The sequence below is a fragment of the Anabrus simplex genome, chromosome 1 (assembly GCF_040414725.1).
Source record: "Anabrus simplex isolate iqAnaSimp1 chromosome 1, ASM4041472v1, whole genome shotgun sequence".
Classification (NCBI taxonomy): Eukaryota; Metazoa; Arthropoda; class Insecta; order Orthoptera; family Tettigoniidae; genus Anabrus; species Anabrus simplex.
In genome coordinates, this window is record NC_090265.1 from 1,553,843,443 (window position 1) to 1,553,987,621 (window position 144,179).

Below are 144,179 nucleotides of genomic sequence, written 5' to 3' on the forward strand. Positions count from 1 at the left end.
TCACTCTGAAGGATGTATGTAATTTTAAGAGGCCTTGAAGGAACTAAAAATTATGAGAGTAATAATATAACATTATCCCTGAAAGTATGCTGGCTGATCACTGTTAACTTATTACAAGCAATCAGTTCAGAGTTAGATTACAACATATAAAAGCTAACTAGAGGAAAGGCTCTGAGCAGAGAGAATCCTAATACAATATAAACATGCAATTACATTAAACTTCATATGACATGAAAACACACCACAGGCACACTGATAGTAAAAAGGAATCACAGCAAAATACATACACTGAAAATTACTTCAAATACCAATAATATACTGCTCAAAAAAATTAGAGGGACACGATTTTGGTCAACAGTAGCATTTAACCAGTTAGTGTTTGTTTTGGCTTGTTCCGACATGCTTTACAAATTTAAGTTGCCTATCAAATGAACCATCATGACTATTCCTTTTACGAAATAGTGAAATGTATTGTTATGTTGAAAACTGAAGTGGGTGATCAACAATGCACGTAGTCTGTACTTGACAAGTTCTTGTGTATCAGCTTGTTTACATGCAGCGAGTCAAAATGAGGTACCTAATGGAGGTGGAATGTGTTTGCACAGTCAAATTGTTGCTCGAAGGCAGGGCTATTTGTGCAATGGCTACAAGGCTTCATGTGGCTAAATCTGTTGTACACAGTGCCTGGAAACAATTCAGAGAAACAGGATTGTACTCCAGGAGACCAGCCAAGGGCAGAAGGCAAAAAACTATGGTCAGAGAGGATCAGTATGGGGTCAATTGTGTACTTCGATGATGCACTGGCATGTTTCGGGAACAACAAACTGATATGCGGGCAGCAACTGGTGCAGTCAGAGACCAAACCATTCACAAAAGACTGCGAGTGCCATATTCAAGGTCATGAAGGCCTTATAAAGGTCTGCAATTAGCACATTGTTACATGAGAAATCCATTGAAATTTCCACATGCACATGGTAAAATGACATCTCTGACAATGGACATTATAAATTTTCCAGCTAACTCATTCCTGGTTGCCAGCGTTTTGCCCCCATGTGCTATGTACGAACTGATGAGCCCAACATAGCACATGGGGGCGAAACGCTGGCAACCAGGAATGAGTTAGTTGGAAAATTTATAATGTCCAATAACGGATCATTTATGCTGGCATTACACTAATTCGGACAATTATTCCAGGTTCCGTATGGGAATCAACATCTATAACATCTCTGACACTAAAGCAATGTGATATTCATTGATGAATTGTGCTTTCACCTAACGCAGTGTGCTGGACGTCTGCAGGTGTATCGTTGCTGTAGAGAGTGTTATACAGATGCAACAGTTCAGGAAGTGGATGTTTGGTGCTGGTCTGCCATGACTTATGGTGGCATCGCTCTTGATGGCCAGATGGATCTTGTGATCAGACACAAACTTATGGCTACCAGGTCCATTGAGGACATTGTGCTCAATCATGTTATGTCCCCTACAGAAGTTATGGGTCCCTAGTTTGTGTTGCAACAAGACAGTGCAAGGGCATATACAGCAGCTGCCACTAGGACTACCCTTAAGGAATTCCAGATTCAAACCCTGAATGGCCCTCTTATGAGTCCCAACCTCAGTCTCATCAAACACTTAAGGGGATAAGGTAGATCGACAAGTTTACAGTGTCCAAGAGCCCCTCAGACACTTCAAGAACTTGCAGATGCTCTGGCTGAAGAATGGGAGAACATCCCCCAGGTAGAGGAGTATCTACTGATCAACAGTATGCCTTGTAGATGTGCGGCAACCATACAGGCAAATGGTAGTCGTTCTAAATACTGAAAGGTACTCTCTTACTTTATGTGACAATACTGGATAGTAATCCCACTTTGGTTCATTACATAGTGTTCAATTACTGCTTGCAACATCCAAGTATATAATGCAACATAGACAAGCTAGGTATTTGAAATAAACTTTCAACCTTCCCAATTTCATGTCAGTTGTTCTACCATTGAACTATGGTGGCCTAGGTCATATTTGTTCTGTTCTTGTTCTTGGCCCAAAAGGGGCAACAGGCACGCACTCTTCAGTGTGATGGCAGTATTCCCACCTCTGTAGCTTAGATCCTTTCCAACAGAACAAATATGACCAGGGCCACCATAGCTCAATGGTAGAGCAAGCAACAATAAATCGGTAGGTTGTGGGTTCGGATCCCACTGGTGTCCGCCCAGCCATTTTTGTTCTGTAGTTAACATCCCTTCAACATGTACTATATGTACCGAACACGACCTAATAGGTCGAAAGTTTATTTCAATTACAATGTGGTCGTGAAAATTAATATTCAAAGCTGTGTATACCTTTTAGATGAAGGTTTGACTGTCTGGTTGTATAGCTTGTTCAACAATATAAGTGTTCCAAATCTTGTCCCTCCAAAGTTTTTGAGTGATAAATAATGAATACATAGTTCTGAATAAAAATACATATTTCTATGATCAATCTTACAACTTTCACTTTATGTACCTGTATATGATTAAAGCTTTACAGCATTCTGTTTACTTTATTGTCACAATGTAACTTGCACATTCTGAACCATGTTGCTCCACTCAACTTTAGATGGAACCAGGTAGAATGCAGGAGATATTTTTGAACCACAAGGACACTGGCAACCTGAAAAATAATTGTATTTAACAAAGTTTTATATCTAATTACTAAGTAATTTTACTTCAATATTATGCAAGGATCTTTAAGAATAAAAGTAATTAAATGTTATTTTTAAATTTTATTTCAAATGTAATAATAGTTTCAAAAAACTACTTATAAATAGAAACAAACTATCTTAATATATCAGTATCTAAATATAATAATACTTAGGCCTCCCATTTAGTGTTTAACACATTGAGCACTGGGATATTATAGTGAGTGAACTGGAGACTTTATAACTACAATTTTTGAGCTTAAGGAATTATTCCTTATATATCTAAAACTAAAATCATCTGCCTCAACCCTGGACTGACTCGTCTTTTTTACATAAAAATATGAAGAGGCCAATTACAGCTTTGGCAATACCATCACATTTCTTTTCTTGATTTTCCAGTCTTTTTCAATGACTCTGTCATTAAATTTGGATTCTGACTTACAATTTATCACAGTTTCTAGTGCACTATCACTCTGAGAATCAAGACACCATGATGCCACTGCAGAAACGAACAGGAAAGCAAAGCATGTGGAATATGTGTTTGCTGTTCTTCAAACGAAGCATTCATATTTTATCCAGCAATGGTCAGTGGGCCCATCTATACTGAAATTCAAGTTAAGAGCTTAGGAAAAGTATCCTTCCGCATGTGAGCACGTCCCCTGTTCCCCCTTCCCGTCTCATCAAGGTTCTCCATCTCCGCCACAACCAGCTTATCATTAACGCCGTGCGTCCATCTGACAAGTACAGTACTTCATTCTGAAATAGTGAAGCATCAAACGAAATCACTGCCTTTCACATAGCTGTACTTTGATTACGTACCATACCTATTTATTCCTTTATTGACCATGTAAAACCTACAGATTACTGACGAATACCGAGGCAAGAGAAGCAAGAATTATTTTTGTTTCTTACCCTGTGCTGAATAGATACGTTTAAATCAGCTGACGGGACATTTGGATAAAACATGGCGGAGCCAATCAGAGACTTACAACATACGTATACGATTCCGCTCTCGTGCAACGACTGTCAGTGGCAGTTTCTTATACTTAAAAAAGCTGAAAAACCCACCGGTGAGTGGGATTGCAAAATACAATGCTTCCAGGAATGTTGTAAATATTGTAGTCTCGTCATTCGGAAGGTAAAAACGAACTCATGATCCTCTCATGACAACATTTCTGTAGGTAGAGGGCGGTTGCGAATATAAAGTAAAGTACACATTATTATTATTATTATTATTATTATTATTATTATTATCGAATACGCCAAGGATCCTATTCCCATACCGTGTTAAGGCCCTTCCTGTTTTATTTACGGCGAGTGCTGAGCTGACACATCGTTCTTTCCCTGGAGACTTGGATTTTCCATTGCAAGCGAGCGGCGTAAACACTGTACACAGAAACGCCGATCAGCTGCGCGGACTTTTTCACGTCTTCCACAGTCCACAGTGGATTCTAATCTCGTAGGCTACTGTAAACGTTTAAAACAATTTGGTTTAGATTTTCTACTTTATTTTCCTCTACTTTTGTTAGCTTTAAAGTATTTCACAGGGGACTCAAGCGTCACAGCATCACACACGTCTTGCTCACAGCTGGCAGGCATTATGAATACTGAACAGTGAACACGCTGTTGCAGCCAGTACTGCCAACAGTTTTCTTGGATCCATCTTCAACGTCCCACCTATTATGCGAACTTATCAACAGTGGAATGAACTCGAACAAACTTACTAAGTACACAGTGCAATAAGATATCAATATCATATTAAATTATTATTATTTTGCTACATACACCACAGAGAACAATAACTATTCACAGCCATGTACGTATGAAATATAAGAGTTGGTAACGAACCCGAATAACATACAACCTGTGATATATTTTCCATATTTATACAGGGCAAATATTTTAATTCATCAAGTCAGTTCACCAGAATATCTAACCAAACTGAAGGAAGCTCCTGACTTCAGGAACAAGTAACAAACCTAGGGAACTATTTGGCGCTGCGGAAGCCTTTTCACCGACCAGAAGTCTGACTAACATCAAAGGGACCGCTAAGGTCTTGAGTTGACTCTCAGTATAGCAGCAGTATAAGGGACTGTAATGCTGTCATTCATGTTTACCAGAAGAGATAAGGCAGTATTTCTAGCATATAATGGTTTATTCGTTAAGAAATCCTAACCCAAACGCTGCTCGAGGTCCGTATATGGCAGCTTATAAGGGAGCCTAAGTAGTGCATGGAAACTGTGTTCAGTGCGTTAAATGATGGCCAATTCCTTCTTTTAAAATCTTCAAATAATGAAAATATATAAATGCTAGACAGGACTTGTGCTGCCAGTATCTCAACAGACATATACTACTGTATATTCACAAGAAACCTTACAACCAAGTACAACTACACGTATTTATTAAAAAATTGCCAAGATCAGAGGTTCGGAGAGTAGGCACTGGCTTTCTGACCTCAAAGTTGGCAGGTTCAATGCCGGCTCAATCTGGGGGTATTTGAAGGTGCTCAAATATTCCAACTGCATGTTGATTAATTTAGTGGCATGTACATTTTGTCAAACTGACGTCTCAAAAATAAAAATAAAATAATAATAATAATAATAATAATAATTTAAAAAATGTAGAAGTAATTGTGGGATTAAAAACCAATAATACATAATAGAAAAACCACAAAAATCTACCTAATGTATTTTGTGAAATTAATATGAAAATTGCTCAGTAAGTTTTAGTTTAAAGTTATAGTAAACTGAAGCTTACTTTACTGCCAGGCTTAGGTTTCATTTCTATTAGAGCATAGTAGGATAAAGTAGTACCAATAATAATCTTTTGTCTACGCGTCTAACTTTGTTGGTAATCCTAGAGTAGTTTTTGCGAATTTCAAACTTTAGGCCTAACTGCAGTTTTCATTTCTATTTGTGCTTAGTAATAACGTACTGTAAATAGGATATGTCTGAACGTAGTTTAAAAATTATTGTAGTGTATTGTAGTAACTTATTAGAAATTAAGAGTGCTTATTCTACTATTTTGAGTAGTCTTGCAAATTTCAAATTTTTAATTTTTAATTTAATTGTAATTTCCATTTTTGTTTGAGCTTAGTAATAACCTGTTGTAATTAGGATACGTCTGAACAAAGTTTAAAATTATTGTAGTATATTGTAGTATCTGAACGCAGATTAAAATTATTGTAGTGTATTATAGTATCTTATGAGAAATTAGTGTGTTTATTCTATTATAGTGAAATATTTGTGTAGTATAGTATCTGTAGTATCTGTATTAACTCTCTTACTAGAATTCTGTTGTAGTAATTAGGGTAGAATTAACTGCAGTTTAGAATTGTGAAATTCTTGTGTATTACTTTCAGTTTTTAGTAATTAACAGCAATTTTCAATCTGTTAGGGTGTTCTAGAGAAAGAAATTCGTACAAGTTGTACTGTAGTGTAGTAGTAGCTTATATCAATTACCTTGTTGTTGTGTGATCTTTGTGTACTATCCTAGACAATATTTCTTTCCTTTCATTTTTATTTTGCACAGAATTTATTTTATTTTTCCTTTTCTAGTCATTATTCTGTAAAGAATGGCTAAAGAATGCAAGTGTAAGAACTATGGGTGTGTCCAGGCATTAAGGAGTATGAGAGAGGAGTTGGAGAGTTTGCGGGAGATAATTAGGATTTTTCCAGAGGACAGGAAGGAAAGTAGGCCTCCCTACAAAAATGTACAGCATACAGTAGGTGTAAAAGAGGGATGGGAAGGAAAGGGGGGAATTGTAGAAGACAGGTGGTCTAATGTTTTAAGGGGAAGGAGATTGCAGGCTAAGGTCTCCATTCAGGATCAGAATTCAGGAGAGGTGTCTGTGAGAAATCGGTACGAGTCACTGCAGGTACAACAACCGAGGGAAGATGAGGAACAGGGAACTGTTGCTGAGAAGTGTGGAAGTAGGAGAAAGCAGGTATAAGTACCAACATAGTTGGGGATGTGTGGGATCTGGTAAATGCCGCACGGGTAAAGTTTAAGGAAGCGGAGATTGTTATCAATGGTATACTGTGTAGGAGGGATACTGACTGGAAGGTGATTGGGGATTTAAATGAGATTATCGGGTGGGTATGTGCGAAACTGGGAGTGAGATTTCTATATACTAATGGGTGGGTAGGAGATAGGGATCTGCGTTCAGACGGCCTTCACTTAAACCGCAGTGGTACATATAAGTTAGAAAATTTGTTTAGAAGGGTTATAGGGAGGTACATTCAAGGTAATGAGGTGGCCTAGGGAGCTGTGATAAGGGTACAGAGAACTAGAAGTCAAGTAGGGGTGACAAAAAATGTTAGTGTTCAACTGTAAAAGTAATGTAAAGAAAGGAATAGAATTAAGTAATTTAATAGGTTTACATATTTACCAGATATTGTAATAGGAGTTGAATCATGGGTGAGAAATGATATAATGGATGCAGAAATATTCTCAGGGAACTGGAGTGTGAATAGTAGAGATAGGATAGGAATGGTAGGGGGGTGTATTCATTCTGGTGAAAGAAGAATTTGTAAGGTACAAAAAAGTTAAAGATGACAAACGTGAAATTCTAGGTTTACAGCTCATCTCTAAAGATAACAGGCAACTTAATATCTTTGGAGTGTACAGACCAGGAAAGAGTAGTGCTGACACATATTCAGAATTATTTGATAAGATAATCAGCTATGTTGGAAACAATATAAAAAGGAATGTGATAGAAGCAGGTGATCTCAAATTGCCAAATGTCAATTGGGAAGGTAATGCGAACGTAAGGAAGCATGAAGAAAAAATTGCAAATAAGTTGATGTGGGAGGGGCAGCTGATTCAGAAAGTGATGGAACCAAGTAGAGGAAGAATATCCTGGATGTGGTGCTGGTAAAACCAGATGAGCTCTATGGAGAAATTGAAGTAATAGTGAAGTATTAGTGATCACAAAGCTGTTTTTGTCATAGTTAAAAATAAATGTGAAAGAAAGGAAGGTCTTAAAAGTAGGACTATTAGGCAGTACCATATGGCTGATGAAACAAGCATGAGGGAGTTTTTAAAAAGTAACTATGATCGGTGAAAAACTGTAAATAAAAATGTAAACAGAATCTGGGATGGGTTTAAAGCAATTGTTGAAGAATGAGAAAATAGGTTTGTACCTTGAAAGGTGGTAAGGAATGGTAAAGATCCAATATATTATAACAGAGGAGTAAAGAGATTAAGAAGGAGGTGCAGGTTGGAAAGAAATAGAGTTAGAAATGGCCATAGAAGTAAGAAGAAATTGAAGGAACTTACTAGGAAATTGAATCTAGCAAAGAAGTCAGCTAAGGATAACACGATGGCAAGCATAATGGTAGGTCATACAAATTTTAGTGAAATATTGAAGAATATGTTTAGGTACTTTAAGGCAGAAACAGGTTCCAAGAAGGCCATTCCAGGAATCATTAATGAACAAAGGGGGTGTATATGCGAGGATCTGCAAAAGGCAGAAGTATTCAGTCAGCAGTATGTAAAGATTGTTGGTTACAAGTATAATGTCCAGATATAGGAGGTGACTAATACTAAAGAAGTATTAAAATTTACCTATGATAACAATGACATTTACAGTAAGATACAAAGGTTAAAAACTAGAAAAGCAGCTGGAATTGATAAGATTCCTGGGGATATACTAAAGACAATGAGTTGAGACATAGTACCATATCTGAAGTACTTATTTGATTACTGTTTGCATGAAGGTGCTATACCAAATGAATGGAGAGCTGCTATATTCAATCAATCAATCAATCAATCAATCAATCAATCAATCAATCAATCAATCAATCAATCAATCAATCAATCAATCAATCAATCACTACTGATCTGCATTTAGGGCAGTCGCCCAGGTGGCAAATACCCTATGTGTTATTTTTCTAGCCTTTTCTTAAATGATTGCAAAAAAAGATGGAAATTTATTGAACATCTCCCTTTGTAATGTCCCCGTCAAATTTGGTCATACCGAGCTCGATAGCTGCAGTCGCTTAAGTGCGGCCAGTATCCAGTATTCGGGAGATAGTAGGTTTGAACCCCACTGTCGGCAGCCCTGAAGATGGTTTTCCGTGGTTTCCCATTTTCATACCAGGCAAATGCTGGGGCTGTACCTTAATTAAGGCCACGGCCGCTTCCTTCCCACTCCCAGCCCTTCCCTGTCCCATTGTCGCCATAAGACCTATCTGTGTCGGTGCGACGTAAAGCAACTAGCAAAAAAAAAAAAAATTGGTCATAATTAGATTATTTGCTACAGGCTCGCATTGAAAATGTATTACTTGCCAAGAGCTAGATTTTGTCATTCAGCGAGCCGTGTTGGTGTGTCAGGCTGGTTTTTACTGGTTCAGAAGGAGCAAGTATTGATCCATTCTTCGATCGAGTGAAGGGGGAGATCACGTGACTGACAGATTCCCGAAGGCTACAGCGTGCGTGCCTGACCAGCAAGTCTGCTAAATCTACAAATTTCTGGAACAGTTGTAGCCAATTAAAAGAAACCCTGATGAACCAATGATCGTCTTGGAAAATGACACACCCCCGAGCCAAAAGGTATAAAACTTCGCGCGCACATTAAATCTTTCTCTTACTTATTTATTCTGCTCTGCGCTGCTCCAATCTGCTGATGTTATGTACTTGCTGCGGGGAACTTAATTAAATCCTATAGACGATAATCTTCTCCGCTACTTGTGACTGTAGTAATTCAAAGTAAAACTTCACCGAGTGGTACTGAAAATTTAGAGGATTCAAGTTAAGTTTATTTCTCCACGCGATTAGTGAACATTTCGTTTGCTATGAGCATATTTTAATGCCTGTTGTGTTAATTACAGCTTAAGTCTACGTGCACGTGGTGAAGACCCAGCTCAATGGATTGTCAACACCTCAAGATGAATCTTGTTTCTTCAAGAATCACCAGAATTTCATTGTGGGACGTCAACTGCTGTGTCCCCATGAGCTGCTAAATATGTAAGGCGATTCTGGCACGGAGAAGGTAAACGAAAGGGAAATGTCGGAATGAATTGGACCTCAGCCAGGAGTCGAATACCAGCTCATGTTTGAGTACCCATTTATTGTATAATATCTTCCTCATCTATGTAATGACTTGGTGATCTTTCTTCCCTAGATCGTAGTCTATTAGTATTTGCTGTAGTTTGATTTATTTCCATTTTCTATTCTTAAAGGTGGCGAGTTAGACGAGTTACCTGTGCGACTGAAATTTTTGAACTCTATTAGAATAGTTTCTGTAGTTGATCTTTTGAATGGATTCTCAAGTGCAGGATTTATATGTGTACAAATCATTGACCTCGCGATAAACTGTACCCGATTTATGTGTGATATTTGAAATAATGTGATATGGAATCGTACCTAATTTTGAGAACTAGTGTCGAATTGAGTGTCATCCATGCTTTACTTACAATTTTTTAGGATCGTGTCATCCATTTTCATGATAATTTCAGGAATGATAGACTTAATAATAATAATAATAATAATAATAATAATAATAATAATAATAATAATAATAATAATAATAATAATAATAATAATATTTTCCAAGTGTGAGACCGGGTTAAAAAGGTAATTTAATGGTCGTGAGCCATAAACTGAGTTAGATATTCTCGAATATGATATTTGATGTGCTCTGTTAATAATTGTGCCTGGAATATTGGTGATCCTGAGGGATATAATTTAAATAATTTGTTACTTGTGTCTTTGGAACACAGTGAGTTCTAATAAATGTTGAGCACATGTTGAATGCATTTCATGAGAGTAGGGAATAATAATTAATTGATTGAGGCTCACGAACTCTGTATTTGCGACTTGATAACCCATGTGATGGTGATGATTATTTAATTCTACTTGAATCTTCGAATAATTTTCTGGAATTTAGATGGATCGTCGTTGTTCTTAAATGATTGTTCCAATGAAAGTGATAACTACAATTCGATCACTGGTCACTAATTAAGTTGATTATGCTAATTGACATAAGTTCATCTACTTGATCTTACTGACCCGACCATGTTTAAAAATAATGGAATAACTAATTAAGTCAGGATTCGTATGTAAATAATGTACATAAAATTCGTGTTACCCTTGTGTGAATGAAGTAGTTAGAAATATTTTTAAGTGTTCATTTTTACATTGTGCGCTAACCTGGTCATGTGTTCACCGTGATGACTCAGATTATTCCAAATCTGGTTTGCCACAGTATTGATTTAACTGAAATGTACTTTAAGGAAAAATTTGTTGAGATTGGGTCCAAGTAAGACTAGATTTCAATTTATTTCCTTTTAAAGCTGATTTAGTCGAAAGATCATTTAGTTAAAATCAGCAAAGGCACATGATTTTTAAGTGATTTATTAATGAATTTTCAAATGATTTACACGCGATTTATAATTCATTTTCAATTGATTTATAATTAATTTTCAAAGAGTTCAAATGCTGTGCAGATAGAAATTAAATGTCTACAGACGACATAGTTAACTTGTAAGCCAAGGAGGTAACAAATAATAATAATAATTAAATAATTAATTTATTTATTTAGCAAGTCAGTCACGATTAAACTGAGAATTTATCAAATGAAATACACTGATTTGTGAATACGATCGTGTGATTATCAGAGATAAATATTATCAAACAACTCAATGGCAATTAATGATATAATAATTAATTAATTGTGACTTTGAAGTAGACTCTTATTCAATAGTAGGATTTCTACTGACTTCATAAGTGAGTGTTATTGAAAGTTATGTAACTGATCATTAGTTAAAAAATGACCACGTGGTAAATCTTTAATGGATAAGTGGAATTTTCAGTTCAACTTTGCTTCTGTAATAATAAAGGAGATAACTGCCAGCTGATTTTTCGATCTCTTTGTGGTGTAATTTGGCCATGCAGATGGGCCAGTTGCCATTCTCCTTTAGTGTAGTCAGAGTGTTTCCATGTTTTGAGTTTTTGAGGTTTCCTCTTAAAACATGCAGATTTTGAGATTAAGTTATGGTTTCTACACAGGTCAACTAGTCTCTCTCCATTTTTATTTGTTTTCTTGTGTGCTGGCCATTTTCCGATGATGTCACGGTATTTTCTGAGCGTTGAAGTCACCTATTAATAATTTTACATGGTGTTTGGGGATGTTATCTATGGTCTGGACCAATAGGTCCCAAAATTCTTCTGTTTCCTCATGGTCTTTTGAGCAGTTGTTTTTTATCGTTAGTGGGAGCATGAGCATTTATTATAGTATAGATTTTATTAGACGCCTTTAAGGTGAGCGTTGAGAGTTGTGGGAGACTATGATTTGTGTTCTTGAACGGAGTTTATTATTTTAACGCTGGCCAAAAATCCTATTCCAAATTGTGGGACATTCTTCATTACTCTCTTCCCAGGTATACCTTTATAAAGTCTGTACCCTTGAGATTCCAAGGCATCCTGGTCAGTGTTTCTAATTTCCTGAAATCCCATGATAAGAATTTTGTATTGGTTCATTATGTTGGTGATCACTTTTAGTTTACCGGTTTGCATGATTGAGTTTATATTGCGTATAGAGAAGTATGTTATCTACTTTGGTTTGATTCTTGATTTCGTCTCGTTCATGTATGTGGTACTGGGGTATTTCCGTGCCTCCGACTTCACGGTATCTTTTGGGTGGCAGCCCACCATATCCGAATGGTGCCTTCTCTGAACTCTTGGTTCAGCCGGTGGAGTACTCCTCTGGAGTACAGACGCCTTGCGCAGACGCCCCTAACCTGGAGAACAGACGCTGCATAATGGATTCCAGTAGCATTTCCTCCACTGTGGGGACCATCACCCCACCTAAAGGGGCTCATTCGCCCATAGCCGTTGGCCCCCTTAGGGAGTCAGGTTATTTCCCGCCGCCCAACAATCAGCGTTGGCAGTTTTACAGCTTGGTGCCAGACCAGCAAACCCTCCTCCTTTCTCATTCCAAACTTGGGACCAGACAATGCCTCTACCAACATCATTTACGTCTATAGTTTGCTTTGTCTTGTCCATAATAGAAATATATGTTCCCCATCACAAATCCAAGGTGTAATTTTATGATAAATATATTTTAGTGGAGTTCGAACTGAGCATGCCTGGGATCTGCTGACTACTTACAAGGTAAGTTGCTGCTTCTCCTTCTGTTTCTTGGACATACAGTATATAGGCTATATTAGCTGCTTTGTACAGTAGCTTTAGGTTGGCTACTTTCTTCCGAGCAGAAAGAGTTCCGAGGTTTAATTTTCCAAGCACTTAGTTAGTGTTCAAGGTGCGACACAGGGACCCTAGCTCTGTTGATTGCACAACAGAAGAAAGAATGTACATGGTCAAGTTGGCTGAGATTTAAAGAAGAAATGGAAAATGTAGAATGTTCTAAAGGCATTTATATATGTTTTGTTAGAAAAGCTGTAGAATAAATCAAGGAGTGGCATAGGATGTGACGTGACCCCTCTTAAGTGGGAAACAAACATTTACTATCAAAACACACTCCCAATTCTTTTTGATAATCAACCATTGAAATTGGTTAGCTCACTAGGTGACATTCATAAAATACAAAGTGTGAATGAAATGGTGGGATACTTAAAGGGATGTAGTTTAAGACACCATGTAGTCCACCAATGTGACAGTGAATCAAATGCATTCTGCAAGTAGATTGTTATCTGCGAGAGAATTGATCTGCTTGAATACACATAGTATTTTAGAACAGTGTGCGACCACTGATTTAATATCATGAACACTTATTAATAATTAGGATATACTACAGTTTTCTCCCTAGGACCTTTTTAATGGGCGTACTGTCCTGCCGTTTTTACAGACTGCCCAGCTAACCTAACCTAGATTTGTGCTACCTAGTTACATAATATTAATACATATTTGAGTCATTAGTTGTTCCAAATTAAATGCAAATACTGTAAAATTGTTTATTTAAATGATAAATTTTCGTTATTGTCAGCGTAATTACATCAATTACATTGAAGTTTCGATGTTTAGCTTATCGCGTAGTGTTGTGCGCGAACGGTGTCTGTGTTAGTGTGGAATCGCATGGGAGCACTCGATTCTGCCCGACGTCACAAACCTGTATGGCACACCACAGCAACTGTGTAGTAAGCCCCAATGTTACACAATAATGAACGAGCAGAACACTAGTCGTTCAAAATACTCCATTATATCTTGTTTGTGATAACAATAAAATAGTTCAATTTTGGTATAATATTATTAATATTATTATGTCCTAAATTGAAATTTTGTCTTATTCATTTTTTTCGTAGTATTCCCCGCCTGGCTACTCATTCGTGCCACCCAGCTGATGAAAATTTCTGAGGAGAGCACTGTACTACACAGAGGACGTGCAATAACTTAATGTTTGATAACTGGTATGATAGACAGGAGAACACCATATTCAGAAAGGGAAGGAGTGAGTGCAGATTGTTAAAAATAGCTTGGTTGTAGTTAATTTTAACAAATCTGTATAAGTGTCATTTTGTTAAGAACTGAGTGCAGGATTTCACCTCTGGTCTTCAATTCATCCAATATGACAAATGTATTTCTGAAATGAGGCTTAAACTTAAAAAGCTTATCATAAATAGTTATCAAATTGATGATATTTAGAAATAATTTGTAAGTACCTTTTACTTTTATGATCATTTGCTATTAAAGCATGAAGTATAGTTCATAAAATACAACATGAATAATGAATATCATACAGGCATGTTCCCTACCGTAAAATCTTTCAAAGTTCCTTGTCTTTTGTTCAGTTAAATGCATTAAAACCATAACAAAAATATTTGTTATTTCAAGGAATGAGGATGAAAAATGTTGATTAATGGGATCTTTGCCCAGCAAAAGTAGCAATCTCCACAAAAACTTTGGCTTGGAAAAAAGCTGAAATGAATGTAATTACCCATGATCCAACTGAAGGAACCCAGTTTGGAGTTACATTTAGGACAATGGAGTTTGCCTTGCAGGTTGTTGGTAACACAAGTCATCCAGACTATCGGTTCCACAAAGTAGGTTTCAGAACATAGTGCCAGGGTTGAATGGTCTTCCTTTGTCCACTTATCGTCAACCCAGGATGGCTTTTCCTTTTTAACATGTGGTAGTAAGTTGGAAGCTGAAGCCAAAATTCTTCTGCAAAACAGATTCCAAGAAAAAGATATAACAATTGGCATAACTCACTAGCCACAACTAACTCAGAACTAATGTTTTAGAAAATGTTGAATCCACTCACCTACACTTCCGGCAACGATAGACAAGAGGCTCTGGTCGAACAGTAATGAGATTTGGATCAGACTTCATGACATCCACACAACTTTGAGGAAGAATCTTTACTGTAAATAATATACCAGTTCACACTTGATTAGCTTTAACTATAATGTTAATAATGAAACACATTGTATTTGAACAATACTGAAATATACTAAACAGGCATGTTTTGATTGAAGAATGAATATACACTTGCAATGTATAATTCATCTGTTTTTCAATATGCAATCAGCATTACTAAAATAAGTAGTAGGCATAGTGTTATAAGAAGTTACCATTCGAAGTAATAGATTAAAAAGTACCACTGAAGGGTAAAGACGAGCTAGTTAAAAATCTTTTTGAAGTATGTTCATGTTGTTCTTTTTTTTCTTTTTTTGCAAGTTGCTTTACGTTGCACCGACACAGGTCTTATGGCGACAATGGGACAGGAAAGGGCTAGGAGTGGGAAGGAAGCGGCTGTGGCCTTAATGAAGGTACAGCCCCAGCATTTGCCTGGTGTGAAATCACGGAAAACTATCTTTAGGGCTGCCGACAGTGGGTATGTTCATGTTGACCAAGTGCTGAGATGCTTCATGTATGTCTAATCCTTGTCCCATTTCTCTACGGTATCGGGTATGAAGTGAGACGAATCTTCGTAGCGAGTTTTTATGACTGGATGCCCTTCTTGACATCAACCTCATGAGTGGAATTAATAAGATGAAATGAACGACGTGATATATATGATAGTAGGAAGGGAAACCCAGCACACAGTATCCTCCGGTCAAATAGCACCAAAGCTTTTCGCCCCCATCCGATGGACAAATCACTATCAACAGTCTCATATGCTCTCACTCCTTATGAGCACTGCAGAGAGGTTCGGAATTTAATCCAGGTCTTTGGCATGCAATCTAGTCTTTAGAAATTGTGTACCACCACCTATCCTATCCTGCCGGCCAACATTCTGCTGGTGAAAACTTTTCTGACCAACGGGACTTGAACCAGCTAACCAAGGTGCCAGACCATTCACAGACTTCACACCTTAATGGTCAAGGCCACTTTTTAATCTCAGATTAAATACAATATGCACTTGGATACAAGTTTTATGTTTATGTTAAGGACTCTGCATGTAGTTGGAATGGAAGATAACACTTTATTATTACCAATGTAAAATAATCAATCATTACTGAACTTCTCTATGACAGTAAAAGTTAGAAATTTCATTATGGCCCGTAATGAACTGAGATTACAGTGAATTGAAGGTATTTTGGATCCACCTTTTCAATACAATAATAATTTATTGATGTGGTTTATATCACATGCCGTTCATAAAGGAGTGGTACTAGTTTTGACACTAATTACGTGTCATCATCAGCCGTGATACAATTAAGCAAAATAAAAATATCCAAAAAACAGTATAAAACACATGACACACATACAATAGTAATAGTAAACTTCTCTCGCCGTCGCTTGGTCTCGGCTCCTGCACTCTTTCAGAAGCTCAGTTCCACTCCATTCACTAACTGCTCCAACATGCTGCTCAAGATCTCCATGCTCCCATACTGAACTGGGAATCAAGCATGATTTCAAAATAAGATCTTCACATGACCATACTATTTTCTCTGGAACCACCTGAGTTAAGACCATCGAATACCACAGCTTACAAAAACAAAAAGTTATTCTTCACATGAATGACATATGTTCTGCAATTTTCTTTTAATAAGACAAAGATATAAACATTTTATGATTTATATGCTTCATACTGGATCATCTTCCATGTGTGTATGGACTTATCAACTGAGTTTCTCACCTTAGATTTTACAGAATTTTACTTCATGGTCTGCCGCACAATATTCTCATTCCATATTTTTGTACCATAATTTTAACTTACTTTAAATTACTATTGTATATGTGTCGTGTTTTATACTGTTTTTTTGGATATTTGTATTTTGCTTAATTGTATCACGGCTGATGATGACACGTAATTAGTGTCAAAACTAGTACCACTTTTTTATGAGCGGCATGTCATATAACTTCAACATGTTATGGATATAATCCCCAGACTTGTTTATCATTATCTGAAGTGCTGATTTTTCTTCAGAATGAAAGAAATCCGGCAAGATTTACAATCTTGAACATCCGCCAAATCTTCACGCAAGCTTTCGAAATTCCAGTAGCCGACAAACTGAGTTGGTAAGTAGAGTGTTACCTTTAAATAGTTCATGGGTGTTTGTTTTAATATGCTGGGAGTTTTGTGTTATTTATGTATATGTACACTCGAGTAACTTGTGCTTTTCGCAACATGTTATGAAGGTTGTAGCTCTTATTTCCATGTATGATATTTTTCCATTGTTCTCTGTTGTGGTATTTTAATTGTAATTTCTCACTTAAAAAAAAAAAGACAGTGTATATACTTATCAGTTACAGAGTAATACGTTTCCTGTGTCACCATTCCTAAAACTAGCTGATCGGTACTGTGAACCTACCACACTCTAGCGATGCCTGGTGGGGCGCACTTGAACTCGATGAGTCATCACACTTGGTTCTTCTATTTGTTATGGTTCCGCTAATTCAGGCATGATAAACAATTTAAAATATTCTAGCAGATTACTTACATCTTCAATTTGTACATTCAGTCCAAGTTGCCCCGTAAATGTAAATCTCGTTATCACCGCTAGTGCTACTGACACGTTCACTTGAGTCGCTTTCACCATTGCACTTGGTATCTCCTGACATTTCAACATTAGTCTCACTATCAGATGACACATCACTCTCCGAATTGTCACAGTGTATTAAATCAAAAAGTTTTTCTTCTCACAGACGTTTCCGAGCTCCGCTCACACCTGCCATAATGCACTATCTACCACTCTCGGCAGCCTGGCGGCCAGTACTGGCTGGCCGCCAGCTGCACGCGGAACGAAAGCATTTCATACAGTCTAGTGGTTTTAGGAGAGTGCTGCTGCTGTAGACAAAGCTCGAAACTAACATACATGCATAAAGGAATGCGATCTCGAATCATACGACGGAATAAGTGGTCATACCCATCGCCGAAAGACATTTACAATGTGATGACAAAATATTCCGTCATGGCCACTAAGGAAGCCATGCGGCTATGACGATTTATTCTGTCATTACTACTTGAAAGATTAATTGTAAATGATTAATATCCCTGGCCTGGGGATTGGGTGTTTGTGTCGTCCTTAACGTTCCTTTCCTCACATTCAACACTCTACACTTCTTCCATTCCAATTACACGCAGGTTCATATCACATGGTGCAAGTAGGGGCAAAGATCTCTATAGGTCGATGCCCCGAACAAATAGCATTTAAAAGGAAAAAAAAAGTCTATGTAGAGAAACCACCACCACCACCACCACCACCATCATCATCATCATCATCATCATCATCATCATCATCATCATCATCATCATCATTATCATCATCGGCACACACCTAGACATGCACCCATGGCTATCAACTAGAAAGACCTGCACCACACCTCATCGAAGGCCATATGACATTACATCACCATATGGATCAAATACCGTACAAGGGTTGGGGCATAAGCCATGGCGATTATTATTTTTTTTTCTTCACACTTGCATGGTACTACCATACAAAGGTCACATGTCCCGGAAAGCATGGCACTCCAGTATATAAACACAGCACGAGATGATGGTGCGTGAGACAGGTACCAAGCACAGGGTGATGGGACTACAGTAGTGAGTCAGGCTCCATACAGAATGGATGTGATGAGGCAAGAACTGCATGCGCATATCAAACAGGCCGTTCGCCAGATTTGCAATGCCAAATAAAGTCATAGTGAACTTGCTGAAGCTGTGGGCTTTCCGTAACTGATCCATTGTGAGAAGGGCAGCAGTATTTCAGTATGGACATGAAACAAGCTGTGATGTATAACAGTCCAGAAGAACGGTTACTTTTTGCACTGATGTGTTATGTGCAGTAATTACTTAGTGCATGGGCATGGACAGAAGATAGGCACAACTTGAATTAAAAGCTGATACAGGCATTGAAAAAATGAACCATCCACAGAATTTTAATGGAAGATCATCATCTGCAGAAAATTGTCATGTGCACTCACTGACATGCAATAATGGATATCTATGATGAAATTCTAAAATAATTCAATTATATTAGGTCCACCTATTCAATACACTTCTGCCATTTATTAAATGGTCTATTTAAAGGTTACATAGTTGTTTAAAATACCTTGAACATGTTTCGACCTAGCTTAGAGGTCATCAACAGCAAAATAATAGAGAAGACATACAACAAAAAACAGTGATACATAGAAAATCAGAGATAAATGCAATATTGAAGTTTATGTTAAAATGTACGTAGCCTCTACATTAAAGATATATTCAACAACTACACTAGAAACTGTTAAAAATGTACATGGATTCAAACTTGGATGAAATAAGTTGTGAGTGTGGGTCCAACCATATTTAGTACAATATTGGTTGGCTGGAGGAAATACTTAAAGAATACATAAGACATATATTGTTCCGATCTGTCATGTTACTGGAAAACGAGGTGAAGTTTTCAAAAAATCTGTTGTATTGTATCACAGAGAACACAAGTATAGCCAGGATCTGAAAGTGGAAATAAAAAGCCGAGTATGAGAACGAAAAATGAGGCAGAGGTTGAAGATAGTATGAGGAGTCGCAGAATATTACTCACATCCTCTTTCCTCCAGCCCTATGCTTGTGTAGATCAGGTTGGATTGGTGTTGACCTCCACACTGACTGGTAACCGTTCCGATGTTGCGTTGGGTGGGAAAAACGGTGGGTAAGGGGAGGGAAAGTGAGTGGAATTATGGGAGGACGGACCAGTAATGTGTGTTGTGACAGATTTAATTGAGCTTTGCTTAAAATCTTTTTTGATTATTATGTCAACCAGGATGTTCATTTTTTCTTGGATTTCGTTAAGATTATAGATGGGGTTTGATTTTTGATCAAAATTTATGTAAATGTTTTCTAAAATGTTTTAATAAAGTTCTCTTTTTGGTTATATGTATGATATTGAGATCTTTATCTATGGTGGAGAATGAGTGATTGTGATCTTTCATGTGTTCACTTATGGCAAAAAATCTTTTGTATTTAGCTGCGTTAGCATGTTCTTTGTAACGGATATGAAAGTTTCTCTCAGTTTGTCTAATATAGCTGGCATTGCACTGGTTACACGTCAATTTGCAGACCCCTGATTGCAAAAATTTGTCGGATTTGTTAAGTGTGTTTGTGTTATAGAAAAGTTTAGAAGTAGTGTTGTTGGTTCTAAAGGCAGAGGTGCCAAACTTTGAAGTGGATTATCAGTAATCTCCCTCCGCCCCCGAGATAAATTTAGAGTCAAGTCCAAAGCATGCTCCTTTCTTCTCCATGACATCCCTTTTGCCCTTCCTTCTAGCAATCTATTCGAAAGCATACCATAATACACAAAAACAGTTGCACATAACCTGTTAGTTCTGTGATAAAACATTCCTTGTAGCTTATTTCTCACATAGCAGCTGCTTTTCAGTGTAGTTTTTCTTGAAGCATCCTTCCCAATGTGATGACATTTTCGTCATCTGAACCATAAGCAATTCCAGTGCAGATGTGCTTAATGTAGGCTTCACTTCTTTCTCATTTATTTCTGTCAACTGTCAGGTACACTTAACACAGCAAATACAACATTATTGAAGGATTTATAGTGGAGAAGAGCAGCCGCCTGAGCTCCTTCATTCATAATTAATTTTACAACGCTTATGGATAGCAAAAAAAGTCACGATCGAATAAGTATCGTTGCCAACTCACAAGCATTGAAAGAGGACGATTTAGGAGAAGGCTTGAAAGGACTGAACATTTTCCCTTCATTTCTTTTTTTCCGTTGACAATTATTTTTTCGAGATAATGTCAGCTTTTTGTAATAATTTCTCCTTTGACCATAATGCCGTAATCGTGAGATGAAATCCGTAATAATTGGCACCTCTGTACAGGTGACATTGAGGTTCTGCCTTTTTTAAGTGTTTGATATTTGGTAAATTGCACAAAAACTATTTTAAACCTCCTAGTTAATACTATATATTTTTTACGTCCAATTAAGACGAAAGTTCACACATAAGTAGACTACTATATAAAATTTCCTCTTCATTACAATAATATATTTGTTTCAACTCACATTTTAACTAAGGCAATACTTAACATATATGCTCAATTCTACATCTCATTAAGATTATAAATGATTTTAAGTGTATCTACGCTTCACAGTGATATGAAGAATATCAAATGACTTCTTCTCCTGTGCTACAACAACATTAGTGAACTGATTCCTTACAACAAAAGTGTTTTCATGAAATTCTAAAAACAATTTTTCATAGTGTCAAACTTCTATGTTTTAAGACCATCTTTAAATCCACTATGTTTCAAATACTTTATTCTATATGCGATATGGCTGAAGATGACCTTTAAATATGTCGAAACTAGTCCCATTTAATGTTTATTTAATAAACACTATTTAATTTGTATTGAAAGGGTGGAATTAACTCACTTATTATGTTTAATTCGGTTTAAATAGACATGTTTCAACCCGGCATTGGGTCATCCTCAGGAAGTCATGTATGATGCAGTAAAAACATAGGAAACACGCAAAATGAAATGTTACAGAGTTTTTAAAAAGCATGATGAAAGTTAAAAAACTGTGAAATGTTGATCCTTAAAACAGTCTTGAGATAGAAGTCTTTCTGTTGCAATGCTTTTTGTTGTTGATCAACTGGTATCTGTATACTGTTGGCTTAGTTTTTGTGTTCTGACGTGGGCTAATGTACATAAGCATTACTGAAGTTGAACAGTCTGATTTTAGTGTTACGTGGCCCGCTTGTATCATCTGTGTTCTCTGATTATGGAGTCCAGCCACTAAATTTGACCACAAATTGATTTTGGGTTACTTGCAATCACTACTTTTCAACACATACGAATTGCGAGGACGCTACTGTATTATACTATCACAATTACATATTTTACTTTATTAATACCAATGTATTCAGTATCAGACAGTTATATTCATATTTTAGCAGCAAATTGCTACCATCTGCCACTACCTAGTAGTTATAATACATTATTTAGCCACACTTCTGATAAAAATAAAATAGTAATATGTTTGTCAAGCCAATATTTTTATATCATGAGCATGTATTTTCGTATTATAACTGCATTACCGTATATGAGTAGATATACATATGTCACTTTTCTTTTTGTTATTTCTGTTTTCAAAACAATGAATGTAAAGATTTTCTACAAGCAGCCCTTTAAATGCCAATAAAATATATAATAAATGGTATGGTATGTCTTAAAATTTCAGGGGGTCCTTGAAGAATATGATGCTTATGACATTGCTCATGCTGTTGCAAAGACATTGCATGAATTTACAAAATTACAAAGGGCACTAGGGAAGTTTTGCAATGTGAGTGAACGCTTTAGACTTTCTCAAAATAATTTCCACCACACTCAATACACTCCTCCATATGACGAAACCAGTCACTGAACCAACTCTGCCACTTTCCTTCGGTTATATTTCCACACTCTTGATCCCACGCTGCCAGAAGCTCCTCGTCGGATGCAAAACGCCGCCCTTTCAGCTTCATCTTCACTTCTGGGAAGAGTGCGAAGTCACATGGGGCAAGATCAGGACTGTATGGAGGGTGATCAAGCAAAGTCAACCCTGATCTGGCAAGAAAATCCATTGTTACATTAGCACGATGTGCTGGAGCATTGTCGTGATGCAAGAGCCAAGTGTGAACCGTGACCTTGGACGGAGCTGCGCGAGAGGCTGGATGACCTGAGGAAGACAAGTCTCACTGTAGCACTTCGCAGTAACTGCCTTTGTGTTTCTAGCACAACCCGAGTCAGGATGCCCTGTTTAGTGAAGAATACTGCAATCATCCTTTTCTTCACTGACCTTGACATTCGCACAGTCACAGGAGTACCCTCATCCTCAAACAGCCACACCTTGTTCTGGGATTTTGTTGGGACATTGTAATAATAAATCCAAATTTCGTCATCTGTAACGATGCTATTGATGTTACGCGAAGTCCCATTTTCAAACTGTTTTAGCATTTTTCGGCACCATTTCACTCGATGTGCTCTTTGTTCCTCGGAAAGTAAATGGGGCACACAGAGAGAACAAATCTTTCTAACATGGAGATAGTCATGTAACCGAGCTCAATAGCTGCAGGCACTTAAGTGCGGCCAGATAGGGAGATAGTGAGTTCGAACCCCACTGTGGCTAGCCCTGAAGATGGTTTTCCGTGGTTTCCCATTTTCACACCAGGCAAATGCTGGGGCTGTACCTTAATTAAGGCCACGGCGACTTCCTTCCCAGTCCTAGCCCTTTCCTGTCCTATCGTCACTGTAAGACCTATCTGTGTCGATGCGACATAAAGCCAATAAAAAAAAAAAAAATGTAGAATTGAATGAATAACTGGTGCAGGGATGAGGAGGGTCACTTCTACCTGTTGATATCTCAACCGCCTCTCTTGCTGCAACATTTTCCTCACAGCTTCAATGTTTCCCGCAGTCACTCATTCAGATGGTCACTTAGAATGAGGATCGACTTCAACCCCAAAATTTCCCCTCTGGAACTCTTTGTAGCAGCTGAAAATTGTTGTCCGATGTGGACAGTCTTTCCTCAGCACAGGAATTATTTCCTCCAGGCACTGGTCAACAGTTAATCCATGAGCAAAACTGTAGCGGTTAATTGTGCGATTAGGTGGAAATCAAAGTTTTATTGTTCTCCTTTTAACAGACCATCAATACGGAAAAAATAAGGATAGTCTCTTGCAATTCCCCCTTAGACCACAGTGACATCTTAACTTGCTTTCAGTCCCACTGCTTGGTAACAACTGGTGTGAAGGTCACGCCTTGCTGTCTTCTAGACTGGTTTTCACCCCTCACCATAACACGGGTGTCCAGCCAACCGTTTTTTGTGTATTGCAAAACTTTCCTAGTGCTCTTTGTACATTTATTGACTGAAACATGGAAACAAACTTTTCGTTCCCTGGAAATCTGGAGGACAAACAGATATGAAAGTTCAGGAGAGAATGGTTTGACAAATTTAAGTGGCTTGCCTACAGTTAGTTAAGAATGGTGTTGCTGTTTCTGAAAATACTGTCTACAGATTGCTCTGTTGGGGGATGGATCTGATAGCCAGATCATATTTAGTATTTCTTTATTAACTTGTAATGAAATTAAATTATAAAATGCCAAATATGTTTTGGAATACAGTATTTTTCAACACAGAATGCAATGATTAACAGGCAACTTTGGTGCAAAATATAACAAATAAATAGCATAATTAATCATTTCAATTTTATAACTCATAATCAACATAAATATTTTAAAAATTGATTGTTTAAAATAACTATAATACTTGTGAATCCTTTGGCTGACAAAAATCATGCTATTAACAATGAATTTTGTACTCTCATTCACCGTCATTTTTATTGGGTTGTAATGTAGTAATTCTTGTTTTTGCAGGAGCTGAATAAATTTGTGAAATATTCAGTAACAAACTACCAAAAGCAATTGAGGATTTTCAAAACCATGTTCAAAAAGATTATCACAAATTTTCAGCCCAAAGAGCAATGGAATTTGTGAAAGTACTGGAGTGTTTCCATGATGCTAGATAAAAAGAAAGACACAACTGTAGAGATAATAGAAAACATCTTAGACCAACAATCAAAATAGTAATTTTCTGTGCAAGAAACAATCTTACGCTTCAAGGACATAGAGATGGGCATTTTTATTTTGATGTCAAAAGGAATTAACTTTTACATGGAATACAAGGAATTGTCTGCAGTGTTTTAGTTTTCTGTCCAGATTCAGGGGACAAAGATCTGATGAACCATTTGAATCACTGGACAGGTGAAGGGAATATTTTGAAAATCATCTCAACGTAAAAGGAAATCTTCCTGGTGGTGTCGCGAACAACCAAGCTCATGGGGAGGAGGAAAATGATGTTGGTGAAATTACGCTTGAGGAAGTGGAAAGGATGGTAAATAAATTCCATTGTCACAAAGCAGCAGGAATAGATGAAATTAGACCTGAAATGGTGAATATAGTGGGAAGGCTTCAAAGAGTAGTAAGATTAGCATGGAATGTTGGACAAAAGCAGTAACTGCACCTATCTATTGAACCCGACAGGGGCATGATCCAAGGACCTTTGGACCTTTGATTTCCGTAATTACGCACGCAATGCTATTTAAGGGAAAGAATGCTGAAAATGATTAATATTCATATCATTAATAGAGGTCATACCGAAACTAATTAATATTCATACCATTGAGATGGATAAATTGTGTATTTTAAAAATTATTCTACGAGATTTCTTTGTCTGCGACTTATTGCGCAGTATTATCCTTTGTGTAGCGGGGGCCCCGCAGATGAAGCCAAGCCAACTTAGACCCGGGAGAGGTTATGAATGGGGATTCCCTGTGACATCACTCGAGAGAAGACATCCCTCCTCAAGACTCACAGAATGAGGGGAAACTAACTTTTTCAAAACGAAATATAGGAGCCATCTTGGACTCGGACTGGCCAACTTAATTACCTACGATCTAGAAAATTAATGAAACTCGAATTAGGGGGTCATCTCCCGATTTAAAAGGTATAAATGTCACTGGGATATTTATTTAGAGTGTTTAATGTCCTCTTCCGTGATAACTTTCAGAAGAAGAAAGAATACTGTGTGGTTTCTGCGTGGAAAAGTACTGGGCCATCTGTTTATTCTCACGACACCTCCTTGAGAAAGGGAGTTCACCACGCATGGTGGGGGAAGCAGGAGAGATTTTAATTAATTTAAAGAGATTCACCGAAGGATAATTGAGTGGTTATGTCTCAATCGCACCAACTAGATACTGGTCACCGACTAACCGTACTATTTTACCTCGAGTACGCCGGGAATAGGCGCTATGCAAATTAGTGGAAGGGGTATCGCTCCCTTGTAAAAACTACTGCAGTAAGGGACAAGCGTCAGTCAGGGTTAGCGGCTTATCGACGGCGAAGCTATGCTCGGTTAAGCCCTCGTTAGTTCTTTGTTCAAGTGAAGTTAACTCCTATTTTAAGTGAAATAATACAGTTTGCATAAACAGTGTATAGTTTTGATCTCTGTGACGCCTGTGTTAACCTTTTAGAAACCCGTGATGTGTAAAGTAATATTATTATCATTACGACAGTATAATAATCTGACGTAGCAGTAGAGTGAATAGGAAAACCGAGAGATAGGCGAGATTCGGTACTGAACCGCGGACTACGTAATAGCTTACGAGATCGTGACCGGACGTTCACAGTGAACGCTGTTAACCGAAGTGTGAATTAAACAGTGACATTGTGTGTGTACAGGATTAGCTGCCAGCGGCTCCACCAGCATCGAACAATGGATCTTCAACTCCAAGATGGAATGGAAAATGAAGTAATCACCGTGGTGCCCATGGAGGAGGAGTAAGCTCAGGATGGATCTCCTGAGTTGACGAAGGCGTCATCATGTGATAGAGATGAATACAAAGTTATAATATCTGGCATGCATAGAAGGGATGGGAATATTTATTGTAAACTGACGCTATAAGAGATTAAAGATATAGTCCTGTTGAAATAGAGCGCCGGAATGGGCGCGTAGTTATTATTAATTCTTAGTTTAGGAAACCGACGACAGGTCTGAGTAATTGAGTGTTAATAATTAAGGGAATATAATACTTTAGACCGGGCGAGTTGGCCGTGCGCGTAGAGGCGCGCGGCTGTGAGCTTGCATCCGGAAGATAGTAGGTACGAATCCCACTATCGGCAGCCCTGAAAATGGTTTTCCGTGGTTTCCCATTTTCACACCAGGCAAATGCTGGGGCTGTACCTTAAGTAAGGCCACGGCCGCTTCCTTCCAACTCCTAGGCCTTTCCTATCCCATCGTCGCCAAAAGACCTATCTGTGTCGGCGCGACGTAAAGCCCCTAGCAAAAAAAAAAAAAAAAATACTTTAGCTTTGCATGGGATAGAGATTCATTCAATTATTTCTTTCTTGGGAGATTTATTTGTTTATTTGCGTCAGAAGACCAGGAATAATTAGTTTATGGGAGTGCAGTGAGAGTAGTTATTAGAGTATTCATTAATTTGATAAGTGTATGGTATGTAAAACGGTAAGTACTACAGTACGTAAGGCACGTAACTACGAGCCTCAGCGGCCGAACTAATAGCCACAAAAAACTCCACCCTTTGAAATACTTAGATAGGGAATGATAAGAGTAAATTGATTATGTGATTAAATTTACCAGGAAGTGATCCTAAAGCGTGTGTCAAATATCCATTCGCGTGAATATTAATTAATTAATGAATGTATTGCCGTGTGACGATAAAGTAGCCATGTGCCGACCATCGATTAATTAGCAATCAGTAATCAGATGTTAATTGGCGCGCGAGTACTTAATTGTGTTGTAATTGCTGAATAGATTCCGCACGATGGCCATGTAAGAGTGATGGAGCGGGTAAGCCATGTAGGACGGCAGGAATAATAATAATAATAATAATAATAATAATAATAATAATAACAACAACAACAACAATCGGGCAAGGATTACCATTATAATACCGGAGTCGCGTTGTAAGAATGACGTGATACTGTTGGGTCAATATGTGTTGAATTCAAGGTGATTTGCGCGAGTCTTTCAAGACCGCAGTTTATTGTAGATGTACCTCCGAGTGAAGTGTTACTGTTTCCGTTTGAAAGGAAATGTTATGCCTGTATGTGGGTGTTGACCCTTGGGGTGGTGAACCGCCGTCTGGCCTTGGCCCAGTTGTGTTCCTTTTTTTGTGTGGGCGTTCCGTAAGCTGAGGAAGGAGCGACATTGCTGTTAAAGAGAAGTTGGTTTCTTTGAACGGCGAAATAATGTGATTTACCTAACACGGCAGAGCAGTGTAATAATTAACAAGCGACCCGGCCGATAATGGTAATGTTTGCCAATGAATCATTGTTAATTGTGCGAGTATAATTAGATAGGGATTACAGGACCCTGCCTTCATCGCAAGAGGTTGTCAGTTCGATGCTCAATGTAGGCATTGGGGGCCTACAGCGTCAGAAGAAAGATCAAAGTGCCTTTATTTTTCTTGCATATCATGTATCATTTATGTGTTCTTTATGTCATGTGTGGTTGTACATAAGGTCAGTGGTGGTTCTGTCCATCAGCTTGGCGATGTCCAGAATAGCGAGGGTCGGTTCGAACCCAGGTGTTGTATCATATGTGTGTATTTTTATTTTACGTCATTTCATTGGGAAATCTAGGTCTTTATTAGAATAGGGATTGCTCAGACGTGTTGTCGGACGCATGTTAGTTTTATGTGTTAGTGATAATATAGCCTCAGTGTTATGATAAAATTTCCATTCGCTATATGTCACGATACATCGCTTCGCGATAAACGTACTCGTTTCTATCACGTATAACGGACAGATGTTCACCAAACAAACTACAACAAACATTTGTAAATTTTAATGTAATTCAGTAGTGTTATTTAATGCGTCATTTCCCATCATCATTACGGTTGAATAAACCGGTTTGTGAGTAAAATATTTTAATTCGAATGTGTTCTCATTTTTAGTTATATATGCCCCGCTTCTCCTCCTTTGTACGCCTTTAAGTTTACTTTAGTTCAGCGCCTATTTATTTCATACTTCTTGACCCGTGTGCGACCCTGTAGATTCCATGCCGGTGCCATTTAGGTAGGGGGCGGGTGCACTATAAACAAGGAAACAGAAAGGATTACAACAACTATCGAGGTATCTCACTGATTAATATAGCAGGCAAAGTATTCACTGACATCTCGGAAGGGAGAGTGCGATCAGTGTAGTGCACACCATGGAGGCCACATGGAGGTGAAACGCTGGCAACCAGGAATGAGTAAGCTGGAAAATTTATAATGTCCAATAACGGACCATTTATTTTGGTATTACATATAATGTAGGAAATTTGTTTAGAAGTTATATAGGGAGGTACATTCAGGGAAATGGGGTGGCCTAGGGAGTGGTGTGTTACGAGCTCCCTAACCATTCTACTACGTTGATGTTCGAGCTTACCTTCTGCCTACTTCGCCGCCTTGCTGCTGTCTATACTGCAACTCAACTCATCTTACTCCGTCTACTCACTCGGCTCACCAGCAACTGTTTGTTGATTCTACCTCCCGGCCTGCATTCTACTACGTCACGATGTTCTCGTATGTCCTCGGCCTCACTTCTCTTGCGCTATATAAGCTCGCCGCTGCCCTGTTTCCAGCGGTCAGGCATTCTGCGGCAACAACTCGAGCGGTGGGAGCAGCAACTTTACGCACGGCTGGTCCGTTGCAATTTTACAATATTTCCATCTTCTACGTGACTTTGTGTTATCATCATTATGCTGGGTGAGCAGAGTTTTAATATCTTGTTCTGACACTTTGGACTATTCTTCTTTAATTTTGCCCCTCAGGCCTTAAGTTGTATTTCGAATTCTGGCCCATTCAGGGCACTTTTCACTATTTATTTCATGAACTTCAAGTCATCGAGACTAAGTTACTAATCTTGCAGAAAGGATTCATAGCTTGGGCGAACTTTTCAAAATTAAGTGAAGTGAATGACTGACCAATGTGGAACCTTCATTAACGACGGGCGTGCCTGTGTTGGAATGATTTTGATTTTATAGCAGCCTGATTTTCACTATCTCTCACCCTCGCCATTCCTATGTTTCTATCTTTTCTTGTCATGGTTAACACTGCTTTATTCATTCCCTGTCCATTCCCTTCCGGGCCGTCTAATTTCATTTCTTCCTTTTTTTTTGTTGATGTTTTTCAAATTTGTAAAAGTGGCCTTTGTGTTTTAATAACTATCAATGTTGGCGTGTAACTATTTATTCTTCTAAAGTGTAAATACTTAATAGTTGATAAAATTACTCTGTCTTCAAAGAAGTCTGTCACGATCTCATTTACAGTTCCTTATATCGACATGTTATTTGTACCTATCTAATTGTACCCAGGTCTAGTTAATGGTCTAATGACTGTTTTTTGTTAAATTGTTCTTTGTATTGCTAAGCAGTATTTGAAAACTCTAGTCCAAATGATCTCCATGAACTTTTCGAATTCTATTTTATGGTTGAAAGCGAAGTTATTATAATAATTTATTCTTGGTATTTCCGAAATATTCCTGATTATAAAATATTTCCTTCTGTTGGTGTTATCAATACATTTTGTAATTTGAACTTTGTTGTTTGAGCTACCTTTGCTATTACTACTTCCCCTCTTTCCCTGTTGTTGTGTGCTTACCACGTCATACCTTCTGGGAAAAAGTCCAGCAAAACCCTCCACTGAATTCTGCTGATATGTTGAGGTTCTGATTTATGATTTATGCTTCGCTCCTTTTCCCTGTGCGGTCTAACGTTGGAGCTTGACAATACTTTATGTTTGCCACGTAACGACTTTGCTGGTGGTCTCTACTGCACTCGTCATTTGGCCCAGTGGTTTTTTTTTTTTTTTTTTGGTTCTACACACAGACAGATTTATGATGTGTGTAGCATTCGTATACCATTACCAATATTATTAGTTACCACCGACTACTTACTGAGTTTGTGCTATTCAACCCACCGAATCCGGATATACTAAATGTATCCCCCCATACAAAAATATGTAACAGGTGATAAGAGAACAGGGAACTGGAAATCAAGTAAGGATGACATAAAAATGTTAGTGCTCAACTGCAGAAGTATTGTAAAGAAAGGAATAGAATTAAGTAATTTAACAGATACCGGTATATACTTACCAAATTTTGTAATAGGAGTTGAATCATGGCTGAGAAATGATATAATGGATGCAGAAATTTTCTCACAGAACTGGAGTGTGTATCGCAGAGATAGAATAGGAATGGTACGAGGGGGAGTATTCATTCTGGTGGAAGAAGAATATGTAAGCTACGAAAAAGTTAAAGATGACAAACATGAAATTCTAGGTGTAAGGCTCATCTCTAAACATAATAGGCTAATTGATGTCTTTGGAGTGTACAGACCAGGAAAGAGTATTGCAGCGATGATTCAGAATTATTGGTAAGATAATCAGCTATGTGGGAAACGATAAGGAAAGGAATGTGATTGTAGCAGGTGATCTCAATTTACCAAATGTCAATTGGGAAGGTAATGCGAACGACAGGAAGCATGACCAACAAATGGCAAATAAGTTAATATGGGAAGGCAAGCTGATTCAGAAAGAATATTCTGGATGTGGTGCTGGTAAAACCAGATGAGCTCTATAGAAAAACCGAAGTAATAGATGGTATTGGTGATCACTAAGCTGTTCTTGTGGTAGTTAAAAATAAATATGAAAGAAAGGAAGATATTAAAATTAGGACTATTAGGCAGTACCATATGGCTGATAAAACAGGCATGAGGGAGTTTAAAAAAAAAGTAACTATGATCGGTAGAAAACGGTAAATAAAAATGTAAACAGACTCTGGGATGGGTTTAAAGCAATTGCTGAGGAATGTGAAAATAGGTTTTTACCTACAAAGGTGGTAAGGAATGGTAAAGATCCACTATATTATAAAAGAGAAGTAAATAAACTAAGGAGGAGGTTGGAAAGAAATAGAGTTAGAAATGACTCTGGTAGTAAGGAGAAATTGAAGGAACTTCCCAGGAAAATGAATCTAGCACAGAAGTCAGCTAAGGATAACATGATGGCAAGCATAATTGGCGATCATACAAATTTTAGTAAAAAATTGAAGTGTTTGTATAGGCAGTTTAAGGCAGAAACAGGTTCCAAGAAGGATATTCCAGGAATCATTAATGAACAACAGGAGTGTGTATGGAAGGATCTTCAAAAGGCGGAAGTATTCAGTCAACAGTATGTAAAGATTGTTGGTTACAAGGATAATGTCCAGATAGAAAAGGTGACTAATACTAAAGATGTATTAAAATTTACCTATGACAACAATGACATTTACAGTAAGATACAAAAGTGCAAAAGCAGCTGGAATTGATAAGGTTTCTTTTGTTTTTTCTTCTTCACAATTTGCTCTACATCGCACCGACACGGAGAATAGGCCTTATGGCGAAGATGGGACAGGAGAGGGCTAGAAGTGGGAAGGAAGCGTCCGTGGCTTTAATTAACGTACAGCCTCAGCATTTGCCTGGTGTGAAAATGGGAAACCATGGAAAACCATCTTCAGGGCTGCCGACAGTGGGGTTCGAACCCACTATCTTCCGAATACTGGATTGGGATATAGTACCATATCTGAAGTACTTATTTGATTATTGTTTGCATGAAGGAGCTATACCAAATGAATGGAGAGTTGCTATAGTAGCCCCTGTGTATAAAGGAAAGGGTGATAGGCATAAAGCTGAAAATTAAAGGCCAGTCAGTTTGACATGCATTGCATGTAAGCTTTGGGAAAGCATTCTTTCTGATTATATTAGACATGTTTGCGAAATTAATAACTGTTTCAATAGAAGGCAGTTTAGGTTTAGGAAAGATTATTTCACTGAAGCTCAACTTGTAGAATTCCAGCAAGATATAGCAGATATCCTGGATTCAGGAGGTTAATTGGACTGTATTGCGATTGACCTGTCTAAGGTATTTGATAGGGTAGATCATGGGAGACTACTGGCAAAAATGAGTGCAATTGGACTTGACAAAAGAGTGACTGAATGGGTGGCTATGTTTCTAGAAAACAGAACTCAGAGAATTAGAGTAGGCAAAGCTTTATCTGTCCCTGTTATTAAGAGGGGAATTCCTCAAGGCAGTATTATTGGACCTTTATGTTTTCTTATATATATATCAATGACATGTGTAAAGAAGTGGAATCAGATACAAGGTCTTTTGCAGATGATGTTATTCTGTACAGAGAAATAAATAAGTTACAAGATTGTGAGCAACTGCAAAATGACCTCGATAATGTTGTAAGTTTGACAATAGGCAATGGTATGATGATAAACGGGGTTATAAGTCAGGTTGTGAATTTCACAAATAGGAAAAGTCCTCCCAGTTTTAATTACTGCATTAATGGGGTGAAAGTTCGCCTTGGGGATCATTGTAAGTACCTAGGTCTTAATATAAGGAAAGATCTTCATTGGGGTAATCACATAAATATGATTGTAAATAAAGGGTACAGATCTCCGCACATGGTTATGAGGGTACATAGGGGTTGTAGTAAGGCTGTAAAGGAGAGGGCATATAAGTCTGTGGTAAGACCCCAACTAGAGTATGGTTAGGTCACCACTGATCTGCATTTAGGGCAGTCGCCCAGGTGGCAGATTCCCTGTCTGTTGTTTTCCGAACCTTTTCTTAAATGATTTCAAAGAAATTGGAAATTTATTGAACATCTCCCTTGGTAAGTTATTCCAATCTCTAACTCCCCTTCCTATAAATGAATATTTTCCCCAATTTGTCCTCTTGAATTCTAGCTTTATCTTCATATTGTGATTTTTCCTACTTTTAAAGACACCACTCAAACTTATTCGTCTACAGATGTCATTCAACGCCATCACTCCAATGACAGCTCGGAACATGCCACTCATCGCATATTCATCCACAAATGTTGCAGTAAAACAACATGCCAGCAACTAAGTATCATCTCTTGGTGTCCCTTTTAACCACGCTTCAATAACAAACAGATCAGTATAAAGTATCACCACGCAGCCACCTCTCATTAAACAAAGTTTTCCTTGGCTTGGATGAAGACATTGTTAGCTGAAAAAGAGGTAGTAACATAAGGATATTGTAACAATCTTTGAATAGGTGCATTATTGTTAAGAATAAAATAAATAAATTATTCGCAGCTAATGACTGGCATAGGAAGGAGGTTATGGGTGATCGAGACCACGGTGCCAATTTTTGTCCAGTCACATTCTTGCCATCTGTCTTTCATGAACTATATTGGGGTATGGTACACATACGATCTGTATACTAACCAACACACGGATGTAAATAAAATTACATCTACAGTGAACACTATTAAACCTAAACGACACACGCCACGCGAGGTAGCTTAACCACGTGGTGATGTAGAAAATACAGTTGGCAGCCAGGTTTTGATATTGCGCTCAACCAATGTAAATTGATATGAATGGCAGCTTGGGATTGAGTGGATCAAGACCGAATACATACAAACATACTTCACAAACTAGAAATCTCCAAACCAACAAACAACTTTCATCTTACAATGTGATGTCATTTTATTTTAAATCTTGTTCTGTATTCACAAAATTACATGTGATGTTACAAGCTACTAGTTGTACCTCAAAACTTCCGAACCCCTCACACGAAAGATAGGTTAGAAACTCAACATGGCGCGCCCGAACGGTGTCATGATGCATTACACATTTACACAAGGCTTTCCTATGTCAGCGCATTCAACAACAACAACAACAACAACAACAACAACAACAACAACAACAACAACAACAACAACAACAACAACAACAACAACAACAACAACAACAACAACAACAATAATAATGAGTGCTCGAATGAGTATTAAGTTTAAATGAATTTCACAGTTTCCTGCATTCAGTCAGTGTTTTTATGTTTTTACACTTTACGAGGTAGTAACTATCGCACATGTCATTACATAGCAAACAAACACAGTCATCCATTGGGTTGTAGAATTTTGTCTATATGCATATTTTGTTGTGGAAGGCATGTATTTAAGCAATTAGAAAAACTGAGTATGCAATATAAGCCTAATTCATCTAGCTCGTCATTCCCCAACACAGAATATTCAATAGTAAGCAGATCAAAACATTGAAAATTCAATCAATCATAGCTGCTACTGTTTGCTATAGGCTATCCATATAGCTATTGATGCTATCGGTTACTTCACATTCGAGATCACACTAGTTTAAAAAAAAATGTTTATTAAGTTTTCTTTACAATTTATTCCTGGCATAAAAGACATGCCCTAGATTGTTATAAAAACTGGAAAATGTGCTTCTACTACATGGATAAATATGGTATGTCCATTTTATCTGGCAGAAGAACAAGTTTCCAGATTTTTCTGAATTCCCTGACATTTCCCTTCCATTAGGGTTGAAATCCCGTGTGAGGTACACTTACTACTGCAAATACAACATTACTTAAGTTTTTATACTTAATTTGTCCACTTTCATTTTTAAGCTCTGCAATGTTACCCCAGTTCACATCAATGTTAGGTAAATTCCTCTTTTTGTTATGATCACTTTCTTTGACCAAACTTGGGAATCTTTGAACAAAATATTCAAGAAATGAATAGGAAACCATTCTGAGAGAGATGTCTACAACTTCGGCAGGATGAAGAAATGTAACTGCAAGCTGCCATATAAAACTCTCTTACAGAATTATAAAACATCTCTTCATCACAGTCATTATCTTTCAAGTATGCCCTGGCTTTTGCTCCTATTACCAAGCCCTCTTTAGCTTTCTGGTATTTCCTCCTCTTAAATTCAACACTCGAAAGTGAGGTAGATTCTGATTGAATAGAACATGGCTGAACAAACCTGACCAGTAAGTCAGTTAAAAGACCAGTAAGTTTCCTCCTAAGAAGATGTATGGCTGGACCATCTTGTTGCAGAAATAAATTCACTGAGTTAAAGACAGGAAGTGTACTTTGAAGAAAGATGCAAAACAGTTTTGTGTGTGGGTCTTGTAAGAATGATTTTGAAGTTTCAAACTGCTTGGTGTTCTCATTTTTATGGTGCGGTTCACTACAAAACATAAGTGTCAAAGCTTCCCACTGCTCAAGAACTCTATTAATAGACTGAAGAAGCGAGAGCCAATGGGTACTGACATATTCCAAAATTTTGTGACCCTCTGTGCCACAACACCTTGATATACTTTTGCCTTTTAGAACTCTAATCAATATAACTGAACCAAAAAGTTCTCTACATCGACTGGTAATTGGGCTGTTACTTTTTGTGCACAGATGTGTATGAAATGACATGAACAACCTGGGTCATAAACACAAATTTTGCAACACCTTTACTTGTCCCTATCATTGTGTATGCATTGTCAGATGAAAAAGAAATGCAATTTTTTTCACAGAATGGCTAAAGAAGACAATACACTATTAATAACATAGAAAATTCCCTCGCCTGTGTTGTCAGTACTCTCTAACAACGACAATAGAAGAGTTGATATTTGGCCTCTCTGATTAAAAAAAAGAGACAATTATAGGACAAAGTTTAACTGCATTTGAATCCGTACTACCATCAGTAGCCAAAGAAAAAGGCGTTATTTGCAAAAGTTCAATATTTCTTTTTTGCCTCAGATGCCGTGTAAGGAACTAAAGCAGAGGTTTTTATTCATGCACAAACTGAAACTGATAATGGAATATTATGCTCTGAAAGAAATTATGTGAACAGCAATTTGGCATTTATCCCGCAGTTTCATTACTTTTGACGAAGAACGATGAAACAGGCTGCTTTTGTAATTTTGATTCACCGTATGTGTGATGTTTCTTGGATTCTATGTGTCTTCTGCAATCATCTCGTCCACCGTGAGCCACAGAGAAATCACACGAACACACACTGCAGAACACGTGGTTTTCACTAACGTGTGAAGCAAGTAAGCATGACTATTCGTTTGTGTAACTGTCTCGATATTTCTGCAACACTGCTGTCTTCTTAGAAGAAGATGCAATTTGACAATTGCTCCACTTCATTTTACAAAACCAATCAATTCTTTTCGAATCAACGACTAGGATAATTAGAATTGAAACATGCTAATTATACCACTCATATCTACTCAAAGAGAGAGCCAAATACACACACTGGAGAACAGCAGAACAAGGAGTAAAGCCTACTTCACAGCCAACTTGATGCGTCATTCTAGCAAAGAGAGCAGCGTACATCTATGTAACTGGCCGTGATTTCACAATGCTCGTGGGAAACAAAAGGAAGTGACGACCAAATAACCGCCAAATATGTTTAGTTGTCAACATACGACACACTGAACCGAGGAGGGTTGCCCAGTAATGCTCTAAGGGATTGAACATTTTTTCTTTTTCCTTTTTTTTTTTTTGTAGAAATTTATTTTTGCCGTGATAATGTTGCTTTTCCATAATAATTTCCCCTTCGACCGCAAGCGCGAAGTTGGCACCTCTGTATTAGTCATGTCCTCAGTAGCAAGAAAATGCACTTTTTAAATTTCCATCATCTCTGTCTGTCTATCTGCCTGTATGTATGTGCACGCATCACAAGAAAATGGCTGAAGAGAACTGAATTAAAATAGGTATCTTAAGTTGGGGAATGAGCCATTACAATCTAGGCTATAAATAATTTTATTCATGCTCAGTAAAATGGTAGTTTATGGGAAGGCCTAAAATTTAATTCTCAAAAATTTATATTATTAGTGGTCCTATAGATAAATACTATGTAACTAAAGTTATATAGAAATAAATTTCAATCATTTATGTCTTATACATTTTTACCATACCGGTTATAATAAGAGAGATATTCATGAATCTGAATTTTTGTTGATATGTCCATATCAACGCCAAGCCACGAGAAAATAGGTAAACGGAATTGAATGAAAAGCGGTATGTAAAGTCGGTTCATAGGATAGGCTATCAATTTTTTTTTCACCCTGGACGAAATGGTGGTTTATGGGAAGGCGCCTAAATTCTATTTTTACATACCCATGTTATTGGTTATATCCAAAAGTTCAACATAACAAATGTTATATCAAATACAAATTCTGATCATTTATGCCATATTGAGTTTTCCCGTACTGCCTATAATAAGAGTGGTGGTGATGATTATTGTTTTAAGAGGAAGTACAACTAGGCAACCATCCTCTATATAACCCTCATGAAAGAAAAAATGGAAGGTATCTGACACTTTGAAAGAAAGACAAGGGCCATGAAGGGCATGAAAATGAAAGACTCCCTAAGCCTTCGTACGTAATAGTGTTGGGGTCAGAAAAGAACAACAGTTGACCAAGGGAGGTCAGATAGGATAGATGAAGGTGAGGAGCCTGGCACAAGTAAGTGGAAGCAATGCCAGGACTCAGCTATGACCCCGAGGTCACCAACCTATGCTCCCAAGTTCAGAGCCCCTGGGGCCGTTTTTAATTGCCCCTTACGACAGGCAGGGGATATTGTGGGTGTTTCTCTATCGTCCCCACCCATAAGGCGATGACTATGATAAGTGAATTCATGAATTTAGATAAATTTACACTTTTGTTGCTTAGTCCATATTAACACTGAGCATTGTTGACATGGAAATATTGTTCAATTGTGTTAACTGGTGATGGTTTTTTGTCATCAATGTCTTAAGGTGTAAAAAACGCATCGTCCTTGGTCCATATTGACAAGGAAAATTGTGAAGATGATTATAAATTGCAAAGGAATGATCGCTTGAAGAATAAGACAAGAGGGAGTCATGAAAGAAAGGACGACTCCCTTTACATTAGATGCCCTAATATCACAGAGTCAGAAGAAAACTAAATGTGAAGGCCTACAATATTGAAAGTTCATAAAATTGATCAGTAATAATATTACATTCACCGTTGTCTGTTGTGATGTGCTTTATCTCTTCTGCTGCCACTCATCTCCGATAGATGGGATTACTGCTGCGTACAGAGTATAAGAGCCTGCCTGAATATTGGCGGGAAGTAGCTGGGGAGTTAGATAACTTTATTCTTTAGCATGCCATTCCTCTGGTGCATACATTTTCTAATACTGCTGGTACATAACACACTGGTTCAAAATATTATTACAGCAATTCGATCCCTACTCTGAGGCGCTGATTGGAATGAGGAGCAGTGTGCATACTTAACGGAATAATGGCAGAGGAGCGTTCACAGATGTCTGCAGCCTGGTCATTCCAGCTCTGAAACTTCGGACTGTTAGATCGGCAGTGTAGTACTGTTCACTAAAAATGAGAAAATGTGCAGGTTTTCATTTTATCAGGTATATCATATGATAGCATTGCTTTTAATCACAACATTTCTACTGACATAATTGTAATGACCTATGTTGATTTCAGTTGGGAAAACGACCAAGACAGTCTTTCTGAGGATAAAAAAGGCATGTGGAGAATGAGTGTCTGCCATTATTACGAAAACTCCCCAGCTTGATTGTGACTGATAGTAGACAAAAGGGCCTACCATTACAATGAAAATTCCCTAACCCAGTCTTCACATGAGAAAAGATGTATGGTGACTTCCTTGTTGCGCTTCTGGTGCAACGTTGAGAGCTGTGCAATTTAATACAATCTTACTCACAACGTGTATACTATTTAACCTAGAATTCAGTATACAATGTAGAATTCTGTAGCGAAGCACGGGTACATCAGCTAGTTGGGTATAAAGACATGATAGCTTCACTGTATTTCGGAAACTAATGTTACATGTTGTAAGGTCCCTTGAACAAATAAAAAAAAGACCCAGTAAAGCTGTTGCCTTAGACGTGGCCTTGAGAAGAGGTGAATTTATCATTGGTTCGGACACAGCTGTTCACTGTTTGGCCCACACTGTGGGCAAGATGTTAAACAATTTTGTCATCTGCATTATCTTACATTGATAACATAACAGGAAGGTTGAATATAATGAGAAAAGATACCCCTGAAGAGTTGAAAGGCATTTTTATTGTATGAAATGATATGGCTGCTCCAATGCGTGAAGAAATCAGTCTCCCACGTATCTGTGGTAGGCAAACTCGAAGAATGAACATGTCAGCTAAGGATCCTAAGGGATACTACAGGAAGGTAGTATTGTTGCCTTTTGTCGACAACTTAATAACTTAATGTTCACAAAGTAACGCCTTTACAAGGGCTTATTCCCAGTAACTTTTCTTAGTTTTCAGCAGACAAAATTATTAAAGCAGTAAAAAGGTATCAAGCAGACTGCACAGAAACAAGTGCTGAATTAAAAGCAGAAATACCACTAGGGAGAGATAACTGGACTACATCTCATCCAGAAGAAAATTAAAAGTCAAAAAATACATTGATGCATTCACTCTATGTAACAAAGACTTCTTTCCCAGTATTAGACTACTGCTACAAATATTTGCTACCCTGCCAGTCACAACAGCCTCTACAGAGAGAAGTTGCTCAGCCTCACATAAGCTGACAACCTACAAGTAGGCCCAACAATGGGAGAGAATCAGCATAATGTCCCTGCATTAATAAACATTCATATGGAAAGGGAAATAAATGTTCAAGATCTCTTAACTTCAGTAAGAATCCATAAACTTGACCATATTAAGTCAAAACCACGAAGGATAAAAAACTGGTCGAATGCTAATTAATGTGAACTGCTAATACCTCAAAACTTATTTAATGGAACTTTATCAAGAAATAAATGACAATAAATTACCTTAACTAACATTCACTATACTATAACAATTTCCTTAAACTTTGGAAATTTCATAACTACAAAGGCAAAATGTCCCAATTACTCAGTTTTTTACTTTCTGGTATGGTATTTTTTTTAAAGTTAGCTCCTCCATCTCTGAACAGTAGTGTATGTATCTGTGTGTTACTCATAACTTTGAACAATGTTTCAACTGTTGAAATCATGAGTGAACCAGTTAAAAATAGTGGTGACATAGAAGTGCCTGAAGAGACTGTGTCAGTGATCTGATGACCCACACTGAGGGTTTGGAAGTGCTAGATGTGGTACTGCATTCCGATGAGCAGCAAGTGGAAGCTACGCTGAATAACACTGTGCTTCTTTGATGCTGTGATACTACTGCTTAAAAACAAGGTTCTATTTTAAAACAAATGACTCTGGACAGTTTCTTTAAAATTTAAGTTGGCCCATATCAAAAAGAGGTATGTCCTCTATTGATTAACTTTTTTTTGTAGTCATTAAACATTATTCACTACACCTGGGCAACTGGAGATCGTCAACGATGATGATGATGATGATGATGATTAAACATTATTCATGGATTACCATTACCCTTTGATCTGTTCTTATTTCCATGTAATCAGAGTTTTTTGTAATTTGAGGTAGCATTAGCCCCAAATAGCTTGATTTACTGGGGCTCTACTGTACTGTCTATTTCTGAAATAGTAGTGTGTTGTGTTGTGTGTATATGAAGAGGAGTATATTGACAGAAATAATACAAACATCCAGTTTCTGAGTCAGAGGATTTATCCAAACATGGCTAAAATCCCTGACCCATGATTCGAACCTGAGACCCTCTGATCTTAAGACTACAAATCTGTCATCCAGGTAAAAAGATGGATGCATATTTGATTAAATATTCTACCTAAAGGGCATATTTTATGCTATTCTCTTTGATTATACACATTTTAGGTTATTTACATTTTGGGTAATAGACATGACTTCTGCTTCTAAAGGATGAGAACATTTAACATTTATTTTATGAAGATATGTGAACAAGAGAATCTCACAAATCACCTGTGTGTCAGCTGAATGGAGGTGAGTTCCATTCATTGGTACCAGGCAGGTATGCAATTTTTCACAGTGAATGTTGGGCAGCCTCAACAAAGTTACATGTAATAGAATTGGATTATTTCCCTTCAGTAAATAGTGTTTCATAATTCTTCCTGATTCCTTATTTGGCAGTGTTGTAACAGGTTGCAGCAAGTTAGTGTGCTTTGTTATTACTTTTTACTCATAACGCCAAATGGTAGGATATTAAATGTGTATGTTGTTTTGAAGATTTTGCAACTGATGAAGAGTTTCATTCTGCAAGCACAGATACAGCTCTAATGGCATGTACAAAGCACCCAGTTCAACAGCACCTTCTAATGGCTACACAACATCACTACATGATGTTACCTTATGTAGATTAAAAGTTTAAATCACTATCTTTCCACTGATATGCATAATATGAAATAATAATTATGAATTATATTTCTCATGATTCAAAAATAAGATGTTTCCTGATGAGATACAACACAACATTCATCACAGTTTTAACATTTTATGAGAAGTCAAATGGGCATAATTTTAATATGGAAGAAGTGAATTATAATTTATGTTCCTTATGGAACAACCACAATGTTTTAATACAACATGTATCGTTAGATTTTAAGACAGTCTCATGATTCAACAATAAGATGTTTTCTGATGAGATAAATCACAACATTCACCACAATTTTAACATTTTATGAGAAGGTAAATGGGCGTAATTTTAACATAGAAGAATTGAATTCTAATTTATATTCCTACTGAGCTCGATAGCTGCAGTTGCTTAAGTGCGGCCAATATCCAGTATTCGGCAGATCGTGGGTTCAAACCCCCCTGTCGGCAACCCAGAAAATGGTTTTCCACGGTTTCCCACTTTCACACCAGGCAAATGCTGGTGCTGTACCTTAACTAAGGCCACGGCTGCTACCTTCCCACTCCTAGCCCTTTCCTATCGTTTTAAGAAACACAATATGTAAATGTACTTGTTCATTTTAAATTGCGTGGCTGAAGATGACCTAGGTTTAAGATCGAAACTATTCCCTCGAGCATTTGTTTTAGATTTACTTAATGAATTTCACCAAGTCTCTGCTATCAACACAGGAGCATGAATGAGGAAAATGGCTGATAGAAAATAGATTTAAATATTTCTGGATGGAACACAGGACATAGAACAGAGATCTATAATTCTGTGTTTGGAATTCCAGGTGATGAAGAGACACTATGAATGTGATCTGCAAGGTAAATCACTTAACAGCTGTCACTGTTATTAATTTATGTACATAGTCTTTTGTGGCCATCTGGTACTACTTATGATCAAGTTCTCCTAGCCAGCATCGATGTTGCACTTTACATGCTTAATACCAAAGGTGGTCTGATGGTACAAAATGGTACAAGGCACTTGGAGTACATGGACTTCATCAACTTGCTGAAATAGTATAGGTTTCCCTTCTCAAAGTGAAGGTCCTACTTTCTAGAGTTAAAAACAAGCAAACAAGCAAGCTCGCAGTTTTATGTGACTGTTTGATGCCGTGGTCATAGCCATCATGAATCCTATTGACTAACATTCCATTTTGTCTGTGCAGATCTGACCTGACTGCCCTCTAACCGAGGATATCTATTCCATATCTTGTTATTCCTTTTGAAGTTAAACCAGGCATCTGCTTCCAGAAATACGTCTGAGATTTCCTGGTTAGAATCTTCAGATTAATTCCCAAGTTTCTTCACACCCTGCAACTTGTTGAAGAAAGGTAATGAATGACAATCCAGTCAATTTAGTAATGATGCAACGGTTCTGACAGTTAAAACACTATGAACTTATGCATCATCCGATGTAATAATATTAGTATAGACTGTGTATCAATACACTGTCTGGCTCCTTGGCTGAATGGTTAGCTAAGTGGCCGTCAGTTCACAGGGTTTCCAAGTTCAATTCCTGGCCAGGGCAGGGATTTTAAAAATGTCTGGTTAATTCCTCTGTCTCTAGAGTTGGGTGATGGTTTTTGTCTTGATACTCATTCCCATTTACACAAAACATATCACATGACAAACCACCACAGAAACATACAATAGTCAATACTTCCCTACATATAGGATTGGTGTCAGGAAGGACATCTGGCCATAAAACTGGGCTTAATCCACATAATATACTGACCCCAAGTAAGTAGAAGTCCGCTATAGCGAGCACGGCATATAACGAGAACCCCGTTATACGGACAATGTTTTGCTGTCCCTTCTAAATTCCTATATTAAACTGTGTATTATCCTTTGGTTACAGCGAGAGCCCTATCACTGACACATCCTTATTGCGAGCAATAAGTGCACGCGATTTTTTCCGTTACCGATATGTATGCACCCCAGCAATTATGTTGCATACAGTCGATTATCTTCGGTATCGTTTCCTCGCTATGTCCACTAGCGAGTTCTCTCGTCGACATTCAAAGGCAATGTCGAAGTCAATTAGTAATACCTGTTGACTGCTGTTCCGTAAAGAAAATTAGAAATGAAAGAGAGCATATTTTCGTAATAAATGCGTAAATAACGTGTCCGATAACAGTTCTTAACTCGTTAAAAATAAAGGCTGACTAAACGATTGCTTAATTGTTGTGCTAAATACTACAATTAAGTAAAAATGGGATACACCTCGAGATATGGTAGAGTGCATAATTGATTTCAGAAGTTAGTTTATATTTTTTTTGCATCTCGTTAAGTTACGGAAAGGTTTCTATCATGTAAATTTCTAGCGAGAAGGTTATCATTTCTCTAGTGGCGCTTGAAGTATGTTTTCATCATATGTATAGTACGGTTAAGTTAGGATACGTGACACTGTTGAATAAGGAAACTGAAACGTTTGCCACAAAATGCGATTGATCATATTTGGTACGGTATAGTTTTCTCACTATGTGCATTTGCGAGCTCTCTCATCGACATTCGAAGGCGATGTTGGAGTCGATTAGTAATACCCAACGACTGCTGTTCTCTAAAGAAAATTCGAAATGAAATAGGATAACAACTTTTCGTAATAAATGCGTAAATAATGTGGCCGAAACCAGTTGTTAACTCGTTAAAAATAACGGCTGAAGTAAACGATCTCTGAATTTTAATTATATATATACTGAAATTAAGTAAGAATGTGATACACCTCGAGATATGGCAGAGTACATCACTGATTTCAGAGGATAGTTCATATTTTCTCGCATCTAGTTAAATTTCATAAAGGCTATTCACATGTAAATTTTTAGCGAGGATAACTGATTTCTCTACATGCGTTTCAAATATGTTTTCATGACACATATAGGCCTATGGTTACAGTAGGTTAGGTGATGCCATTTGAAGAAGAAAACTCTGGAGTGATACAGTATTTCTCCGAATCCAAGACGACGTTTTTTTTCCCTCAGAATCTCATGCGAGAAATCGAGGATTCGCGGCCTAACAGTAATGAATACCACTGGCAACTACCACGGTAACCACGCTGCTTCTTTTCACCCCCGCACACACACAAAATTCATTGACAATAAACGACCGCCTCTTTATTGTACATCGCTAGCCGTGACAACCGGTTGTACAGTGCTGGTGTGGAGCATCGCTGTATCTCGGGAAATAGTGAAGAGAGAATGACATTCTATTAGCCTCTACAAAAACGTTTCTCAAATCTGTAGAATAGCATCAAAACATGCAAGCCTTTGAATTCTTAGAAACACTACGGCTACTCAGTGGCAGATTTATAACGCGTCTACTGTACCTGACTCTTAATAAAATTAAGTTTTATAGACAGCAGGAATATTTTCGTGATGGATAGTCGTAAAGATACATGGAACAGGTATTGCCGGCAAATTTTCAACGGGTTATCGTCGATATTATAATGCCAATTTTAAGTTAATGGTTATTAAACACTCGAAAATGTAGAATAATTGTGCAGCTGCAAGAAAATATGGCATAGGCCTAACTAAAGCCAATATTTGGCGTCAGCGTGAAGACAAAGATAGCTAAAACATGTGTACTGTACAAAAAATGCATTCACCCGTCCACAACAAGGATGCTTTAAACAAGTCAAAAATGAAATTGTGAGGTATATGCATGAAAAACGCAAGGGCGGAATGGCCATACTGTGGTGCAATAAACTCGTTCGTTGACCTTTAATGTCCGTGATTAGGCCTGTATATCGATAGCAGCTGAAATTGGCCGAACCCACAACGAGACATGCGTATAGCAGTAGCCGGTTATATCTGACGCTGAGTGAAAGTACCGTAACAGTTTTATAGACAGCAAGAATATTTTCCTGATGGATCGCCGTATTGTAGAGACACATGGAATAGGTATTGCCGCCAAATTTTCAACGGGTTCTCTTCTGCATTATGATGCCAATTTTAAGTTAATGGTCAATAAACCCGCATAAATAAAGAATAATTGTGCAGCCCCAAAAAATGCGACATAACGAAAGCCAATGTTCAGTGTCCAAAAAATAGTTTTAAAATGTGTACTGTACAACAAAGGCATTCATATGATTTTACAACGCACTTTTTGAGCCTGATTAAAATTTTTTGAAGGAAAAAGTGGGGTTTGTCTTGGATTCGGAGAAATACGGTACTGTAATTTTTTCAGAATGAAATTAAACATACATTTTCACGTCGTGTCAGATTTCTAAAAAATTACAAACAAGTAAGAAAGACTGCAATCACTACAATTTGGGACTGACCATTCTTCGAGTGATATACGGTACGAGTAACAAACTCGAGCACGTGGTGTCAAGTAGTTCATGGATGGCCGGCTAAGAAGAAATCTACAATTGAATTTCCGGAAATAAACATCAGAAATAGGTTTTCTGCCCTAAATAATTTAATTCTGGAAGAAAGTGATCGCGCGCACGAAACCGTCATCGCGATCCACTGCCGTTGCCATGCCGACGTTAAAATTTAGGCCTAGATTTCAGATTCAAGACCCAGTTAGGACTAAAACAGCAAAGGTAGCTGTGTTTGGTGATAGCCAAGGAAGGGGAATTGTGGGAGTGATAAACGACGAGAATATAGCAGCAACCGGAGAAATATATCCAGGAGCTTCTATCAGCAGTGTCCTGGAAAACGTAGAAGAAGCAACTAGGAACTTCGGGAGCGGCGATGCAGTGATTATCATCGGTGGGACGAACAACGTAGCTCACGACGACGCCAAGAATGTAAGATCACAACTTAAACATACACTGGGGAAGCTGACCCACACTAACATCTTTGTAGTGAACGTGCCCCACAGGCATGATTTGAATAGAGACTCGTGTGTGAACATTGAAGTGGACAAGGTCAATACAGATAATGTTAAAATTTGTAAACATTTTCGGAATACTCAGGTTATTGAATGCAGCAGTTTTGAGAGATACTGTTATACAAAACATGGCCTCCATCTAAACAATTCAGGTAAATGAAAGATAGCAAATATTGTTCTAGATTTTATTAATCTTAAGATATGTACTGTAAAACAGGCAACTCCCTTGAGTTATAATACTGACCAGGAAAACTAGTAGAAAGAGCCAGCTGTACTTCAAGCTGGCTCAGTCAACTAGAAAATGAAACTCAGGAAAGTAAGAAATTTCAAGTTACCCAATTGCAACAGTCAAGTTTTAGGGAGGAAGGGGGTCTGAGATTGCTCTTGGTAAACTGTCAAAGTGTAGTAAATAAACAATTAAAATTTGGTACATTGATGGAATCTTATGAGACTGATGTGGTGATAGGAGTGGAATCGTGGTTGAGAGAAGGGGTGGGTAATAGAGAAGAATTTCCAGAAGGGTACACAGTCTATCGTAGAGACCAAGGAGATAAAAAGGGAGGGGAGTTTTTATTCTGGTGAAGGAAACTTATTGTTCACATGAATGGTTTACCGATGAAAGGGATGAAATATTAGGGATAAAATTAGTTTGTGATAATATGAAGGAGGTGGGAATTATAGGAACATACAGGCCTGGAAGAGAGGAAAGAGACAAGGAAATATTTGAGAAAATAATAGAATATACTCATAAAAACAATAATATTGATATGGTAATAATTGGGGGAGATCTAAATTTACCTGAAGTTGAACGGAATGGAGCTGCAAGTGAAGCCCATGAACAGAAACTGACAAATAAGTTAATTTGGGAGGGAGGATTTATACAAATAGTACAAGAACCGACTCGTCTCAATAACTTACTACGTGTATTCTTGGTTAAACCATGGGAAATTGCTGATAAAACTGAGGTAATTGAAGGCATAGGAGACCATAAGACTGTGATAATGGATGTAGGACTCGTACCAAAAAGGCTCGTTAAGAGGGTTACACAAGACAAGAAATTGTACAGAAAAACTAAAGTTGATGAATTTGGGACTTACCATAAATCACAATTCAGTTGTTGGATAAGTGAAGGGAGTAATGTGGATACACTTTGGGCTAAATTTAAAGGAATCATTTGAGAAGGAGAGAAGAGATTTGAACCTGTTAAGAAGGGTAAAATAACCTCAGACCCTATTTATTATACAGGAGAATAAGAAAATTAAAAAGAAAATGTAGAATAGTAAACAGGAAAATCAAAGAGGGTAGGGAGAGTAGAGAAACTAGAAAACAGCTAATGAGGAAACTGAAGAGAGTGAAAAAGGAAGCAAAAGAGAATTATATGAATGGCATACTTCAAGAGGGTAATGACCACAAAGGGAAATGGAAAAAGCTGTACTTATATATCAGGAACCAAAAAGGAAGAGGAATCCAAATTCCTACAATGGTGGGAGAAGGGGGTGAACACTATTTAACAGATACTGAAAAAGTAAACCCATTTAGTAGGGAATTCAGAGATTCAGTAGATGATTGTCAGGAGTTAGAAACTGAAACAGAAGATAGAGAGGGATAGACACAGAGGGAAACAAGAAGCTTCTCATTCATAAATGAAGATATCTTCAGAGAAATCCAACTGCTTCAGCAAGGAAAAGCAGCAGGAAGTGATCAAATTACTGGGGAGGTGTTAAAGACAATGGGGTGGTACAAAGTGCCTTATTTAAAATTTCTCTTTGACTATGTCATAAATAATAGTGTAAATACCAAAGGAATGGAAGGAATCTATAATAATACCAATTTATAAAGGGTGATAAAAGGAAACCAGAGAACTACAGACCAATCAGCCTGACCAGGATAGTTTGTAAAATACTCGAGAGTTTAATATCAAAATACATCAGAGGGATATGTGATGATAAAAATTGGTTCATGAGGAGCCAGTATGGATTTAGAAAGAAATTTTCTTGTGAGGCACAACTGGTGGGATTTCAGCAGGACATATCAGATCAATTGGATTCAGGAGGTCAGTTAGATTGCATAGCCATAGATCTTTCCAAAGCCTTTGATAAAGTGGGACATGGAATATTATTAAAGAAATTGGAGGGAATAGGATTGGACGTAAGGGTTATACGTTGGATAAAAACATTTCTAAATTCAAGGGTTCAGAAAGTCAAAGTAGGAAATAATGTATCGCAGGAAGAGAAAGTTTGGAAGGGAATTGCACAGGGTAGTATAATCGGTCCGTTACTTTTCTTAACATACGCACATGATTTAGGGAACAATATAACATCAAAAATAAGATTGTATGCAGATGACATAATTGTTTATAGGGAAATAAATAACAGTGAGGACTATTCAGAATTACAAAGGGACCTTGAAAGTATCCAACAATGGGTTGAAGAAAATAATATGAAGGTTAATGGAGGCAAATCAACTGTTACAACTTTTACAAACAGGAGCTTTAAAACTGAATTTGAATATACTTTGGATGAGGTAGTTATGTCAAGTGCAAATACTTAGGTGTGAGATTTGAAAGTAATTTGCATTGGAAGGGTCATATTGATGACATTATTGGGAAAGCATACAGATTGTTTCATGTCATAATGAGGCTACTTAAAGGATGCAATAAAGAATTAAAAGAAAAAAGTTACTTAAGTATGGTTCCTCCATTATTGGAATATACAAACAGTGTTTGGGATCCTCACCAAGAATACCTAATAAAAGAAATAGATAGGGTGCAGAAGAAAGCAGCAAGATTTGTAACAGGGGATTTCAGGAGGAAGAGTAGTGTATCAGAAATGTTAAAGGAACTTGGGTGGGAAACTTTAAGTAAGAGAAGGGAGAAAACTAGACTTATAGGATTATATAGAGCGTATACAAGAGAAGAAGCATGGGGAGATATCCGTGAGAAGCTTCAGTTGGAAAATAATTATATCGGCAGGACAGACCACAAATATAAAATTAGAAGGAATTTTAGCAGAAGCGATTAGGATAAATTTTCATTCATTGGGAAGGGTGTGAAGGAGTGGAACAGTTTACCAGGGGTAGTGTTTGATCCTTTTCCAAAATCTGTACAGATATTCAAGAAGAGAATAAACAGCAACAGAGAAAATAAATTAAGTGTTAGAGGGCATTTGACCAGTGCAGGTTATTGTAAATAAAAAAATGTGTGTGAATAAATTAATTCTATCCCCTGGTCTAAGGAGTTTCGACAGCCGAAGTAGGGGACTGCCTGTAGGGGTGAAGTACAGTGGGGACTTCGAGGGCCCTGGGACCGCTACGGTAGCTGTGAAGGCCCTTCAGGAACTCTGAAAAGTGGTGGCAAAAGGGGCTCTGGTTAAGACGCAGCAGGTCGTTATGCTATTTAGGTTCCAGAATGGGTAAAAAAAAAAGTAAATAAATGCAATGTAAAGTTTAATCTTATACCAGTTGTATAGTATCATTTGAAGTAATTCCACATACTGTATATCAGTTGAGTATATTTGTAAGTAGTACAGGAGATATTATAAATAGAATTTTGTAAACAATATAAATTTATTAAGGATGAGCTGTGTGTTTAATAGAATATATTGTTGGGTAAATTGTATAATATTGTATTATAGGAAAATTTTCTTCTCTTGTTAATTTAATATTTAGTGCTTGACAATAATGTATTTTAGGTAGACACCTCATTTGCAAATAAAGAGATTTTGATTTGATTTGATATCATCTGTGGAAACACAAGTTTTGAACAAACTGATTGCCGTTTCATATCAATTTTAATGTGTATGGGGGGTTTTCCGACTTTTATACAAAATTCAGATATAACGACAATCCGCTATAGCGAGTAAATTTTCTGCTGTTGTGAATTCTTGCTATAACAGTCTTCTACTGTAGTTGGGAAAAGGTAAGGAGGAAGAAGAAAAGAAGATTGTGTATCAATACAAGATATCATACATGAAATTCAAATTTTGAATATGGATATTTAACATGTTGCTAAATGGATTCACCTCACCTTTCTTTACCTGATCAGCTGCTATCTGAAGCCTAAACATTCTGAACTGAACATTATGTTTGTCTATTTGAAAACCCATCAATTCAAATAGGCGCAACTGAGACTGAAAGCCAGGATTAGGACCCACAAACCGCCGTCGTTCTTTTACTCTGAAAAGAAAAAAAAAAAAATCAAAGTATAGTCAAATGCATTTTAGGAAATAGTATATTTAAAACACTTTCTCACATATCTAATCACTCAATCAAATACCTCATCTTTTGGAACTCGAAGCAATAAACTTAAACTTCCTTCAATATATTCTGGAAAAAATTGATTTCTCAACTCACATCATCATAAAGCAAAAAACGCGGGCTCATCATGTCACACCAAATTGAAGAACGTGGCCTTATAATGGAGATACAAGTTGTTCAGAATTATACGATAAGGACAAAGGGTACTTGAAAACAGTCATCCTTAACTGTGAAGGAGTTGTTTACACTGAACTGATGGAAGAATGTACAACATCCAGTGCTGAATTCTACCCAAGAACATTAAGATCCTTCCACATAGCCAAGCAAAATAAGAGACATGTAAAGTAAAGCAAAAGTGTTGTTCATATTCACAACAATGCTACTTCACAAAAGGCACAAACAACACAAAATTTGACATGGCAATATCTGCTTTGTGTGTCTACAGACCTTATCTTGTAACTCATGATTTTTATTTCTTTGGAAAACTGAAAAATCATTTAGGTGGATGAGGAACGGGTGAAGACAGTTGTTTTACAGTGGCTCAATGACCAAGAAGCATATTCCTATTATTAGGGAATTGAACATTTAGTTTCATGCTTATAAAGAACACAAATGTAGAAAAAGGGCAAGGTGTCTGTCTTCCTTTATATTACAATGCATATCATAAGAACAGTATCTTGATCTACAATAATCTAGTGAGATTTATGGAACTATTCCCTTACCTGAGCATGACAAAAGCATTTAAAATACAGTATGCTAAAGGATTTTGTGGGAAGCTTTTGTTCTAATTTTAAGAAAACACTCAAAATTACAAAATATCAGTTACCAACACCAACACATATATATCTGCGATTTAGTACTAATACAGCTGTTATCTGAACATAACTGTCTTCCATATAAACTTAGAATTTTGTGAATCAAAAGTATTTTGGAGCTAAAAGAATACATAAATACACACACACAAAAAATGTCAGATGCTAATGTACAAATTTAGTACTTACAAGGGAAGTTTGCATACCACGGAATCACTGATTGTAAGTAAATTTTGCATACATGTTAAATAAGTCAGGAATAATACAACGGTCAAAACATTTATTTAGGAAATAACTCACATGACCTATAGAAAGTGTTTGAATTTGTATGTTTGAATTAGCCTATCTGGCTATGCAGGACTACAGTGCATGCTGCGTTCACTCGTCAAAAGACTGCAATATTAATCTTATCTTTCATTCCATTACACTATACCGCTGATAGTAACCGCAAATGGTGAATTTCTGGAGTCTATCTGCATCACTTTAACTGAGTCGAAAGGTGTGTTTTGCAAGACAGTAAACATTTTTCACATAAAAATATACATGTTGGTTGTATGAAGTCCCAAAAAATGGGATCTTACAAGTGAATTATTTAATGGCACATTCAAGTATAATACACCATCCGGTAAAGTTGTGCTCCTTCTGGACTCCTCCTCTGGACATAAATCTGTACAAAATGAAATAATGTACATCTGATGATAATCCCTCCTGCTGTCACAGCTTAGGTGTGGTTGGTATAAAACCGCTTTGCGCTTTCAACATTTCTAACATCAACATCATTATTGAATAACTATGAGGAATGATTTGCTTTCATGTGTACCGTCTCTTGTTATACTGATGTAACATTTATATTTGTACTTTTATTTTCCCCCAATAAGAATCTTATTATATTGCCTTTCTTGTCCCACAATCAATGCAGGAATTACGTTATTTCACTTAATGACACTACATCATTTTCACAATATGCTATGCAGTTATTAATGGAATGAAAGAAAAGACAAGTAGTGCGGTCGCAAAATGAGTGAACCCAGCATGTGCTGCAGCCTCGCATAACCAAATGCGCTAATTCAAACTTACAAACTTTAATGCTTCCTGTAAGTCGCATGAATTAATTTCTGAAAGAAATGTTCTGGCTGTTTCGTGTTATTCTTGGCTCATTTAACAAGTGTGTAAAATTCATGTAAGATCGGTGATTCATTGGTACACAAACTTCTGCTGTTAGCTGAATATCTGTGAGCACTGATAAAAGCAACACATCTTTGTGGCACATTTCCCATGTGGTTTCATGTGACGTTCTAGAATGTTGTAATGCATAAACCCATCCATTATTCATTCTATTTGTATGAAAGGACCAACTCCATGATTGTCTAGAAAAAACAACCCCACACCATGATGCTACATCCTCCATCTTTAATAATTTGTACTTGGTATTACATAATGTTTCTCCGGTTTGTTGGTCGATAGCCATACCTGATACCATCAGGTGAGATGATGTTGAACTTGATTTCATCACTCCATAAGACATTCGACCAATCTTTACTTTCATGTGACATAATTCTTTGCAAACTCAAACCTGACCTTTCTATTTTTTGGACTGATCATCAAATTATTCTATCCTATCCTCCCATATGGTTATTTTCCGAGGCTGGCCTGACCTGGGTTTGTTCGATACATTTCATTCTTGTTGTTGATGTTGATTCATACACTTTTCAGATATTGGGATATCCAAAACTCCCTAGCAACACTAGATTGGGATTACCTTCTTTTAAAGCATTTGCTTGGCATGTTCACAACAACCTTTAAAAATAACATTTAAAATATATACATACAGGGAGTATATTTTAAGACTTCACACTTAAGCTCACAGGCTGCGGGAATCCCCAAGTGAACACCATATGACTTGTATAAAGCATGGCATGATAGTAAGTCTTGACAGCTGATGCAGCATTTCGCTGGCAACTACTGGACTTTAGAGGTGCGTTGTGAGGTATTATTTTGATGGTTAAGTACATTACAGCATGGAGAATATTTTTGATTGAGTGTTATTTGCAAAAGAAGAAGAAACCAATTAAAAGGTGCCTTCGAAAATTCTGTAGACAGTTTCCGGTTCTACAGTACCATCAAAACATTACTTTCATCAACTCATTGACAAGTGGCATAGTACTGGTTCTGTAACTAATAAGAAAAAACAGCGAAGGAGAACAGCTCTCACAAAGGAGAGGTTAGAAGATATACAGGCAAGACTGCAAGTCAGTCCACATAAGTTGCTTTGGAGAGTAGCTCAGAAAACTGGTATTTCACATTCATCAGCACGTAATACAACAAAATGATTACATTTACAATCTTGTCAAAAACATATCAGAGGTGAGACTTTTCAGGCGTTTGCTCTATTAACCAGCGTTTCGTCTTAGGTCTGACACTAGACTCATCAGAGTGGGATGTGTCAGACCCTACCCACCTGCATACACCCCAGCATCAGTGGGTAAGGTCTGACACATCCCACTCTGATGAGTCTACCCACTTACATACACCCCAGAGTCAGTGGGTAGGGTCTGACACATACCACTCTGATGAGTCTAGTGCCAGACCTAAGACGAAACGCTGGTTAATAGAGCAAACGCCTGAAAAGCCTCATCTCTGATATGTTTTTGACATTTTTGACATGCTCTATTGGTGAAAAATATCTAATTCCCTCCATGGGAATTCAGAATTTACCATTTACAATCTTACTGGACTCATTCAGTTCATGACATACAGACTACAGATTTCATTGCAAGAATAAGATTTTGCAAATAGCTAATGAATAGTGTCCAAGATGGTATTGTGGATCCAAACTTTCTTTTTATGAGTAACGAAGCATTGTTTTAGTTGTGTGGATATGTCAATTCACAAAACAATAGGATCTGGGATACAGATAACCCCCACAGCCAAGACCTTAGTATGATGTGAAAGTGAATGTACGGTACACTATTAATGCCCAACGAATATTGGTCCGATATTTTTTCAGGACACAATCTCTAACCGTTATATTCACAACATTCTCTAACCATTTTTTGCTGAAATGGCTGAAGAAGAAAAAAGGCACGGATATTTCCAGCAGTATGGTGTGATGGCCCATACGGCGCGTCGCTCGACTGTTGCAGGAAGTGTTTGATGATGATGAGATCATCAGTAAAGGCTTATGGCCCCTTCGTTTGCCTGATTTAAGCACCTGCAACTTTTATCTGTGGGTAAATCTCAAAGGAAAAGTTTACAGGAATAACACTCTAACTGCACAAGAATTAAAAATAGAAATTAGGAACACTGTGCGTTTCATCAGTGTCTTTTTTAAAATTTTATTTTGCTTTAAGTCGCATTGACACAGATAGGTCTTATGGTGACGATGGGATGGTAAAGGCTTATGAATGGGAAGGAAGCGGCCGTGGGTTTAATTAAGGTACAGCCCCAGCATTTGCCTGGTGTGAAAATGTGACAGCACGGAAAACCATCTTCAGGGCTGCCGACAGTGGGATTCGAACCCACTGTCTCCCAAATGCAAGCTCACAGCTGCGCCTCTGACCGCACGGCCAACTCGCCCGGTTTTCCCAATTTCACACCAGGCAAATGCTTAATGAAGGCCACAGCCGCTACCTTCCCAATCTCCCACCCTTCCGTCCCCCAAAACCTTTGATGTGTTCGTGCGACATTAAAAAAAAAAAAGATAATAAAAGCCAAAAAGATAAACTCAAAGCTATCATAATAAAAAAAAATGGGTAAATTTTAATTTATACTTTTAGTCATAATTAGTATAATTACATTATACTCTTAGTACTTTTCACGAAAGGATTGTTCCCATGTTAATGGTGTCTATAGAGTGAATTTTGTTACTCTTCACCCAATTCTCACAATTCCTCTAGTAACCATTGTGCCTGCAGGAAACAACCAAGAAATATCCATAGCATCACATGTTTTGCACTCTTTGGGCAGGAATGTTGGTTGTAAATTCACGGCAATTGAAGAAGTTATGGAACGCACAGTATTTCCAGAAATGACCTGAGAGCCGGGGTCACCAACTGTCAGCACGTCTTTTTGTCCCTTCACCTCTACAGCATTAAGCCTCTATGTAGATCAGGGCCTCTCACACGCCCAAAATCTCACGCGTGCAGATAGAGGCGCAAGAGCTCCGTGCACTGTCCATCGCTGCCGCTCGACATGGCTCGGATCAACGCTTCGTCTCTGGGCTACTCGGCTAAGCTCGGCTCAACTCGCCTAGGCTCGGCTCGTCAGCCTGGATTTGGAGCGCTACGGCGCACGTGGGGCAGAGGGAGACAGGCGGAGCGAGCGAGGCAGGCATGAGGAAAGAGAGAGTAAGCGCTATTGCTCCAAATCGAGGAGTGGGGGGTCTGCACTCTGGTCAACTAAGCCAAGTCGTCTCTTGCACCGTGCACAGTGCATGCACCACGCGCATGCACCCTGAGAGGCCCTGATGTAGATAATTACTAGTAAAAATTGTCATAAGGTGTGATCTTAAAACCTGGACGCGACTGATTCTGGATCACGCCCCGTGTAATATTGCCGACGTTATATGTCTTTGTAAGCGAGATGAGAGCATTTGATGGGACCTTGTTTTATCACCAAGGGAGGAGATGACCAGAAACTGTAATAGTCAAATTTAGGGCCAGTACTATTACTTTGGTGAGTAAATTATATACTGGGATGTTTTTCCCAAGTTCATTCCTTCTTTTCAAAATTTTTACCAGGGTTCAAATGTAAGTGAAGTCTTTCAAGTATTAAGATATAATTTTTTAAAGATTGCAACTGTTAAATTCATTTATTATGATAGTAATTGAGTTCATAGCCCTGGGGCTACATTTCATAACTTAACTAAGCTCCCTGCGTGGAGCGGATGTTCAATTTTTCAGCCTCCTGGATCTGTAAGTTATTTTTTCTAATTGCTTAATTTCTGATTTGGGAAACATCCCTTGGGGTCAGACTTGGAGTTTTTTCAAAGCTGTTGGCTACTTCTATCTATTGTGAACTTATTTAAGGTGGTGGAGTTAATTTATTTTACAAGCTTGTAATCTACTCTGTTCTTATAATTTTTTATTTTAATTGTAATTAAACTAAGGTGAAGTATTTGTATTTAATTATGATTTTTTCTTAACTGTACCACAAGCCTAAAACCCTTGTGCATCCACAATAATTTTTTTTTTCGTGGCTTTAAGTTCTGGTAACCGTATCTTATAAAAAAAATTTTTTTATCTCTTATGGTCTACAGGTAGAGAATTTAGAGTCTACAATTTCATTACAGACAATAAAACAGGGTTGTCAGTTGCACAGGAATTTTGACTACTTACCAGCTGCTGCAATAATCAGCATAGTTTATTCCTTAACTCGTTCCCTCCCAGCCGTTTCCTAGCAATGTTTTCTGTGAATATTCTGCACACAATCAATCAGACACATACACGAGTGATGCCTTTCATTTTTTTATAATACATCACAGACGGCAAAACAGCCCTACAACCAAAGGTACTCATTCCACCCCGTCAACACCCACGCGAACCAACCACCTTTTATTTACGGTAGGCCCTCCCCATCACATTACACAGGCTTCAGGAGTACCTCTGGCTCAACCTCAAAGACATTACCGACCTACAATCGTGCAAGTATACTTGCGCCTTGAAATATGTACCCATGGCCAGTAGGCAGTAACGATCGGTCTTAGTGTAGTAATCACAAAAAATGTGTATATATATATTGCATTATGGCAAACTACATCACCTATGAGTGTTAAGGTATTACATCCAAACAGGAATTTGATACTATCTAGGTTGCCTGCCCAATAATTTTGACAATCCGTTTTACTCTTCTACAAGGCAGATGAAACCAGATCTTTTTGGTTATCTATGGCCAAGTTTTAATTAATTCTGTTTGGTTAACCCCAGATGTGTTGCCAGAGATCTTTTTCATGCCAACATCGTATGACATGGAGTGTTAAATGGACTTATTTCACCCTTTAAAAATCCAACAACCTGTGTAAGGTTTTAAAAAAGTAGCTTATGCCTTTCTATTTTACTAATAAATAATGTTATTTGCTTTACATCCCACCAACTACTTTAACGTTTTTCAGAGACGCCGAAATGCCGGATTAGTCCCGCCGAGTTCTTTTATGTGCAAGTAGATCTACCGACACGAGGCTGACGTATTTGAGCACCTTCAAATACCACCGGACTGAGCCAGGATCGAACCTGCCAAGTTGGAGTCAGAAGGCCAGCGCTTCAACCCTCTGAGCCACTCAGCCCAGCTCTCTATTTTACTATGAAACAAAAATTATCATAAACCTTCTAACCTAGCATGCTTACTTAATGAAATCTTCTGCCTCTGTCTTTATTGTACATACTGAATAAATCAATAAATCAATAAATAAATAAATAAATAAATAAATAAATAAATAAATAAATAAATAAATAAATAAATCAATCAATCAATCAATCAATCAATCAATCAATCAATCAATCAATCAATCAATGTGTCTCCACTTTAGACCTTTGAAACAAGTTACTCCCTTATGTGTCATGAATTAAATAACTGAGAAAAAAATTAATAGCAACATACCTTTGGAATGCTTCCTCATATGAAAGATTATGTTTCTTCATTATATATGCAATAACAATTGTTGCACTTCGAGAGACTCCAAAGTAACTGGATGACAGAAAAATAAGCAATTCCATTACACATTTTACAGTAAGTAGATTACAAAATAAGAATATCTACAATAGATACATTCTGTAACACATCTTACCAATGAACTAAGACCACACTTGTTTCTTGGCCTGCTTTTATGAAGTCTAATGCTTCTGCAAAATGACTTAGAAGATCTTCTCTTGGAGTGTCTGTGACTAAAACAAAAAAAATGTAAAAAAAACTAATTTTACGTGAGTAGGTAACATCATTATCCCGCGAGTGGTCGCTAGCCAAAATGTAACGTGAGTGGTCGCGCGTGAGACTTTCTCTCACATTAACATAAATATGACATTTTTCACAGTTTTGTGGGGCGTAAGGCTGAAAATTACCACTGAAATCAAATGCAAGTTCTACCTTACATATTTTAGATAAAAATGAAATAAAGAAAATGAAATGGCATAATGCTTTTAGTGCCGGGAGTGTCCGAGGACAAGTTCGGCTCGCCAAGTGCAGGTTTTTTATTTGACTCCCATAGGCGACCTGCGCATTGTGGTGAGGATGAAATGATGATGAAGACGACACATACACTAAGCCCCATGCTAATGAAATTAACCAAGTATGGTTAAAATTCCCGACCCTGCCGGGAATCGAACCCAGGACCCCTGTGACCAGAGGCCAGCACGTTAACCATTTAGCCATGGAGCCAGACATAAATATGAAATGATTATCTGTTTATTAAAGACACAAATTGCTACTTAAAATAACATATGCAATGTACATAAAAATTACTTCCGTCCTGGAGTTGTAAAAAAATAAAATCTCACACATGCATTATATCTAGTAATATTTACGTAAAAAGCAAGGTTTCTGAACACAATAACATTTTCAAAATCAAGAAGTGCTCATAATACAAATACTAGCGCGTACAACAGGAGGAAGTTTTCCGCTCCACTTCAACATAACACCAACGCCATTGGTCGCGCGATGAGAGAAACTCTCACGCAGTGCGCACGGTCATATAGGAACCTTTGTTCTGACTAGGGGAGGGGGTGCTTATCCTTCAAATGTGAATCGCTCTACTCACGACAGTTATAAACTCAGCTAGAAGAGGGAACCGTCACCTCCCTTTCATCACTGTGAAGTAATATCACAATAAAAAATAATGTGAGAGAAAATCTCATATAGCGACCACTCGCGGGTTATCTTGCAGAATTTTCAAGCATGATCAGGTCTGTTTCCACATAATACAAACAGTATATCATACACAAGCAGAGAAACTAAAAGAGATGATGCAATGTTTAACTGTGTAATGGAAGCATTTTTACCCAATTTTTACAACAAAAATGTATGGTCCATCTTTAGTGTGAGGAAAAATCTGTAACAAAAAAAAAAAAAAATTACATGCATTAGAAAACTCACACCATCTCAAATGAAAGATAATCTATACCATCGATACAGATGTAAGCAAGTCAATAGAAACTACAAACGAAGTACTGATGGTCTTGCTACAAACAAGCCTACGATCTATCAATAGCTAGCATCAGCAGTTTAACTTTTGTAACAAAACACAGATAACATACAGCATATCATAATTTAATAAATTCCGGTGTAACTTGAATACTGCAACTTATTTCTTTTCATTGCAAAAACACTGTTCATGATCACAAGAAACTATTGCAGGCATTCCAACAACAATGGGTTACTGGCCACTAAGTTGTTTTGTGTGCATTAAAAAGGATCAATCACTATTAGTTTTTATGCATTGTTGTTTAAAAACTTAAATTTGAATGTGACTACTCCGCCCTTCACTTTTCATCATCATCATCAAGAAATACCACACACACTCTAAAAATACCGTACACTGCATCCTATTTTCACATGATATGGAAATTATTGCTATCCTTCACCGAAAATGTAAGGCATGGTCAACATAACTGAGTCTGCAGTCATTAATCTCTGTTTACTAATTTTACTGCATACTGCAATCGATCCAATTTTAAGATTTAATATTACTAAGATGATTTTTCTTGAAAATAAAACGTGTCCATTAAGTGAAGATTTGGTCCAAAATATTAAGCCTTTAATGCCAATTTTTTTTTCTGTTTTCTTTGAAATTCACTTAAAAAATCCATAGTAGAACATAACTATGTAATACTAACTTCATACTTTTCAGGATTTCGTCGGCAGGTGCCGTATTCATAGGATCATGCTAGGTGTATGTGTTAACATTTCTTCATTATGTATAGATTTCACGCCTTGGTATTGATAAGTTATGAAGAAAATACATTAAAATAAGATTGATGATGATAATTTATGATGAATATACACTAAAACACTCATAAATAATGCACTAAATGTAACAAGATTATTTATATACTGAACGTTGTAATGTATTACATATAAATGATCTAATTCATAGAAATGACTGAATACAAATAAATATTCAAGAATTATGTGCTTTATACAGTATGAAACAGAACAAAGCATAAAATGCAGAGACTAACAATGAATTTTCTGCATTTGGTACAAACAGTGCTGGATAATTCCTTTCCAGCTCAGCATAGGGTGCTATGAGATGATCAATCCCGTCTAGGTGTATGCCGTCACTGCCAAATGCTATACCTTGAAGTGACCTCTTCCTATTGGCATCATTTTGAATTTCTTGAGATATGCCCATACAATATTCTAGATTCTAGATGTGATAAATCACATCCATACCACTTTACAAGGAACCAAGAATTGTGAACTGAAACGTCCAGGGGCCATGTGACCAGCGACCGCCATAATTCTTTCCATGTATACCTACTCTGTAGTACGACACATTCTGGTCCATCCTGTCTGTTTAGCCAATTTCACCATCATAAGCTCCAAACACAGCCAGTTGCTTAAAAAGTTACTTTCGTTTTCTCTTCATGGAATCATCATGTCAATATAAAAACTGGTTCAATGCCATAGCAAGTTGATGCGGTAACTATAGAGTTATCAGCCCAATGAACAATACTTCTCCCATCCGAGTTCTTTATCATGTTGTATACCTCTCGAGCTTGTCCCTTCATCTCATTTAAAGGTGCAAACTGGCAGTCTTTGGGAATTCTATTCTCTCAAACTGTCTGTGTAGTGGCATATCTGTAAACTTTAGATGAGCCAGAAGTGCCATTCTGGTAAAAAATACTATTGAAACATAATCAAAAGAGCAAGTGTGACATATCACCAGGAGCTATTCAAGCATAAGCATTGGAGCAGCACACATTCCAAATCATTGTTCACAATCTATTACCAGGAGGATTCTTTCCTTAGTAAATATAAAAAATTATGAGATAGCCTGAGGTTCGAACACCTGACCATATACCCAAGGCAGATGGACTTTCCATGGATAAATTGCGTGCAGTAGTTCCTGCCTTAATATTCCATCTTGCATTCATCAAAATCTAGATCCTGCCCCTGTTAAAAGAAATATAGAACTGTGTAATTGTACTCAAGATGACACGTCACAATTTGTGTAAATGTAGAATAGATTACCTTAAATCAATAAAAATTAATTTCTTCATTAAACTTGCTGTATGCAAGTAATTGTGACAGGTAGCAAAACCTCTAATATAGAAAAAATATGAACACATGTACAGAGTGAAAAGCTAACACAAAAGCCTAACACGATCATATGATCACACAGTGTTTTAAGTGCGGATAAGAGTAATGCTTGCAATTTTATGTAAATTCACTGCATAGTAACATGAACATACATCATTTATGAACTTATTAAGCATATGATTTGTGTAGTCTACACATAAAGATTTGTGAAATATCAAACTTACTTTAAGCACGTCATCGCAATTCAGCCATACCGACTGCGCCATCAAATGAAACTGTGTCAAAACCATGTCAATAAATATTATGTACTTATATGCTCACACACAACAGAAGTTTCTTTAATTGATCTATACAGTCAGCAATGAATTCCAGGGCTATACAAAGCACTGCAAGCAATCTAAATGAAACAACGCAGGCCGTGATCATAAGGACACGCTAGGTTAACGGTAATATTTTGGTGCATCCATTATGCACTGGTCTCCATTAAGCAAGTAAATATGCTAAACAAAATTCACAGCTACTAAACGGTACCAGATGGATGTAGATGCAAGTACAGGGTAGTTGCTACACTGAAATCAGTAAATGATGCTGTTAATACACCAATCACTGTAGCCTTTGATACAGAGAGTTTTCATTTCTTTAAGATGACTGATGACTGAAATTTAGTGATTTCCTTACAAAAATTTGATTTTTGGAATTATTGTTAAAAAATAACACGAATCTTTCTATTATCAGAAAATGACAGAATATTTCAAGTTCCGTCATTTTTAAAGGCTGTATGGACATTTTAATGGGCTACCGTGTGAGTATGTCTGCCACGCTCACCTCGTACTGATGGCACTTTAATGCATATCTTGGCAGTATTTTGATGTTTCCATGTGAATTTGCCTATAAGGTTTGACAAATGTCAGTGATATAGTGCCAACACTTTACGATGTTCCACTGTTTAGATAGGAGAGATGGGGACATATAATTTCTAACCACTAGATTGCGACCGGGCGAGTTGGCCGTGCGCGTAGAGGCGCGCGGCTGTGAGCTTGCATCCGGGAGATAGTAGGTTCGAATCCCACTATCGGCAGCCCTGAAAATGGTTTTCCGTGGTTTCCCATTTTCACACCAGGCAAATGCTGGGGCTGTACCTTAATTAAGGCCACGGCCGCTTCCTTCCAACTCCTAGGCCTTTCCTATCCCATCGTCGCCATAAGACCTATCTGTGTCGGTGCGACGTAAAGCAACTAGCAAAAAAAAAAAAAAAAAAAAAAAGATTGCGTGCCAAAAGCTGGGATTCAATTCCAAACCTCTCTGCAGTGTTTATTTGGAGTAAGAGCATTCAAAGATAAAAAAATGAAACCAAAATATCATTGAAAGTAGCTTTCTGTACAGATATTTCAATAGTGGACTAATGTGTATCAAGTAGAGTAGCTGTCCTATGGCTCTGCATTCGGGAGATGCACTAGTTCGATGCCCACCATCAGATTTCCTGAGAATGATTATCCATGATTTCCCATTTTCACTTCCAGGCAAATACCGGGACAGCTCCTATTCATAGGCCAGAGCAGTTTCTTTTCAGGTACTTACCCAATTTTATTCACCATGTTTCATTTCATCTTCATTAGCTACTCAACTGAGGTTGACATCAGAAGGGGCATCCAGCCATATAAACGTGGAATATAAATTCATTTCACCTCATCCCTGACCCCGTTTCAAGAAATGGGACTAAAAGGTAGACATAAAGAGGACTAATGTGTACTTAAAGTTAACCACTGTCAGAACATGTCATGGAGTGCCCCTTATGCCATTCTTCCAGTGAAAAAATTATGAGACTATATTTATTTTCTCTTCAGACCATTTCAAAGTTGTGTTTCCACTCTTGAACAAGATATATGGTTAATTTGAATGAAATTTCATCGTAGCAAATTTTCTGATATTTTGCATGCATATTTTATTCAATTTTTTGCCACCTACGGCCATGAATTACCATGGCCTGCAAAGGGTTAAGAGGTGCTAACTAACAGCTTTTGTAACATCAATATACAGACTCTCCCTAACAAAGGATGACGAAACAGAGCCTGAGTCTACATGATGGCAGAAACTTACTCATGGCAGCTTCTGGTGTTAATTTTTTGAAACTTTTTCCAATTGTGTCAATAAAGGGTATCGTATCGTCTATTTTACTAGCAACGTTAATGATACCGAGTCTAAGCTGAGGGGTATATTTTAAACCAAGAAAAAAGTACAAATTTGGTTGGCTTACAATCAGATAAATATAGTATATAAATCACACGACTGAAGGTGTGTATGTTTTTTTAAACTGTATTTTCTTGATTTATACATGTTATTACTACTACTTTCAAATTCTCTTACTGGAACAACGTCCGGCCCCATGGCTACATGATTAGCGTGCTGGCCTTTGGTCACAGAGGTCCAGGGTCCAGGTCCTGGCAGGGTCGGGAATTTCAACCATCATTGGTTAATTTTGCTGGCATGGTTGGGTGTATGTGTTGTCTTAATGATCATTTCATCCTCATCACGATACGCAGGTTGCTTACGGGCGTTAAATCAAAAGACCTCCACCTGGCGAGCCGAACATGTCCTCGGACTCTCCCGGCACTAAAATCCATACATCATTTCAATCACTGGAACAACAATGACGGCTTAAATTTAAACAATTTTAACAGTTTACTAAAGGGTATTTGTCCACTGTTAGACCAGTGTCAGTTGTACTAGTTCATATCCTTGTTGCTTCTGTTGGTTCTGAACCAATGCAGTAAGATGAACAGTAAAAAAAGGAAAAAAAGAGTGTGGCTTTCATTTAATAAGATACAAAATGAGAGGAGAAAGGCTGTACAATCGAGCGCAAGAAATGTGAATGAGAGTTAGAAGGCCAAGTACAGAGAATGAAGAATCATACAGAAAAAGGCAAAGAAGCAAACAGTGATGATGAAGGTATGACATTAATTAAATTTTGATGTGTTATTTTAGTACTAATAGCTCCTCGTTAGGTTTTCAGAACAGGTTACGTGAACAAATTGTACCCACGAAATTTCATTGTAATTTTTGTCCTAAATGGAGGATACCGTAATAATTGCTTTCACACAAATCAACAGTAAAATTTGCGGAATTAATAAATACCATTATTACTAGAGAAATATAGATACGTAACTACGGCTACTATTTCGCTGTAGACACGACTCTCTTCTGTGGCATTCTGCTTCATCGTGCCATCTTTTGCTTCCCTTTTGAGGCCCAGGGCTAGCACCAACAAATGGAAGTGCTATGTCTGTGAATTCTCAATATCTTTGTCCACCATGACTAGCGGGAGCAGTTCAAACGGAAAAATGGAGGTGAAAAGTATACCGTAACACAAAAAAAAAATTTTTTTGTTGAAAGAAAAATCCCTGGACCAATAATTATATTAATTAATGAGTTAAGGGCACAAGGCAAGTCCGCCTCATCAAGTAACATCAAGCAAAGCAAAGGAGTTCAAAGAAGTGAGCAAAGACCGAACACACAAAAGTGTGTTAAATGAACAAAAGACCTACCGAAGCACAGTGTTGTAATAGAATTCATAGTCGTAATGTAGCAAAGTGCGTATGTATATATTTCTCTAGTAATATTGGTAGGCCTATTTATTAATTAACCGCTGATTTTAATTTGCATAAAAGCAATTATCATCTCCCATTTATCACAAAAATTATAATGTAATGAAATTTCATCGACATGATTCATTCACGTATCCTTCACACTAAATCTTAAGTTAACATCCACTTCTTTAAATCTTCAATAACTTTAATTTTTCTTTATTTGTATCCTGCTTTTTTTTTCAACTTCTAATAGAAATGCACTAGCTGCTTGAAAAGAAAGGTGTTAAAATATTTAGTATGAATTTATTTTATTTTTAAGTCCCATTTAAATGTTATATTTTTGCCACTTCAGGTCTTCTGCTCAAATTCAAACAATGGGCCAATTTGTTTTTGTCAACAGAGGTTAACAAAAGAAATCATCCTTTAAACATTATTCTAAGTGATATAACCCAAAAAAATTCTTTTAATTTTTTTCCGGACACTGTCTTGCTTAGAAGCAGCATATCAACAAGTACAGGAATATTACCAGAGCACCTTTCAAGCAAGAAAAGGTAGATAATAACCAAAAGTTAAGTCCTTAGAAAAACAAGAAAAATGTATAACACTACAACAGTCTTGCAGTTAATTGAATATCATTAGTGTGATAGTATAGTTGGCCGGCCCTGTGGTGTAGGGGTAGTGTGCCTGCCTCTTACCCGGAGGCCCCAGGTTCGATTCCCGGCAAGGTCAGGGATTTTTACCTGGACCTGAGGGCTGGTTTGAGGTCCACTCAGCCTACGTGATTAGAACTGAGAAGCTATCTGACGGTGAGATAGCGGCCCCGGTCTAGAAAGCCAAGAATAACGGCCGAGAGGATTCGTCTTGCTGACCACACGACACCTCATAATCTGCAGGCCTTCGGGCTGAGCAGCGGTCGCTTGGTAGGCCAAGGCCCTTCATGGGCTGTAGTGCCATGGTTATTTTTAATAGTATAGTTGAATGTGCACTACTATTTCAATATTTAAACTGCTAACTCATCCAGGAATAATGAAACAGGCAAGGGAATATATGATGGAATTAGCCATTTTTTGCACTCAGATGTTTTAAAGAATGTAGGAAAGAGTTCAGAATAAGAAAATGCTTTTGGATAATTAATTCTATTAATTATTAAATAATTAGTTTTAAAGGCTCCTTGTGTGACATATTTCATAAATACCAAGTAATAGTATTTATAAAAGTAGTCCCACCAAGCTCGACAGCTGCAGTCGCTTAAGTGCGACCAGTATCCAGTATTCGGGAGATAGTAGGTTCGAACCCCACTGTCGGCAGCCCTGAAAATGGTTTTCCGTGGTTTCCCATTTTCGCACCAGGAAAATGCTGGGGCTGTACCTTAATTAAGGCCATGGCCGCTTCCTTCCAACTCCTAGCCCTTCCCTGTCCCATCGTCGCCTTAAGACCTATCTGTGTCAGTGTGACATAAAGCAACTAGCAAAAAAAAAAAAGTAGTCCTTAGAACTCATGGTATGATGCCTCACTTTCAGAACTAGAGCCTCTATCTTCACTTTTATTTCCGGATCCAAATACTATTTCATATGTACCTACAGGAGGAATGTCGGGCTCCATGGCTAAATGATTAACGTGCTGGCCTTTGATCGCAGGGGTCCCGAGTTTGATTCCCGGCAGGGTCGGGAATTTTAACCATAATTGGTTAATTCCCCTGGCACGGGCACTGGGTGTATGTGCCATCTTCATCGCGACAACTTTGATCTAGGAAACCAGCAAGTATACTTGCCGGCTGACTCTTGAGGGATAATTTTAATCTAAACAAGAGCTGGCGGAATGAGTGGTCAATTTCAACATCTGAAACAAATGCTCATGACCTAAATCCAACCCAGAAAATGAAGGGATTCGACCTCTCAACAGACTGAGAAATGGACATGAACGCTGCAATTTCTTACGCCATAAGTGGGGTTGGATGGATTCTCCAATGTGTGAATGCAGTGAAGAGGAGCAGACCATGGACCATGTCATCCTGCGCTGCCTTCTTCATGCCTACTCCGGAAGCCCCAGTGACCTGTTTCATCTTTCAGAAATTGCTGTAGAGTGGCTGAAACACTTGGACCTGGATTTATAAATTTGTAGTTATAATCACCAACCGATTAAATAAATAATAAATCACCATTTCATCCTCATCATGACATGCAGATCACCTACGGGTGTCAAATCAAAAGACCTGCACCAGGCCCCTCCGGAGGCCACATGGCATTTTATTTATTTACAGAAGGAATGTACCTCTGTGCCAGTCTGATCACGTCATTGTATTTCTTGCCATTCAAGGGGAATGAAGCTTGGTATAACGAGAATGCATTTAATTAAGAGTATGTTTCATCTTAGACAGAAATTTGTCTCCACCAAAGTGTCTTGAACAACAGAAACAGACACATCTCTCCCATCATAAATAAATTTGTGGTACCTACGTATAGTGATGATTCAATCTTTAGTAAAAATGTCAAGTGATGCTACAGTCAAATGCCATATCCTTGTGTACTTTTGCTAAAGGCCCAGTCAATTTTCTGTAAGTAGGTGATACAATACCATTCCATTCCGAGGGATAAACATACACTACTACTTGCACTCCAGCTTCTCTATTTTGTGTGAAGGCACAACCACGAGGCATGAACAAGTGTATGTATTCTAGAAAATGACGATATCTTTGCCAGTTATTTTCTGTTCTTGTGCTCTACTTAGGTTTTACTGGAAAAGAATCAGCAGAACTTTGTACCAGTATCTAAAAATCATCATTTACATAGTGGGCCTTAAACTTTCAATTTTAAATGAATATTAGGCCTAATATAATTTTGTACAATACTGAACAAAACAAGGGCTGTAAATAAAGTAGTGGCAATATTGATAGAACGCAATATTTAATGACCTAACAAGTACAATTGCATTACAGTCCTTCACTGTAGTCACCCAAACCCCACGGTACAACAGCCCTAACAGGCAATGGCCTACTAACTGACTCCTGTTCAGCCCGAAAGCCTGCAGATTATGAGGTGTCATATGGTCAGCACGATGAATCCTCTCGGCCATTACTTTTTGCTTTCTAGACAGAATGTAGTCATCTGCAATGCCAAATGTCGGGAAGCCGCTGGTGACCGTTGGCAAGGCACTTTCTATTGATGACAGCGACGGAGCAACCTATGGCGTGGAGAACAGATGGCACGTCAGGAAATCGGCGGCCTCAGAGGGGCTCCTTCAACTTCAGAAACAGGTCAAAGTCACAAGGACTCATGTATGGTGAGTACGGAGGGTGTTCTCCAAGGCTGCTCAATGCTATAGTTGCAATAAGAGCTTGACATTGTTTGCAACATGACAATGTGTGTTGTCATGCAGCACGATAGGGCGATCATCTCGCAATAAACGTGGACATTTGCACCCCATACCTTGATGTAGATGTTGTCGGTGGTGGTGCGCCAAGATATCGATGTGGACCTTGAATCTGAGGGCCAACATGGTTCAAATGCCAATCATTTCTTCAGAACATACTAATGTACATGTCCTGAGAATATGAACTTCCTATCTCTAGTTTTTCAAGTTGTTCTGATTTTTATGAACAAGAGTGTAACAACAACAACAACAATAATAATAATAATAATAATAATAATAATAATAATAATAATAATAATAATAATAATAATTGAGAAACGGAAGTTAACTGCCAGAACCATCAGACAAGTAAAATGTCAGTTCACAAAGGGTCAACTGACACCGATGGATTAAGACTTCAAGAAGAAAAACTGCAGAAACTTCTATAGAAGCTTTACATGGAACCTCAGTCTCTATAACCCACCCAGCCTCCACTTCAGCAGACCTGATGGGAAGATAACCTATATTGATACTGACAACTGCCACCTCCTGACAAAGTACTTTAAGAATCTCCTTAACTGTGAATCGCCTGATATATTCTTTGCTTATCAAGCAAGCATCAAGCAACCAAACTCTCAACCAACAACCAAAGAAGAAGTGGCAGAAATCATTCAGTCCTTGAAAACCACAAGTAGTAGTGGAACTGTGGAAGCAGGCTGGAGATGGGACTGTTAACAATTTGACGGAGATCCTCCAAAACATTTGGGAGACTGAAACATTACCTAGTAACTGGACTTCTGCTTTGAATCATCCCTTGCACAAGAAAGGAGACTTGACCAACATGAATAATTATCAAGGAATCTCATTGGTACCTGTCACATACACAATTTCCTCCAAGGCCTTATTAAACATTTTTTTTTTGCTATTGGCTTTACGTCGCACCGACACAGATAGGTCTTATGGCGACTATGGGACAGGGAAGGGCTAGGAGTGGGAAGGAAGCGGCCGTGGCCTTAATTAAGGTACAGCCCCAGCATTTGCCTGGTGTGAAAATGGGAAACCACGGAAAACCATTTTCAGGGCTGCTGACAGTGGGGTTCGAACCTACTATCTCCCGAATACTGGATACTGGCCACACTTAAGCGACTGCAGCTATCGAGCTCAGTCCTTATTAAACAGAGCTGAACCCCAACTACTGTAGATCTACAACTAGGACATTATAATGGGAGTTTCAGAAAAAGGCCCTCTTGTACTGAACAGATACTCAACCTTAAGTCAGTGCTAAGTTAGGTAAAAATGGCTAGTAAGAAATACGTCATCGTCTTTGTTGACTTTTAGGAGGTGTACGACTCAGTTGACAGACCTACTCTCATGAAAATCCTGCAGGAGCTAGGGCTGGACCAGAAGACGCATAACCTTATCGAGCAGACTTTAAATAACACCAGGTCACGCGGAACACTCTCAGAAAGTTTTGAAATTAAGACAGGTGTGTAAGACAGGGAAATGGTCTCTTCCCACTCCTCTTCAACTGTGCACTGGAAAAGATAAAAAGGATAAAAAGAAAGTGGTGAAACGAGTTAGCTAAACAGGGGATTCCATGTGGTATCTCTCTAGGACGCAAGCGCAATGGACTGAATTTTGATTGCCTGGCATTCGCAGACAACCTGGCACTTCTATCTCATTCAATATAAATTTCAGTGAAACAACCCAAATGTTCTCAGACAACAAGCAGCAAAGGTATGGCTACACATTTCACTTCAGAAAACACAATACAACACGAACATCAGTGAATCTTCTTGTACCCTGCATCTGGAGCAAGGAATGATCATGAAAACCAACCTCTCCAAAGGAGTAGCATTATTAACTCAAGTTAACTAGCTAGAACTGGCATACCAACTGTCCAAGAGCACCTACAATAAAATCTCTCCTCCTTAATACAATAATGAAGCACTACCAATCAGTCTTCTGTCCTGAAGATATTAGGACCAGTCAAGGAAGGGAACAAAGAGCTCTACAAATACCATACTGTGAAAGAAAAAAAAAAAAAAAACGCACGCAGCCATGAAGAGATGCCTGGCATTTTATGGACATGTCTACAGGCTGCATCATGTTAGGTTTACCAACCAGGTTCTCATTTACTGGAAAAAGAGGAAGACCAGGTCACCATGGTTAATGGAAGTAAAAAAGGATCTGCAGGAACTGGGAGAAACAAAAAGAGATTTAAAAGAGTAGACATTTCTCAGGAGGATGCTTAAACAACTGAGGTTCCAGGGCAAACCACCCAGAAGGAAGACAACTACCCTCTGGACAAAGGAGAGGAGGGAACAACACATCCAGAGGATGCACAATTACTTTGCAAACATTAAAACCCACCCCAAATAATAATAATGATATAATACAAAGTAGATAATGCCATTATATCAGTCATATTTATAGCAGGAAATGACATCAAGAAGCAATAAAAGTAACATAAAATATTTACCTTGGATAAATTTTGTTTTCACACCAGGAAGCATAGTAATTTTCCTAGGCAAAGGACAGGAGTCTACAGTCAAAATATGGTTGATGTGAAGACGGCTCAGAGTCTCAACATCAGTGGCAGCTGTTAAATTGCCTGTTTAAAAATACATTTTAAAAATTACTCAGTATTATTCTAATTTAAAAGGAAGCTTCAATTAATAGTAGCAACTTAAAGAAAGAACAATATATGTGCAAGATGGGCTCACATTATCATTGGCCACTTAGATTCCTGTTTAAATTATTCTATCCCATTTTATACATTTTGTCACATAAATTACTGCACAAATACAATTTAGAATAATGTTTGCCAACAATAAATAAAATAAATTTTAAAAATAGGGGAGAAACACACACTACCTTAGGTCTACATATACGAAGGTTGGAACTTAAATAGTGGCAACTATTTATTTACAACAGATACAAAAGAGTTGCATGTTAGCAACCCTTTACTGTCCTTCAATGTAGTCACCAGCGTTGTGTATAACCTGTTGCCAGCGATGTGGAAGTCGTAGTATACCTTTAGCAGAGCCTGTTCTGTTGATGGTGCGAATGGAGCGGTCTACTGTCTGTCGAATCTCTACAACAGTTCTGAGCTCATGAATCATCTGGTTTCGATCACTGTCCAGTAAGGCGGCAAGAGCATGCACTTCTTCTTCACTGATGCTCGTAGGATACCTGCCTGATGAATGTCTGCCACAGTTTGCCAACCATCGTTGAAGGTTTTTACCCAACATGCCACTGTTCTGTAAGGCAATGCAGATTCCCCGCAAGCCTCTTGAAGACCTTAATGACATGGTCGTGCTATACACTGCTCAGAATTTAAAAAGAATGGTATTTTTGTATCGGTCGTGTCCACAGTAACAAGGAAATGCACTTTTTAATTTTCCGTCATTTCTGTCTGTATGTATGGGCATCATGAGAAAATGGCTAAGCAGAATTTAATTAGAATTGTTAAGTAAAGTCAGAGAATGAGGCACTACAATCTATGCTATAAGTAATTTTATTCACACTGAGTGAAATGGTAGTTTAGGCGAAAGCCTAAAATTTAATTCTCAAATATCTATGTTATTAGTGGCCCTATCAATAAATACTAGATAACTTAAGTTATATAGAATTAAACTTCCGATCATTTATGCCTTATACATTTTTACCGTACCGGCTATGATAACTGAGAAATTCATGAATTTCGATTTTTGTTCCTAAATCTATATCAAAGCCAAGCCACGAGAAAATGGATGAACAGAATTTAATGAAAATCGTATGTTAAATCGGGGAATACAGTCACTACAGTCTAGGCTATAAATCATTTTTATACAACACGCTGCACAAGATTGTAGTTTAGAGGAAGGGGCCTAAAATTTAAGTTTTAAATACCTACATCATTGGTCCTATCGAAAAGTACTACACAAGATAAGTTATAGATAATACAATTTCCGATCATTTATGTCTTAATACAGTTTTACCATACTATAATAACAGAATTCATTAATTGTAAAGATTATTATAAAAATGAGGAAAAATCATACAGGAACAATCCCTTAAAGAATAACGACTGCTTGAAGGAAGAATAACGATTGCTTGAAGAACAAGACAAGAGGGGGTTATGATAGAAGGAAGAACTCTCTTTACATCAGATTCTCTAATATCACAGAGTCAGAAGAAAAATAAATGTGAAGGCCTACAATATCGAAAGCACATAAAATTGATCAACAATAACATCACATTGACCACTGTTTGTTGTGATGTGCTTTGACTCTTCTGATGCCCCTCATCTCCAATAGACAGGATTAATGTTGCGTTCCAAGTAAAACAGCCTGCCTGAATATTGCCAGGAAGTAGCTGGGGAGTTAGATAACTTCCTTTGTTTAAGCATACCATTCCTCTGGTTCATAAGCTTTCTGATAACTATTGGTACGTAACACACTGGTTCATCATAGTCCTGTATTCCAGCTATTCAATCCCTACTCTGAGGTGCTGATTTGAATGAGTAGTACGTAAACTTAACAGAATATGGCAGAGGAGTGTTCACAGCTGTATGCGGCCTGCTAATTCCGTAGTGAAGCACGGGCACATCAGATAGTAGTGTGTATAAAACATGAAACAATAATTAATTTTTTTTTTTTTTTTTGCTAGGGGCTTTACGTCGCGCCGACACAGATAGGTCTTATGGCGACGATGGGATAGGAAAGGCCTAGGAGTTGGAAGGAAGCGGCCGTGGCCTTAATTAAGGTACAGCCCCAGCATTTGCCTGGTGTGAAAATGGGAAACCACGGAAAACCATTTTCAGGGCTGCCGATAGTGGGATTCGAACCTACTATCTCCCGGATGCAAGCTCACAGCCGCGCGCCTCTACGCGCACGGCCAACTCACCCGGTATTAATTATATTAACTAAGAGGAAGTTTCTTCTATGTTGTTTCGTCAACACCAACCCAAACCCATATGTACCAATTTCTTACGAACTTATGAATATTGGACATTACTTTCTCGTAACACTGGCTGACATAAGTTTTGCATAAAGTGCTTTCATCTGGAATATGTTCATTGGTGTATTTATGAAGGAAATTCTCTAAGTGTTAGATTGTTGAGCTTAATCTACTATTAGAAACGTCTGACAGAAGTCTGAGGAAAACTGTGTTAGCCTACTCCCGAAACACTCCACAAGCTGATTTTGCATAGCAGAATTCTTATTACATTTCCCAGTGACTAGCTCCTAATGAACTAAGGTTAAGTTATAAGGAGATTCCCACCTTCCAATACTTGTCAATTTTTTATAATAATTTTATTGATTACATGACATAATTCAGCCTAATCTCTAAATATATATTCATAGGACATGTTTTGTTCCGATTATGGAACATCTTCAGGTAAAAGATTTAATAAAAATGGCAAGACAATTAAAACACATGCAACGATTATGGTGACAAAATAAAATATTCATTCATGTTGGGTTAAAATTTCCAATAAGTCAGTGTCCAAGTGACGAAGTAAAATCGGCGTAAGGGGTTTTCTTATGGTGGAGGCGTGTATGTTTGTTGATCTTGAGGTTAAAACTAGTAATATAAAAGATTTTCTTACAATATGGATGTCAGGGGAACTCTTAAAATACAACCGTAGTTGACGTTGAGTTGAAGTTAGACTACTAAAATGAGTCTGAAACAAGAAGAAAATTACGTAAGGCGGAAGATATTTTTTAAAGGAGAAAACCTTGTAAGAATGTGTGTTAATGAGGATATATGGATAATGAAACTATTTACCTCATAGTCGGTCGTGTCGTATTTGACGTCCTCCCTTACGCCATGTACGTCAACTGACTGAGTTCTGTGTGTGCATGTGAGGCGCTTGCAGTGGGCCAGGAGAAGCGGAAGAAAAGGTAGAAGAAGTAAGGGGAATGTGCGGGGTGGGCTAACTGAGAAGTGGTGTTGTGATAGACGAGGGGGAACGGAAGGATAAGTAGGGGGAATGTTATGTAGGGTGGAGCTAGCTGAGAGGAGGTGTGTTGGATGTTTTCTGGGGTCCTTTTTGATGGCTTTTCTAAATGAGTCTAATTTGGTAGCTTCTTCTAACAATATATTGATATTCTCTGTTATTTTGTTAATGTTCTGGTTGGGGTTTTGTTTCTGATCAATCTCTTTTTTTTTTTTGCTAGGGGCTTTACGTCGCACCGACACAGATAGGTCTTATGGCGACGATGGGATAGGAAAGGCCTAGGAGTTGGAAGGAAGCGGCCGTGGCCTTAATTAAGGTACAGCCCCAGCACTGATCAATCTCAATGTAGATATTTTCGTAAATATTCATTAATTTACCTTTGTTTAACGTTCGCAGAAGGGTCAAATCCCTTTCTATTGTCGAGAAATTGTGTTTATATTCAGTCATATGAAGACTCATGGCCGAGTACTTCCTATGTTTTTCAGCATTAATATGTTCTTGAGGTTTTATAGGTGGGACTGTTTTTGAAATTAATGATTGGTCTTATGGGTGTGTCAGGTTTGTGTATCTTAGGCATAGCTCTTGCTGTCGGTAATCTTGGATTCATGTTAATTAAGCTTGATATTGAATTCTCATTAAGGATGAAATGTATGTTTTTAAGTATTTGTTTTCTTTGGACAGAGTTAGTTGGGTCTTTTTTAATTTTTGTAAAAGTACTATCTCAGAAAAATGCTCCGGTTTTTTCTATGTATTCGTTTTTGTGCATGATAACTGACACACTACCTCTGTCTGCCTTTGTGATTATAAGGTCATTATCTTTTATTTTTTGTTTTAAAACTTTAATGTCTTTAGATGGTAGCCTAAATGAGGCGTGTTATCTTTCTGGTCTTTAAATAATTCTTGAAGTTTCTTTTTACTTCGAATTTAGTTTCAAGTTGTTGATCTATTGGAAGCTGAGTTATGACTTGTTCCACTTCGGCAATAGTTGTTATATATTGCTTTTGGTTGTATGACTAGACCAATTATATTTGGGTCCTTTGTTGATGACCTGTAACTCTTTGTCCTCGAAAACAATGTCAGAATCTTAGTTGGAGAGTGAAAGGTTGAATTGGGTTTTGTGTTAATGGAGGATTCTTTTGACTGATTTTTGCTTTTTTGATTTAATGTAAGTTTGTCAAGTTTTTTATTCAAGGTTTCTTGTTTTTTATCTAAGATGTTTTGAATTTTAGTGTTACCATATTTCAAAAAGGAACCCCATTTCAATCAATCACCAATGATCTGCATTTAGGGCAGTCGCTCAGGTGGCAGATTCCCTATCTGTTGTTTTCTTAGCCTTTTCTTAAATGATCGCAAAGAAATTGGAAAATTATTGAACATTTCCCTTGGTTATTCCAATCCCTAACTCCCCTTCCTATAAATGAATATTTGCCCCAATTTGTCGTCTTGAATTCCTCAAGGTAGTATTATTGGACCTTTATGTTTTCTTATATATATCAATGATATGTGTAAAGAAGTAGAATCAGAGATAAGGCTGTTTGCAGATGATGTTATTCTGTACAGAGTAATAAATAAGTTACAAGATTGTAAGCGGCTGCAGAGTGACCTATATAGTGTTGTGAGATGGACGGTGGGCAATGGTATGATGATAAACGGGGTTAAAAGTCAGGTTGTGAGTTTCACAAATAGGAAAAGTCCTCTCAGTTTTAATTACTGCATTGATGGGGTGAAAGTTCCTTTTGGGGATCATTGTAAGTACCTAGGTGTTATTATTATAAGAAAAGACCTTCATTGGGGTAATCACATAAATATGATTGTTAATAAAGTGTACAGATCTCTGCACACTTCCATTTACATACCACTTAATCGAGCAGCTCGTCTCCTTTCTTCCAAATCTTCCCAGCCCAAACTTTGCAACATTTTTGTAACGCTACTCTTTTGTCGGAAATCACCCAGAACAAATGGAGCTGCTTTTCTTTGGATTTTTTCCAGTTCTTGAATCAAGTAATCCTGGTGAGGGTCCCATACACTGGAACCATACTCTAGATGGGGTCTTACCAGAGACTTATACGCCCTCTCCTTTACATCCTTACTACAACCTCTAAATACCCTCATAACCATACAACCATAACCATATATTTTTCACCAATTGAACATTCGACGTGCTAATTTGACATATCTAATTCCCTCCATGGGAATTTAGAATTTTCCATTTGGAATTGCTAGGCGGGCATTAATTCCATTGTGGAGATTCATCTCCCGTACGCAGTTATCAGACTGTGCCTCTTATAAGGGCTTCTGATAAGTTCACCTGCATACACCCCAGTGTCAGAGGGTAGGATCTGACACACCCCACTCTGATGAGTCTAGTGTCAGACCTAAGACGAAACGCTGGTTAATAGAGCAAACGCCTGAAAAGCCTTACATCTGATATGTTTTTGACATAAGTGGTATGTTCCGAGCTGTCAGTGGAGAGATGGCGTGGGAGGACATCAGTAGATGAATAAGTCTGAGTGGTGTCTTTAAAAGTAGGAAATATCACAATATGAAGATAAAGTTGGAATTCAAGAGGACAAATTGGGGCAAATATTTGTTTATAGGAAGGGGAGTTAGGGATTGGAATAACTTACCAAGGGAAATGTTCAATAATTTTCCAATTTCTTTGCGATTATTTAAGAAAAGGCTAGGAAAACAACAGACAGGGAATCTGCCACCTGGGGGACTGCCCTAAATGCAGATCAGTAGTGATTGATTGACATTTAGTAGGGGCCATAAGGGAAGTAGCTTCTACATGAGCATTATATAACTTAGTGTTTATAAAAGACTTTTTTCTGTATAGAAACTTAATTTATTTTTGATCCATAAATTATTAGCTTTTTCTTGAGTAGCTTTATGCCATTTTGTTGTACAAGGTTTTCTCTGTACTGAATTTAGAAATTTAGGAACAAGTTTTTGATATAGACATTGTTTTAGGAGGTTTATGTCTTTGCCAATTTTTGTCACTTTCATCTTTAAGTCCAAATAGGTGTTTGATTGTTTTTTGCCTGGTTGGCTAAATTACAGCTAACAAATCTCATATTTTGTCCCGTATTGGCTCAACACAACTAAGGTTAAGTTATAAGGAGATTCCCACCTTCCAATACTTGTCAATTTTTTATAATAATTTTATTGATTACATGACATAATTCAGCCTGATCTCTAGATATATATTAATAGGACACGTTTCGTTCTGATTATGGAACATCTTCAGCTAAAAATTTAATAAAAATGGCAAGACAAAACACATGCAATGATTATAGTGACAAAATAAAATGTTCATTCATGTTAGGTTAAAATTTCCAACAAGTCAGTGTCCAAGTGACGAAGTAAAATCGGCGTAAGGGGTCTTCTTATGGTTTCTGTGGTGAGCCTGAGCTCTTCACTGCCAACAAACATTTTTGCCTACCTAATCGCTTCAGGGCCATGTGGATGCATCCACGTTCCAAACATTGGCATCTCACTGTGTCATCACTAAGCAGTGTGACAGAAAAGATGTTCTGATTTCAAGGACAACATGTATCATTAATGACTGCTGGTTTGACCATAGACTTCTAATTAATTGCCTAACGATCCTCATACATTGTAAGCCGCGATCTTACTTCTTGAACCCTTCCAGGAGAAAATTCAACAACACCAATCTTTAGAATGAAGTTGTTCACACAGCTTTCCAAGACACACTCTTAAATCAACTAACTAAATGTCCAGTTACCGGGCGAGTTGGCCGTGCGCGTAGAGGCGCGCGGCTGTGAGCTTGCATCCGGGAGATAGTAGGTTCGAATCCCACTATCGGCAGCCCTGAAGATGGTTTTCCGTGGTTTCCCATTTTCACACCAGGCAAATGCTGGGGCTGTACCTTAATTAAAGCCACGGCCGCTTCCTTCCAACTCCTAGGCCTTTCCTACCCATCGTCGCCATAAGACCTATCTGTGTCGGTGCGAAGTAAAGCCCCTAGCAAAAAAAAAAAAAAAAAAAAAAAAATGTCCAGTCAACACAAAAGATATTAAATCAGAGTGAGTCACATTAAGAAACACCATCAGAGAGACTGAAGAGAAGGTCATTGGCTATGATGTAAGGATGATAATGAAGAGATTCTGAGCCTCATCAGTTCTACAAGAGATGCCTACCTATCTCTTGCTCAAAGTTCATCTTCCATGGAGAACACAGCACGTTATCAAGAGCTCAAGCAAAAATGTCACAAAAGACTAAGAAACTCCAAAATCAATCTGATGCCAGAGACCTACAGAACTTTTACGCTAGAATAAAAGAGCTGTATGGAACTATTTGTTAATTATTAGGCACGCTGAAAGCTGCCGACAATACTACCATTTTCACTGACACACAGGACATTTTGAACCACTGGAAGGAACACTTCAGCGTGCTCTTAAACCACAGTTCTTCTGCTGCTGAAGACTTCCTGCAATGTGTGCCACCTCCTCCACAACCTTGGGTGGCAGTCCCATCTATTTTTCAGGAATTTATTATACCTCTTGATAATCTAAAACATAGAAAGGCTCCTGGATCTGACAACATTCCCCATGAGTTCACCCAAAATATAAGCTTGCCTCAAAAATCAAACTATTCTCCCTGATCTTTATAATATGCAAATCTTGCAAGGTCCCTGCTGACATGAAGAATTCCACCATTGTCACCATCTTCAAAAAAAAGGCGATCAAAGCATCTGTGGTAATTACTATGACATATTCCTGCTCTTCACAGCTGGTAAAATAATTCCTAGAATTCTGTTGAATCGCCTCCAGAGTCTCAAAGAAGATATTTCTTGAATCCTAATGTGGGTTCTGTCCCTCAAGACGCACTACTACTATGATCTTCTGTGCAAGACAACTCTAGGCAAAGTGCGGAGTACAACAAAAGCCTTTGCCTTTTGTGTTCTACGATCTGAGAAAAGGCTTTCGATACAGTGCCTACAGAAGCAGTGTGGTGGTTTTAAAGTTGGATTTGTTGGATTGATACTGGCACTCCACAATAATATGCTTGGACAAGTGTTGTACCAAAATTTAATTTCAGAAGAATTTCCCATCACTAATGGGCTTAAGTAAGGCTGTGTCCTTGCACCAACAGTCTTTACCCTGTACCTGGTGGCCATGCTCAACAAGACATCGTCTGAGAACAATACAGGTGAGGAACTTAAGTATAGCTTGATGGAGGGCCATTGAATCAAGCCAGACTTTGATCAGAAAGACTTACTAGTCTCGCCCATGTAACTGAACTGCAATATGCGATGACTACGCTTCTGCTCATTCACCTGATGAGCTGCAAATGTCAGTTAACTGTTTTACAAAAGCATATGAACGATTTGGCCTAATCATCAACATTTCTAAAACATAGGTACTCGCACGGCCAGCTCCTGGAACTGCCTTTCCAGATTTCGGTATTTCTATCTCCAGTATGCCCCTAGAACAAGTAGATCATTTCCTGTATCTAAGAAGTATTCTCTCTAGTAACTGCTAAACGGGGAGAGAAATGTAGAACAGAATACATGCTGCCGATATAGCTTTTGGCCGTCTTACACATCAGGTCTTCCTGAATAAAGATCCAAGAATATATACAAAATTGAAGGTGTATTGAGCAGTTGTCATCTCAACCCTCCTCTATGGGTGCAAAACCTGGACAATATATCGCTGTGACATGAAGAAACTAGAATGCTTCCATCAACAGAAGTTCATCAAATGGGATGACTACATTCCAAACACAACAGTTCTAGAGAGGGCAAGATGAACAGTATAGAGGCCACCATCGTTGGTCACCAGCTCAGATAGATTGATCATGTCCAGCACATAAACGATGACAGACTTCCTCAAAAAAATATGTAAAGTGAAATCAGTACAGGCAGGAGACCCCAGGGCACCCCACCTAAGACCTTCAGGAGCACTGACATTGCTCCAAGTACTTTATATATCACTGAAGCAGGCCGCACTCGCTGGCACATAACTGTGCAGCTGCTGTTCCACAATTTGAATGTGAACATTGTAGACAGGAAGTAGAAAAAATGTCATAGGCGTAAATAAGCCAGGTTCAACCACGACCTCCACCCCTCTATAAGGAGCAACCAATGTGGTCATATGGTATGTTTCATGCCAGGTTTGGTCTCCTTAGCTATCAAAATCATCAGATCCCTGAAATCAAATAATGGAAGAATGGCAGGAGAGATACGAATACTGGGGTACGAGTATCAGCAGACAACGACAATGGTTGATTTTGCAAGAACAAATATCCCTAGCTGGTACATACACAGGCGTAGGAGGTAAAAGTACCGCTTCCTTTGCTGCTTCATCCGAAAGTTCATTTCCCGCAATCCCAACATGGCTTGGGAGCCATGTGAATGTGATTCTGGTGTCGGCATCACACAGCCCAACTAGAATGTCATGGATCTGTTGTATCAGTGAGTGCTGCGCGAAACAGGTGTCAATAGACTCCAGAGAACTTAATGAGTCGGTATACCCAAGAAAGTGGTCTCTCTCGTCACAGAATGCAAAATGCAGATCTTCTAAGATGGCGAAAAGCTCCACAGCATACATGCTACAGACAATGGGAAGCGAGGTCTTTGTGCTAACATTATCAGAGACGAAAGAGCAACCCACATTTTCTCCAATTTCAGAACCATCCATGAAGATGCCATGCAGCTGGATACTGGTGAACGAAGTCCTGGAAATACCTCCAATTAACAGAGGCATCCGTGATCACCCTAGATCCACGGAGTAGATCTAGCCATATATCCGGCCATGGAACTAGCTACAGAGGTACCTTGGTAAGGATCTGCTCAAGGCAACCACCAGTAGCCACATCTAACTCATGACACAAGCTATCAATTCAAATCCCAACCAGCTGTGTGGCATTAGGCCAGTTTTGGTACTTCTGGTGGTATTGGGTATTAAAGATGCATTGATAGCTTAGATGTTATGGCATTTCACGAATTTCGGTAGGGTACGTGAGGAGTATCCGCTGCTGCCTTATTCGTATGGGTGGAACTCCTGATTCAGCAAGTAGGCTGGGAATGGGGCTAGTATGGAAAGCACCGGTTGCTAGCCTAACTCCTTTATGGTGAATACTATCTAAAAGGTTCAACATTGATCTTGATGCTAAACAGTAATCCACACCACCATAAATTAGCCAATCCAGGAAAAACCGTAGCTGTGTAAAAATGTAGCAGCACCACATGGTTAGCCTCTCCACAAAGTGCTGCTGAGAAACTTAAGCATGTTAAGTCTCTTCATGCAGGATACTTTCATCTAATGTATGTGAGGCTGCCATGTTATTCCCTTTTCAAAATGGAGACACAGGAACCTGCAGATGTCTACCACTGGAAAGATACTGTTGTTAAGCAGAGCTCTGGTTCAGGGTGCACAAGCAGACATCGACTGAAGTTTTCGCCATAGAAAATTGAAAACCATGTTGCAGGGCCCATCTGTCAACTCGGTTAATAGTTTGCTGTAGCTGTCTCTGAGCAACCGCCATTCTTCTGGAGCTGAAATGTACAGCTATATAGTCTACATTCAGCGATGGAATGACCACAGGCCCAGCAGCGGCAACTATGCTATTGATGGCAATTGCGAACACCGTGACACTCAGTACAGATACCTGTGGTACTCCATTGCCTTTAAAGTAATATTAGGAAAATACATTCCCTACTCGGATTTGACAGAGCCGGAGGGACACAAAGTTCCCAATATAGGTAGTGTTGTAAGTTTTTTCCAGGTCAAAAAACACAGCGACTCGATGTTCCTTCTGGAGACAGCCCTCCTGAATGGCGTTCTCCAGTCTGACCAGATGATCGTTGGAAGACCAGTGAAAGCAGAAACCACACTGGTAGTTATCCAAGAGACCGCTCTCTTCCATGGCCCACACGAGTCTCCAGTTCACCATCCTTTCATATAGCTTACACAGGCCATCTGTAAGGCATATTGGCCTTTAACTATCCAGAAGCTTTGGGTCTTTACCTGGTTGGGAATTGGTACTACAATTCCCTCATTCCAATGAGATGGAAACACTCCCTCACGCCATAATCTGTTGAATAGTATGAGGATATCCTTGAGACATCGGTCATTCAAATGTTTAATCATTTGATTGTGAATTTTGTCCTCACCAGGAGCCTTGACACTGCACAGCACGAGTACACTTCACACATAACGAGTAGAAGGGAAAGTGTGAGCTCTTAAGTTGTTCGCTGTTGGCTAGTATAGGGACTGTGATGAATTGTCCGCTAGGGGCAGCACCATTGCTATCTGAGGGTTGGTATCTGTAGCTGTAATATGGTTATGTTCGGTAGTGTTGTTCTGTGAAGAAAAAACTTAATTGTCGTGCATTATTGTTAAGTGAAAGTGAAGAGCGTGTGATTTGGTGATGGTACTCTTTTATTTAGTGTAAATATAGTGCTGAGTTTATAAAACTTACAAAAATACCGATGAGGAAAATATGCCTACTTGCTTCGTTCCAGGATGTAAGTCTGGCTACAAAACTACAAAAGGTAAACACTTCTTCAAAACCACCTAAAATGAAGCAGAATTTTTAAAATAGGAAAAGGCGATTCCCAGAAAGGACAAAAAGCTTTCTGATAAGTGTTATGTGTGCGATCTACATTTTTCTGATGAATTTATTGTTAAATCAGATTCATTTGTAATACAAGGCGAACAGGTAGAAATTCCTAGAGATAGATGGAAACTGAAAACTGGTGCATAATATACCTGGCGTAATATAATGACTATCCGTAATAAATTGAAAATAGCTAATGCTAAGATTTTGTTGCTAGAAAAACAACTAAGAGATTCCAAATTACAGCCAAATTATTCAAGTGAGCCGACATTAAGCAGAAAGCAAAAGGTGATTATTGACACCATGCTAAAAAATGTCAGCTAAGATATAAGAAAAGGATGAGCTATGATAATGAATTCCTTTTAGATAGTCTCTTATTTAAAATGAAATCACCTAAGGGCTATAGACACTGTTTAAGGCATGACATGCTTCTCCTTCCTTCGGAGGCTCACCTGCGAAAATTAGTTATAGGTCTTAAGTGCCCTTGCGGGGTGAAAACCCATGCCATTAGTGCTACTGAGAACTATTTCTGTGATGAGAAGAGTGAAAACAATCACACGGGAATTCTCATATACACTTAAGAAAATGGAAATTGCAACACCATGAAGGCATTGGTCGTTTGTGTTGATTTTCAAGATATGGAATGATGCCATATAGGTATGTAAACGATCGAAGTTTCAGATCCATTGGATTGTTGCTACAGGTCTCCCCACCTAATTGGTCATGGTGGAATCAACTCCAGTATACAGGCTCTTTGTAGCATAGTTGACTTGCAGTCTGTGCAGTGAAGTGTTCCCTGTCAAACATGCCTCAATGACAGAAAAGAGCACGCTATCAACAACTGTCGCCGTTTGAGAGGGCTCGGATAATTGGGCTGTGTGAGGCTGGATTATCGCTAAGGACTGCCGCTGCACGTGTTGGCCGACAGGCATCTACGGTACAGCGTGTATGGCAGCAGTGGTCAAATGAAGGTACCCACACTCGTAGACTTGGCACAGACCTAGTGCGACAGACAACTGTGAGAGAGGATCGCCGCATCATTCGGATGGCCCGGATGGAACCCCATGCAACAGCAGCGCAAATTCGAGCAGCTGTGGCACCCTACGTTACACAACAAACAGTTGGTAATCGCCTGCATGCAGCTGGCTTACGAGCCCGTGTCCCTGCAGAAGGTGTTCCATTGACCCCACAACAGCGACGTGTAAGGCTGGCCTGGTGTCGAGAAAGATCAACGTGGGTCGACGAATGGCATAGGGTCGTCTTTAGTGATGAATCGCACTTCTGTCTTGCCGGCAGTGATCGCCCGAATCGTGTGCGCCGACGTACTGGGGAGAGGGGCTGCCCAGATCTTATTGTCGAGAGGCACACAGGGCCAACACCAAGCATTATGGTCTGGGGAGCTATTGGCTTTAATGTGAAATCACAATTAGTGCTTGTTGCGGGCACTATGACTGCTCGACAGTACGTTGATAGGGTACTCAATCCAGTGGTTGTCCCTATGATGGTGAACATTGCTAATGGGATGTTTCAGCAGGACAATGCCCGGGTTCAAACTGCACGCATCTCCAGAGAAGTTCTCCATGACATCACAACCTTAGAATGGCCCGCCAGATCCCTGGACCTCAGTCCTATTGAGCATGTGTGGGACATGATGGGTCAACAACTGGCCAACCGTCCTCAGCCACCCACAACTCTGGAACAACTGACCCGTACAGTGCAGCAAACATGGGCCACAATTCCTCAGGAAGCGATCCAGGGCTTTATTGACTCCATGCCTCGATGAATTCATCAATGTATTGCAGCTCGTGGTGGGCACATCCTGTATTGATTGTTGTCCAAACTTGCGGTCAGAGGGACCTGAAAGTGTAATCATCTAATCACAACCGAACACTCATCCTGCATGTTCAATTGCAGCAATGTAGCACCACTCCTTCTGGGTGTTGCAATTTCCATTTTCTTCAGTGTATGATGAAGTAAAACTGAGAGAAGAGGTTCAGTTTAACACCATCTCATTAAAAGTTGATGGATTCGTAAATTTAGTAGAACACACCCAAGAACACGGGAAAAATAAACCCTCAAATCATGCGTTAGTGTTCATGTTTGTGCCCCTATTGCATAATTGGGTTCAACCAGTTGGTGTGTATGCAAGCCGAAATTCCACACCTGGTGATATATTTGGCACAAATTTTAATCCAGGTGGTCTTACAAATGGAGCAAAATAGGTTTCACTTGAGACGGAAGGCAGTCTAATAAAAAGGTGTGGAAATGTTTAGGAATAAATGGAAAAGAAGAGAAGGTCGTGTACTCTATTTCTGATCCTTTTGATTCTAGTAGGAGACTTTGGGCCTTTTCAAATGCTGTACATATAATTAAGTGCATCAGAAATAATTTTCACAACAAACAGCAAGTCTATTACAATAATGTTGTGGACTTTAAATTCTATCAACAAGTTTTTGAAATGTATAACTGCCATAAATCTGCATGTTTGAAAGTTTGCCACAAGCTAACATCTGCACATATAGACCCCACTTCATTTCAGCGCATGAACGTGAGACTTGCTTTTCAGTTATTTAGCAATTCTGTTGCAAATGGCATAAAGTTCTTTAGACAGATAATCTTGAAGGAATTTGAAAACAGCGAACCGACAGAAACGTTCACAAGGGAATTAAACATCCTAATAGATGTATTAAATAGTTCTACACCAGCCGGGGCTCTTTATAAAAATTCAATAGGGCATCAAACCTTAATAAAATGAAGAGATAATCTCAGTGGAGAATAATACTTTTGCTTCAGAAAGAGCTCTTGAATCCCTAACAGTAACAATTGAGAGCACAATACAGGTGTCCGAGTATTTATGGAATAATGGATTCTGATATGTACTCACAGCCAAACTGAATCAAGATCCATTAAAACGGCACTCTGGTATACTACGCTCATTAAGCTGTGACGACCACTCTTCAACAATAGATTTTCTGAATTTACACATGTTGTAGTCTATTTATATCCCAACCAAACTTGCCCTGTCATCGCGTAGTAAGTGTGAACCCAAATCTGAACTGACATTGACATCATTCATCTATCAAATGAGAACACTGGCCAAGAAGACAGAAGAGACAAGTAAGACAGTAGTAGAAAATGCACAAAATAAAATAAGACAAGCACTAGACTTCACTGAGAACATGGATGACCTCTTACCGGACTGGGAGAACAATTTAGCTCTAATTAACAGTGATAGCCGCAGTCTTGCAAAGGAGTATTAGATTTATTATCTAGGAGGATATATAGTACGCAATGTACCCAAGGTCACAAAATGTCATAAATGTGTAAGCCTGCTTCATGGAAAGCCTACAAAGGAAATACTTGCCACAGCCCCTCACATTCATTAGGGACTATAGCAATAAATACAGTACTGACAGCACTTTCCTCAACCATCTTTCAAGAGCAGTTTATAATGTGTTCGTGCTAGTTGAAAGTGTAGTGGAACAAAAACTCTCCTGTGAACATAGTCTATGGGGCGATATATTTTACAAGTGTTTGGACAATTTGCACAGTATCACTACTAATTCGAAAGAATTAGGATGCTGCGATGACCATGTTGCGGGCATTATCCCTAAACTTATGTTACATTATATGAAATGTCAATTTTATTTTGTAACAAGACAAATGAGAAAGGAACTGAAATCTTCTAAGACCACAAGTCTACCCAGAAGCTATCTAAAGTATCTGACAACTAACTTCTGGAATGGTAAGCTAAAGCATAATATTTTGCATGCATTAATTGTCTTTTATTCGTATGCTGACTTGTAAGCTCAAGCTCAAATAATGCTGGAAGAGCGGCCTAGCGGAGGAACCGATGAATTAAGGGAGTGATCACACTTCTTCCTTCTACTCGCTATGCTTCACAATTCCCACTCCACAAAAGGTACGTCATAGGAATACAAGGACTAGAGCCAAAGGGGAGAGGGTGTGCCTCCGCTTCTTGTTCTTTTCTGACCCCAATGATATTAGGTTGCGAGGCCTAGGGAACCTTTCATTTTCATACCCTTTGTGGTCCTTGCCTTTCCTTGGACGATACCTCAAATTTTTGAAGAGTCAGATCCCATCCATTTTTTCCCTCTCTAGTGTTAATTGAGGATGATTGCCCAGTTGTACTTCCTCTTCAAGCAATAACCACCACTACCCCACTACCACCACCTGTTAAATCAGGGGATCATGGGGGCCATATATTGTTTCCGATAACTCTTATTACGAACTATCCGCTTCATGTCCATATCGGTATGACAATCTAAGAATCAAAGAATTATTCAGCCACCTAATCGATACATTTATTTGCCTTTGGCAATTTTATAAAATCATTAATAGTACATGTTTTAACTCCTTTGCAGCCATAATCAGCTACATTCACGTATGTGTAAATATAAAAAAGGTGAAAGTAGACACAATATATGATCTCGTATTAGCCTTGATCTCCTCTTATGGGAAACTTATGACTTTGTCTATTGGGGAAGGAGGATGGTGGTGAGGTGGTGGAGGGATGGGGAGGAATGCTTAAAAAGTCATTAAAACTCGTCCTTAACTAAAATATGGTTAACAATTTTTCTTCCAATTACGAAGATAAAAAACATCTTTTAAATTGCTTCTTTTAAGTTTCTGCTCAGAAGCATATTTGAAAAAACACTTTTTACAAAATATTTACTTAACATGTAATTAAAACTTAGGTCTCGATGAAAAGCAATGCTATCATATAAAACACTCGATCAAATGAAAAACCGCACATTTTCTCACTATTAATGAACTGTCGATCTAACAGTCCAAAATTCCAGAGCTGGAATTACTAGGCTGCACACAGCCATGAACACTCTTCTGCCATTTAAGTAATGAACATAGGTTTTCGTTGCTCATTATATTAACATAAAGAAATAAATGTGTAACTGGATTAAAGCCACTATATATATTTATTTAATGAAGCCGAGCATTCAGCCAAATTGCATTGGCCTTCATCAGGGCATATGAAGTTCTGCCTCCGACAGTGAGCAAAGAAATTTGAAGAAACGTGGAAGTCATGACCGCACTATCCACGGCCTACAGCATTAACTGGACTCAAGGATCGGGGTGGTTGGGAGGAAAGTTATTGATTCACTGGCATCTGTCGACAGTTTCTTAAGTTTGTCCCGCTATGCTATGGTGGTGTTATTCATTTATTTCTGCAGTGCAGGTCTCCATGTATTTGATAACTTGAAGCACTCTTCCCTGTTGATGTTATTTGGGCGCAGCTCTATCTCAATGGCTTCCCTTACTAGACGAGCGTAAAAGTCCTTTACAGGCGCGATGATCTTTGCCTGGTCAAAGAGGATTTCATGGTCTGTACTGCAGAAATGTTCTGCTATGACAGACTAGCTTATGGCATTCTATGTGGGGAATGAAAGAGTGACATTCTTTACTGACCTGACGTGTTCTTTCACCCTGGTGCTAATAAGCCTTTTCGTCATGCCAATATATGAGCAACCACAACCACATGGAACGTCATACACGCTAGTGTTGGCTACTGAATGTATGATTCGAAGCAGTGTATCGATTCATTCAAGTGTCCGAGTGAATCGATTCACAGGAACGGCGAGCTCACGGCACATGATTCAGCTTACTCCCAGCGGACAGTGCTGAGTGGCGCACTCACTGGACGTTGACGGGGAGCCGAGCTTCCGCTGCAGCGAGACAGTGAATCAGTGAATCATGGCACATCGAAAGAATCGTGAACGAGCGCGGCTCAGTGAGACACATGATACACACGGCTCCTTATCGGCTCACTGGACACGCGGAGAGCCGAGCTTCCGCTGCAGCGAGACATACAGTGAGCCATGGCACATCGAAAGAATCGTGAACGAGCGCGGCTCAGTGAGACACAAGATACACACGGCTCCTTATCGGCTCACTGCAGCGAGACATACAGTGAGCCATGCTACACTGAAAGAATCGTATGCTATAATGGACTCTCGAGCTCAGCTCATTTGAAAATAATACCCATTTGCATTCACTGCCCTCTTCTTACAGGGAGGTTTAAATAATAGATGGATTTATTTGCAGTGTTAAAAAGGTAGTCACAACATAATTCTGAAGTAGCTAGTAAGTAGGTAGGCTATTAGGTTATACTATTTATTAGTTTAATGAATCTTAGTATTATAACTTAGTTGACATTTGACAATTAAACTCGACTCTAGCCTGCCCTATGACTGAGTCATGCTCATGACCACTCAAAAGTACCTGTTTTATATTTCATATGTCACATCGTTGCACAAGACTTCAATCATATGTGGACAGATGCAATAACAGTATGTTGAATCAGAAAACCAGCGGGCTACTGTACATTTCGGGTAACCTATACAAAATATGACTATTAAAACAATCCTCAGCTGATAGAAAAATACTTTTTAAAAAAATGACTGAGCGAGTTGTCGTGCGGTTAATATCGCGTGGCTATGCGCTTGCATTCGGGGGATGGTGGGTTCGAATCCCACCGTCGGCAGCCGTTAAGATGGTTTTTCCGTAGTTTCCCCATTTTCACACCAGGAAATGCTGGGACTGTACCTTAATTCACGTCATGGCTGCTACCTTCCTAATCCTAACCTTTCCCACCCTGCGTCACTGGAAACCTTCGATGTATTAGAGTAACTAGCATTTTTTCTAAGAAAGGAGTTCATAGTATGAAGACCAGATGGCAGCTGCGAGCACTGAATGCTGTTGCTGCTGTCTTACCAGCACATACTACACAGATGCAGTAGGAGCGGTGACCAGTGAGCCGTGAATCGGATCACTGTATCGATTCAGTAACGTGAACGGAATCAAATGAATCGATTAAGTAAAATGAATTGAATGTCCCATCACTAATACACGCCCAGTGTTTCAAGATGTGGTTTTTCTTTGAATGGTCGAAACAGGGATTTGAGCTTCCGGTCTGTGGTGAAAACTGGAATTATATTGTACTTCCTCAGAATGTTCCCTATTCTGTCAGTTATACCTGCCACGTAAAGAAGGAATACTTTCTTCTTTCTACTGTAGTCCTGGTTGATACTATCCCTGTTAGGCTTCTTGATCTTCACAGCTCGTGCTATGTCTCCTGACGTACAGCTGTTTTTCTTCATGGACGTTGTCAGTTCTCTTAATGCACTTGAGCGGTTATCAGCGTCTGCGACGTTATTCACCCTAGTAAATAACGTTCGAAGGAGAGCTGCTTTATGGCAGGGGTGGTGATGTGAGGACTTATGAAGGTATTTTTCAGAATGTGTAGGTTTCTTGTACATTGCATGGCCTAGTGTACCATCATTCTTCTAGTATACTAACACATCAAGAAAAAGCAATTTACCTTCATTTTCTACTTCCATTGTGAACTTGATCTTACTGTTAATGGAATTTAGGTGAACCCATTGCTGCTCCTTCTGTATGTTTGTAATAATCTGCTTTGAAGTAGAAGTAAGTAGATTTTAAACAAACTGCTGCCAGATTGGTCAAGTCCTCAGGCAGGTATTATCTGATGTAAGATAGTATTTCTTCTACTGGTATATTAGTAAAAAGTGACATAACATCAAAGCTTATCAGGATGTCACCTTTCTCCACCTGTAGCTCACACAACTTCTGCAAGAAGTGTTTCAAATCTTTAACCTGATGTTCCATCTTCCCTCTTTCTGGCTGTAACAGTGATGAAATATAACAGGCTAACTTATGTGTCGCAGAACCAATGGCATTCATGATTGGTCTTAGTGGCATGTCATTCTTGTGCATTTTTGGGAGGCCATAAATGACTGGAGGTAACGGGTCTGAATTTAGTAAGGTGTTCTGCAAGTGCTGAGCTCTTCGCTAGTTGAGTGACCTGTGTATTAATTTTCTTAGTGGGATTCCTTACTTTCTTATACGTTTCTTCTTCTAGTACGTTGTTCATTTTTGTTTCATAATCAGCTGTATTCATGATGACTGAAACATTACACTTGTCAGCCCGAATTACAATTATACTATCGTCTTTGCGAAATTCATTAGCTTCTTTCTTTAAGTTCACCTTTGATCAGGTTTTGACGTGGTAGTTTCACTTTTTTCAGCACGTCAGATACATATTGACGAATTTCTTCCGCCTTGGTTAAAGGTAAATCTCTGATGGCACACTCTACCCCACAATCTTCTCAACTGAGATTTTTCTTGGCACCACAGCCAAGACAAAACCTTTCTTTAGGATTGATATTGAGTTTTGGTTAAGTACTTTATCAAACATATTTACTATGACCTTGTTATAATCTAAATCTGGTGGTTTGAGTTGGATCATTTTCTGAAATTTCTCTTCTTGATTTGCTCTGCTATACACTTTTACATGTTTGGCCTGCTCATATGTTATCCTGTCTATTAAGGCCCGATGTTCATCATGCAAGTTAATGCTAATCTCCATGAAAAGACTGAGTAATTGTATTGTACTTATCCAAATCCCTCCTAGTTTGTTGAATTTGTTTTCACAGGAAACATTTGCTGGCTTTTGGCAGAATCTTCTTGGCTCCAGTAGTTTGCAGATGATGTTTAATCTTGATCCACGAAGGCATCATGTCACTGTCAGGGCATCTCTTCAAGAAGGCTAGCCTGGTGATTGACTTAGACATTTTCTCTGTCAATTCACCTAACTTTCTAACCTTCAATTACATATCCTCTCCATAGAGGTTACTAAGTAATGAACGTAGGCTTTTGTAGCTCATTGTATTAACGTAACGAAATAAATGTGTAACTGGATTAAAGCCACTATATATATTTATTTAATGTAGCCGAGCATTCAGCCAAATTGCATTGGCCTTCATCAGGGCATGTGAAGTTTTGCCTCCAACAGTGAGCAAAGAAATTTGAAGGAACGTGGAAGTCATGACCGTACTATCCACGGCCTACCCCATTACTTGGATTTGAGGAGCGTCGCGCTTGTTGTGGTGGTTGGGAGGGAAGTTACTGATTCACCGCCCTCTGCCGACAGTTTCTTGTGTTCGTCCCAATGTGCCATGGTGGTGTAACGCATGTATTTGATAACTTGAAGCCATCTTCCCTGTTGATGTTATTTGGGTGCAGCTCTATCTCTATGGCTTCTGTTCAAAGAGGATTTCATTGTCTGTACTGTAGAAATGTTCTGCTATGGTGGACTAGCTTATGTCATTCTCTGTGAAGGATGAAAGAGTGACATTCTTTACCGAACTGATGTGTTCTTTCACTCTGGTGCTAAAAAGCCTTTTCATCATGCCAATATATGAGCAACCACAACCACATGGAACTTCATACACACCTGGAGTTTCAAGATGTGGTTTTCCTTTGAATGGTCGAAACAGGGATTTGAGCTTCCGGTCTGTGGTGAAAACTGGAATTATATTGTACTTCCTCAGAATGCTCCCTATTCTGTCAGTTATACCTGCCACGCAAGGAAGAAATAGTTTCTTCTTTTTACTGTAGTCCTGGTTGATACTATCCCTGTTAGGCTCTTTGATCTTCACAGCTCGTGCTATGTCTCCTGACGTATAGCCATTTTTCTTCATGGATGTTGTCAGTTCTCTTAATGCACTTGAGCAGTTATCAGCGTCTGCGACGTTATTCCCCCTAGTAAATAATATTCGAAGGAGAGCTGCCTTTGGGCAGGGGTGGTGATGTGAGGACTTATGAAGGTATCTTTCAGAATGTGTAGGTTTCTTGTACACTGCATGGCCTAGTGTTCCATCATTCCTGTATACTAACACATCAAGAAAAGGTAATTTACCTTCATATTCTACTTCCATTGTGAACTTAATCTTACTGTTAATAGAATTTAGGTGCTCCAAAAATTCATTTAATGTTTCCTTTCCATGTGGCCAGACCAAAAATGTGTCATCCACATAACGATAGAAGCACTTAGGTTTCAATGGCGCTGTAGTTAATGCAGCAGACTCAAAGTGTTCCATAAAAATATTAGCACCCACTGGTGTCAGAGGTGAACCCATTGCTGCTCCTTCTGTCTGTTTGTAATAATCCCCTTTGTAGTAGAAGTAAGTAGATTTTAAACAAACTGCTGCCAGATTGGTCAAGCCCTCAGACAGGTATTGTCGGATGTAAGAAAGCATTTCTTTACTCCTCTGCCATTATGCCCCTAAGTGTCCTCACTGTTCATTCCAATCTGTGCCTCAGAGTAGGGATCGGATAGCTGGAATATTATGATGAACCAGTGTGTTACATACCAGTAATTATCAGCAAATTTATGAACCAGAGGATTGGCATGCTAAAGAAGAGAGTTATGTAACTCCCCAGCTACTTCCCGTCAATATTCAGGCAGGCTGTTTTACTCAGAATGCAGCAGTACTCCCATCTATCAGAGATAAGTGGCACCAGAAAAGACAACGCATATCACAACAAACAGAGATCAATATAATGTTCATGTTGATCAGTTTTATGAGCATTGTATATTATAGGCCTTCACATTCAGTCTTCTTCCCACTCTGTGATATTGCGGCATCTAATGTAAAGCGAGTCTTCCTTTCTTTCGAAGTGTCAGACCCCTTCCATTTTTTCTCTCAGATTAGTGTTATATGGAGGATGGTTGCCTAGTTGTACTTCCTCTTAAAACAACAATCACCACCACCACCAATCTTATCATAGTCGGTACAGTAAAACAGAATAAGACATAAATGATCGGAAATTGTATTCTCTGACTTATGTTATGTATTACTTTTTGATAGGCCCAATAACATGTTGTTGTTTGAGTCATCAGTCCATAGACTGGTTTGATATAGCTCTCCATGCCACCCTATCCTGTGTTAACCTTTTCATTCCTACATTAACCACTACATCCTACATCTGCTCTAATCTGTTTGCCATATTCATATACCTGTCGTTCTAACCACCTACACTAGCACTGTCGGCAGCCCTGAAGATGGTTTTCCGTGGTTACCCATTTTCACACCAGGCAAATGCTGGGGCTGTACCTTAACTAAGGCCACGGACGCTTCCTTCCCATCATCGCCATAAGACATATCTGTGTCGGTGCGACGTAAAACAAATTTAAAAAAAACACCTACACTTCCCTCAAAAATCAACTGTACAAGAAGTGGGTGTCAAAAGATGTGCCCTACCATTATCTCCCTTCTTTTGTTCAAATTGATCCAAATCGATCTCCTCTCACAAATTTGATTCAGTATCTCCTCATTTGTGATTCTATCTACCCATCTCACCTTCAGTATTCTTCTGTAACACCTCATTTCAAAAGCTTCTATTCTCTTTCTTTCTGAGCTAGTTATCATCTATGTTTCACTTCCATAAAATGCCATGCTCCAGATGAAAGTCTTCAAAAACATCTTTCTAATTCCTATATCAATGTTCGAGGTGATCAAATTTCTTTTATTAAGAAAGGCCTTCCTGCTTGTGCTAGTCTGCAATTTTTGTCCTCCTTACTTCTACCATCATTAGTTATTTTACTACCCAAGTAACAATAGTTATCTACTTCCTTTAAGACTTCATATCCTAATCTAATATTTCCTGTATCACCTTACTTTGTTCGAGTGCACTCCATTACTTTTCTTTTGGACTTATTTATTTTCATCTTGTATTCCTTCCCCAAGACTCTGTCTATACCACTCAACAATTTCTCCAGATCTTTTGCAGAGTCAGATAAAATAACAATATCATCGGCAAATCTCATGGTTTTGACTTCCTCTCCTTGAACTTAAGAAGGTACTGTTTCCAAATTCCTCTTTGATTTCCTTTATTGCTTGTTCTATGTAAACATTGAAAAGGAGAGCGGACAAACTGCAGCCTTGCCTCACTCTTTTCTGGATTGCTGCCTCTTTCTCAAAGCCCTCGATTCTTATCACTGAAGACTGATTTTTGTATAGATTGTAGATAATTCTCCTTTCTCCGTATCTGATCCCGATCTCCTCCAGAATCTCAAACACCTTGGGCCAATCAACACCATCAAATGCCTTTTCTAGATCAACGAACACCATGTACATGGGCTTGTCTTCCTTAATTTGGTCCTCTAAGATCAGATGTAAAGTTTGGATTGCTTCACGTGTTCCCACATTTCTTCTGAAGCCAAAATGATCATCTCCCAACTCAGTTTCAACTTGTCTTTCCATTCTTCTGTAAATAATATGTGTTAACATTTTGCAGGCGTGGTGCAGTAGTTTTCACACTTGTCAGCACCGGCTTTCTTGGGAATATGTATAACAACATTCTGCCAAAAATCCTAGGGCACTTCTCCTGTATCATACATCTTAAGCACTTAACGGAATAACCTCTCTATGCTGGTTTCTCCTAAGGTAGTTAATAATTCTGAGGGTATGTCATCAATTACTGGTGCCTTGTTCCTACTTAGATCTATCAAAGCCCCGTCAAATTCTGACCTCAAAATTGGGTCTCCCATTTCATCAACATCAACAGCCTCTTCTTGTACCAGAACACTATCATCTACTTCTTTAACTTGATACAACTCTTGGATATGTTCCTGCCATCTTTCTGACTTCTCTTCTTTCCCTAGAAGTGGTTTTCCATCTAAGCTTTTAATATTCATACACCTAGTTTCCTTTCTCCAAAGGTTTCCTTGATTTTCCTGTATGCAGCATCTATCTTTCCTAGGCCCATACAACCTTCAACATCCTTGCATTTCTCTTTCAGCCATTCTTCCTTAGCTGTCCTGCACTTTCCATCTACTTCATTCTTTATTTGCCTGTATTCTTTTCTCCCCTCCTCATTTTTTGCATTCTTGTACTTTCGTTGTTCATCAATCAAGTCTAGTATCTCTTGAGTTATCCATTGATTCTTAGTTGAGCTTTCCTTTCTTCCTAACTTTTCTTCAGCAGCTGTACTGATCTCATTCTTCATGACTGTCTATTCTTCCTCTACTGTGTTTCCTTCAGCCTTTTCGTTTAGTCCCTGTCTTACATATTCCACAAAACAATCCCTCACACTATTCTCTTTCAACTTGTCTAGGTCCCATCTCCTTGTATTCCTTTCTTCAACTTCACATGGCATTTCATGACCAACAGGTTGTGGTCAGAGTCCACGTCTGCACCTGGGAAAGTATTGCAATCTCATACCTGGTTTCTAAATCTCTGCCTAATCATAATTAAGTCTATTTGATTCCTTCCAGTGTCTCCAGGTCTCGTCCATGTATACAGCCGTCGTTTGTGGTGTTTGAACCAAGTGTTAGCCAGGACTAAATTGTGATCTGTGCAGAATTCAACCAGCTGGCTTCCTCTTTCATTCCTTTGTCCCAATCCGAATTCTCCTACTGTATTACCTTCTCTTCCTTGGCCTACCCGTGCATTCCAGTCTCCCATCACAATCAGATTCCCGTCACCTTTTACATACTGTATTAAATTTCTATCACATATTCTTTTGATTTCTTCATCATCCGCTGAACTAGTAGGTATATAGACCTGCACTATTGTGGTGGGCATTGGCTTGGTGTCTATTTTGACCATAAAAATCCTTTCACTATGCTGGTCATAGTAGCTTACCCGCTTCCCTGTTTTATTATTCCTTATTAAACCTACTCTTGCATTTCCCCCCATTTGACTTTGTGTTGATAATTCTGTAGTCGCCTGACCAGAAATCCTACTCTTCCTACCAATGTACTTCATTTACACCAACTATATTTAACTTTAGTCTATCCATCTCCCTTTTAAGATTCTCTAACCTACTGCAGGGACTCAAACTTCTAACATTCAACACTCCGACTCGCAGAATGTCGGTATCCATTTCCTGATGAGTGCCCCCTCTCGTGTAGTCCCCACCCGGAGATCCGAATGGGAGACTGTTATACCTCCAGAATGTTTTAACCGGGACAAAGCCATCATCAGTATATCATTCATACAGAGAGAGCTGCATGTTCTCGAGAGTTAGTTTAGGCTGTAGTTTCCCACTGCTTTCAGCCATGTACCAGTATCAACACAGCTAAACCATGTTAAGTATTATTACAAGACCATATCAGTCAATCATCTAGACTGCCGCCCTTGCAACTTTCGAAAGGCTGCTACCCCCCTTTTGATGAACCATTCATTAGTCTGGTCTATCGACAGATACCCATCCGATATGGTTGCAACTACGGCTCGGGTACCTGCTTCACTGATACACGCAAGCCTCCGCACCATGGCAAGGTCACATAGTTGACAGGGGAGGACCAATAACATAGGTACTTAAAAATTAAATTAAATTTTATGTGCCTTACCCTAAACTACCATTTTAACCAGGGTGGATAAAATTATTTATAGCATAGTTCCATATATCCTGACTTAATATACCAATTTTCATTAAATTCTGCTTACCCATTTTTCAAGCAATCAATATTCACCTGCATTTAGGACAGTCGCTAAGGTGGCAGATTCCCTATCTGTTGTTTTCCTAGCCTTTTCTTAAATGATTTCAAAGAAATTGGAAATTTATTGAACATCTCCCTTGGTAAGTAATTCCAATCCCTAACTCTCCTTCCTATAAATGAATATTTACCCCAATTTGTCCTCTTGAATTCCAACTTTATCTTCATATTGTGATCTTTCCTACTTTTAAAGACGCCACTCAAATTTATTCGTCTACTAATGTCATTCCATACCATCTCTCAGCTGACAGCTCGGAAAATTTATAATGTCCAACAAGGGACCATTTATATTGGTATTACATACCACTTAGTCGAGCAGCTTGTCTTCTTTCTCCCAATTCTTCCCAGCCCAAACTTTGCAACATTTTTGTAATGTTACTCTTTGTCGGAAATCACCCAGAACGAATCGAGCTGCTTTTCTTTGGATTTTTTCCAGTTCTTGAATCAGGTAATCCTGGTGAGGGTCCCATACACTGGAACCATACTCTAGTTGGGGTCTCACCAGAGACTTATACGCCCTCTCCTTTACATCCTTACCACAACCCCTGAACACCCTCATGTGCAGAGATTTGTACGGTACCCTTTATTAACAATCATATTTATGTGATTACCCCAATGAAGGTCTTTCATTATATTAACACCTAGGTACTTACAATGATCCCTAAAAGGAACTTTCACCCCATCAATGCAGTAATTAAATCTCAGAGGACTTTTCCTATTTGTAAATCTCACAACCTGCCTTTTAACCCTGTTTATCATCATACCATTGCCCACCGTCCATCTCACAACACTATCGAGGTCACCCTGCAGCTGCTCACAATCTTGTAACATTTATTACTCTGTACAGAATAACATAGTCTGCAAACAGCCTTATCTCTGATTCCACTTCTTTACACATATCATTTATATATATATAAGAAAACATAAAGGTCCAATAATACTGCCCTGAGGAATTCCCCTCTTAATTATTACAGGGTCAGATAAAGCTTCGCCTACTCTAATTCTCTGATATCCATTTTCTAGAAATATAGCAACCCATTCAGTCACTCTTTTGTCTAGTCCAATTGCACTCATTTTTGCCAGTAGTCTCCCATGATCCACCCTATCAAATGCTTTAGACAGGTCAATCGCAATACAGTCCATTTGACCTCCTGAACCCAACATATCTGTTATATCTTGCTGGAATCCTACAAGTTGAGCTTCAGTAGAATAACCATTCCTAAAACTGAACTGCCTTCTATCGAACCAGTTATTAATTTCACAAACATGTCTAATATGATCAGAAAGAATCCCTTCGCAAAGCTTACATGCAACGCATGTCAAACTTACTGGCCTGTAATTTTCAGCTTTATGTCAATCACCCCTTTCCTTTACACACAGGGGTTACGATAGCAATTCGCCATTCATTTGGTATAGCTCCTTCAAGCAAACAAAAATCAAATAAGTACTTCAGATATGGGACTATATCCCAACCCATTGTCTTTAGTATATCCCCAGAAATCTTATCAATTCCAGCCGCTTTTCTAGTTTTCAACTTTTGTATCTTATTGTAAATGTCATTGTTATCATAGGTAAATTTTAATACTTCCTTAGCATTAGTCTCCTCCTCTATCTGGACATTATCCTTTGTAACCAACAATCTTTACATACTGCTGACTGAATACTTCTGCCTTTTGAAGATCCTCACATACACACTCCTCTTGTTCATTAATTATTCCAGGAATGTCCTTCTTGGAACCTGTTTCTACCTTAAAATACCTATACACACCCTTCCATTTATCACTAAAATTTGTATGACTGCCAATTATGCTTGCCATCATGTTATCCTTAACCGCCTTCTTTGCTAGATTCAATTTCCTAGTAAGTTCCTTCAATTTCTCCTTACTTCCACAGCCATTTCTGACTCTATTTCTTTCCAATCTGCACCTCCTTTTTAGTCTCTTTATCTCTCTATTATAATAAGTTGGGTCTTTACCATTTCTTAGCACCTTTAAAGGTACAAACCTGTTTTCACGTTCCTCAACAATTGCTTTAAACCCATCGCACAGTCTGTTTACATTTTTATTTACCGTTTTCCACCGATCAGAGTTACTTTTTAATAACTGCCTCATGTCTGCTTTATCAGCCATATGGTACTGCCTAATAGTCCTACTTTTAAGACCTTCCTTTCTAACACATTTATTTTTAACTACGACAAAAACAGCTTCATGATCACTAATGCCATCTATTAGTTCAGTTTCTCTATAGAGCTCATCTGATTTTACCAGCACCACATCCAGGATATTTTTCCCTCTAGTTGGTTCCATCACTTTCTGAATCAGCTGTCCTTCCCATAGTAGCTTATTTGCAGACATACTTCCAGTATGTTATCTACGCCTATAGAACCTCATTTGCATCCTTGAAAAAAAATGGTGGAATATTTTTCCCTGCCCCCTATGGTTATACTAAAGTTGGACCACTCTGCATATTACTGATGTGTTAATGCTGCAATTGTCAACCAACGACTAAAACAACGGGATGCACTTGTTGCCAGACATTTTATATCCTTTCACACCAAGCTGCTCTCTTGTAAATATGTATTATAAGCTTGTAATTTCTCAACTGTTCAATTGGATATTGTAAAACTACTGTATAGTTACCCTGTTAACCTGTAATCGTTCAACCAACGGCAGTAATTAGTGTTATGAACATTGACGCCAGACACTTTATACCCTTTCTCCCCTAACTGTTTCAATGTAAATGTGTATAAACTTTAGAATTTTCTATGATTTTCTAATGAGTAGCGTCAATTATTCTTCGGACCACCGCTGCTGGACTCTGCTAAAATACCCAGTGATTTTACGCATTGGTGCCGACTACTGTGTCTACAAGCTTATAATGTTTAACTGTATCATCACTGAACATGTTTTTCTTTTTTGCTTGTCTTTCCCATTGTAATGTATCTTAATGTTTACAATTTAATTACTAATCAGGTACCTGATTTATGCCTTGAGGAGGTACTATGATTGAAGATGCCCTCAATGAAGGGCAAAACATGTCTCAAATGATAATAATAATAAATTCCAAAGTGTTTTAAAATTTATAATGCATTGAATAGTCGACCCTTTAGCATCCTACATTCAGTATCTTCAATACGGATTAACAATGATATTTATCACTTGGAATACTTCTACAGTTCAACACTAATATTTTTATGTCATCCCTACTTGACTTCCAGATCACTGTACCCTTATCACCGCTCCCTAGACAACCCCGTTTCCCTGAATGTACCTCCCTATTACCCTTCCAAACAAAGTTCCTAACTTATACGTACCACTGCGGTTTAAGTGATGGCCATCTGAGCGCAGATCCCTATCTCCTACCCACCCATTAGGATCTAAAAATTGGACTAATTAACAAAAATGCAAATTCAGGATTATCTCTATCAAGGCCGGTATTGTAAAAATGTATGACATAAATGATCGGAAATTTAATACTATATAACTTAGTTATGTAGTATTTATCAATAGGACCACTAATTAAATTTTAGACTTTCCCCTAAACTACCATTTCACTCAGCGTGTACAAAATTATGTATGGTCTAGACTGTATCGACTTATTCGCCGACTTTACATACCGAATTTCATTCCAATTCTCTTCAGCCGTTTTCTCGTGATGCGTGTACATACAGACAGACAGACATAAATTATGGACAATTTAAAAGTCCATTTCACGGATCTGGTCACACCACCCAGATCACCCCCTGAGAAGATAGACAGCTCATCTGAATGGCATTGTAGGACAGATCTGCATCCTCCTCGGCTCTGGCGCAACAGTGGAACAGTGCAACACATCATACACTATCAGGAGTGACAGTCTGTCACCGTTTATTATGATCTGGGTTACCGGCACGTCGTTCACTTCTCCAACTACCTTTGACTAATATGTATAAACATGTTAGACTGCAATGGTGTATGAAACGACATCACTGGGGACAGGAATGGCAGCAGATAGTGTTTTCGGACGAATCCAGGTTCCGTTTGTTTGAAAATGATGGCCGCATTTTGGTTCGCCGCACACAGGGGGAGAGTCATCACATTGACTGCATTCACACAAAACATACAGCGCCAACTCAAGGCCTTATGGTGTGGGGTGCTATTGGGTACAACCACAAATCACAGTTGGAGCGTGTCTAGGCACTAAGACCAGTTTGACCTACGTGAATGACATGCTGCGACCCATAGCCATACCCTTTCTGCAAGACACCCCAGATGCTATATTTCAGCAAAATAATGCGCGCCCACATGTTGCTGCACAAACACGTGCCTCCTTGTTGTCAAAGGATGTCAGACTGTTGCCCTCGCCCGCCTGTTCACCAGACTTGTCGCCAATCAAAAATTTGTGGGATATAGTGAAACGACAGTTGGGGCACTGTGACCCAATGCCAACCATTAAAGATGAACTGTAGAACCAGATGAATGCAGCATGTACAGCTATACACCAGGACACCATTCACGCCTTATATGCGTTGATGCCATCAATCATAGAACAAGTCATCAGTGCCCATGGAGGACACAGTGCCTACTAGGCAACAGTACACACGCTGGACGTCTGGCAAACAGCCCTGCTGTTCTGAACCTCCGGTACACAGTTTGATGGGAAACGGCAACCCCTGAGATGGCTGCAAGCTCCGATGACAATTGTCTTGCAGGTGTACTCCTATTTCGGCGGGTGGTTAAGGCCAGATTTCGGTCCTGTTGTGGGGTGGTTACCCTTGGTCGATCTGGTACTGGCCTACGACTAACATCTTTGTGTCTCGAAATCGTCTCCAAAGCCTGGAAATGACACTTTGTGGCACATTCAAGGATACGGCGACTTCGGTCTGTGTCTGGCCTGCTTCCAGGCGGCCGAGTATTCTACCCTGCAAAACAGGGTCCAAATGGCATCGTTGTGCCATTATGTTGTCACATTCACCACAAGGCTACACTCCGCACACTATAACACAGCAAACACGACTGACAGAACATGGGGCGCAGGCACGGGCTGCGTTTACCTCGCGGTTACGCCGCTAGTCAAAGCAGGAAACACTCCTTTCCTATAGAGAGCGAACATATAAGGTTGGTAGGTGCATATCGTGCGATTTGCGGTCTATTTCCTGTTGCCCTGCTTACTCGTAACTTATGCTTAACTTTTGGACACTAGTGTATTTTTAAAAAAGCTTATCAAAAATGATCTCGGAAAGAAAAATGATGCAGATAGGGAACACTGCATAGAGGAAACAAATAGGCCTAGAGCAAAACAAATAACTGTTGAGTTCAAAAAAAAAAAAAAAAGGAACTTGGAACGACTTTGAAGACTGGAAATGTTAGGTCAGGTGACCGTGCCGTGGGAAGGAAGCAACTGTGGCTTTAATTAAGACTGAGCCCCAGCATTTTGTCCATTGTGAAAATGGGAAACCATAGAAAACAATCTCCAAGGTTACTGGCAGTGGAGTTCAAATCTACCATCTCCTGAATGCAAGCTAACAGCTACATGCCTCGAACTGCATAACTAACTCTCTCGGTAAGTGATAGTGAAATGTTTTTGGAGCAAAATACAGAAGCTCATATCTGGAGAGAAAATGGAAACAACCTCAACAGATGAACAGATAGACTGAATATTTTGGAAATGTCATGAAAATTAAATTTTACATTGACAACATTAACAACACAGAACTCGTTGGCATAAGAATGATAATTGTATCATACATTACAAAATGGAATAAAGGATAAGCCAAATAGTTCTAAAGGAGTGGGTGTACATGAAATTCAACCAGATAGGTGAAATAAAGTGGCAAAGCAGTAATAAAACTTCTCACAGGTTAATATAATAATAATAATAATGTTACTGGTTTAACATTCCACTAACTATTTGTAATAGTTTGGGAATTTTGTCCTCCAGGAATTTTACGTGCCAGTAAATCTACCAACAAAAGGCTGATGTATTTGAGCACCTTCCAATACTACCGGACTGAGCCAGGAATGAACCTGCTAAGTTGGGGTCAGAAAGCTATCACCTCAGCCCTCTGAGCCACTAAGCCAAGCTCAAGTTAATATTATCTGTAAGGGATTTGGGCACGGTACCTTCAAATTGGATGAAAGCAGCAAGTCCACCAAACTATAAGCAAGAGAACAGGAAAGGTACTTTGATTAGTAGTCTATAACTGCCAAAGCATTTCCAAAAAATTTTCAAAACAAAAGTTAATTCTGGTGGAGAATGGGAAATTGTGTGTTTTCAGACCCGCTGCCAATAATTCTGACTCTAATGTATCGCTCCCTGTGCTTTGATCAGAGAAACTGCATATGTTGGTGACATTCTTTTAACTTTGTTATGTACAAATAAATTGCATATAATGAATATGAATACACACAACATGAAATTAAATCAGTAGGCCTATGTGCCAAATAACACAGAAATGCTACAAGAGGTTTGTACTGTTAGATCTAATGAATCTAGAATAGGCATACAGCAGAGTACTGAGGCAAAAGATGCGGCCAAGTCAATGACTTTATCATAATGACAGACTGTATTGAAAACTTGAAGGAACCTGATATCTTGTATTAATATTGCCACCAGGCCTTGCCAATGCGTCACCTATGCCAGATACCCTAACTCGGGTATAACATCTGATTCGTTTTCAGGGCTAGCTTGTCACACACAATGTCATCAAGCTAAAAAGCTCCTGCCAGCAAAAATTTTGGTCATCTTAACAGACTGTACAGCACCTACAGTCGACTCTTGATAATCTGACACTCATTAATTTGAATCTTTTGATAATTAAGTTTTTTCCCTGTCCCTTGAAAAATACACAATAAATTGGAAAATAAATCAATGTGACTTGGTCCCCTCGGTAATTTGAAGTTGTAGGAATGGCATCTTGCTCGCCAACATTCTATAATTTGAAGTCAGGATTCACTACACTCTACAATTTTTTTTTTTTTTTTTTGCTAGTTGCTTTACGTCGCACCGACACAGATAGGTCTTATGGCGACGAACACTCTACAATTTGAAGTCTGTGATTACAGTATTGTTATCATACAGACACATATCGTTGTTTTACTGAATAATGAGATGTATGAGTCAATTTGCAGTCCTGAGTCTTCTTTCAAAGCAGGGCTGAATGGCTCAGATGGTTGAGGCGCTGACCTTCTGACACCAAAGTGGCAGGTTCGATCCTGGCTCAGCCCGGTGGTATTTGAAGGTGCTCAAATACGCCAGCCTTATGTTGGTAGATTTACTGGCACGTAAAAGAACTCCTGCGGGACTAAATTCCAGTACCTCGGCAAATCTGAAAACTGTAAAAGTAGTTAGTGGGACATAAAGCCAATGTTATTATTATTATTATTATTATTATTATTATTATTTCTTTCAAACATTAAAGTGTGTTACAGTATAGCCTAGTTAATATTCCATATTTGTGTAACTTTTAAGTATCAAAATGAATTCAAGAAAGAACAAGTGTATTTCCATAAGTGAAAAAAAAAAAAAGCATGTGATTCAAGCTATAATAATTATAATTTCGTGTGGCTATTTCTAGCCGAGTGCAGCCCTTGTAAGGCAGACCCTCCGATGAGAGTGGGCGGCATCTGCCATGTGTAGGTAACTGCGTGTTATTGTGGTGGAGTATAGTGTTATTTGTGGTGTGTGAGTTGCAGGGATGTTAGGGACAGCACAAACACCCAGCCCCCGGGCCAATGGAATTAACCAATGAAGGTTAATCCCCGAACCGGCCGGGAATCGAACCCAGGACCCTCTGAACCGAAGGCCAGTACACTGACCATTCAGCCAACGAGTCAGACGATTCAAGATGTGAAGGTTGGACAATTTTTAAAAAATGTTTGCAAACAGTTCAGCATTTTACCATTGACACTGTCAATGATTTTGAAAAATAAAGATCATGTCACTGGAAGTGCCTTAAGTGTGAGTAGAAAAAGGTCACATCAGGGTGAATTTCCCCCTTTTGAGGAGTGCTTGCTTAAGTGCATTCGTCAGTGTAGAGGACAAAACGTTCTCATGGGTGGGTTCATGTTGAATGAAAAAGCCAAGTCTTTTGCACAGTCTCTCGGGATTAAAGGATTTGCAGCAAGTGAGGGGTGGCTTTCAAATTTCATAAACCGACATACCATCACATTTAAAAAGATCTGAAGAGAGAGCGCCACCATTGATAAATCCATTTGTTCCGAATGGATTCATGCACTAAATCAACTTTTGAATGGCCATGACCTAAGGAACATATTCAACACAGAAAAAATAAGTCTTTTTTTTAAATAAATGTCTTCCTAATTGCACCTTGACGCTCAAAGACGAGAAGTGTCATGGAGGGAAACCGAGCAAGGATGGATTAACTGTCCTTCTAACATGTAACATGGACGGATCTCAAAAGTTGAAAGCACTCATTATAGGGAAATCTGCAAAACCATGCTGTTTCAAAGGAATAAAATCGCTGCCCACAACTTATCAGTCAAACAAAAAAATGGATGACGACAGAGTTGTTTAAGGAATGGCTGACCTCAGTTAACAGAGACATGAAAAAGGAAAAGTGCAAAATCTTACTGTTTTTGGACAACTGCACCGTGCATAGTAACCCACCACCATTAGACCATGTAAAACTAAATTTTTTCCATCCAGCACGACATGAAGATTGCAACCATTAGACCAAGGCAATATTCAAAATTTTAAAACTCTCTACCACAGAGAAATTGTTTCTCTTGTCCTGGATAGCAATGAAAAGGGTGAGAAGGTGAACACACCAGTTTTGACAACTATAATGATTGATAAGACCAAGAAAAATGTCAAACCTACCACCCTTTATAACTGCTTCAGAAAGTGTGGGTTGAAGCAAACTAAAAATGTAGAACAGTCATAACAGCCACCAAAATTTACGAATACTTACTCAGGATGGGGAGTTCTACCTAACTGTGGAGAGTTAATATTTAAGGATTATGTTCAAGCTGACAATGACCGGTGTCCACGGTGCCCTACGCGACGATGGACTGTTAGGATTTGGCCTCTCTGGATGAGGACGAAGGAAAAAACTAAGAAGAACAACTGCCAAATCAAGTCACATCGAGCGAGGCAAAGACATCTCTTACTACCCTACACACCTATGCCCTCAGAACGGACAGGAATGATGATTTCTTCTCAGCTCTCACCACTATCGAAAATTCATTGGACAATGACAGATGGAAGTTGCTCACTCAAAATGACAGACTTTTTTCAAAATGAACATTTACGTATATTAACTGTACAAATGTTGTGAAATTAAAATCATGAATTTTAATCGGACTCTTGTTTGTTTGAATTTTTCCCTCCCTCCCTCTTAGTTATTTTAACGCCTATTATTTTGAACTCTCAGTAAATTGAACTTTATCTCTGGTCCCTCGAGTTTCAAATTACTGAGAGTGGACTGTACTTAGAAATGTTCTTTGCCTATTGCACTTAACTTGTCATACTGAAGTCCATTTTCTCCTTTGATGTCTTTACTCATAAACCAGAGCTTGGCCCTTTACATGCAAGACCCGCACAGAGACGGTGTCTTAAAACACAAGTTCCCATGATGTAGACTATCGGTTGCCCACAGATTATATTGGAGGATAAATAATACTCTAGTTTGGGCAACGGTAACCCAGTTGCAGACTTTCTAAAGTCTCCGCAGTCACATAACATGTGCACCATTATTTAGGGCCTACATTCTGACTGGGCAATAATTTAATAACAACCTCAACAGGGCAGCCATGTATTAATCAAGTCTACCTACTGGATAGTTCTAATCACTGAGTACCAAGATTTACTCCTGTCCTTCAAAAATAAACTACCCTAGGCGGGATGGAACCTGCAAACTTGTGATAATTAATTGTAATTCCTATCACCGATTCAGTGAGATAGACTTCAGAGACAAAAGGAGCAACGAGACCTGATTAATTACAACTAAATGCTAGCCTGTGCCTACAATACAGTCTCCTCACCAACAATCTGACAGAAAAATGTATTTTCAAAGTCTCACAACAATCTGGTCGTGGTAATTGTTGTTAAAAGCAGCAAGGTAAATCATTCATTACTTCCAATAAAACAGAGCATGTATTTTATACACAAAATGCAGGTAGGGCCTAACTTAAGTTATTGGATGTAACTGTTTAACAGTGATATCTATATTCCTGGAATCTTCCTACTTCTTGGAACGAACTGTAGGTAATGCACTATGTAAACTGTAGACTGCTACCCATTGTCCATGCCAGTAGCCTAAAAAATCTGCTTTTTACAGTTACAGCAATAGAATAAGGAACTTTCCTGTCAATTCAAATACAGTAATCCATGCGGAAAAAATATTCCCGTTACAGATGATTCATTGCGTTCAATTTATACGTACCAAGCCAGAGTCCAGGTTCTATGCAATCAAGATTTGTGGGTCCGGCATCGAAATCGTCTCTTTCAAGCACTGATGCACCTCTGTTCACAGAAGGCAATTTTTTTCTGCCTTGATCAGGAGCTTTCTCAGAATATTTTTTCATGGACATCTCTGCACATATATGAATTTTCGCAATTACGCGGGAGATTGAATAGTCTGGTGTGCCTATTCCTAATCTATAACATATCCTTAACACAGTTTATTAAAAAAGAACTTAAGCTTAGACCAAGCAACTTTCCTTGTGAGCCAAGACAAGCATAATCTAACATTGTCATGCGTATTTCTGTCGCTAATAGCAGACCACGTAACATAAACATCCTTGTTTTCAATAACAGAGAGTCGTTCATACGATTTTATTCCTACCATTGAGAAACACGAATATTCAATGTACACCAACGTTTATTTGAGACACATTGTAAACAATACACAAGTGTTTGTATTGATCGCCAGTAGAGATGGTCACTATCGACTGATAACTATCGAACTAGTCGATAGTTTAAACTATCGTAACAGTCGACTACTTTAAAAAACTAGTCAACTGAATTCAGTCGCATTCCCGTCACGGATCTCCCACGTTTTGCTCTCCAGTCAGCACTAAACAAGTCGACTGAATTCAGTCGCACTCTCGTCACACCGAATGGAACTATCGGTTTATGGTCACTTAGGATATGTAATATAGGGGAACATGGGGCGGAACGGAACTCTGCCTTTAAATCCACTACTCATTACTGCACTCTAACGAAAGTAGCAGGAACTATTCTCCTGCAGGCCAGAAAACAGTTGGCAGCAATGCTAGAAATCTCCATGTGTTCGTTCTTGGTTAAGCTACGGTGTGCCTCATGTTATTCTAACATTTCTAACTTCAGGGACATTTTCTCCTCAAGTTAAGCATTCAGATTGTGCAGCACTATGTTTATTCGTAATTCCTCTTCAAACTATATCTTACTTACTACAACCTTTCATCATATATTTAGTATATTTCAAATATCATTTTTGCTGGTGGCTTGTTGAATATAACCTTACACCACGGGGCAGAATGGACCACGGTTCCGTTGTGCCCCGGTTCCATTCTGCCCCGTAGTTCCATTGCGCCCCATCCCCATTCTCAGTACCTGTTTAGCGGTGCCTGTTCTCATGTTATTTAATGTGTTAGCCTAATTACTGCAGTACAGTTTAATACCTTCAAATTCAATGTGGTTTAATTGGTTACTGTTTTATTACAGATGGTCAGAAATTACTCAAGAAAAACAGACAGGCAAAACTGGTCTTCGGAGAGTATGGAACTGGCAGTAGCAGCAGTGGTAAAGAAAGAGATAGGGTTAAGAAAAGCCGCACAGCAATTTCAAGTTCCCATAACTACACTGCAGAGATATGTGAAGAAAAAAATACAGGATACAAACACTGTGTAGACAAATGTGCGGGTAAATTTCGAACCGTGTTCTCTGAAGAACAAGAACAAGAACTTGTGGAGTACATCAAATTGATGGAGTCCATTCTTTTTGGTTTGACACTTAGTGATTGCCGCGTTGTAGCGTACCGATTGGCTGAAAGGAACCACATTGAACATCCACTCAACAAAATAAAACAACTGGCAGGTATAGACTGGATGCAAAATTTTCTTACAATGCATTCAGAATTAAGCCTTCGAAAACCTGAGGCAACTTCTGGTGCCCGTGCAATGGGTTTTAATCAATCAAATAATCAGACGTTTTTTGATCTCCTCTTTGAATGATGTGAGAAATACAATCTGACAGCTGATCGTATTTTTAACTGTGATGAGACTGGAATAACAGTGAACCCTAAGGGACACTCAAAAGTAATTGCCCCGAAAGGAAAAAGGCAAGTTCGTGCCATAACGTCTTCTGAAAGAGGAGAAACAGTCACAGAAGAGATATGCTTTTCTGCAGCTGGTGCCTACATGCCACCAATGCTGATATTTCCGAGGAAAAAGAAACAAAAGGAAATTGAACTGGGTCTGCCCCTTGATGGGTGGGCAAAATGCTATGAAACAGGCTGGATCACCACTGAGATTTTCACAAAATGGTTTACGGAATTTGTGGTCTTTTCAAAAGCTAGCAAAGAGAATGTTGTCCTTCTGATTTTAGATGGCCATTCTACTCACACTAGGAGTCTACAGGTTATTGCCTAAGCAAGAGAAAATGGGGTTGTTCTACTGTGCCTTCCCCCGCACGCCTCACATCGTTTACAGCCACTTGATGTGGCTTTCATGAGACCTCTCAGTCTCTACTATGAGCAGGAGACAAGGAAATGGTTGAGGATGAATGCAGGCAAAGTCATCACCCTCTGGCAAGTAGCGTCATTGTTTGGCTCTGCCTTCATTAGAGCCGCAACGATGGAAACCGCTTTGAAAGGATTCAAGCCAACTGGTATTTGGCCACCTGACATGAGCGTCTTCACAGATGTTGACTTTATGTCATCATTCCCGACTGATAAGCCTAACCCTATTCAACCTCAAGCAGGCACATCAGTCCAAACTGGTGTACAGATGCAGTCTCCTAAGCATCCAGAACCGTCTGTGGAAGAAGAGGTTCGTTCAGCAGAGATCTCACCAGGTGATTTGCGGCCTCAGTGTACATGGGACACACCAATTATCATCACTCCTGAAAGTCCGTCAACAGCATTCCCTTGTGTAACACCACAGGTGTCCTTTCGGTTCCAAAAGTCCAAACTCAGGAGAAGAAGAGGAAAACCGGTAGGAAAAAGGGAAAAGCTACAATACTCACTTCTTCTCCGTACAAGGCGGAACTAGAAACGTCAATTAAGGTTTCAAAAAGGAAGACCGAAAAGCAGGCACAAATGCGAAGAAGAAATTGAACATGAACCCGATCCCTACTAAAAGAAAGTGTACTGAGAAATCGAAGGGCAAGGAGAAAGCTACAAATAAAAACAAGCGAGATGAATCATCTGGCTCTAGTGACGACAATAGTGATGCAGAGTGTCTGTACTGTGGTCACTTCTACTCCCAATCTAATGAGGGATGGATTGCCTGGGATGGCTGTCATAGTTGGACTCACAATTTATGTGCAGGAGTAAACACAGACGACGATGAGGATGATGAGTTTAGATTCGTTTGTGAATTTTGCCGGTGATTTAATTCATTGTTGAGTCAGATTTATTATTTCTGTAAAGAACATTAGAATAATGGAAAATAACAATACTTCAGATTGACATTAAGTAGAGAAAACTACATAAAAGTGAGAAAAGTTTGACATTTCCATCCATGGTTCCATTCTACCACGATGTTTGGGGCAGAATGGTCCATTGGGAATATATTATTTTATTCCAATTTTTACTACTTATATTTATTATCTCTGTTATTTTTTACTTGTTTTCTGTTGTATGATATGTTGTGAAATAAGAGCAATAACTTTGTCCTGTTTAATTACATCGCTCAACCAATCCCACTGTGTTAAAATTTTAAGGTTCCGTTCTTCCCCATGTTCCCCTATAATATGTTAACTTTATAGGTACCTACTTAATATGGCGATTTTCTCTTATCGTTTATGTGCTCTTTAATTCGTTGCATAGTGGTTTATATTAATTACGTTATTCATTTATAAAGGCATAACTATAATAATCTAGAAAGTACAGTAGTACGATAGTGTGTTTGGCTATTCTCATATATATCTTGATTGTGTACTACAGCAATGAGTTTTTCATCTTATTATTGTTAGCATTGTTCAGGAATAGAGCCTCATTGTCGTCTTTCTACGTTTCACTGTCCATTTAGCACCAAGAAAGGCCATTCGTATGATGTTGGTTCGTATTAAGGGCATCTCTCTATTTGTTAGTCCCGTGTACGGACGAGTGCGTAAATCGGATTCTGGTATCCGTTGTCCGTGAATGGAATACGGAACTGGGATATCCAGGTGGTGCAGCTTCTTATTCCTAATGTGGAGCGGAGTGGACCTCTCGGCTGCGAACGTGGGTCCCTTTGAATAAATTTGTAAGTCACTCAATATAACATTATTTTTTTCTAATGGGTGTCTATACAAGTGATTTCTAATTACTGGTAAATTGCGTTAAATTGAGTCGAATTCGTAAAAGTACGACTCTCCACTTTTGATACGAAGAGTTTCGACTGGAAACATTCGAATGTTTTCATGGAATGACTACTTGCGGGATATGAATACTTTCATTCGACTGTTCAGTCTTCTCAACAGGAAGTAATGAATACTTTTGTTCGACTGAAAACATTCGACTATACAGTCGATAGTGCGAAGGGACTATCGCCCGAGTATTCGATAGTGGTTTTCAGTCGATAGTGCCCATCTCTAATCGCCAGTATCTTAAATGTTGACAAGTACGCGCCAAGCGGCATGCTTCTGTTTTAACTCGGATATTGTTCAGAAATGCCAGAAATCATCTTCTTCTTTCTGATATGTTTGTTCGTGTTTGTTTTCTACTGTCACCCAGTCACAGAATATATATATTTTCTTCTCGTAATTGGTAAAAAAGACTTTTTATACACACGCTTCACATATTTTGGGATCTTATTCACACATAAATTCATAATATTATTGTTAACACCAAATCTGTACCTGAGAACCAGACTATCTTAAGTCCATTTTTTGCCTTTTTGAGATAATCCGGAGTGTAGATGATGGAAAGAGCGCTTTATTGAGCCGGACATAAACTCAACATAAAGTTTTGTAAAACAATAATTTTACGAATTAGCAGTGGCAATATAATCTTTAGTCCTGAGAATCCTGCGAGCCAACTTATCCTAAGTCCACTTACGATACTTTGGTTCTAAGTAAATCATAACTTGCGATAGCCTAAGTCCGTTTAAGATAGTTTGGCATTGAGATTTTGTGTTACCATTATAGTTCACGTCACATTATTGACAAGGATTTTGTTGACTTAGGCGGGAATATTACCTTTGTTTTTCATGTTCTGCTCGGTTTCATTCATAAGAAGCAATGAGCCGTGGAGGGATGTTTGTAGATCTTGCACTGCAGGAGGTAAGAATAATATTGATTAGTACAATATACTTCTATGCTCTACAAATATTGAAAAGTAATTTGTTGACGTTTTAGAAAAGAGTCTTCCTCTTTATGAGCCTCACAGTAATTAGCTTGTTAATCAATTTCTTTTACAGGGTTTAATGACAATGAGCTTAAGGGAACAGAAATTGCCTTTTCTTCTATGTATCTACAAGTAGATAAAAAAAAGATAAGTAAGTATTAAGTTCACCGCACTTTATAATCATGAAAGGTTATACTGTATTTGTTTTAAGAGCCAATGCAATTTGTTCAAGAACTGTTATTCGTGCGTGTGCTTTTATCTGTTGTATGTATGTATGTTCAGTCCGTCAACGATGCCGCTGGTAGGATCCTCAATAACTCTGCCATCAGCTATCATAGATGGCCTAGGCATCACTGAAGAGGCGTACTAGAGAAATGAGGAGTGATGCAGTTTCCCGTTGCTTTCTTCACCGATATAGAGTTGCTATTACATATCAGTCTGCCAGACCCACTGAAATGCATACACCAACTGACCCTATGAGCAACATTTTCATACCATTCATAGCAGGGGCTGGCTGCATAAGGACTGGCATTACTAACATCGGTCATACCTCAGTCACATTCATATTGTCAAAGCCAAGGATAAGACAGAGACAGATCTATGAAAGTAACAAAATTGCTTTAGCCTATACCAGAAGACATACTGCACTGTAAACACTAGGTCCTGCCAGCAAAGGCATATCTGTTGGATAGTAGCTTAAAAATATATTTTTCACCGAGCTCGATAGCTGCAGTCGCTTAACTGCGGCCAGTATCTAGTAATCGGGAGATAGTGGGTTCGAACCCCACTGTCGGCAGTCCCTGAAGATGGTTTTCCGTGGTTTCCCATTTTCACACCAGGCAAATGCTGGGACTGTACCTTAAATAAGGCCACGGCCGCTTCCTACCCATTCCTAGGCCTTTCCCATTCCATCGTCGCCATAAGACGTATCTGTGTCGGTGCGACGTAAAACAAATAGCAAAAAAAATATACATATATTTTATCCGCAGGCCCCTACTGTTATGACGCCCGATTTTATGAAGTAGAAGAAGAGGACGAAGAAGATAGTGGAGAAAAGGTGTACACTCACTTAGAATGTGTTAAAGTGAATTCGCATTACACTGACGTAGGTTACAATGATCAAGTCTCCACGCCTATTTACCCGGCGCTTGTTGCTGAAAAGACTGAAATAGAATGCAGTGCCAAATTTCAAGAGCTTGTGGATAGTTCTGGTCAGAGATCACAGTCCCCACAAGAGCATTCGTTGGAGACTGACTCTAATGATACCCCATCCAGTGCACTTTCTTCTGTTTGTGACATCAAGCAAACAGAGAGCGGAACATTTTTGCTTCCCTCTTGTACAACTGGTGCTAGATTGGTTCCGCACTCAGATTATGAAGATGAATATTTTGAAAATAATAAGAACGGTTGTAGGAAAAGAAAAAGAAATACTCTTCTGTGCAAGAAAAATGTGAGGAAAGCAAAGTTATTACGTCGAGAAGAATGTGTCTCGTCAGCTGGTAAGTTAGTTGGTAAGCGTGTCCTTCGTTCTGAATGTAGAAACTGCAGAATGAAATGTTCCTCAATGGTAACTGACGTTGAAAGACAGCAAATATTTAATGAATTTTGGAGCGCAGAGAAGAGTTGGGACCTTAAAGGACAGTACATTATTTCCCTTGTGGAGGAAAAGCCAGTTATAAGGCAAACGTGTCAAACAATAAAATCCCTGTTTGTCAAGGAATGTTTTTAAATACACTGGGGATAAGTATTCAAATGGTGAAAACTGTCTTGAAAAAGGCCAGTGGATGTGGTATGATTGAAGTTGATGGAAGAGGTAAACACGCCATCAAATAAAATCTCAGAAGAGCTTTGTCATGACATTAGAGCACATATTGACAGATATTCAGTTTATGAGAGTCATTACAGCAGGGAACGAACGAAGAGGAAGTACATAGGAAGTGGACTGAATCTATCAAAAATGTATTCTTTATACTGCCAAGAATGCACTAAGGAAGGAAAAATAGCAGCGAAAGAATGGTTGTTTCGAAAAATATTCAATGAAGAGTATAACATCGCTTTTAAGTAAAGTAAACTCGTGTCCTCATCCTGAGGTGGTGCAGCTCTTTTCAGGCACGCCCCCATTGGAGGTGAGCTGCATGTACCATTTCGACCACATACCAGCCCTCCTGCCATTCTTGAATTCCTGGCAGTACCGGGAATCGAACCAAGGCCCCCGAGGACGGCAGCTAATAACACTAACCGTTACGCTACGGAGGCGGACATCGCTTTTAAGTGACAAGTGCGATAAACATCATATCCAGATAAACTAACAATCGTCCACACAACATGCGATATCTAAAATTATGGAAAGGAAGAAAGAGCACTTGGAAGAAGCCACCCGCCGCTACAAGATGAAAGCAAATGACAAGCAAACTTGCGGTGAAAACAAGAAAGTCGTAGTGGTGGACCTACAAAATTTTTTACCGACACCATATCTAATAAATTCATAGTGCTACTACCTCAGGAAGTTATGGACACTAAACTATACTCGATACGATTCCACACTAAGACAGTCCTATTGCATGATGTATGATGAAACCTGTGGAGGAAATGAGATGGCTTCATGTTTCTTGAAATGGGCAAATAATCATCTAACTGATGAAACACACATCCTCACTGTCTGGCCAGATAACTGCTCAAATCAGAACAGAAATCATCAAATGATTATAATGTACTTCTGGCTTATTCCAAAATGGAAATTTTGCAAGTTATTAACCACAAGTACTTGTTGCGTGGGCACACCCACATGGAAGTGGATACTGTACAAAGCATTATTGAAAGGAAGAAGAAAATGATCGAGACACAAAACATCTTTACTTGTAATAATTGAATAAACTTAGTAGAAGAAAGTGGGGGGAGGGGGGAAATCAAAGTTGAAAGAATGTGTTTGGCAGATTTCAAAGATTTCTTGGGTTTTTCAAGCAAAGACAGCAACATGATTGCTCTGAGGAAGAAAAACACCCCGGGAGAAAACACACATATTTCCGAAATGGTTTGGATCCAGGTGAGAAAAGACAAACCATACACCTATCAGTACAAAACCTCGTTCCAGGATGAAATGTTCAAAGAAGTCGATTTGAGGCGTAATACCAGAAGTGCCAGGACAACTTTCCCACAAACTCTTCCTGTGATTAGAACAGTTAAGAATTCAATTAGTAAAGAAAAGTATAAGTATTTGTGCACCATTTTGAAGTGGGTTCCAGAAGAATATCACTAGTACTTCAAGAATATCAAGACTGAAGAATCCGTCACAAAAGACTACCCTGACTCGGAAAAAAATTGCCTGGTTAGCAGTTTTGTCTCATAATCTATAAACTTTAACATAAGGCAGTAGCGCTCAATGCTGTACTGAATTTTATTGATGATTTCTTCCTTGTGATTTTTATATGTTTATAATAAAGTCAATTTGAAAGGAATTAGCGCTATAATTTTATAGTTTAACGTGTCTTTTTCCTATCCTAAGTCCTCTCCTCATCCTGACAAACGGATATCGTAAGTCCACAAAAGTATTTAAAAATGAGAGAACAAACACCCATCATCACAGTATTAAGCACAAGTGCTTATGATTATATAAATGATATTTCACTCTTTTGTTACGACCTTGTAGGGAAATTTGCGAGTAAAATTTCGTTTTCTGGGTCTACTGTTAAACTTACCATTTGGACTTAAGATAGTCTGGTTCTCAGGTACAGAAATGTTTAAATAGCGGTTGTATACAAAAACGTGACACATGGAATAAAGGTTAGGATTACAAAGAATATTAGGAGTGCAATACCTATGATGGCTGCTAAAACAAGAGAAAGTCGTTTGTTTACAACATTAATTTGGTATGATCAAGAAACTGGTTTAACAATGAAATTATATGGGGTGATGGTTCAAATAATAAATTTTGGTTGCTTGTTGGCAAAGGTATGTTCATTTTTATTAATTGCTTGAATAAAATACGTTGAGGGGAAGCATATTGCGTACATTGGAAGAATAGATGGTTACTATCTCCGTTGGGGTGTCCACAGATACAGTATGGGAGGTTAGAAATTTTAAAACGATATTTGTAGTCAGGCATTAATGCATGGTTAAATCTCAAACGTATGATATTAATTATGTGACGTCGAGTGTATGATCCCTTTAAATACTATGGTTTTACAGGAATATAGGGTTGCAACTGATAAAAGAATTTCCCTTTGGTACTTGCCAAGCGTTGCCATGCATTTTGCCAAGATTGACGAGCTTCATGTTTGATATGTGGAAAATAATCTGTAATTGGAACTTTTATTTGAAGGGGATCTGATAAGGAGTGACTTGCTTCTTTAACAGCTAGATCAGCTTGATAATTACCTGGGTTGTCCGTATGACCTTTAATCCATATTCAAGTAATATGGGCTCCGGAATATTCGAGTTGATACAGAATTTGTTTAAACTCATTAGTATCCATTGTAGGATTGCGCGGGCGTGTGCAGAGCGTGAAGAACACTTTGGGAATCTGTAAAAATATTGACTTTCGGAAACGCATGTTGTTGCACATATGATAGGGCTTGTCGAATTGCAAAGAGTTCTGCCAGGAAGATAGTTATATTGTTCGGTGAGTGGTACTGAAAACGTGTGCGTGTATTAGAATCAAAGAATGCTGTTCCTACCCCCTGTTGTGACTTTGCTCCATCCCTAAGTATATTTACGTCGTGTCTGCTTGGTGATATTTTAAGTTTCTTTACTGTTGGCATAATAATGCGGTACTTCGTGAGGAGCGATGTGATAAGGAGGATGATTGAATAATAATGTGAGGTTTAAAAATTAAGGGTTTCGTATGGATATGCGTGCATGATTAATTGAGGTGTTCGGAGTACAGAGCCGCGAAGATGATGCAACTCTGCACAAGCCAGGTATATCGCTGGGTATCTGCCATTTTTGGAGGGCGTTGTTAATAATATTCAAAAAGAAGTTGAAGTTTGGGTATAATAATGGAATTTGATCTAGTAAAGTGTTTCAGAATATATTTTTTGCTAACATTAAACGTCCAATGGATAGAGGGTATTCACTTGTTTCGACTAGCAATGGATTTGTGGGGGTAGTTTTAAGAGGACCAATACAAAGTTTTAATGCTTGGTGTTGTATTATATCAAGTTTTGATAACGTAGTTTTAGGTGCTATATCAGGTATATGCGCACTATAATCCAAATAAGAGCGTACGGTAGCCCGGTAAAGCAGTAATGCGGATGAAGGTTCTGGTCCCCATTTTAGCCTAGTAACTGTGTGTAGAATGTTAAGGTAACCTTCTGCTTTTCTACGTAAGGACTGAATATGAAATTTCCAATTGAGGTTACGACTAAGACGTATTGTGACCGTTCACCGTTATGCCATGGAGATGTTAGGAGGTCTGGCTAATCATAGATGCCGTTTTCCGCAACATCTTGTGACATATAACGCAGTAGTTAGCATTCTGTATGCTTAACCGGGGTATGATCCGCGACGCGCCAGTCCGGAGGGAACAGTTGCCCTACGCTGTGACGAGAAGAAGACAGCGCAGTATTGTTAACCTTGAAACCGCGCTCTCTTTCCGAGCGAGTGAGAAGAGATGATAACGCTTCGCACGGGGATGGAGGTTTTTTGAGACAGGGCCAAATTAAGGTTTGTTAACCGTTGAAAAATAAATGCCCACTATAAATTCAACACCGCATTCATTAGTACCACTTCACCATAATTTACGAAAAAGAGGAAGAAGAAGAATACTTCTATATGAGATAATTTTTCTAAATTTTTAAATCAGGTCTCATTCGAGCAAATGTATTTTATGCTGACTGTCAATGCATATAAACACAGTACTTTAAATATGGATCAGTAATGACACCTATCATACAGTAGTACGCAGATCAAAGGCGACTACTGAAATCTGACAACATGTGGAAAAAAGTGGGAGATATTGCATGATGAATCATGACGCATGATTTTCCAAAAGGACGCTTTGGAAATTATGAATAACCTACTGATCGCTTTGGTTTCACAGATGTTTAGTAGAAAGTAGAGGTCATGAGCTTTAATTCGATTGTTATCACGTCGTTCAAAAACTTCGATTACCTGACCGTCATGTTCAACAGGGGCATATTTCACTTCCCCCCTGACCATTTTTCCGAAGGTTATAAATATAGCCTGGACCGAGACACTTCACGCGAGAACCACACAACATCCCTACCATCAAGGGACCTAACGGCCCGGTATACGAGAACCGTGACAAAGCCGAAATCATAGCGGACTCCATAGAGGCGGCTTTCACCCCAAACGAAATACCATCTGACCCAGTCTTCATCAGGCAAACTGAGGCAAAGGTAGCAGAATTCCTTGAAAACGCACCTAAGCCGGAGGTTAAGAGGACAAATATACACGAAATTAAGTGGATTATAGGTCATCTTAACTCCAAGAAGGCGCCAGGCCCAGACGAGATCCAGAACATAATAATTAAGAAATTAACTCACAAAGCCCTAACACTACTTACCAGCATCTTCAATGCAATGTTCAGACTACAATACTACCCTGAACAATGGAAAAGGGCTAGGATCCTCGTATTTGGAAAACCAGGCAAAGACAAGTCAGACCCCAACAACTACAGACCCATCAGCCTTCTGGACGCCCTCAGTAAAGTATTCGAGAAAATACTACTGAAAAGGTTAATAGGGCATATCAAGGAAAAAGGTATAATTCGCAACGAGCAGTTTGGCTTTAGGAACGCACATTCTGCCCCACAACTGCTCACTCGATTCATAGAACAAGCCACCATAGGTCTCAACAAACGAAGAGACACAGGAACGGTTTTCCTTGATATCCAGAAAGCATTTGACAAAGTCTGGCACGAAGGCCTACTAGCGAAACTAATAGACCACGAGTTCCACCCAGGCTATATAAGACTTATTAAATCTTATCTGGAGGGCCGAGAGTTCAAAGTAGACGTACATAACACGCTGTCAAGTACTCGCAGGATTAGAGCGGGCGTAGCCCAAGGGTCCCTTATCGGCCCAATCCTCTTCGTCCTGTATACAAACGACATGCCTACGACAGAACTCACTACCACACACCTCTACGCTGATGACACCGCTATCTCAGTTCAACATCCACAACTAGCGTGCGCTCGAAAGAGGCTCCAAGTAGCACTAAGAACTCTCGAGCCTTGGCTAACGAAATGGCGCATCAAGGTCAATGTTGACAAGTGCCAAGCAGTGCTGTTCACTAAGAAGAACAGACTCACACGCAAACCAGTCAACATAAAAGCGCTAAAGCTTTTCAACGAAGATATAGTGTGGCATGACAAAGTCAAATACCTAGGAGTAGTCCTAGACAGAAAGCTCACCATGCTACACCACATCAATGATATTCAAAGAAAAGCACACATACGACTTAACCAGCTATATCCTATACTGAACAAAAATTCCAGTATTAAAACGGAAGTAGCCATAAACATGTATAAGGCCTTAATCAGACCAATAATCATGTACGCAGCCCCAGCGTGGGGGTTCACTGCAATGACGAACCTGGATAAGCTGGAATTAATACAAAATAAATGCCTACGAGCAGCGACCAGACTCCCTTTCGACACGCCAATACGCCAACTACGCAGTATTGCGAAAGTCAGCTCAATAAGGCACCAAATACGTAAACAGACACTAAACATGTACAGGAAAGTCATGGAGTAATAAGATCAACCCGTTAATAAGCGGGATCGGACGCTACGACGTTGATCTGTACAAAAAGTATCCTACACCGAAGCACATTCTGTTCAGCCACAGGGTTGGGTGGGCGAGGGGCCGATAGCCAACCCACTCCCGCCAAGTTGACACCTATATACCACATACACCCACACACTGCAGACACCTATGTAAATATGTAAATATGTTTCAGCTGTCCTAGACCCAGGGACCAGGCGAGGAAGATTGACAAAAAGTACAACTTAAGAAGACGACGGCAACGCAGCCAGACGGCCAAGGACGTGTCAATCCACCCCCGCCCCCCTACAGAGACATGGGAGCGGAACACCAGCCCGCGCCCTATAAACAGCACTAATATCTATCTGTTATCTCTTTCCTATCTAGGTTGTAAGCTGGACATGAGAGCAGGCAAACAGCCGGCACTCCAATGAGAACTTGTATATACATATGTTATTAATAATCTTAGTTTTAGATCTGCAGTGACAAGTGTGTTCAAACAACACCGCATAGAGGGACATCGACAGGAGGAAGAAGATAGCCCCTTGCATGCAAGGCTTGGCTCTAATTCCCCCCTCTCCAAAAGGAGACTTGGCACCAGGGACTGCTGGCTGCTGGACAATGGGACGAACCTGTGGCCCAAAGCCCAGACGCTAGCAGACCCGAGCCGACCCGGCAGTGACAAGAAGGACTGATCCCCATAATAACAAAAATTGCAAGGAATTGGTTTATGTTTGTGCATGTTACCTGTTCCTAACTAACATAACCTCTGGTCTTTTTCCAGCCCACATCCTTGCATGTGGTATCAAAAGATGTCAGGTTTTACATGTAGGCTCTTTCTTCTTTCTGCCTATGTGGTTTTTCCCTGACCCTTCAATACCATACCTTAACACTATCCAACCAATACAAACTTTGCCGTGGTAGCGAGTCTGACTCGGAAACCGGCAGATACTCCTTGTATCACTTCCCACTCTTCCCTGCTATCTCTTTCTTCTTCTTAGAAATAATAGCATGTCGGAGGCCATGTAGATTGAGTCGTTGGTCACGCGGGGGGAGCGGGCTTCGGGGGCCCCCCCGAAGAAAAAAAAAAGAGACACTGTATCTCATTCTCATCCGTGTAGCTGCAGTGGTAACACGTTACTTAATTGTCGTCTGTATAGTGGCAGCCCAACATATCAGAAGCGGACTTGGATATCAGTTACTTGGATATCAGTGTATCAAGTGTTGTGCCATTGAAGAAACACATCAATGTGATTTAATATTTTTACGGAATAAGCCGTGTGGTACAAGTTAATGTACATAATTGCCTAATAGAAGCCTTAATTTGGCATTTCAACATCGCAATCGTCGAAGATAGTTAATTATGACTGATGGTGCAATCACCAACGGAGGGCAAACGCTTCAGGTTATTTAGCGTGGTGAGACAGTTAATTAATATATGCAGGGGCTAATTATCACCGCTCCTGAGCATTTAAGAACGAGTGACATTTAGCAAAAATTAAATAACTGTTCTTGACAAAATTAATATTCGCATCCTCCAGGGACATTCGTTTATTTATATTTATATTTATATTTATATTTATATTTATTATTTATATTTATATTTCTTCGTCTGGTAAAGATCTTCAGAGTAGTTTGGATATAAATGATACTTTGAGATTCGGGTATTTGTAATCCCGGATAATATTAGATAATCATTGGAGTTGATCCAACTCGAGGTGTAATTAATTTATAATTATATGTGACGGTCAGGGAATGAACAGTGATTTTTTTTACAAACGTATCACTACTTATGTTAATCTGTTTGAACTTAAGAGTGGATCTTGTTACACTTAGGCCCCCTTTGAAAGTGCAAAAAACAGTATTTGATAACTCATTCTCCATTTTCTGTATGTTCGTGAGTGGTCGTCGAACCCAAGACTCGGAGCCTGCAAGAGTCGTGCCTCAGTGCCTGCAATCAGCTTTACAAGGATCGTCCCGAAATTCAACTGAGAAAACAGCAGTTCGAGTCATGGGTCGTCGTATGAAGAAGAACCAAGGACTACTAGGAACAATAATATTCATCATGTTCGTGTAAAGTTCTAAGATGTACCCTAGATGACAGCAAGCCTTACTCACCAAGTGTTAAGTACATACTTTAATATACCCTAAACACGAGAGATGCATGCCCGTAATAATAATATTTGTAAATATTATAATGTCATAATTAAATATTAAATATGTAGAGAACATTATGCGCGTATGATTGGGTAAGATTTATTATTATTAGTTAGTATCATCAAGTGATTTTTAAGATAATCATTGATATTTAACAAAATTCATTTGCATGAATTATTATATAGACTTCAAAGTTCTTAGCTTATATGAACTATCTTTGGGAAGAACGGCAAGTTAGCTAGATTTATATTTCTTCGTCTGGTAAAGATCTTCAGAGTAGTTTGGATATAAATGATACTTTGAGATTCGGGTATTTGTAATCCCGGATAATATTAGATAATCATTGGAGTTGATCCAACTCGAGGTGTAATTAATTTATAATTATATATGAAATTGTGAGAAAACATAACCTTAAATAATGGGGTTTCCTCTGTGAATTAAATGAATGGATTGAGATACGATGCCAAGACATGAGAGGGCGAAGCTGTAACATGTTTTGTTGTTGGAGTGATAAGGAAGAATAAATAATTATAGCTGTTGTGAGACATAAAATTGGGTTGAATATATAGCCAGATAATGAGTAATAAGAAATAATGGCTTTCAAGTCAGTGCATACTTGACAATGAGCCGAGATGATATGTAAGAGAAATGAAAGGGAGAGTGACGGGTGATTTATGGTATCCTCAACCCAGGACTAGTCACAGCTGTTATTGTGATGAACAGGTATATGCTGGTCGACCGTAGGCCGAGCAAACTTTGCAGTCTCTAGCAAAGCGATGTTAACGGGCCAAGCTCTTTTCATTTACCAAAGTAATCTCAATCCCATTCTAATTGTACGTTGCAAGTAACACGGATAATTTCCGGATTTTGTGAAGGATAGATCCCTTCTCGTGCTAAGCATTAATTTAGCCTCTGATTGGAGTCCAAAAATTTTTACCTTGGAAGCCGAAGCCTGTTGGTTCGAATGATGTTGGAGCGAAGATTTAACCAGATATTATGGCTTGGTTAGCCATATCTTCAAGATGTGTTGTGTAAATATATTCGATATTTTTATATATAAATGTTTCTGTGTGTTTTATTATTTCCCAAAATAATATGGTGATGGGTTTGATTACAGCTTTGACTGATTTTCTTTAAATATATAATTTGTTAGGTAAACCCAGGATACGCACATATATGTTCAGAGTGTATGTTCATCGTAAGTGTTCAATGTAAATATACATTTGTCGTGGTCAAATGGATCACATGTTCGATACTCGGCAATGCAATCTCCTGTGTATATCAGATGTGCTTATATTGTGTTATAATTTCTTTTCTCCAAATCATGACCGGTAGACTAAGGACACTATTTAATATCCAGTTATGACTAACACAGGAAGGATATCTGGTTCTTACCCAGGACGCTCGAGTTCGATCCTAGGTACCGGAACCATATTTAATATCCATTTGTGACGAGAGTTTAACAAGTACATTCAATATCCATTTTTTTAATATCATGTATCAGTGTATGTTGATCGAATGGTGTACATCAAGAATTAATTATGCCATAACAATTTCAAGAAAAGAAGGCATATAATGTATATAATGGTATCAGTTTAATTGTTTCTTTTACTCATATGTTGAGATACAACATTATTTGTGTGGTTCATATCACTATAATAAATAAGTTTAGAATATATACTTGAACGGAGATTCTTCTCATTTAACAAATATTAGCATATTCCTCTCATATTATTGAATCATACTTTCATTATTTTAGATAGTGCCTATTTTATTTCTTTATCGGACATTCCATTACCCATATTGCTCTACGAATTCAGCCGGTGATCTTATGAAAGTAGGGAGGATAAGACTTCAAGCCTGGTAAGTGACTTCTGGCGGTTCTCATCGAAATGTTCCATCTGTACATCTGTTTGCGAAACCAAATTAAGTAATATTGCCCTGATATACCTAATATAAGCCTTATTTTTATTGTCCAATTTTTGGGGCCAGTTTCATTTTGTAGCCCGATGTGTTCAGAGCTGGTTCATACTTAATTTGGTGCGACGAATAAAGCCCTAACGGTTGCATTATACCAAAGTTATAGTCAGTAAAAGGAATGCTAAATCCGTCAAAACAAATGGGAATATTGTCAAAAGTACGTTTTTGGGTAAATATCATTCCTGCGCAGTTTGGGATTGAAATTGTAGACCGAGAATATTTAACCATTGCAATACTTTGCTCATAACATTCGAAATCATTTGGCGACATTCATCAACGTTTTTATGCGAAATTTAATCACAAAATCATCTGCAAAGGCCAATACCCGAGCTAAAGGTGATATTATTGTTTCTAATTCGCTCATGTATAAGGCAAATAATATACCACTTAATATCACGCCCAGGTCTGACGACTCGGAAAGTGGTAGTGGGCGGATTTTAGTGTTAATGTGTGATTGGTAAATAATTGATGTAAAATGAAAATGAATTTAAAGGGAAAACCGTACATAGATAATTTTTCCCATAGAATGTGTAGCAATACAGAATCATAAGCACCTTTTTGTCTAGGAATATGGCTATGGTAGTCTGCTGTCTCCACCGGGTTAACAAAATGTCTAGGATTAATATGTTGATTGGATTTTGAGTGTTAGGCCCCATTTACAATAAGATAGAAAAGTTGAAAACTAGAAAAGCGTCTGGAATTGATCAGATTCCTGGGGATATACTGAAGAAAATGCGTTGGGATATAGTACCATATCTGAGGTACTTATTTGATTATTGTTTGGTAGATGGAGCTATACCAGATAAATGGAGAGTTGCTATTGTAGCCCCTGTGTATAAAGGAAAGGGTGATAGACATAAAGTTGAAAATTACAGGCCAGTAAGTTTGACATGCGTTGTATGTAAGCTTTGGGAAGGCATTCTTTCTGATTATATTAGACATGTTTGTGAAATTAATAACTAGTTCGATAGAAGGCAGTTTGGTTTTAGGAAAGGTTATTCCACTGAAGCTCAACTTGTAGAATTCCAGCAAGATATAGCAGATATCTTGGATTCTGGAGGTCAAATGGACTGTATCGCGATTGACCTGTCTAAAACATATGATAGGGTGGATCATGGGAGAGTACTGGCAAAAATGTGTCAATTGGACTAAACAAAAGAGTGTCTAAATGGCTTGCTATATTTCTAGAAAATAGATCTCAGAGAGTTAGAGTAGGTGAAGCTTTATCTGACTCTGTAATAATTAAGAGGGGAATTCCTCAATGCAGTATTATCGGACCTTTCTGTTTTCTTATATGTATAAATGATATGAGTAAAGGAGTGGAATCGGAGGTAAGGCTTTTTGCGGATGATGTTATTCTATATAGAGTGATAAATAATTTACAAGATTCTGAGCAACTGCAACGTGACCTCGATAATGTTGTGAGATGGACAGTAGGAATGGTATGTTGATAAACGGGGTTAAAAGTCAGGTTGTGAGTTTCACAAATAGAAAAGGTCTTCTCAGTTTTAATGACTGCGTTGATGGGGTGAACGTTCCTGTTGGGGATCATTGTAAGTATCTAGGTGTTAAAATAAGGAAAGATCTTCACTGGGGTAATCACATAAATGGGATTGTAAATAAAGGGCACAGAACTCTGCACATGGTTATGAGGGTGTTTAGGGGTTGTAGTAAGGATGTAAAAGAGAGGGCATATAAGTCTCTGGTAAGACCCCAACTAGAGTATGGTTCCAGTGTATGTAATCCTCACCAGGATTACCTGATTCGAGAATTGGAAAAATCCAAAGAAAAGCAGCTCGTTTTGTTCTGGGTGATTTCCGACAAAAGAGTAGCGTTAAAATGTTGCAAATTTGGTTTGGGAAGAATTGAGAGAAAGAAGAAGAGCTGCTCGACTAAGTGGTATGTTCCTTGCTGTCAGCGGAGAGGTGGCGTGGAATGACATTAGTAGACGAGTAAGTTTGAGTGGCGTTTATAAAAGCAGGAAAGATCATAATATGAAGATAAAGCTGGAATTCAAGAGGACAAACTGGGGCAAATATTCATTTATAGGAAGGGGAGTTAGGGATGGAATAACTTACCAAGGGAGACGTTCAATAAATTTCCAATTTCTTTGAAATCATTTAAGAAAAGGCTATGAAAACAACAGATAGGGAATCTGCCACTTGGGCGACTGCCCTAAATGCAGATCAGTATTGATTGATTGATTGATTGATTGATTGATTGATTGATTGATTTATTGATTGATTGATTGATTGATTGATATGAAGGCAAATTGGTACTTAGGAAGTAAAATTTTACAGAATGTTTTACGTATACACGGACTCAGTACTATCCCACGAAAGTGTTCTGGAATATCTGGTAGTGTATGAGGTTTTAATATAGGCTTTGCATAAAAATTGTTCCATTGCACGGGGATGTGTGCTGTGTGTAAAATATCATTAAAGTAGTGGAGAAGAGGAAATTGTGCCTGGGAAGGAAGTAATCTGATCATATTATATGTTATTACGTCTGGTCCAGGAGAAGAGCTATTTGTCGTTGATATAACAGTTTGAAATTCGTTTAAGGTTATTAGTTTAGTTAAAATGGAGAAATGACAATGCGGTGTATTTACTGGTGATATTAATGAGGGTAGCGTATAATCAGTGGTGAGCGATTGAAGACAGGAATCAAGTACTGCTCTTGGAAAATGATACTGTGACTGATGTTGAAAAGTTCTTGTTATCATGCGTATAGCATTCCATAAATGAGATGCAGGGATATGTGAAGTTAATGACGATAGAAACGTTTTCCAAGCATTTCTATTTTTAGTGTTAAAAATCAGTTTGGTTTTAGCAATATGTCGTTTTAAATGTAAATAATTAGTTGGCGTCATTGATTGTCGATAACAATATTTTACGACGCTAGATTAGTTCGTGGCATTCCTTATCCCACCATTTATTGTTTGAGATGGTAGAGGTGAAGTAGTCACGAGTGGTTTACAAGGGTGATAAGTATTTAAATATTGAGTCAGAAATGTGAGAAAGGTGGAAAAAATGGCGTATGGCTTTTAGTGCCGGGATATCCCAGGACGGATACGGCTCGCCAGGTGCAGGTCTTTCTATTTGACGCTCGTATGTGACCATCGCGTCGTGATGAGGATGAAATGGCGATGAAAACAACACATACACCCAGCCCCCCCGCGCCATTGGAATTAAACAATTAAGGTTAAAATCCCCGACGCGGCCCCTCTGAACCGAAGGCCAGTACGCTGACCGTTCAGCCAAACGAGTCGGACAAGGGTGGATAATGTGATCGTATTACCGCGTTCACTTAGGAATACCTGATTGACGTATTCGCGATATGTATTATATCTAAATTTTTATAGGAACGTATATTACATACTTGATCTGTTGTTCGCTTCGTTATTACGGATTTACCAAGACCATATGTGATGATTATGGGAAAATGATCACTCGTATGAGTATCAGCTAACGCGTGCCATGTAGTGTATGGGACCATATGTGAACGGCATAGCGTTAAATCAACGGCACTGGGGGGGGGGGGCTGGTGAAGAAAGGCGAGTTGGGGGACAGTCTTTAATTATTGTAAAATTATGTTGATGAGAAACTCCGCCATGCCGGTTGCAAGCCCGGGGCCTCATCTCGCAAGTGATGAGGAAGGAGGAGCAGGAGGAGTATAAACCTCGTTAAAAAACCAGGGTTCATCTGGCTCCGGATGGTAGCACCCTGTTATAGGGCCCCTACCTAGGGTTACAGGTGAAGAGGACCAACGGCTTGAAGGGTGGATTAGGATATGTCCCAACAGCTGGAAAGGCGGAGGAGTCTCTCTTCCTGGTAGTGGAAGCAGCGCTATGAGTATCAGCACAGTGCAGGACTAAGGTGTCTACTGGACTGTCGCTGAAAATTTACTGGCATGGTCAAGAAGACTTGAATGGCAGTAAAACTGCGATGTGGAAGGCAACGGGAAACCACCACATTATTTTTCCTAGTATAGCAACCATGGATAATCAATGGTTGCAGCGACAAGGCGAAGCCTTTAGATGATGATGATGATGATGTTGATGAGACGTGAAAAGTAAATTTGAACCCTTCGGTGTATCCGATGAACTTCCCCATTCTGTATGGTGACAATTGAAGTCGCCGAACACGAAGACATTCTAAAATTGATCAAATTGCGAAAAAAATGTGACCACTGGCTTTTTGTAATATAGACACCTGGCGGGCAATATAGGTTAATAAAATAAATATTATTATAAATGAAACCGACAACATAGGTTTGAGGAATCTGATTATTAATTTTAAGGGCATATAACTCAATGAATTAAGGATGCATGTAGCTACTCCATCGTAACCGTCTCCATCTTGTATTAGAATATAACCCGGTATAGTAAAACGAGAATTAGGTGTGAACCAAGTTTCTTGCAGCATAATAAGATTGGCCTGGGATTCTTGAATAAGCAATTATAATTCATGCTTTTTTGTAATTGCACTCCTAACATTCCATTGAAGAATGTTGATCATAAACGGTTAAAATGTTAGCTATACGATCCCGTAATTGGTATATTACGTGAGTGAGTTGGGGCTCATACGCTGAATTTCTTTTTGAAGGTGTTCTTTCATATAGTGGAATATTGGGGCCTGTGAGGCTAACATATCTCTGTTTACTCGATTTTGTGAGGGGAATGCAGTAGGTTGCACAGTCACGTTTGCTGATGACGTACTAGGTTGAGAAGAAAGTCTCTCTAGAGGGGTATTTTCGTTACGAATGATGGACAGATAGCCCCTTTTATCGTATCCCGGCTCTGGCGCAGGGGGCTGGGACTGCATTACTACCAGAGTAAACTTCATTTTTCGCGGATTTTCTGTAGGGGGAGGAGTAATCTCCTGTGATAATGGAGGAAAATATGTAGGGTGTTTTTCCGGGTAATAATCTGGAAGAATTACCTTGACTTTCGCTTCAGCAAAAGAAATGTGCTCTGTACTCATGATTTCTTCAGTTGAACTTGGTATTTTTGTTCCGGACACTCTGAACATCCTGTTAAATGTTTCTTTTTACAATATGCACACTTGGTGAATTGTTCCGGACATTGGTTGGTGGCATGCTGCTGGGAGCATTTACCACATCTATGATTTTGCGCCTTAGAATGTTTTTCCGTATGTCCATATCTTTGACATTTCCTACATATGATAGGGGTAAAGATAAAGATTTCTACATCTAAATACACTTTGTACAATGCCACTTGTTGTGGTATTGTGCACGAAATATGATCTTAATTGATCCTGTATGTAGATACTCAGTTGTGTCGTTTTGTACGACTTTTCGGTTGAGACGTTGGACTGCTTTAATAGATACTGTCGTTTCTAGTTTATGGAGAATATCATCGTCTGAGAGGTTTTTATCAACACTGCGTATAATACCTACACGGAGAACATTAGAAGAGGGGATGTATGCTCTGACTTTTAGCGATTCTAACATTGGATTGCGCAAGAAGGCATTAGTTTGAGTTGCTGTGTGAAATGTAACTTGGATACGATATCTGCCTTTTCTTTGCAGCGATTTAACATTTAAATCCTGTTCATAAAACCTTCATCCGAGAGCCATAGGGTGTAACTGGCCTATGTTTTTGTCCGCGGTTTATTCCACGAATACTATGTAAGGACCATAATGAAACTTATTATAATATCCTGCTGTTGCTCAGACGAAGGTTCCTTATTTAATGGGGTTTGACCTTGTTGAACACTGGTGGTTCATTTGGTTTGCTGTAGAGTAGCAGATTCTGACGATCCACTATCTATGGATTCATCATCAATAGGTACTTCGATTCCTTTTTCCACTGTTAACTGATCGCCTTTGAGTGCCATGAGCGGGAGGCAGCTATGGCGCACTATGCTCTCACTACACACACTCGAGAATAACAGTAACCAACACGTCGCACACGGTATTACTGCCACACCAACTGTCGTGCCGAACGGCGAGCAAGCGACTGTGAAATGCCAGAAGTCAACAACAGTGCATCTACTGAAGTTTCATGCATATGTTGTGTTATTCCAGAGCCACATGCTTAGTGGGCTATGGCTAATCTTATTCTTATTCTTGATATTTGATTGGGCTCGGTATTTAACTCACTCCCACGGCTATTCTTCTAGCTAATTTATTGACGTATTTTGGCCGCTCAACTCAACGTGTTATAGAAAAACATGAACATTCTAAAATTCAAATTTTCTTTTGGATTTCACGTGCGAGGACAATGTTCAATATCACCTTTTAAGGACAAAGGACCAAATGTTCTGTACCAATAACTATAGTCCGATTTGATAAATTATTTTAAGTTTGCATGAAGTATTTCTCAGGGTAATTTCAGGTTATTTATAGCTATACTAGTAATAACAAGAGTTGGTGTTTGAAATTTCTTAGAGGGAGGTCCGTTTACTGCCTGCCGCGGCGGGGTAAAAGGAGTGGCTGTGTGGTTGCCATGGAAACACATGGAGATAAAACTTCTGGACAGCTCGTCTTGCTGGGAGTTGTCAAACCTCTCACTTCATTTGTGAGTTAGATCTTGTCGCAAGCAGTTCAGTGTGAGTGGCATTCTTTTTATGTTTTGTGGCCGTTAGTAAGTTAGTAGGCTCTCTGAGCTTATCAGGCCGGTCCCTGTTAAAAATAACGCAACATGAGACCAAGTCAGTCACAGTCACAGCAAAATTTGTCCCATTTGCGAGCACTCCCATTACAGAGGAAAACAAGAATGTGATGAAAGGCCAGTTATTGTCCCATTTACGATCACTGTAAAATTATCAGCAGGATGTCAGGGTTTCCCAACTTCAATGCAGCAAGGATACTGCTAATTAAGGCGTACTCCACACAACTGCGTGATAAGGATTCTCCCAACCCGTACACTCTCTTGAACATTTTTTGAGGTAATATTAGTCTATACTTCTTAACATACTGTAATTATTCCAGCTTTAGACATCCATCGTTGACGTAGCTTTTGTTGGTATGCTATCTGCGTGCTTACGTACGGCATGCAGGTCAATGAGACGAAGAAACAGAAATTTACGGGAAAATGAGGGATTTTTGGTGACGTGGGTTTGTTTTACCGCTGGATTTATGTCGCAGCAACACAGGTAGCTTTTCTGGCGACAATGGGATAGGAAAGGGCTTGGAGTGGGAATTAACGACCTAGATTGTTGTGCTTGTTGTGAAAATAGGAAACTACGGAAAACCCTCTTCAGGGCTACCGACAATGGGATTCGAACCCAATATTTTCCGAACGCAATACAATCTTTTCGGGCGTTCATTATAGAATTGTCATTTTTTTCAACTTACTGTAATCTAAACATTTTCTTAACATTAAGTTCTGGAATCTTGTACATCTAATCCAAGCATACAGACAAACATTATACTTTTATTTATATAGATAAAAGTAGACAGATTGGCCGCGCGTTTAAACGCGGCATGGCTATGGAGATTAGCTCTCCATTCGGGAAACGCGTGGTTTCGAATCCCACCGTCGGCTCTTCTCAGAATAGTTTTCTGTGGTTTAATATTTTCACTTCCAGGCAAATGCCGGTACAGTTCCTATCCATAGGCCAGAGATGAGTCCTCGCACCCCTTACCAAATTTCATTCACTATAACATATTTCGTCTTCATTAGCTCCCCAACAAAGGTTGGTGCCAGGAAGGGCATCCGGCAGTAGAAAAATGATGTATAAATTAATCTCATCACATATCGACCCGGTATCAATAAACAAGACTGAGAGGTAGACATACATGCAGACAGAGGAAAGTAGGCCGAATACATTTTGAGCAGCTGCTTACTTAACGTCTCAGTATGAATATTTGAACAGTTTGAGCATTATGTAAGCATTCATTTAATATTAATATTGTCCCCTATTGTATAGGAAAGTGTACGTTAACTGTTAAGTATGAGATGAGCTACAATTGCTTTAAAAAGGATAGCAATGTCGAAGAAGTTAAGTGTTAAAAGCAAAATCCCTTGTTTTGAAATTGGAAATTGTAAAATTCAACGATTTTTTCCTATTTCTTAAAACTCATTTAACTGCCTTTACACTCACAACCATCTGGTAACTCTAAATAAAAGGTCTATTTGTGTCCTGTATATTCCCTGTCAGTCTCAATATAAACGCATCAGTGTCAAACGGAAAATATAAGTAATTTAATAACTTTCAACGTACAATTCGTAAGATTCCCAGTTTCGCCAGTTACTTGAGGGATGTCTTCCTGTACCAATCCTTCATTAAGGAATACCGTCACAGCAAACTGACTGTTTGTATGTCAGTGATAAGAAACTGACTGCTTGTATGAGAGTGATCGCAAATGGGATGACACTGCCTGGCCAGGTCACAATGAAGGAGGGGACAAGTGAGCCGGAAGCGAGAGGTAAGAGCATGTAGAAAGGAATGCTAGAATGTGGCAAAATCGTGAAATGGCACGTGCAGTGCTCCTCCCTCCAAACTTACCTGTCATACACAAACTCTTTTTATTACTAGTATAGGGCTTGGTACAGGAGGAAGGGTCCTATCTACAAGTAGACTTGAGAATTTATTATAGAATAGAGTTTTATTCAGAATAATGCACGTTGACGTGCACATCACCTTACTGTAGATATTTGCTGTCTTCATCGTCGCCTATCAGATTACCCGTACTCCCAGGTCACCATGCTGAAGTGGACAGGAACTCGTTCTGCAGGCAGATCGCGTTACGATAAGGTGAGGCGGGAACACTCAGATCAGCTTGACATGGGATTGAACTGGAACCTTTGACGTTCTGGACGTTCTCCGACGATGTTGCGGCGTAATCACTCGTCACTTAACTCACACGAGTGTCCACAATTGCAGAGTCCCCCCGACGTATTTGTTTAACACCACTGTTTAATTTAATATCGTCGTGATATGCAGTCGAACTCTACTAATCCCTTGTAGATAGGATTTACAAGTTCATTAAAGATGAAGATGCGAATAGCATCGAGTTTGGAAAGAAATAAAGCACTGTTTATGAATAGAACTAATGAAACTGAAAACTGTTCACGCACTACGCATAGTTCGTCGTGGCTTTCCACTAAATATGGTCGTACTTGACATTTAAATAAATGTATGACTGTTCACTGGAAGGTCAAATACTCAGACAAAAACTAAAGTACTTCGGTCATATTATGAGAAAACATGATTCATTGGAAAATACCTTACTGCTGGGGAAGACTGGTGGTAACAGGAGAAGAGGGCGACAACGGATGAGGTGGATTGATGGCATCAAGGAAGCCACGGCTCTCAATTTAGAAAGACTTCGAAAAATAGTTCATGAGAGGAAGAAATGGCGCACTTTGGTCTATGGGGTCACGGAGAGTCGAAAGCGACTACACGACTAACAACAACAACATGACTGTTCAAGAGTTTATCAATGAAACTGCTCTCGGTCATGCACTAATAATAAACACTTTGATGAATAAATAAGGTAAGCAATGATTAATCACAGTTCGTGGTTACTTTCCACGGAAAGATGGGCACACTTGACATAAAATAAAATACGCGACTGCTCAAGGGTTTATCACAGACACTGCGGTCAGTAACGCACAAATAATAATACACTTCGAAGAAGAAATAATGCACAGTTCAGAAGGTGTTAAGTTTCACTTGCATAGCGTTCACGACACCTCATTAACTGAAAAATATGAAAGTTGGCGTGTACCGTTGTACATGGACACAGTTTGAATTGACTATCATTCAGAATAAACCACTTGTGTCGAAGTACAACGAGTATTCTTTTTACAATAGGTAATCACTTGCATTTATATCAGTGGGAAAGTTTGAACACTTTCATGAACACTTATTTAATAATGATAATAATGATAATAATAATGCTATTTGCTTTACGTCCCACTAACTACTTTTACGGTCTTCGGAGATGCCGAGGTGCCGTAATTTAGTCCCGCAGGAGTTCTTTTACGTGCCAGTAAATCTACCGACACGGGGCTGTCGTATTTGAGCACCTTCAAATACCACCGGACTGAGCCAGGATCGAACCTGCCAAGTTGGGGTTAGAGGGCCAGCGCCTTAACCGTCTGAGCCACTCAGCCCGGCTATTTAATAATGAAATTATGCTTACAGATATAACATAATATCACATTTAATAATATATTGCAGTAGTGTCACACTGAAATTAATAATACTTGTTCAGAGACTAAGTTCCTCTATGGCAACATGGTAATAAATTAAGTTCCACACTCATACATGTAGGTCACATCGAGAAGTTTCTACATGCGCACAAATTCAAAGTTCAACTCGACTGTTAGTACCTAAGTCCACTATAAGACTTGTCGCGTGGGGACGATGACCTAGATTTTAGGCACCTTAAAACAACAAGCATCATCATCAAGACTTGTCGCAATTAGTTTCAACACCCACACAGATTTTAAGTTCAACTCGACCGTCAGAGTTTTAGTCCACTACGAAGAATTTGAATAATTTGAAGATAGACTTGGTCAGCACTTCGACGAATAATGATGCAGCGTGGCGAGTCAGACTGGACTCCCAGCTGTGACTGACTGATTTGGGCTCGCATTATATTCTGGTTGGGCTCCTACGTCATCAGATAGCGTGATATATTTGAAGTTGATTATCTCAAGAATCCCTGGACGTATTTGCTTGGGATTCACAATGGGAGACTTATGTGATCCTCTTCAAAATGATGTATACCTCGAGTTTTTGCGATTATTATTATTATTATTATTATTATTATTATTATTATTATTATTATTATTATTATTATTATTATTATTGTACCGGGCGGTACACCTCTACACCATTTATTTAAAAGTTGCGCCAGTTGAAACTCCTCTTCTGGAGGAAGGTTGAACTTTATCTATTCTATTAATTCTCTACTTTCTCAGAAGATGTCACCACGTGGAAAATTTTGAGTTTTTGAACTGTGTCACTTTTGATGTGTTTTTGTTTCGCTTGAAGTAAGAAGTGTGAACTTTCTCTTCTAGAGGACACTACTGAAGATCAACAATAGTGCGACCTAGTGCGGAGTCAAAGAACTATTTTGTTGGAGAAATTTTTATTTCAAGAGTTTGTTCGTTGTTAAATTTCCTTCTATCATTGTTTAAGTTGGCTGTATACCCCTCTTTTTCCCCCTAGTTTGGATCTAGCCAATCCCGAATTTCTTTAATTAATTTTCCACCAATAATGTGTTTCTTTTTCCTCTATGTAGGGGTTTCTTTTCCCGAACCAATAAAAAGTTTGAGGGAGGGTGTTTTCTTTCCCCTAACGACTAGAATCTTCCGCGAGGGTATTTAAACTGCTGATTTTAGGGTCTCCAGGCCACTTTTGTTCCATCTCTCAGTGTGTAAAGTACATAGCAGGAGGCGGGAAGCGCCTCTTTCTTCACCAGCTGTTCAACTTCAGGTAATGGCCTCTTAATAACATCTTTTCTAGCTAGAGTTGGCAGTTTAACTCTCGCGGCGGGTTCTAGGTCTTCCACCATGTGACTTTCCTTTCAAATGTAAAAGCAACTGGTATCTATTCTATCTTTCAAACTACATATCGGGATAGAGAGTGCTTAACCCTCTCGAGCTCCCACTCACACTGTTTTGAGGTGAACTTATTTTTCGCAACCTATTCTTCAGTAATGTAATGTAAGTTTGTGTTTTCTTAAGTCACCTCAGTAGTATGGGATTAGCCCTTGCATCAGCGGCCTAAGAGCCAACGTAGGTCTTAGAAACAAAGTGTATTAAGGAGTGCAAGTTCGCCTCCTCTCAAATTGTGATTTTAGAGGTCATGTAATCAACCTTCTTTTCATGTAATAGACCTCTGTAGGTTGGGTATTTTACCCCTGTGAATACGTCCTTAGAGGACAGCTTGAAGGTAGAGTTTGGTGTGGCCTTTGAGAGGCTTAAATTTTAAGAGCGGATCGCTCTTTTGAAAATGAAGTGTCATATGCCTCGTAGAGGCTTTTTAGTGTAATTTGGAGCAAGGGCTCCGAGGTATGAATGGGGTTTTCTGCCCCTCTGTTGAAACTAGTGTCTTTGAGGTAAAACTGGGCTGATTGCCCAAGCATTGTGTTTTCGGGGCTCGAAGCCCAAATCCTGTAAATATTGTGACTCCCCGTTGATTTGCTACATTGTACCTGCCATGCTTGTTATATCTTTGTTTTGAAAAGAAAATATAACCTTGTTAAATTTTGAAATTAATTTCTCTTTAGTAGCTTGAGATCCATTCACCACCCAGCACCTTCTTTCACGCCTACCTACCACAAAAACACGGTAACAAGTGGTAGCAGAGCGTGGTTGAATGGGTCTCAATTTAGCCCCTTTTGACGGCTAAACATTGCTTTGATTCGAACTCTAACAATTGTCTCAGTTGCTGGAATTTTTTTTGAGTTTTTCAAAATTGTTCTGTCATCATGCCCGGCCCTCGCGATGTTCTCCTCCTTAACTATTTGCGCAAAGAGGAGTTGATATACGAGTTAACTATCAGAAATGTGCAATCTGGAGGCACGGTTGCAATCGACACCAACAAGCTTAGAGAGTCCCTTGATTTGCCCATTTCCATCCCCAATTTGGGAGAGAAAGAAATTGATGAGTCTCTTTCCACGATCGTCGAGAATATTACTGGGCTAGCATCTGTAGTCAGCTTTTTTGATGAAAACGATCCGTCTCCTAATCAAATTAAGCGTGTGCAAGGCAGGCTATATCACTTTTCAAATAGAGTTAATGATCTGTTGTCTCTGAAGGTGAATGACGTTCAGAGGAAGCAAGCTAATACGCTCCTTGAAACTATCTCCGAATTGTCTAGTAAAGTCACTCAATTGTTAACTGGGGAAGTTCCTCCCAAATCTGATCAGCCCACCGTTGTGAATGTAAGTAGTGAGGAAGAACCTGCTAAGGGAGAAGGCAATAGGATAACCGTTGCTGCTCAAACTATCTCTGCCCCATTGGACAACGAGTCTGAACGCCGCACATCGTTGAACAATGTACGTGCTGAATTAACTTCCTTGCCATTGAAACCTTTACCTACTATGTCGCCCGGGTTTAGCAGCTTGCCTCATCCATTGGCAATGTTGCTCAGAGGTATATCCAAGTTTTCCGTTAACACCACCAGTGACGTAATTTCATTTTTAAGATTTCTAGTGGAATTTCAGGATCATGCCCTTGTGTTTTCTCTTTCCCCATGTCAAATTTTGCAAATTATCTATCCGTATGCTATTGGTATTCTCTCTGATAAAATAGTTAGAGCCATCGCTGAGCAATCTTCTATTGAGGATTTCCATGCCCATTTGCTAGCTAACTTCATCCCGGCTAGGGCCAGGTCCTCCCTTATTCAGAAATACTATTATCGGGTACAGCGCTTGGATGAAAACCTGGCAGACTTCATCCAAGATATTAAGTTTTATACTAGGGTGTTTGCTCTTCACTTCCCTGAGGATCAAATTGTACAAGCTATTGTGGAAGGTATTTCACCATCCTATAGGTCATATTTGTGTTTCGCGGCGTGCCCGCAAACGTTCTCGGAACTTGAAGCATTGGCAGTCTCAGCGGAAGGAGTTAGATACGCCGATTCTTTGCGTGTCGCGAAAGAACCCCCGCCTTCCTTTAGTAACACTCGGCCTCCACCTCGCCGACCAGTCAATCCCCGTAAATGTTATGCTTGCGGGTCGCCTGACCATCTGCGGAATAAGTGTCCTCTGATCAAGTCAAGTGGGACAAGGAATGGAGCAGGGTCATCACAAGGCTGTTTTAAGTGTGGGGCCTTCTCACATATCGCCAAGAATTGCCCAAACTCAAATAGCACCCCCTCCTGCTCAACTTCTGGTGCAAATTCCAGCTATGCCAATAATAAAAAGTGACTAGTGGCGTCGGCTGAGCCGACTAATCCATCTTCCCGAGACTCAGCCCCTAGTAAACAGATTGTAAATGCAGAGAACGATCAGCCTTCAAGTTCATCTTTTGAATGCCCTAAAGAATGTCTTAGGATTGCGGCGGATACCCCCGCACCTGTTCCTTTTCTTAAGATTGAGGTAAATAACGAGCCTATAACAGCTCTCTTAGATTCAGGCAGTGTTTGTTCCATTATTTCGGCTGATTGGTATTCTAAATTGAAATCTGTTTGTAAACTCCCTGACTATGACTCATCTCCTGTTAAATATGTTTCGGCTAATTCATCTCCATTAGAAATTCTAGGTTCCTTACATGTCAAAATTCGGGTTTTTAAATTTACATGGAAGATCAAATTGTTTGTGGCCAAGCGTTTGTCTTGCCCCATCATATTGGGAGCGGACTTCATTTCTCACACTGGTCTTGTGCTCGATCTCCAGAGTAGGTCGTGCACATTCAAATTTGCGTCCAATTGTAGAATTCCCTTGTTAAAGTGTAATTCTGTATCATGTTCATCTATTTCGCCTACCCAGGATGAGATGTTGTTAGACCTTAGACATCTACCTGAGGAGCAGGCTGATAGTATTCGGAAACTGTGTCAGTCGTTTCCCGAGGTGTTCTCTGATACTCTTGGTGTTACTGACCTTATTGAATACAAAATTGAGGTCACGGATTCAATTCCTGTCCGTTCTCCACCGTATAGGCTATCTCCACCTAAAATGAAGGCTCTGAAAGAAATCATCGATCAGATGTTGAAGGATGGTATTATTAGGCCCTCTAAGTCAGCGTATTCTTCGCCTATTTTTCTAGTCCCGAAACCCCAAGGAGGCTTCAGGCCTGTCATTGATTACAGGGCTCTCAATCGGAAGGTGGTGTTGCAATCTGTGCCCCTTCCCGACCTTCATTCTTGCTTTTCATGGTTTCGTAAGGCCAAGTTCTTCACCATCTTGGACTTGAATCAGGCCTATAATCAAATTCCCCTTGCCGAAGAATCTAAACATCTTACAGCGTTTGCCACGGACTGGAATTTATATGAATACAACCGCGTGCCTTTCGGGCTCCCCACGGGGGCAGCTGTGCTCACTAGGCTACTAGATAGGGTCTTTTCTGACATCAAATTTGAGTACTTATATCACTACTTAGATGATGTCGTTGTATTTTCAGAGACCTTTGAAGAACATCTAGATCATCTGCGAGAAGTTCTCAATCGCCTTCGTAAGGCTGGGTTAACTGTTAAGTTGTCCAAGGTTGCCTTTGCTAAGCCCTCTATGTCATTCCTAGGGCATATTGTGTCACCTGATGGTGTAGCTGTCGATCATTCTAGAACACAGGCCATCCGTGATTTTAAACCTCCTAAGGACATCAAAGGTATCGCTAGATTCATTGGTATGGTGAATTTCTTCAGGAAGTTTATTCCTAACTTCGCTAATAGAGCGGCGCCCTTAAACCTTCTTCGTAGGAAAGGCATCAAATTCGAGTGGGGACCTTCTCAACAAGCCGCTTTCGAAGATCTTAAATTAGCTCTCTGTAATGCCCCTGTACTTGCTATGCCTGATTTCTCGAAGAAATTCATCGTCCAAACGGACGCGTCGTCGTCAGCTGTAGCTGCAGTCCTTCTTCAAGAGACTGAACTAGGGAGGCGTCCCATCGCCTATGCATCTAGGACTCTATCGGCTCAAGAAGCCAAGTACTCCATATATGAGCTTGAAGGTTTGGCAGTCTTATTCGCCTTAGAAAAATTCCGTCTCTATCTGGAACACGTCAAATTCGATCTGGAGACAGATAATCAAGCCTTAAGCTGGGTCTTAGGTAGGCCGCGTCGTACAGGTCGTATAGCCCGTTGGGCCATCCGTATTTCTGCCTTCCAATTCGATGTACGGCATATCAGAGGTACTGAAAATGTTGTTGCCGATGGACTCAGCCGTATGTTTCATAACGACGTAGAGACCCACGAACCGGTCGACAGTTCATCACCTTCTGAGTCCATACTATCTGGTGTTAATGCCATCTTAACAGATGCTCCCATGCTTTTTAGGGATATTGAGAAATACCAACGTGAAGATCCGACGCTGGCTCCGATAATGGAAACCCTTTCTTCTGGGGAACATGCTGTCCCTTATGTTCTAAGGAATGGTGTTCTATGTTGCCCATCGAGGCATGATAAGATGATGAAGGTTGTCGTGCCAGCGGTTCTTGTGCCTATGATCTTCAAGTATTATCATGAGACCCCATTAGGAGGGCATCTTGGAATCTTTAAAACCCGTGAAAAAATTCGTGAAATGTTCATTTGGAAAGGTATGGACGGTGAAATCCGTGAACTTGTAAAAGCTTGTAAATCTTGTTTGCTTAGTAAACCCACCATGTCCACCAAGGTAGGCCTTTTGTCTTCGCATCAAGCGTCGCGCCCCATGGAACGCCTGTATATCGATTATGTAGGACCCTTCCCCCAGTCAAAGGGTAATGCTAACAAGTTCATCTTTGTGTGCGTAGATGGCTTTACTAGATTTTCTTGGTTATTTCCGACTAAGCTGGCTACCGCTCAGTCCACCATTACTTGCCTAAATTCTATTTTTGCTTCTTTTGGTCCGTGCCAATATATTGTATCTGATAATGCTAAGGCGTTCACATCAAATTTATTTCGTAAATTCTGCTTTGACTTGTCCATCTCTCATGTAACTACTTCTGCTTATTACCCTCAACCATCTCTGGCTGAACGGGTTAACCGTAATCTCAGGTCCGCACTCATTGCCTATCATCATGAAGATCCTTCCAGGTGGGACACGTCCCTGCATTGGATTGCTTTTGCTTTGAATTCGGCGGTTCATGAATCTCACAAGTTTACTCCAACTTCTTTGATGTTCAAGTTTGTTCCCAACTCGCCGCTCTCTAACCTCTGGTCTTTGAATGACATTCTCCCCGAGACAATAGATCCGGATAACATTAAAGATCTTTGGAAGAAGGCTAAAGCCAATCTTAAAGTGTCTCATGAAAAGGTTAGGGAAAGGTATGATCGTGGACGGAGACCCACCCCTTTAAAGGTAGGTGACCAAGTAATGGTCAAAAATTTTGTTCCCGCGGGCAAGCTTGCCCCCAGATTTCAGGGGCCTTGTATCATTCTCGATTTTCTAACGCCGGTTACCTTATTGTTAAGTAATCCAGCCACCGAGAGGATATTTAGAGTTCACCTGTCCCAGGTGAAACCGGTGTAATTTTGTGTTAACTTGCTTCATATTATTTTGAAAGGATATGAAGGTTATATTTTTTTTTTTTTTTGAGTTTCACTTTTAAGGCATTCTGCCCCTTCTGTAATATTTTGGTTTTAGATGTAAGCCTTGTATAAAACCTGCCCCGACCCGTTAAACTGCCATCCTGTTCTTGCCACGGCCATTACCACGCTCCCGTCTCCTGCTTCACCTTACACTGTGGCTTCATAATAGTAAATGCCATGGATATCTACACGCCGCTGGCCCCTCAACCTCTCCACAAGCCTGTACCCTCAAAGAAAATGATTGTCCAACACAATTCTGCCGCCTAGCTTTAATGTTTCAGCGCCCCCGCAGCCGCGCAGCGCCGTGCAGCGACTGGGGAGGGGGATGGGCCCCCTCCTCTCCAGCGAGGACGACATGTGCACGGCGAGCCGGAGCTCACCTCCCGGCCAAGGCTGATGTGCGGCGCACGACCTGCTACATGCCCGCAGCCTGTATCTGTTCACCGCGGGCGCGGCGTACTTCAACACCTCTGCTCCCCTCATTGTGCGGGCGAGCGGTATCTCAGGGTACTTGAGGGGTCCGAGCGGCCTCCTGTTGGACGCAAGCTGCAACGGCCGGTCCGGCCATCCAACTTCATCAACATCAACTACATGGATAGTTACTATAAGAGATAACTACATTTGGGAATTTAACAACAATATTTGGTGGACATTGCAAAACTTTTCTTCACTTTTAAGCATTAAAGGTTTATCTTCAGAAATTCAACTACTACAAACAGAAAGACTTTACTGCACCTGCAACAACAAAATTTTGAAATTGAAACCAACCAAATTACTTATAAATGCTTCCGCAATTAATCTTAATATCAACATCATTACTTGGACTTTGTTTCAAACTGATTTCATGTGTAACCCCTGGAGGAACTTTTGGGGGGGGAGGTCTGTACCGGGCGGTACACCTCTACACCATTTATTTAAAAGTTGCGCCAGTTGAAACTCCTCTTCTGGAGGAAGGTTGAACTTTATCTATTCTATTAATTCTCTACTTTCTCAGAAGATGTCACCACGTGGAAAATTTTGAGTTTTTGAACTGTGTCACTTTTGATGTGTTTTTGTTTCGCTTGAAGTAAGAAGTGTGAACTTTCTCTTCTAGAGGACACTACTGAAGATCAACAATAGTGCGACCTAGTGCGGAGTCAAAGAACTATTTTGTTGGAGAAATTTTTATTTCAAGAGTTTGTTCGTTGTTAAATTTCCTTCTATCATTGTTTAAGTTGGCTGTATACCCCTCTTTTTCCCCCTAGTTTGGATCTAGCCAATCCCGAATTTCTTTAATTAATTTTCCACCAATAATGTGTTTCTTTTTCCTCTATGTAGGGGTTTCTTTTCCCGAACCAATAAAAAGTTTGAGGGAGGGTGTTTTCTTTCCCCTAACGACTAGAATCTTCCGCGAGGGTATTTAAACTGCTGATTTTAGGGTCTCCAGGCCACTTTTGTTCCATCTCTCAGTGTGTAAAGTACATAGCAGGAGGCGGGAAGCGCCTCTTTCTTCACCAGCTGTTCAACTTCAGGTAATGGCCTCTTAATAACATCTTTTCTAGCTAGAGTTGGCAGTTTAACTCTCGCGGCGGGTTCTAGGTCTTCCACCATGTGACTTTCCTTTCAAATGTAAAAGCAACTGGTATCTATTCTATCTTTCAAACTACATATCGGGATAGAGAGTGCTTAACCCTCTCGAGCTCCCACTCACACTGTTTTGAGGTGAACTTATTTTTCGCAACCTATTCTTCAGTAATGTAATGTAAGTTTGTGTTTTCTTAAGTCACCTCAGTAGTATGGGATTAGCCCTTGCATCAGCGGCCTAAGAGCCAACGTAGGTCTTAGAAACAAAGTGTATTAAGGAGTGCAAGTTCGCCTCCTCTCAAATTGTGATTTTAGAGGTCATGTAATCAACCTTCTTTTCATGTAATAGACCTCTGTAGGTTGGGTATTTTACCCCTGTGAATACGTCCTTAGAGGACAGCTTGAAGGTAGAGTTTGGTGTGGCCTTTGAGAGGCTTAAATTTTAAGAGCGG

At 39.0% G+C, this 144,179-nt stretch overlaps 1 protein-coding gene across 1 annotated transcript; it reads right to left on the reverse strand.

Annotated features, from left to right (window-relative positions):
* Positions 1-2,309: 2,309 nt before the first annotated feature.
* Positions 2,310-108,413, reverse strand: MKP-4 (MAPK Phosphatase 4). The gene is made up of 8 exons (XM_067153293.2): positions 108,060-108,413; positions 71,284-71,415; positions 58,400-58,496; positions 58,213-58,299; positions 50,577-50,725; positions 14,895-14,994; positions 14,568-14,794; positions 2,310-2,643 (listed from the first exon to the last, which is right to left on the reverse strand). The coding sequence occupies exons 1-8, from the start codon at positions 108,205-108,207 to the stop codon at positions 2,540-2,542; spliced, it is 1,044 nt and encodes a 347-aa protein (XP_067009394.2). The 5' UTR covers positions 108,208-108,413; the 3' UTR covers positions 2,310-2,539.
* Positions 108,414-144,179: the final 35,766 nt, after the last annotated feature.

Bases quoted from the DNA above. Each gene is read 5' to 3' on its own strand.
- MKP-4 (XM_067153293.2), bottom strand. From the start codon at position 108,207: ATGTCCATGAAAAAATATTCTGAGAAAGCTCCTGATCAAGGCAGAAAA. The intron at 58,497-71,283 runs GTAAATATTTTA...TTTTTGTTTTAG, and splicing joins GAAAACAAAATTTATCCAAG to TCACAGACACTCCAAGAGAA. The intron at 14,795-14,894 runs GTGAGTGGATTC...TCTGTTTTGCAG, and splicing joins TATCGTTGCCGGAAGTGTAG to AAGAATTTTGGCTTCAGCTT.